General features: G+C 39.4%; 1 protein-coding gene across 8 annotated transcripts; it reads left to right on the top strand.

Moving 5' to 3' along the window:
- The first annotated feature begins 6,765 nt into the window (after positions 1-6,765).
- LOC108709856 (R3H domain-containing protein 2-like) lies at positions 6,766-103,758 on the top strand. Of its 8 annotated transcripts, none has more exons than XM_041584411.1 (25): positions 6,766-7,188; positions 49,975-50,171; positions 51,684-51,725; positions 53,482-53,568; positions 54,013-54,130; positions 55,169-55,247; positions 55,389-55,448; positions 57,096-57,236; positions 57,617-57,725; positions 59,509-59,604; positions 61,118-61,149; positions 63,167-63,220; positions 77,830-78,059; positions 79,952-80,106; positions 82,457-82,546; positions 85,481-85,723; positions 86,039-86,165; positions 94,939-95,096; positions 95,212-95,366; positions 96,036-96,136; positions 96,655-96,827; positions 97,401-97,545; positions 98,202-98,299; positions 100,420-100,498; positions 101,142-103,758. In XM_041584411.1, the coding sequence occupies exons 2-25, from the start codon at positions 50,004-50,006 to the stop codon at positions 101,489-101,491; spliced, it is 3,090 nt and encodes a 1,029-aa protein (XP_041440345.1). In that variant the 5' UTR covers positions 6,766-7,188; positions 49,975-50,003; the 3' UTR covers positions 101,492-103,758. The 8 variants fall into 8 exon arrangements, with proteins under 8 accessions (XP_041440345.1, XP_041440343.1, XP_041440346.1 ...); XM_041584409.1 differs by having other exon boundaries at positions 82,457-82,549; XM_041584410.1 differs by lacking the exon at positions 6,766-7,188 and adding an exon at positions 31,103-31,355 and having other exon boundaries at positions 82,457-82,549.
- The last annotated feature ends 3,336 nt before the right edge of the window (positions 103,759-107,094 follow it).

Here is a 107,094-nt window from a genome sequence, read left to right as displayed (position 1 = left end):
AAGTGTACACGTACATATAGAGTTTTAAAATGCCTCTTCTTTCCTTAAAATAGTATCTCACAAAAATTATCTCTTTCCATTTGCTCCCAAATTTTTACCATCTTTCTATTTATGTTTCAAAAAATTGATTTGTTTCATTTGCTCTCTCATATAAGCCAGGTGGCTGACTTTCTAAACAATTAATACTGTATTTTTTAAAGCAGAGGATACATTATTCTGCAGCATCAATGGAATGCCAGTGAATGAAACATCGTTTGTTCAGTTGATCTCTGACAGCAGAACTACAATATAGCACACCCTGCAGTTGTGTGGGGACCAATGAGGCCACCAGGCCTCTGAAGGTTTTTTTGCAGAGGCCTGGTTGGTTGTAATTACGCCAGTGTCTGATGGACTGGCTCTTTTTTTTTTTTATTCACTTTGACATTAGCACAGATATATATGTATTAGAAAAACTTACAAAATCTGAGTCTACTACCAAAACCTGTAAGTATTTCAGCATTTATATAAAGCTAATACATCTGTAGGTACTATCAACATACAGTATTGATTGTCAGTAACATTATCAAATTACATTTAAAATATCTCTGTATTTGGTATATTCATCATTTTACCCTAATTGCCACTTCCACTATCTCTGGGATCAATTCTTCACAATGCATAATGTTTCAGCACTTCCAGAGAGTGTATTTGATGTTAGAGTCTGTTTTGCCTAGGTGTGATCACTAGTCCTTGCTCTTAACTGGGTTTCAAATAAATCTAGCCCATCTTTGATGCATATTAAGGGTATTTTATTTTGCTGGAAAATGGATCATCAAAACAGTTTTACGCACTGGCATTTTATTATGCATTTACAAACGCATGCTGAGCATGTAGAAAAAGCATAGTTTGCATTTATATGCATTGTTTTTTATAATGAACCAAAGTTCCAAGCCCAACCCTCTATGCTACTGTCTTTTGAACACAAGTCAAGTTCACGGACAACACATTGTATCTAAAAACTGCAATGGAACTCAAAGCAATAAAAAAAGCTCTGAAATGCTCATGAGTACACCCAGACAGAATATAATAGTATCCATTAGCTGATGCATTTAGGCAAACACCAGCATCTCAGACATGCGGCAAACCCATACTGTAGCTGCAAAAGCTGCATCATTTACAATGAGGTGGAGGCAGTGCAATGCTTCAATAGCCTACACTATGGCTTTCATTTAGAATCTAGCCTATAGAAGGATTGCAGGACCACAGAAAGTATTGTCCATCCCGATACTGTAAGAAGTTCTGTGGGCTTGTTTTTTTGTCAGGACAAAAGTAGAGCATGTTGTTTTCTAGCAGTGCTGGCATGTTCTTCATTCATGTACCTCACGCTAATGCTTTCCTGGGCTTACTTTTTTTATTTTAAGTTTATTAGTACAAGTTAAGTTTTAAGCTTGCTCTCTGAGTGATCAGATCTTATGATGGGGAGGTGCAACTTTAAGGGTTAGTTCTTTTTCTTTTTCCATTCACTTTCAACGAGAAGACAAAGGATGTGACGCGTACATGGCCAACATGGCGGCCGCAGTAACGGGGAAAAATTTCTACGGCACAGTGTAAGTGCAGGAAAACGAATTGGCTGGTGACACTGGGATCAGGCAACAGTTTAAGATAGGTAAATAAAATGACCTTTCCTTCTCCTTTAAGGGCATGTGGGAGTTTGATTGAAATTTTTTTTATTAATAATGAGAACAAAACAGGTTTTTAATAAATAGCCCGCTATATGTCTCATTGTTCAGGAACAGATATGTTATGGAATAATGCAGCCCCCTATTTTGAAGGAGACACCCCAAGTATATCCTCTTTGGACTTTCGGTTAATATCCAAATGCCAGAGGTGATTCACATCATTCACTCACACATGCACTCAAGTCTAATTTAAAATTGAAAACAAATTAAAAATAAAAGATACAATATCTAAAATGAATACATACACTCTACTTAAAGAAACAAAAAATATTTGAAATGAATACAGACTTCATTTTAACTGCTTGCAAACCAGATAATACTTATTTTGGAAATTGCTTTGCTTCGTGAAGGAACAATACTTTTATTCTATTACATGTGCATACTTTTGACAATTGCTGCAAGTTTCCACTGACTTCTTGAAGTCTTATTTTAGTATTTTAGCTGAATCACTTTTTTTTTAGTGAAGCGCTTTCATTTTCATAAAGAGCACACTGAGTTTCCTATGCAGAAACTGAGTTACGCAGAACATCCTGTAAAGAGGCCTATTTACCCATTTTTGAGGTTGTAAAAGAAAACACGAGCTCCAAAAAAAATCAGAGACAAAACTCTTTTTCTCGAACACGAACTTATTTAAGAAACAGAATATTCTTGGACACATTTATTTTCAGAAGAGGCTAAAAAACTTGAATTTTGTAATGAACTGGAAAAATAAATAAACATGTTTGAGACTGTTCCTACTAACTACCATTAAAACTCGCTAGCTTTTCCTTGCCATGTTTTTTCTGGTGACTTTTCTCATATTTTTTCTTTAAAAAATAACAAGGGCTGTTGAAATGGTGTGTCCAGTTTTTTATTGGTTATGATGAAAAGGTGGTGTACATTTTTCATTCTCAGACTTTGACTAGTTTCTCCTATATACAGTCCTCCTGTTTGGCATCTGGTGCATTGTATTAAATACACCACATTGGAAGAAGAACAGTTGTACTGGATGTGTGAGATCAGGATTTTAGTAAGATTGTCTAATGCTTTTCTAGTTACTGGTGTTACTCTTGGTTAGAAACCACTGTGAGTTATCCAAATAACACACAGGTGGTCTGTCTCTGGATATTGTTTCCCAATCAAGACCACAAACTGGCACATCCCTCCAACATTTTCGACTGCCCTAAATACAACTTTTCAAAATCATGATTGTGCAACCAGTCCATGACTTTGTATATTTTGGGAGTGTAAAACCAACATAATTTGGTAAACCATTTAAAATTGGGGGTAAAGGGTTGCAGAGCCATTGCCCATTATGGATGGATTGTATTAATAATTTCATATGGCTGTATAATAGATCCATGGGCCCATGTAAAGTAGCTTAAATGATTAACAAAGTCCTTTATAATTTCGACATATTGATATTGTATTCCTCCAAGTTATTAATAACATAATACATTTCCATTTATGTGTCCAACCTACAGTATATTTACTATGCTAGAAAGCAAATCCCTATGAACTTTATTACTAACAACCCATCCTGCCCTCCAACTTCACCCAAAAATCATGCTGAATACATTCCTCTTACTTCTTGTGTTTGTCATATAAGCCCATATTTAGAAATTATCTTGTTCCTAATGATTGTAAGAAATCATCTACCTATCCACTTATATGATTTAATGTGTATGCAACTGGGATAAAATGTTTTCACCAAACACTAAGCTAATGCCACTAATGGAAGGTTACAAATATGTACTTTGAAAAAGAAATTTTAAGAACCTTGAACATTCTGTTTTTTTTCACATGATAAATTTCGAATTTTTAGAGCTTCTTAAAAAAATTTAGAAAAACAAACATTTTTTGAGATTTGCGAGAAAAAAATGAAATTCAGTTGTTAATGAACAGACCCCTTAATATAATAGGTAGGAATGGAGATTTTTTTAACCAGTGAAACTTTGATAATATGCTTTCAGTTTAACCACAAAAAGAGGGTTGTCTGTGCTCTTTCACTGATGTTGCAAATGTATTGTTACATAAGATTGAGGAAGATGTAGCTTCATCTTTCAGTTCGCCAGGTCTAAGCTGGCAAAGGAGACTCTGGCAAAAGGGGTAACATAATGGAAAAATCACACTTTAGTGAATTTGCGGAATAACGATCGTTTGCCTAAGCGGAAATTCGCCTGGCTAAAGGCTGCAAAACTTAGTTAGCGTTGAGCTCATTCACTAGAGAATTGTCCTCTAAGCCTGTTAGTAAATTGGCAATGCCCCTGCAGATTTCTGGTGAATTTTCACTAGCGACGGTCACCTTTGCCCTTTAGTAAATTTGCCTCCATGGGAGAGGCCTCTATCCTATTTGGAAGTTTCTGTGGTCTGCACTGGATTTAGCCAGAAAATCTTACTATTTCAGGCTTTTTGAGCAAAAATCCAAAATATTCTGGCTTTTTGGGAAAAAGCCCCCAAAAAATCGAGTCATTTCGGAAAAAATCATACGATTTGGATTTTTTCTCAATTTTAAGTTTTCCCCCGGATCCGATAAAATTTTACTTTTTAATAATAAATAAGGACAAATCGTGGATTCTAGTTTTGCGGTCCTTCTTTTAATATCATTTGGATTTTGATAAATAACCCTCTTAATCTCTGTATATTTATACTTATTTATTTCTATTCTTGATATTAATCATTATGCTTGCCCTTCCTATTTCTACTTTTCTACTAAGTAAAATTTACAGTGCTGCCTAATCATGTTGCGAGTGACTTGATATACACATACATATTTCAAATTAGTGGTGTGCAGGCTGGCCAGATACTCGCCGGTCAGGTGGGTTTGGGCCGACCTCGAATCCCCATTTACGGTACTGGTTAGAGTCTTGCCAGGGCCGGAACTAGGGGTAGGCAGAAGAGGCAGCTGCCTAGGGCGCAACGATTGAGGGGCGCTGAGCAGCTGCCTCTTCTGCCTACCTCTAGACCAGACGCACCTTATACCCAGCTTGCCCGCTCCCCTTTCCATCACGCGCGCAACGTCAATGAGCACACGTGTGCGTGTGACGTCACTGCGCATGCGCATAAAATGTTACAGCCCATACGCGCGCAATGTCACTGGGCCACAGGAGAAGGAGTCGGCAAGTGTCACCGGGCCACCAATCCACAGGAGAAGAAGGGGGCGAGCTGGCCGGCTGGGTTGCCTAGGGCGCCCGGCCGGCATGGCCCGCCTCTGAGTCCTGCAGCGGGTCGGGTACCCGCAGGTTACCGGCAAAAAAAGTGTGTTCCCTGCGGAACGAGGGTAGGCTTTTCAGGTGAGGGTATAAATGTGGGTCTATGGGATGCGGGTCTGCGGGACGCAGGTTGGGTTGCGGGTCTCTTCCTGCTGCAGCTCTCCCTCCACTTGTCTCCCCCTCCCATCTGACTTTAGACATAGCTCTCTTATATCACAAGTTGCGCTTGTGTCCCTCTCGGCCATGGTTGATGATGTCACTTCCGGTTTGCAGCAACATCACTTCCAGTTTATTGGTGGTCGGTGAGTTGCGGATAAGGCAGTTGCGGGTCAGGTAGCGGTTCAAAGTGGGTAAATATATGGGTTGCGGTTCGGGTTGTGGCCTGCGGGTTTGGGCCTTAGAAATTGGTTCTGCACAGGACTCTAGTGGCAGGCGCATCCGGGTTGAGCTCCTCTTCCTGCTCTCCCCGCCCACCACCACCACTTGGTGGCACGCGTGCCTGTTCCCCCCGCCCCTTTTGTGACCTCATCGGGGGGTTGAGTTGGCACGGGTCTATAAAACTAAGCCGGAAGTTGGGTGCGGGTTGAGGGAGGTCAGGTTCGGGTTTTACCAGACCAGACCATCACTATTTCAGGTCATGAGGCCGGCCAGGAAAAATATGTGAACTTAAGTTAAAACTTTAAAAATAGTGGCCACAAACCGCTACAAATTTATGGAAAACAAATAGAAAAATGTTATGTGCAATTAGCATGTTTTCCCTTAATTAGTAGCAACGACAGGGAATGGCTTTTCAGCACAGTAAGCACATTACAACATATCAAGGGGTATTCATTTTAAAGGGATATTGTCATGGGAAAACATGTTTTTTCCAAAACACATCAGTAAATAGTGCTGCTCCAGCAGAATTCTGCACTGAAATATATTTCTCAAAAGAGCAAACAGATTTTTTTTTATATTCAATTTTGCTAGACATTTTGTCAGTTTCCCAGCTGCCCCCAGTCATGTGACTTGTGCACTTTAGGATGGAACTACTTTCTGGCAGGCTGTAATTTCTCCTACTTAATGTAACTGAATATGTCTCAGTGGGACTTGGCTTTTTCTATTGAGTGCTGTTCTTAGATCTTCCAGGGAGCTCTTATCTTGTGTTAGAGAGCTGCTATCTGGTTACCTTCCTATTGTTCTGTTGTTAGGCTGCTGGGGGGGGGGGTGATATCACTTTAACTTGCAGTACAGCAGTAAAGAGTTACTGAAGTTTATCAGTGCACAAGTCACATGACTTGGGGCAGCTGGGAAACTGACAATATGTCTAGCCCCATGTCACATTTCAAAACTGAATATAACAAAATCTGTTTGCTCTTTTGAAAAATGCATTTCAGTGCAGAATTCTGCTGGAGTAGCATCATTAACTGATGCGTTTAAAAAAAAAAAACGTTTTTCCATGACAGTACCCCTTTAAGCAGAATGCAGAGCGTCTCAAAGGCAACTACTTGCGACGCAGCAGGGGGGCAACGCTCTAATTGCCGCGAAGGAAGCTGCCACAAAACAGGGCCAAACATTTTCAGGTACCGAAGTTCAATAGACGCTGTACATTTAGGACGGTTGTAAAATCTGTTTGGATAACAGCCCGAAACATCCAACATCCAACCCGAAAAACTGCATTAGCCCAGTACTTCTGCTGTACTTGTCCTGAACTCACACTTTAGTAGCGCGAGACTAAAAGGGGCGGCTCTTTCCCCTACCGACAGCTCCTATTGGATAGCCGCTCTCCGGTGTTTACACGAGGCCTTGGCGACAAGTAACCAATAGAAAAGCGAGTCAGGTTGCGTGCCTGTTTTGGAGCGCTTGATGTCAGAACGTCAGCGCCGTCGTGTGCTGACGCTACACGTAGCCTGCCAGGAGGAGGGGTCTGGACATTTTTTTCCTTCTTTTATTTCCTTTTTCCCCTTTTTTCTTTTCTTTCTCTTTTTTTTCTCCCCTTTTCTCCACTCGTTCACTTTTATCTCCTTCCCATCATTTATTTTGTCGGTTCTTCTATTTTGTGATGCCCCCTAGTCTCCCACGCGTGTCTCCGGCGGACTCCCCTGTCTCGCATAGCCGGGGCTGACCGGGCTGAGACACCCATATCATTCCTACTGAAGCAGCAGCAGCAGCTCCTCGACTTCATACCGAATTATTAGTTCGCTTTCATTCCTTCCCTCAACCTTCCCTGAAGCTCTGGGCCCTGATCTCTGGGAGACCCCTACAGAGAGTGGGGACAAGAGACGTCCGATACGAACAAGGTAATTGTACAGACAGTCGTAACTACTAAACTAACGTAGCTTTCCACCTGTTGCTGAACTACAGCTCCCCCATCCTCTCTCTGTTTTCTCTTGGGGGATGATGGGAGTTGTAGCACTCCTGCCATTGCATGCATTCTACTGTTAAAAGGATAATTCATCTCTAAATTAGTGTCTGTTTTGGATGATCTTGTTCTTATCCACTTTTCCACTGGTAGCCTTTCTTTCTTTATATGGCTTTGGAGTTATTTGCCTTTGTCTTACTAGCTTGCCACTTACTATTGCGATTCAATTGTAGGCTGCCACAAAAACCGGCCTTCACTCCATAGTGTGATGCAAATAAAAGGTCATTTATTAAACAAAAAAGAAAATCTCAAGGGGTGGTCTTGCTCTTTCATGCCTTGTGGGCACTTAGGGGCAAATTCACTAAGTGCTGAAAATGAGCCTTCGCCGCACTTTGCCAGGGCGCCGATAATTCACTTAAATCCGAAGCTGCGCCCAGGGAGGCGAAAGATAGCGAAGTTACACTAGCGTTAATTCGTCAAGCAAAGCGAAGTTACGCTAGCGATGCCTAATTTGCATATGGCGCCAAGTTAAAGTACAATGGACTTATATGAAGCAGCAAATACATTACACTACACAAGCCTGGGAAAGCTTCATAAAATAAATTTTGCCCTATACATGTGCCTACTGTATAGTTTATGTGCCTTATGTTAGGAAATGTAGGGGGGAAGGAGGGTACCCCCAAAATATTTAAAGCCAGTGTTTTTTGGGACTTAGAAAAAAATAAACGTTTTTGCACTCTATTGCACTCTATTGCACTCTATTGCACTCTATTGCACTCTATTGCACTCTATTGCACTCTATTGCACTCTATTGCACGCTATTGCACGCTATTGCACTTTGCCTGGTCTGAGGTGGCAAAGGCAAGTCTGGCGCAAGAGGTAACGTTCAGTAAAATGCGCAACTTAGTGAATTAGCGTAGTTACGTCCCTTCGCCATAGCGCAACTTTGCCTGGCATAAGGGTGCGAAGTAGCGCTAGAGTAGTCCACTTCGCTAGCGAATTTACGCCAGCACCCATTAGTTAATTGGCCAAGTAACGAAATGACGTCACGCTGGCAAATTTGCATACCGAGTCGGCAGCTTGTTGGCCTGTGTATGAGGCCCTCTGACAGCTTCCCAGATCGACATGTCGCTGAAAGTCGGCTAGATGTCGAATTCGACAGGACTAAAAATCCCATTGGATCACGGCCACATCTCTCAAGTGTATGGCCACCTTAAGGCTAAGGGCATTCTGTACAACCAGTGATATTTAAATGGAAACACACCAACACATTAACATGTTGATTCTATGGGGCAGATTTACTAAAGGGCAAAGTGACTAATGTTAGCGAAAATTCGCCAGCATGACCTCATTTTGTTAATTCGCCAATTTACTAACAGGTGCAGGCTACTTTGCTAGTGAAGGCTATGGCGAATGTAACTACGCAAATTCACTAAGATGTGGATTTTAATGAACGTTACCTCTTGCGCCAGATTTGCCTTCGCCACCTCAGAACAGGCGAAGTGCAATAGAGTAGATAGGAGTTCCTCAAAAAATAGTTGAAAATTTTTCAAAGTCCCAAAAAATGCTTGCGACTTTTCATTTTTCAGGGTCATAGGCTGTAAAAGATAGTAAATTTTTTCTGGGGTACCCGGCTTCCCCCCTACATTTCCTAATTTATGGCACATAAACGATACACTGGGCTCATGTGTAGGGCAATATAACAACTTTATTTTATTAAGGTTTCCTGGGCTTGTGTAATGTATTGGCTGCAACACATACGTCCATTCAACCTTAACTTCCCGCCGTATGCAAATTAGCCAATGATAGCGCAACTTTGCTTGCCGCAATAACGCTAGTGCTACTTCGCCAGCGTTTTGGCGCCCTGGACGCAACTTTGCATTTTAGTGAATTAGCGTTGTCCTGGTGAATCCACGCCTGGCGAAGTGTTGCGTTGTGAGTGAAGCTGTCGATGGCGAATTTTCGGAGGTTAGTGAATTTGCCCTATGTGTACTCTGCTTCTCTTGGACAATACAATTGCATATGTACTAACCTTTCTGATTGGCTGTCCAAAGCACTTCTCTGATATCACTGGTTGTACAGAATACCCTTAGCCTATGACTAAGTGCCCACAAGGCATGAAACGCGTAAGGCGGGTGGCCTTCAGATGTTTTTTTTGTTTAATAAATTACTTTTTATTTGCATTTCACTTTGGAGTGAGGTCCGTTTTTTGTGCCAGCCTACAATTGAAACGCAAATGTATGACATTACCTCCCCAAGCTGAAGTTCTGGGGCTTGAGCACCTGGACCCCCTGTTAATATTGGCAAACTGGACACCTACCCCTTTCCCCTCCTCCCTTTTTTGCCCCTTCATTAAAACTTGCAACTTACAATGCTAATTAGTTGTTGAGGATCACTGGCCCCTTCAGTCAAAAGTCTATTGCTTTGGGAGGCTACAGTTTTTAGTTTTCCTGTTTAAACACTCAAACCACTACATTGGACCCTAGTAACCAAATAGCTGCAGGATGTTCACAATGGGGCAGATGCTGAACAGAAAGCTAAATCTGAGATTCATAAAAAAATGAGAAACATAAAAAAATGTTAATTGTCTGCATCCTTCCTAAGTTTTAAGGCTAAATTACATTCTGAGTGTTTAAATTGAGTCTGTGGCGTATTTGGCATATTTCTAATGTATCTTTACAGGGATTATTAGCCACAGAGGGTGCTCATCATCACACAAGGAATTTTTTTTCTTGGTGTTTATTATGCTTTCTAAAAGTTCTTGAGGTTTATTGACCGTATTTCCTTCCATTTGGTGTAACGCTATATCATAGCTTGTTAGGGGGTGCTGGCAGTTGTGCTGCAACAACAGCAAAAGCTCTGGAGGTCAGACATGCCTTTCAAGTATTATTATCCATTGTATAGCATTGGCTTTTTATGAAGAGCTTTGCAGGCAATATTGAGCAACATACATATTTCCTGTTCCAAGGAAATTTGCAGACAACTTTTACAACCATCTGCAACTTAAGTTTCCGGCTATTTATTCCGAAAAATGGTAAAAAATGTTGGCAGAAAATGCAATTGACCAAACTTTTTTGTTCTGGCAGAGAATGTAGTTGACCAAACTTTTTTGTTCTGACCTTTGAAACACCTATAACACTTTTCACACGGTTAAAAATAGAGGGTTAGCTGTCTGATTACCAAGGATTAGTCCTGTGTAATGTGTGCTATCCAGTATACCAACTTCTCTCCCATTCTCTACAAGTAGAACTGCACTAATGTAAAATACACCTTCACAATGGCTTATTTCCAGGGCACGTGCTAACTTGCTAACAGCAACCAATCAGCACTTTGCTTTATTTTTTGTTCAAAATTAATTGTTTATTAGTTGCTCATAAACCATCCCCCTTAAACAATATTCTGTCATGGCGACCTTGGTATGTGTTATAAACTATAGTCCTGGTCCTTCCTCTGAAAGTCTTTCTTGCTATCACTTTAGCTTTTGCCACTTTTAAAGGGGTTGTACACCTTCCAAAACATTTTCGGTTCAGTTGTTTTCAGATTGTTCTCACATAAACAAAGACTTTTTTTTAAATTGCTTTCCATTTTTTTTTCTGTTCCCAAAATTCAAGTTTAATGTTCCTGTCTCTGCTGTTTGAGTCTGGCAGCTCAGTGATCCAAACTTTTTACAATGAGGGCCAGATTTGGTGCGGTGAAAATGTGTGGGGGCCGATCATGGAGCCTGACATCAATTCCGAGGTAGCTAGCTTGTGATCAGGATCATTCACTCCTGGAGATGGACGTGTACACTACATTTAGGGAGTGGAGAAGTGGAGTCTGTTTGGACTTATTCCCCGAGCCTCATTTAAACAAGGAATCGCGTAGCCGTAATATTTGGGCATATTAGTGAAATGATCTGCCACTTGTTCTATACATTATTATTAATTTCATGACAGCGGCTGAGGGCCAGTGTAAATTTGAAAACGGGCCGCCATTGGCCCCCTGGCCGGATTTAAGACATTCTTGATCTAGGAGCATCTGAACTGTTACAATTTGCTACATTTAGTTGATACATTTCTCAGCTGGATCTGTGGAGCATTAGAAACTATTTTATCAAAACCGCTGTCTTTAATGAAACTCAGGGATTCTGCTCAGCAGGGCCAAAGATAACAAATGTATCGACTAAATGTATCCGTTTAAAACAGCTTAAATGAACAGTGACATCGAAAAATGAAAGTGTTATAAAGTAACACAAATATAATGCAGAAAATGTTTCCCAGCACTGGTAAAACTGATGTGTTTACTTCAGAAACTCTACTTTTGTTTATATAAATAAGCTGCTGTGTAGCCATGGAGGCAGCCATTCAAATGAGAAAAGGCTTCGGTTACACAGCAGATATCAGATAAGCTCTATTGAACACAATGGTCTTATCTGTTATCTATTATTTAACCTGTGCCATATAGCCTTTTTTCAGTTTCCGCCATTGCTTTTTCGGTGCTACTTTTACTTTGAGTCAGAAAAAGCCCCCCCCCCCCCCCCGAGCTGCTTCAAAAGGTGAAAAATTTAAAGGAAAACTATACCCCCAAAATTAACACTTAAGCAACAGATAGTTCATATCATATTAAGTGGCATATTAAAGAATCTCACCAAACTGGAATATATATTTAAGTAAATATTGCCCTTTTACATCTCTTGCCTTGAGCCACCATTTCGTGATGGTCTGTGTGCTGCCTCAGAGATCACCTGACCAGAAATACTTCAACTCTTAGCTGTAACAGGAAGGAGTGTGGAAGCAAAAGACACAACTCTGTCTGTTAATTGGCTCATGTGACCTAACATGTATGGTTTGTTGGTATGTTTGTGAGTACAGTGAATCCTACGATCTCAAGGGGCGGCCCTTATTTTTTAAAATGGCAATTTTCTATTTATGATTACCCAATGGCACATACTACTAGAAAAGTATATTATTATGACTGGTTTATTTACATGAAGCGGGGTTTTACATATGAGCTGTTTTATGCAATATCTTTTTATAGAGACCTACGTTGTTTGGGGGGGCATAGTTTTCCTTTAACGTTACACATCAATATTAGAAAAACGGTCATAGATTGGAAATAGAAAGTAATTGGGAAAAGTCTTTATTTCTGATGAACAATCTAAAACCAATTAAACTGAAAAAAGTGTTTGAAGGCAAACAACCTCTTTAATTCAACAGAATATGTGCAATGAATAAAGCCTAATGCAATAATTTGAAAACACAAAAAAAGTAACCAACCTCAATGAAGGAAAAAACCCCCAAAAAGAACAGGCAGGAAGAGGAAGATGCATAATAGAGGGTAATAATATTGGAGGAGGGTAGCTGAGTAAACCAAACCACAGGGACAATATTTTAGTAAACTTGTCGGGGCATTCTGCTGACATGTTAGGGTGCTAAATTGAGGGTCTTGTTAAATAACTGCAAAGAAAAATAGTTACAGGTCTGATAATGACTATTTCTTGCAACCTCAGCCAGCATCTTGCTCAAAGTTTAATGTCAAAACAAGGTGTTTTCTCTGCTGGTGCAGAAAAGGCTAAACTGTTGCTGTCAGCTGTGAAACATGCTTGACATGATATTATCCTTGTGGGTTTGCTGCAAGTTCAACATTTTTATAATACTTACAGTGCATTTTAAGTCTTTCCCAAATGGTAATTATTGACCCCCCGTTGGGTTGGTGCCAAGAGTGGGCTCAAATGTGGCAAATCTTGAACATAGATAAGCTCAAGTATATAAAAACACTTTATATGCCTGTGACATTGTTGCACTTGGATGTTTGGGTTTACTGGCAATATTGGAAGTGAAATCTCACAGCTAATGCTTGCATAAGACACTGGAAATGACAGCTCAAAGAATGACGCATTGTAGCCAGTTTTGGTCGAGAATTGCTCAAATTATTGGTAAGAGTTACATTTTCACTGCAAACATTGTGAGCTTCACTAAAGCCTTCTATTTCTGTCAGACATTCGTGGTGTCTTGGCTCAAGTAATGAATCTCAAATCCCCACCAGAATTTAAAAAAATAAAATGTAATGTCAGCAATTGCCATTTGATGTGTTTTAACAGTGCTGTAGCCAGGTATTTAGTATAGTATATCACATACATTGTGCAACTCACAAGCACATGAGACATTTGTAGACATAAAAAGAAATCGGAATTACATATTTCCCTTTTTCGGAAAATTAACTTACTGTTGGGGTTTTTAATTACACATAAAACAAACGCATTGTGTTTTGTTCAGAGGTTCTGAAAATGTAATGCACTATTTATAATGCGGACTCTACATGCTACATAGTTCAGGTGACCACACACAAGTGAACTATGAAATATGATTGATAGGGTAATATGATTACTTTTATGATTTAAATTTTGTCCTGGAACATTTGGGAGATATATTTTTGCAAATTCAATTTTTTGAACACTTTGAAAAACAAAAAACTAGTTTTAGCAGAAGTGTGTGGATTTTTGTGTAGTAAGATAATTGAATTAAGATGGTCATAGATGTCAAGATTTTAAAAAGACCAAGCTTATCCTGAAACAATCGTTTAAATGTACATTTTTTGTCCATCAACTAAAAATCATTGGATGCAGGATCGTTGGGGGCCCACTAACCACCTGATGATTTTACGGATTCATTGGATCACACTAAAATTGGTTGTTAGGGAGAGAAAAATCTTAATGTCTATGAACACCTTTAACTAAATATATGGATGTTTTGGACTGCCTTTATTCTAGGCCCTTTTTGGATGAAGATGAAGAAACTCCACTGGAGAGTCTCTCTAATGGTGTTTGCTTATTTACATTTCATATCGTTAAATGTACCTGTCGAATCCAAACCAATGTTGGATTGAGCACGTAAACTTTTTTAACTTGGTGGCATCAAATACTTTATGAACATGTATGATTTGTGTCACCTTTTTGGAAACAGACAGTGCGCATTTCTTGGAAGGGCTCGTGTCAGTCTTGAAAATTCAAATGCAACATTTGTATTTGTGTTTTTATATACCACAAAGTGATAATTGTTAGGGATGCACCAAAATCCAGGATTCACTTCGGGATTCGGCCAAGAATCTGCCTTTTTCAACAATATTCAGATTTGTCTGAATCCAAGTGCCTGGCTGACCGAATCAGAACCTACAAAATCGTGTACCGTATATACTCGTGTATAAGCCGACCCGTGTATAAGCCGAGGTACCTAATTTTACCTACAAAAACTGGGAAAACTTATTGACTCGCGTATAAGCCTAGGGTGAGAAATGCAGCAGCTACTGGTAAAATGTCACCTAGCGCAGAAGCGCAAGCAGCATCGGGCAAACCTAGTCCCTGTGCATGTAAGAGCACATAAGCGCTGGCTTCCCAGGCTTTTATAGTAATGAACCTCTGGGATATAACATATCCTTATATTTTATAACAGGGGGTACATTATAGGCACACTAAATAATAAATGCTGAACTTAAAAAGGGAAGTTCCTACATTTCAATGGGGAGAGACAGTATCCACACAGGGCCCTTTTTAACTCTTTCCTCTAACCATTTGCTTCCATATCTTTCCCTTCCTCTCTCTGCACCAGTCACAGTGCCTTTAAACTGTAAGACAAAAGTTAGTTTTGCATCCGTTTTCTTTCCCCTGTTTCTTGCCTCCGTTTCTATCAAAGCCAATTTTCTGTCCACCTCTCCTCTCACAGCCCGACTTCTGAAAGTCCGTTCTCTCCACCTCTCCCACCCCTACTGTCACAGCCGTCTTTCTCTCTCCCCCTCCTCTCTGAATCATTTCACTCACAGCTCGATCTCTGAAAGCCGCTTCTCTCCACCTTCCCCTTTTTCTCACAGTTGCTGACAGGCTGACAGGCTGCTTTTTCCCTCTCTGCACTGCTGGATCTTGTTTCCTTTGCAGCAAGCAAAGATTAACAGCCGGCATAACATCGCATGTTCGTCAAGCTCTGCACGTCACTTCCGCCTACTACACTGCCACAGGGTCCTAGCGCCGGGTCCCTTAGTCTTGAAACCCCTGTGCGCACCCAGTGACTCGCGTATAAGTCGAGGTAGACTTTTTCAGCACATTTTAAGTGCTGAAAAACTCGGCTTATACACGAGTATATACGGTAACTTTTCGTCTCACAAACAGGGAAGTCTATTTTGTAGCTGCTCGCTTGGTTCTCTTTCTCCCTTTTTGCCCTAATGTACATATGCAAATAAGGGCTTTGATTTGGTTTGATATTCTGCTGAATTATTATTCTGCTTAATCCTTATTAGAGGCACAACCAGCCTATTGGGTTTATTTAATGTTTACATGAGCTTCTAGTATGAAGATCTAAATTATAGAAAGATTTGTTATCCGGAAATCCCTAGCATTCTGGATAACGGGTCCCATACCTGTACTGCTGTTTCTTCATGTAACAGGCTTTTTTTTTTTTTTTTTTTTTTACATGTATTTGTAAGTATCATAAATGACTCTCTAATGCCAAACTTTCATACAGGTGGTAATTTTATGTCAGGGATGGAATTTATTAGGTAGACCCCTATTAATGTAAAAGATCCTGAAGCTGACAAAATAGATCCCCTCCTTGCATTTATTGAGCAAACAGTTCTTCATTTTTGACCTTCCATTTTCCTCTGTGATAAGAAAGCAATGCCTCATAACTGAAGGTGAAGGGGAGTAAATCCTAGTACTAATTCTAAAGTGCTCTAGTGAGAATTCTGCCTAATAGTGCTATTCTTGTCTACTTTCTATTAACTGACAGGAAGATTCATTTGCAGTTTTTGTTCTCTTGTTCTCAGTAGCGGCATTCATTAGGGCTGCTCCTTACCCTGCATAACTTTAAAAAAAAAAGTTTGACAAGAATTGTCATGAATGTAACCCTGATCTTGATGGGCATTATCTCCCAGCATGCTTTAACAAGTGGTGACAATTATAGTACATAAACCTTTGGTGAATCATACGATAATTGGTGCTTACAATATCGATTGATCGGCAAGGCTGAAAATTTCGATTGGGCACCTTGAAAGGTGAACCTCGTAATATTAATGCTGAATCATCAGTTAGAGCTAAATAATTATTTTTGTATATTGTATCGGACAATTCAGTAGAGAGGATGAAATCTTTCGTATGAACAATATTTTCCTTGTGCATGTTCAAAGGTATGCTTATTGAGATTTGACACACAGAATATTAATTAAATAATATACATATATATCATGGCATTTGATGTGCTGCTCTTTTTGTGCAACAGTAAATCCAATAAACTTGAAGATTTTGTTCAGACAGGCATTATAGTCATGCAATTAATAATACTTTCATACTATATCATACAAAAAAAAGCACATTTATGTTGTTTCTGATTCATTTGGATACATAGTGCCTTGCATCGGGAAAATCTGAAAATAATGCTTCCCATCACCATGCTAAATTTATAAGCCTCATGCAAGCATGATCTCCAAGGGAATTGAGCCTTAAAGACAGTAGCAGAACACTAAGTTCATTAAGGGTAAGGGTACACGCTAAAATTTGGGGATATTATAGTCGCCCGGCGTCAAACTGCCTCTTCTTCGGGCGACTAATCTCCCCGAAAAGTCTCAGCACTAGGGTTGGAAACTGTGGTTCTGAATGAAAGCAGGCTTTCAAAAGTAGTGCTACTCTGGGTTACGTCTAGAGATTTTCATTGTACTCTCTACAAACCAATGCATATCTCTAGTCTTGTGAATGACTGCTCAGATAAAATGGGGTGTTTTAAAAGTTAGGCACCGTCTTCCTTTCTCTAAAATTCACTTTTTTTTTCACCTGATGCATAAGATGACAGCTGCATAACCCCAAGGCATGTTCTAAGCCATTTTACTGCAAATTAGGTTCTCTGCTTGTCTGTAATAAGAGCGTGAATATGCACCAGTGCAAATGAGCCAAAAAATAGATTTATAGGCCTGTTATAATTCTGAGCCTCTGACCCTTGTCTTTTATAGCACTACAGTTATAGAATCCTTTATCCAGAAACCTGTTATCTAGAAACCTTGAATTACAGAAAGGCCATCTCCCATAAAATCCATTTTAATTTTTTAAAATGGTCTTTTTTGCTCTAATAAAGTAGTACCTTGTAATTGATATCAACTAAGATATAATTAATCCTCATTGGAGACAAAACAATCCTATTGGGTTTAATTAATGTTTACATTTTTTTGGTAAACTTTAGGTATGGAGATCCAAATTACAGTAAGACCCCTTATATGGAAACCCCTAGGCTTTAGCATTTGCATAACAAGTCTCATAGCTGTACAGGTATTGGATTTGTTATCCAGAAAGCATGGGACACAGGATTTGCAGGGTATGGAGTTTTCCTGTAATATAGATACCCAACACATGCAAAAAAATTGAAACCAGCAATATGACTTTATGCAGCTTAGTTTGACTTTTAAAAGGGTTGTTAATGTTCCAAACTTATTTTTTTTTCAGTTCAGCTGTTTTCTGAGTGTTCGCCAGAAATAAAGACTTTATTCAATTGCTTTCCATGTTTTATTTTTGACCATATTTCCAGTTTTAATGTTCCCGTCTTGTATCAGTCTGGCAGCTCAGTGATCCAGGTACATGTATGGTATCCGTTATCCAGCAAGTTCTGAATTACATAAAGGCTTTCTTCCATAGACCATTATAATCAAATAATTCAAATCTTTGAAAATTATTTCCTTTTTCTCTGTAATAATAAAACAGTACCTTGTACTTGACCCAACTAAAATATAATTAATCCTTTATTGGAAGCAAAATCAGCCTCGTGGTTTTTTTCATGTTTACATGATTTTCTAGTAGAGTTAAGGTACGAAGATCCAAATTTTAGAAAGATCAGTTATCTGAAAAACCCCAGGTCCCGAGCATTTAGGATAACCAGTCTCATACTTGTACATGGATTGATACATTTCTTCATAGCATCTGTGCAATGTTGCTAATATCGATATGATTGTATCAATTCTAACAGCTGCCTTTAGGACACATGGCGATTAGTCTCCACGATTTTTTAAAAAAAATATATCTCTGCAACAAATTGCCATTTGGGTAAGTTATGGTGATTTCTACAGGTGACTTACCAGCCACTATATAGTTATCGTTATAGTCGCAGGTGAAAAAAGGTCCACTGGTGACTTGCAGCTACAGTTGCTCCAGAGTAGTACTGTGTATTTTATTGTGTATTTTGTGGAGATTAATTGCCATTTTGAGGGTTTTTAAAAGTCATGGAGACTAATCTGTCCTTGTGTCGGTGCCCTAAATGAAACGCTTAGCAGAGCCAAGGATAAATGTATTAACTAATTATAAACTATTAATGTAATGTAGAAACGTTTTTAGAAAGTCTGTGAACACCTCCCCACCCCTGAGCTGGTGAACAAGCTGAAAATAACTAAACCCGATAAGTGTTGAAAGGTGATCAACCCCTTTAGATACTCTGTAGTGTGTAAATGTTACTCTAAAAGCTTTTTCTTGGGTAATACATTTGTTGACTTTATATATTTATATAGATTTTATATATTTGTTCACATTGTAGTATGACTCGCATAAAAATCCTTTGTGTCTACCAAGAATGCAGAAGAACAAAATGTTGGCATTATGTTTTCTTTAAATTTATACTGTACAAGATGGTTTTATTATTTGGTTCCTTTCTATATTGTCACTGTGCTTTGCCCCTGAAGCCAGTAAGTATGCACCAAGATATTCGCCCGTACAAATTTCAGCTCCAGAAAGAGTGAGATCATTTTACTGTAATAGTTGCCTACAGAGTGTCACATTGAGGTGTCACATGACCACCTCACTGTCTCAAATTTTGCATAGTTCATATCAGATGGGACAAATTGGGTAGAAACCATGTTGCACTGTCCTGAAACAAACACGGTAGGCACAAATTGCCTTACAGGCGCACTAATCATTCCTTTGTAATACCTTGTTTGGTCCTCAAAATTGACACCCACATCTGTTTTTGCTACAGAATTATTGATTGGTTGTATTCTGCCGGCTCCCTAGCGCTACGCCGCTTTGATCTATAGATATACACCGGCAGGTACAGAAGCCCAAAACAGTGCCTCCCACTCCTGCACTGCCACATACCAGGGCAGAGCTCTGGAGCCGGGGGAGACACAATTGCACAGTTCTGAACAAGGAAGCGTCTCTCACGCAAGCACGGCCATGAAACACGGTAACCAGCAGCCTTCCTACAATGGGAAGGGATTGCAGACAGAATAAAAGCTGCAAATGATCTGTGCTCGGTGCATACAGTGGAAGAGTGCAAGTCCTACCGAACTAACCACATCTGTCAAGGGCATGAGTTACCTACTACCTTGGTTACACATATAACCAGCACCGCTACACATTAGCGCAGAGTTATCGCAGTGCTTATACAAAGTACAAACTATTCCCGTTTGTGAATGTGTGGAAGAAGACTCGGACACTGAGGGCGCTGCATTCAAGCGCTGGCAGGCTCGGGGCACATTGGGAAAACTTTGCCAGTTTGGAGCATCAGTCAGCGGCCAACAGGATCCAGCAGCAGAGAGCCAGGGAGGAGAAATTGAGCGCCGCTGGATGGATGGTTGCCCTGTCGCCTTTTCTGAAGAGGAGCGGAAGCTGAGTTTTTGTAAGTTATTTCTAAATAAAGACTTTGCAATTTTAAAGTATAATTTGCCTTGGTGTTATTTATTCATTGTGTACTATGAAAAATTTGATGTTACTGGTCCTTTAATAGTCCAGACTAGTCTTAGATTCCTTGAGGGTGTTTTATCTTCTAATTTCTAATGTAGAGTAAAAAAAAAAAGTGGGAAAAGATGGCATAATTTGGAGGCATGTTTAATCCAGATAAAAGGGTTGACCACATTTTACAGGGTACCAAGCGTAGAAAGGGATGTTGGATTAGATTGCAGATATGATGGACTGAGTTAGCAAATTCAAAACTTGCCATAATGCAGAAGACCTCGTATAAGCAGCATATTGTCTCATTTTGATTTATTTCATAGAATTTTCACATCAAGTCTTGTCTTCCTGATACTTCCTGTTCCATGATCACTCTGACATTTGTGAGGTGGTAATTATTTTAGCTATATATAGCTGACAGTTGCTAGCATTTTAGATTGCTAAAGGTCCTTAGGCAAGACTGAGACATCACACAATAAGAACTGCCAAATACCCAATTGTTTTAAAAAGGGTTTTTTTTGTTGAAGATATGAGCAGCTGGCATACAGAAGGGCAATGCTATCCAGCATCATTGGGTGGGGGACCATTTTGGAGGAAGGATGAAAGGGGGTTTTAGTTACCTTGGCATAAGCAGGTGGGTGCATTTCTCCTGTGTAATATCTATTTCCCTGTTGAAAGCAGCGCAGTCTCAATTTTCCATAACAAGGCACACATGGTGGCCTATTAATCAGCAGTCATACAAAAGCCACAGTCAAAATCTCCCAGAAACCTCTTGAACCACAAATCAAAAAAAAAAAAAAAGATCCATTTGGTAAAGGGACTTCTGCTATTGACTTCGGATTTGTCAATTTTGTTGCACAATGAATCCAGAAAAAGTCAAGTTTTTTTTTCTGCGACCTTTTTTGGATTTTGCTGTCAAAAAGATCTAAAAAAAAAGTGTGGTTTACTAAATTGGCTACTTATTTTTAAATAACTAGTTTCAACACTCAGGGGCCCATTTACCGACGATTTGTAGTTTTTCCTATATTTATTAAAAGCTCTAAAAAGCAGACTTACGGTAAGTGTAAAAAAACATGAAAACCTGCCAAAACTTTGCCAAGTATAAATTGTCAGACCTATAGAAGTCAGTGGGAGCCATGCTGATCTGTTTGGAACACTTTTTATAAATTTAGACTTAACGGTTTTCAGATTGTGTTTCACTAGGAATTGCAGGTGCCTATGATTACGTATCCATTGATACGAAACGCGTTAGGACAGTTTGACTTTTAATAGAATGGAATAAACTTCTTCTTTTACCTCACCGGCTGGCTGTAGGAGTGTGTGCGCTTTCTTTTGATGTGATTACTGCCTCAACTACGGTTTCTGGGCACAGAACCCGGGCCAGCTAATGGATTTGGTGAGTTTGCCTACTGCTGACTTTAAAAGCACATTATCTATGATTGAATCAAGTGTCTGAAGTGTTGGACCTGGGGTTTCTACACCCAGGTCACTTCGCCCCTTGGATGAGCTATAGTTTCACAGATATATAGAAAAGTTTTGTGCTTGATTAGTTTCTCATTTAATCGTGAGCAGGACTAGAGCCAGCATACTTGCCTTCCGAATTGCAGGAATACTTGATTTTTTTTTTAGGTTTTCGAGGTATTCATATTATATATGAATTTTATATATATTTATATATTTATATATATATATATATTTATATATATATTTATATATATATTATATATATATATTTATATATATATATATATATATATATATATATAGTCAACTACAAGAGGTCCTCTGCACTCAACCCATTATCAATATATTTAAGACAGAGACATTTTGTGCATACTGCTACTAAAAAATGCCTTACCCTTTAAACAACACAGGGATTGTTTTTCCATATATTGCAATATATTTAAGCTGGCCAACTACGTCAAAGTCATCCCATATCTGGCCAGTCCTATGCTCAATTTTCATCTGATTCATTAAGAATTCAATTGATTAATTATACATTTTACAAAGGGACTAAGTTTTACCTGCAACTTACTTGCTGCTTTCAAAGTAAAACTCCCAAACTTGGCTGCCCTTTTATTAGACACCAGTGGGATCACCTGACTATAGCTGGGAAGGGTGGGAGCTAAAACATGGAGCTGGTTACTGCTCCTGGAGCCTGTGTTGTTTAAAGGGTAAGGCATTTTTTAGTAGCAGTATGCACAAAATGTCTGTCTTAAATATATTGATAATGGGTTGAGTGCAGAGGACCTCTTGTAGTTGACTATATGTATTTTGTGGTCACACCCTCATTGCACCCCCGCCTAATGGTTTTAAAAAAAATTGTGGTGAGCACAACTTTCCCTTGTTTGTTTGCCAAAAAAAATAAAAAATAAATATATATATATATAATTTTTTTTTTTTGGCACTTATCGTTCATAGTTTTTCTAGTCATATCTATGACATTTGTGGTTTTTAGAGAATGAATTTAGTTGTGGTTTCAGAAACCTGTGGGTTCTTATAGAGTGACTCATGGAATTTATCAGTAAACCTAAGCTGTACACTTTAAATACAGAACAAGAAACTCCGAGGTGACTTCCCATATCCTTATATTTTATAGGCAGGGGTACATTCATTATTATGAAGGCATGTGACACAAATTACATCACTAAGCACCTATTATAATTGTGACATCATTAAGCAGCATTTGTAAGGATATATTTTCCAGGATGTTCATGGCTCTTTTGTATATGATAAGGATATATTTTGCAATATATTTGAAGCTCTTATTAGCGTATTACAGGCCTAAGGTGGTCAATCTGTTGCTCCCTTTTTATAGCTTTGAATTACTGGTCCTTATAAAAAACCCTCTATCCTTTTTTGGTCTTCATTTGAAAGGTTAGATGGCATGCTGAGCTGATCTTGAATACTACAAACTAGTGAAACAGACTATTTTGAGAGACTTGCGATTACCACACTAAAGTGTGCAAGCTGCATGCTAGAAATTGGTAAGCAAGTACAACTGATATAGCCAGAGTTGAAGTATATTTTCTAGGTAGCCTGGAGAAATAATAAAACAAGTTTGACCTCACAATTTATATTTAATGTGCAAATATGATTGTTATCTCTGTTGTGTGGCAGTATAGCAGACGTCCACTTATTTTTATTTATACCCAATAGTGCCATCATAAAATAACATGTATAAAATGAATAGCTTGGTAGTGACAAATTGTATTCCCCTTTGTTTCCATTGTAAATAATCCTATACATTTAAAATTACTTTCTGTACAGGTGTACTTTTTCAGTGTTCTACAAAAAACAGGAGTTTATTACAATATATTTGTGTTTTCTTATCTAGTATGAGCTTGTGCGATTAAGGTTGGCTTTTACATTTAGTTCTTCCTTACAATAATTTACAAGACAAGTGTTGCAGATTGAGGGGAAATGCAAGGCTAAAGCGACATGGGTATATGAGATTCCCATCTGGTTGCTTCTGTTAGGCATAAGGTACATTCTTACTGATTTTGAAGGGTTGGTGTGGGCTAAAACTCTGTTGTTAAGCCCCAACATTGTTGTTGATGCTGTGACTCATTGGCCCTATTTCAAACAGTTTTGTCGAACAGACAGTTTTCCTAGGAGAATTTTCAAGCATATTTTTCATTCATGTGGATGGATTTTTGAAGACCAAAATTACCAAAGACCAAAATTACACAGGAAACTTCTTGAGAGGCCAACTCTTTTATTTTAGCCTCAGTGTGAAGACTATGAAGACACATTCCTTTCAGTCAACCTTCCTTAGGTTTTACAAGCTTACAGTCTGTGAGGTCCCTCGTAGAGCTTCAAGGCAGTGACCTTATTCCACTTTTAGCTCTTGTGTATCTTTTCTATTTAATTTATATAATGGCATCCATGACCATCACTTGACAGTCATGTAGTACAAAGCCTCAGTACCAACGGCTATAGAAAAAAAAGTAAGGAATAAGGGTAGTAGCCTATAATATGCTTACTTAAAGTATAATATATAATAAAATCTGAATGTACATTAAAAGTTACCTATAGTCATGCTGATTGTTTGTTGCGGAGAGGTTTGTAATCAGGTGAAGTTCCTGTCCCATCTCAGCCTGTCCGTTAAAGTTTTTAAAGTGATACTGACACTAAAAAATGAATTTTAGCATATGAATGTACATTGATTGTTACCTATAGGTCATGTTGTTCATTTTTTGCCAACGGACTCCTGCTGCAAAATATGGCGGCCCCCTCATAGGCAATCACGGGGAGTCAGATAGGTAATGTAAAAGCATTGGGCAAATACTTTATGGCAAAATTATAAGTAGCATGCAAAGTCAATTTAATGGTAGATGTAAAAAAATAAAGTTAAACTTCTGGTGTCAGTAACTCTTTAAGGTAAAATGCACACTTCGTTATCAGTGCCATTCCTTATTAAGTCACAGAAGGAATGTAGATTGAGAACACTATGGCCCAAACCAATATATGGCGTTACTGTACTCCAGTTCCAGTCTTGGGATGCTTTGCTTGTTTTTGCAGCCAATGATTGCTTTTTTTTTTCAAGGCCTTTTTGGGGTTTTTTCTCTTTTTGCTTTGAACTCAATTGGCACTACAGACAGAGCAAATCATCACCAAGATTTTCTATGAAGTGCTTTGTTTGCAAATAATGCACCATAAAAACTTCAGCAAATGAAACCCATGGGCTGCTAAGAATTAAAGGTCTAGACAGCTCTGGATAAAAAGGCAAATCAGACCCACTTCTCACAAATTCACAACAGAAGAGTCTAATTGCTATTGTTTTTATGCTATTTGGGGCTGTCTGCTATATGAACACCATAAAAACTGTGCAGCTCTGCATTTTTATGACAGATTTACAAGTAGTAATACTTTTGAATGAATTATACTGTATGGCAAGGTAGCAGGGAGTAGGTCAAGTAGATCAGGCTGTATTTGTGGGAAGGCCACAAATGCCTGGGCCTAGAGCAGCAGGATTTTATGTGTAATATCTTCACAGTGCATTTTCATTGGTTCCGAAGCATTGGTCATACTCCAGAAATTTGAAAAAAAACCCTTCAGTGCACCAATCCCCAGAGAAAAGAAATTTGCGCGTGTGCAGACATGAAGAGGGCAGGAAGCTTTTTTTGCTTCCCAACTTTTTTGCTGATTCACTGCTCATGCTCTGGACTGCTGTCCGTTATCTGAGCTAAGGGACCACCAATGTATAGTATATACAGTTTAAAAAAAAAAAAAAAGCTGTATTCTTATTCCATTGGAGCATTTCATCATCTTTTATGACCAATGTAACTTCATTTTCTGTGAATGCTTTCATTATTTCTGCCAACCCCAAAGATTCTTAATACTGAGCATGTACAGTATCACTTCCACTAACAAGATTGAAGATGAGCGGCTGCTGTGGACAACTTTCAAGGCATGGATCATTAGTTAAATGCCTTCCGAACCTCTTATCTGGTGCAGTAAGTTTAGTATTTACACATATTCTATTATTATGCTTTAGTTCTGCTATAAGGCTACAGTATTTCCTCTGTAGTATTCTAGGATGTTATTTTACCTCAAAGAAATGGTATGGGGAAGGTAGACAATAAGTTTTTCCAGGATTAGTAACCCATAGCAACAATTAGAAGGTGCCATTTACTGTTCACCTGTTTAAAAGCAAACATCTTATTGGTTGTATGGGTTACTGCCCCTGGGCAAACTTCGTGCCTTTTAGTACATATGGGGTTAGCGATAGAAAAAAAAAGTCACCAGAATATTTTAGTGAAATTTTTTTAACCATTTGTATAACTAGTACTGTAGTTAAATGTCATCAAAACCAATTATCAAGAAATATTTAACTTTCTTTGTCAATTTACAGTCTTAGACCTTGCTAAACTTAATTCCAGAAGGTTGAATCTTGAACACTCCATAAGCAAAGGTCTTCCAGTGGTAGGTTGTAGGCCACTGTTTAAATATTTAGATCAGTTTCCATTGAGTTGATACCAGATCTCCTAAATAAAGCTGGCCATAGACGCAGAGATCCGATCGCACAAATCGAGGATTCGTACAATTTTCGGACCGTGTGGGGAGAGTCCCAACATTTTCCGTCCGGCGGAGATCGGTAGTTTGGTCGATCGGACAGGTTAGAAATTTTCTGTCAGCTGACAATTATATATCTTGGTGTATTGCCGATCGTACGATTTTCAGTGGGAGACTGTCACTAGCTTTGTCGGATATAACTATCGTACGGTTGCTGTCGGGCAGAACATTGTCTGGTCTGTTCTTTTGTACTTTATTTGATCTGAATGGTAACACTTTGATCTGAATGGTTAGTGGCAGGTCGGGAGATGGGGAACTCCGATCGTACGTTGATTCGTAAGATTGGATCTTTGCGTCTGTGACCAGCTTAAAGGTGATGGCAAATAGACTGCTTTGTTGTCCCACAGGATAGATCTCAATTGCATAAAAATAATTTTAACTTTGGATGAATGGAAATTGATGCACGTAAAACACTTTACATGCAGTGCACTGATATAATTTATATTTTTGCGTGACTCCATCAGTGTTGAGCATGTGAAGTGCTTTACATGCACATCTTTCTATTCATCCAGAGGCAAAAGTTTTTATAGATACTCGGTTGTCTATGGAAGAAGAGATTTCCCATGAGTGACAAAGCTCTCTGTCTGCCTTTACCCAAAGCTTGTTTCCCCAAATTCCCCAAACCAGAAGATTAATCAATTTTATTTAACTAATTTTGCTTTGCATATGTGTCTGCCTTAGGTTCCATCTCCCTGTCCTCATGATACCATAAACCAGTTTCTCTGTGGCCACATTTACACTTACACTTTCTTATGGAAAAAAAAATACCCATTTTATAGAGAGCTGTAAAAATTGCAATCTTTATAAAAATTTGCCTATCCGTAAGCACAAATCGGGGTCTTTACAGATAAGGTTCAAAATGCGTACATTTAAAGGTGAACAAAAGTCAGAATAATCATAGGTTAATAATAATAATAATAATAATAATACTCGTAGCTTAGGCCTTTCATCTTCCCCTCTGCCTAACCAAACCCAAGTCTCATCTCAAGAATGGCTCCTACTTTCTTATACTGAAAACTAACTTGCATATCAGGGTTGGCAGCCATCATGTTCACTGCTCTCTTACCATTAGCATTTTAATCTGCTTCTCAATTTTATGAATCTCAATGGTGATATATATTTGTTTTACCAAGTCTGGTGTCATACAAATTTATATTTTTCTTTATTGCCAAGGTTCAATCAAACCCATGATTAAATTGGGTTATAATGTATGATGCCTTCAAAATTTAAACAAGCCTTTAATATTTTTTGCTCTACTTTTTCCCATTAATATTTATGTTAAAGAACATACAGAAACTGCAGTGGTATTTATTGTTAAATAACTGTACAGAGCGTAGTGCTCTGGCTTCTTTTCATGGGCTGATGCATGAAAAAATTCTTAAATGTTCTGTATGGTAGCAGGCATAACATTGAAACATGAATTTGCTTAACAGTTTTTTAAAATTCTTATTATACACCCTCTGTATACCAAATATACACAAAACAAGAGGCTCACACCCTTACAGTGTGAAAATACAAACATTTATTTATGAAGAAAATCTGTTAACACTACAACCGTAGGGTGATTTCTACAATGCTTTCCATCTACATTTTATTAAACAAAGTACTGAATTGGTTTTCCCACTGGCAGTTTACTGTCGGGAAAGCATTTTTGGAAGATCTGCCACCTACGGTAGTGCATATTTAGCCATGGGGGGAGATTTTCCGGTCTTCCTTCACCCTTAAATTTAGGTATATTGCATGAAATAAGCATTCTCATAGATAATATACATTATCAAAACCTAGGGGCAAAATCACTAAGTGCTGAAAATGCGATAGCTACGCCTTTGCTGCACTTCGCCAGACGATGTTTCACAGGGCGCCGCTAATTCACTAAAATCCGAAGTTGCGCTCACGGAGGCAAAAGGTAGCGAAGTTGCGCTAGCGTTACTTCGTCGACCAAAACGAAGTTACACTAGCGATGTCTAATTTGCATACGGCGTCAAGTTAAAGTACAATGGACATATATGTAGCAGCAAATACATTACACTACACAAGCCTGGGAAAGCTTCATAAAATAATAGTGGTTATTTTGCCTTATACATGTGCCCACTGTATAGTTTAGGTACCATATGTTAGGAAATGTAGGGTACTCCCAAAAAAAATTTACAATCTTTTCAGCCTATCACCCTTAAAGTAAAAGATGCCAATGTTTTTTCAACTGTTTTTGAAGCACTATTGCACTTTGCCTGGTCTGAGGTGGCGAAGGCAAGTCTGGTGCAAGAGGTAACATTCAGTAAAATCCGTAAATTAGTGAATTAGCGTAGTTAGTGTAGTTACATCCCTTCGCCATAGTGCAACTTCACTTGGCATAAGGGTGTGAAGTAGCGCTAGAGTAGGTCCACTTCGCTAGCGAATTTACGCCAGCACCCTTTAGTAAGTTGGCGAAGTAACAAAATAACGTCACACTGGCGAATTTTTGCTAGCGTTAGACACTTCGCCCTTTAGTAAATTTGCCCCCTAGTATCAAAGAGGTATAAGTAATGGCTAAATTTACAACACGTTAAATTGCAATAAACCAACTAAAGCTAGCCACAGATGCAAAGATCTGATCAGATTTTCCAATCTCCTGACCTGCCACTAACCATTCCGATCAAATAAAGTACAAAAGAACAGATCAGCCAATGTTCTGCCCCCGACAGCAATCGTACGATAGTTAATGTCCGACAAAGCTGTGACAGTCTCCCACTGAAAATCGTACGATCGGCAATACACGCAGAGATATTATCGGCAGCCGACAGAATTTTCTAACCTGTCCGATCGACCAAACGACCAATCTCCGCCGGACGAAAAATGCCGGGACTCTCCACACACACGGTTCGAAAATCTTACGAATCCTTGATTCGTATGATCGGATTTTTGCGTCTGTGTCCAGCTTAAGAATGGGCTACAGCAGTGCTGTCCAACTTCTGTGTCATAAAGGACCGGAATTTTTCTGGCCCACATAGTGGAGGGCCGATAATGGAAGCCAGTGTTGACCACTCCCTGTTTTTAAACCACACCCACTTCAAACCACACCCATGTTACTACAAGACCATGTCCACATAAATTATGCTAGCACACCAAAAAACCAAATAATTTTCAAAAACCAATAATTTTCAAATGCCAATAAACCCCCCAGAACAAATACCAGGCTTATGTTTCACATGCAGAGCAGGCACACACAGGGAGCATAGGACAGACATAGTATGGCACACCCAAGGAGCACAGGGCAGGCAGAGTATGGCACACACAGGGAGCACAGGGCAGGCAGAGTATGACACACACAGGGAGCATAGGGCAGGCAGAGTAAGGCACACACACAGGGAGCATAGGGCAGGCAGAGTATGGCACACACACAGGGAGCATAGGGCAGGCAGAACAGAGCAGGAGAAAGGGAAACCTATGAGGACCACTCTAAGATGTACTACATACAGTGACAAAGTGCTGGTGCCAGTTGGACAGCCCTGGTCTACAGTAAGGATTCTGGATATACTGTATGACATCCCAAAAAGGCTGCTTATGCACCAACCTAAATTTCTGGTTTCTATTTTATTGTTATATGTAATTGCCACTTTCATATTTTCTCTGTTGCACCTACTTTTTAATACATTTTGGAACCTTTGATCCTACAGTTTTTTGTTTGGTTTTAGCTTTGTGTAGGCTTGCACCAAATTCATAATTCTTGGATTCAGCCAAATAATTACACTTCGCAAAAAAATGGCTGAATCTCAACCCTAATTTGTGAAACCAAAATGCTTCAAAGATGTGTGTACAAAAATTGCCTCATTCAGTTGTCAGGAGCTTTAAAGTCGCATGACTTGGCACTCAATCGAATCCAATTTCTGTTAAAATTTCTATTTGGATCCCAAACCAAATTCTTTATTCAATGCATCCCTAATTCCTAGGCGTTCAGTCTGCAACACCTATTTGAGTATATGTTTTTTTGTTTTTTTTTTTGGTCCTTTTACTGCCCAAGGGACTTTTCTGGTCCTGGAGCCCAATACAAATGTCCTGTGATTCTCTAAACCTAATGTTATCCTTTAATAAATCAGACTATTAGCTTGTTGTTTAGCTTTATGCCTGATTTTCATAGCTTTGCTGGTATTTTAGGTTAAAGGACAATAACACCAAAACAAGAAATTGTTTTAAAGGAATGACAATATAATGTAATGTTGTCCTGCACTGGTAAAACTGGTGTGTTTGCTTCAGAAACACTACTATAGTTTATACAAACAAGCTGCTGTGTAGCAATGGTGGAAATTGAAAAAAAACTATATTGAACAACAGAGAACACCATTATGTTCTACAGAGCTTATCTGCTGTGTAACCTGAGCCTTTTCTCCTTTGAATGGCTGCCCCCATTGCTACACAGCAGCTTATTTATATAAACAATAGTAGTGTTTCTGAAGCAAACACAGCAGTTTTACCATTACAGGACAACACTGTATTATATTACTTTAAAACACGTATTTTTTTGATGTTACTGTTCTTTTAATGAATTCACTTCAAATTTGGGTCATATTTATATACTTTAAAACTTTTACAAGGTAATGTAATAATAAGTCTTCTCTTTGCTCGCATCCAGTAACCCAAAGTAACATCAGATGTTTGCTTTCAATAACTGACCATGAAATGTCACCTACTGACTGGTTGCTATGGTTTACTAGATAAGCAGCAAATTTACAACTTAATTAAGGTGCCCCCTTCGAATCGGGATTATTTTGGATCTGAGAAGGATCCAAGTTGCTGCTTATGTACGGTGCCAGATACATCTGTTAAGTAGCTTCTTTCACTCGAACAGCAACATGGTTGCAATAAGTGATGGGATCTGGCTTCTGAGCTATTCCTCTAGATCTTCAGATTCTCATTAATTGTTTACAATATTCAGGATACTGTTTTTTTTTTTTTTTTTTTTTAACCCAAGCCCTGTGTCTTTAAGCAGCTGCAGAGGCTGTTCCATTAAAGTGTGTTTTGAATGAGAGCAAGAAGGGGAGCGAGCATGTGTGTGTGGGTGGTGGTGTGCACGACTATTGGCAGAACTCTCAGTGTGACAGCGGATGGGAACAGCTGGGCTCAGCCCTGCTTCAGAGCAGCTTGTCAGAGCAATTATCTTGGAAAAGGAAAGGCAACGAGGGGCCATAGCTCTCCAATCAAAGAGAGAGCAAAACAGAGAGGAGAAAGAAGACATTTGAGGTTGCAGGGAGAGATAAACTGGTTAAATAAAACCAATCTTAGCCGTTATCCGTTATAAATCCGTTCCAACGACTCACAATGAGGATCTCTTTCATAAGGTGGAATAGCTGATTTTCTTCAGACTCCATCCTGCTTACTCCCTCCCAGCGGTGAGTATAGCTGATTATCATGCAATGGTCTTCGGTCCATCCCTTTTGGCTTTGCCTTCATTTCAGCTCATTCATAAAGTCTGTAAGCACAAAGGTGCCTGAGGAACTGCTTGCAGGCCTTAATGCTAGAGTGACTGAATAATGCATATATTGTTGAGATCCCTGTGAATAGGTGTTTCATGTATATGCTGGGAATGGTTACCAGAGCTAGTTTGTATTTTCTGCGTTAATGGCCACTGTAGTTTTTTTTTTTTTTTTTGTAGCTGTTGCTATTGTGTAAATGTATTCTGAGTACATTGGCTGCGCTCCATAAACATTTATAGATATATTGGTTGCTATGCTTCTTGATAAATCTGTCCTGCCTAACAGCCGGCTCCTTACTTGTAAACATATTATTTCACACCTTTTATCTCATGCTGTACATTTATCAAAAACTATTTTCATGAATAATGTGAGAGAGTAGAAGTAATAAACCTAAAACTGGACAGAAATGGGATCTATTGTCTGGGGATGTTTGCTACCCAGGTTCATCTGATGGGGATCTTACCTTAATATTACCTTATAGGATTCATTTGACATCAACATGGGTTTCTGCTAGCTAAGTTACCATCATGTACAAGGACTGTCTTATTATAGAAAAAAAGGCAAATCCAACAAAAATGAAGACTTGTTTCTTTAAATAGAACATGGAGGGAAATGGCATTTTTGTTTCTAAACCCTTCCCTTACCTGGAACAGTCCTGACCTCAAGAAAATGGTGCGTTATCGTTAAAGAATTGTGTGAATTTGTAGGTGTCCTAGATTTTTGGAAGTCTTCTGTTTTATGTTATTTAACACATCATTGCTGGTTTGGTTGTTTCTTCTTTACTTGATGGAAAGTAGGTGGTATGGTGCTTTTCAAATAAATGTTCATTTACCTTTTTATTCACTAAATTGAGTACATCATTGATTTGCCTGTAGCATTCATGGAATTCCCACATTCAGCTGCTAACATGCAATCTGCTGCCAAACCCAGATCAAGTAGCCTATCTGATCCTATGGCAAATTGTATACCAAGCTCACTCTGCATCTTGTGTTAAGACACCCAGTGATTGACTGAATTTGCCTCTTGTTTTTAACACCGCTCTAATATATGTCCCCTAGCTCGATATTTACTTATGTATTTAATGGGGTGGTTCACCTTCTAAACACTTTTTTCCGATCGTTCACCAGAAATAAAGACTTTTTACAATTACTTTCCATTCTTTAACGTTTTTCCAAAATCTACTTTAAATCCAAATGTCCCTGTCTCGGGCGTTCTGGCAGCTCAGTAATTCAGATGTAGACTGCTACAGTTTTGCAACATTTAGTTGATACATTTCTCAGCAGAATCTGTGGAATAATAGGAACTATAGTATCAATTCTAACACCTGCCTTTCAGCAGAAATGTGTCAACTAATTTATCAATTTAGAACAGTTTACAGGGTCAGCGACCCCCGCCTCCCAGAGCTTCTTTAGAAGGTGAAAAAACTTTGCGCTTCAATATTCTAAAAACAGGCACTCATAAAAAATAGAAAGTACTGTAATTGGAAACAAGCTTTTATTTCTGGTGAACAATCTGAAACTAACTGAACTGGAAAAAGTGTTGGAAGGTGAACAACCCCTTTAACACATTTACACTTGTCTGACAATGAATTTTTAGATCTAATAGGATTAATTTTATTGAAAGATGAATATAAGGCCTTTCCCTTTATTCAGAACACAGAAACTCATCCGCTAGAACAGGAGTGCCCATACTTTACTAATGCAAAGTCTACTTTTAGTGATGTTGTCCCATTAGTATCTACTGTACATCCATAAAAGCATTGTTAGCATTCTGTTCCATGGAAAATATTACTTAAATATTGAATGCTGGGTAATTGTATATTGCTAACAAACCACTATTTCTATGTAATCTTAACATAATAAACATCTGAATGAAAAGTATGAAACAGGAGGGTGATTTGGAGGAGCTGTTTGTTGACAGTGTCTTGAGATCTACAGATCACCAGCTAAAGGTCTACTGGTAGATCCCGATCTAGCTTTTGGGCACCCCTGTGCTAGAAGGATCACTTTAGTACCTGGAGGTCACACTTTTATGCCATTGTTTGATGCATAGCTCTCTATTGTGTTTGCGTCCTGTCATAATATATAGGAAAAGCAAGTTCTGTGTGCTTTTTTTATGTTACTATAAATGTTCATAAATGGGGCCTTTTGTGAAAACACTTAGCATTTGGTAAGAATTAAAGATCTTGCTTTTGTTAGGTCCTGTAGTAGGGAATATTTTCTTGTGACTAAAATCTATCACTAGCCCAAGGTGGCCATCGGTTAACACCTAATTCTTCTGTTGTCCATTGATGTAAATCCTAAACCAATCTGTTGCTGGCATAGACAACTTGTGCATCTTGCTGCAACTGTAGAGAACAAAGAACAGTACAGGTATATGGGACCCTTTATCCAGAATGCTCAGGACATGGGTTTTTCTGCATAACAGATCTTTCCATAATTTGGATCTTCATACCTTAATGCTACTACAAAATCATGTAAACATTAAATAAACCCAATAGGCTGACTTTGATTCCAATAATGATTAATTTTAGTTTGGATCAAGTACACCATGCTGTTTTATTAATACAGAGAAAAAGGAAATCATTTTTAAAAATGTAAATTATTTGATTATAATGGGGTCTATTGGAGTAAGCCTTTCTGTAATTCTGGATAATTGGTGTCCGGATAATGGATCCCCTACCTGTAGTGCAGCATAACATTTAATTTCATGCTAAATATGCTAGGGAACCTACCCAGCAATGATGATGTATTTGGTACCACTTGCATGCTCCTGTCACCCATTTTGAAAGAACCAGATATCCTTCCAGACCTAGGAATTAGGTCCCTGTGATGTTCCTTGGCCAAACTCCTAGTTTTATAAACAAATCAATATAAGTGAAAAGTAATAAAAAAAGAAACAATGTTTTATACACTCAATAACTTGTGTGTCCCTATCTGTTTTGCACAATGATACTTAAGAACTAGCACAACGATAAATGTAGCCTTTTATCCACATCATAAAACTGACAAATTATTTTTTTTTTTTTTGGCTTGAGCGCATGGTTACTCCTAGATATTGTATAAAAAGGGTTGTTCACCTTTAAATTAACTTTTAGTATGATGCAGCTCTCCAGTTTGCAAATTCAGCAATCTGGTTGCTAGGGTCCAAATTACCCAGACAACCATGCACTGATTTGAACAAGAGACTGGAATATGAATAGGAGACGGTCTGAAAGATGATTATATATAAAAAAAAGTAGGGGTAACTCTATAACATACTAAAAGTTAAACACCCCTTTAACAAGTAGGACAGTGTGGCTCTTCATTTCCATGTCCTTACCTTACCTTTGTCTAGCTTGTTTTGTTTATCATTAGTCAAAAAGACAACTGCTTGTACCCGTTACATCCCCCACAACCACCTGTTTAGCTCAAACACACATTCCCATCAGGCATAATGCAAAGAAAATATATTGTCCGATGTGATGGCCACAGCAAACATCTAGAAAATACACAACTTCTTGCATTGCTGGTGACTGTGGAAGAGTTGAAGCAAAATTAATACTTACCTTGATCCTTTTTTTTTTTTTTTTTTTTAAACCAGCGAACTATAAACACAAACCAGCAATACTATGGAAATTATATGGACTATTTGCAGTTTAACAGGCACTCACATTCCTAGTCTTTCCTAAAGCTTGGTGTTTGAAAGCTGAAAGTATCTTCACAATCTGCCTTTGTGAATAACATGCATTTTTCTCTTTTTATTAATATAGTGGTGATGTTGAGTACTTATGAATATTACTAATTCATGCACCAAAATCTTTGTAAGATATCACACTTAGGAAATTATGTGAATAAAGTGGATATGGAGGGCTCTGTAGGAAGGCGGCAAGTGGGCATCCCTAATAACTAGGGAATTCTCAAAGTCACTGTGTAGCCCTGTACTCGACACATGCCCGTGGCAGATATAATACATAATATATTATAAAAAAAATAACCCCCCCTCCATTAGCTGTGTTAAAGAACTCGGGATTCGCCGAATGCAGGATTCGGTTCGTGATTCGGCAAGGATTCAGCCTTTTTCAGCAGGATTCGGCCAGCCGAACCGAATCCTAATTTGCATATGCAAGTTAGCGGCGGGTGGGAAATCGTGTGAGTTTTTGTCACAAAACAAGGAAGTAAAAAATGTTTTCTCCTTCCCATCCCTAATTCACATATGCAAATTAGGATTCGGATTCAGTATTCAGCCGAATCCAAAATAGTGGATTCGGTGCAGACCTTTTGCCTTTTATCTTGTGCTTTTATATGGCCATGGAACTCCGTGTGGCTTCTAATTCCCAATACAGGGATACATCATGTATACTTTATTATAGGCAATGTTTATTCTGCCTGCAAAGCAAAATGTTTATGATTTTGAGCAATGAGCAAAACTAGGTCAGTATTTGAAATATTGATCATTTTGTAATCCAGTTGCTTTTGTGGGTCGTTAATTAAATAAAGAGTATATTGTTGCAGAATGACTCTTGTTTGGGCAAATACTGATGGGAGTATTTTTTGTTATTCCTTTGATGCAGTGAGGTCTATGAATAGCAGCAGTGATCCATTTCTTGAGCACACCTGCATATAAACATGCCCGGCGCCGTTCCCTTGAGCATGCCTCCCTGCACATTTCGCTCTTGCACTTTCTCTTATGGTAAATCAGCTGGGCATATCTATGCTGGGATAAATAGAAAACTAAACCTGGTTAGGATGAGATGGGCTAAAGGAAGCCAAAAAAAACCTTCATAAGCAATTACATGCAAAGTGAAGCCTTCTAAAATCAGAAGCTATTTACTTGTCTCTTGCCAAACACATAGCACTGACTACCAAAAATTAGAGTTTTAAGTCACCCATAAGGCATCATGGGAGGAGACATGCAAATATCCTTTATGTCCCTTTGGCCAACTATGCATCCAGAACGGCTGGTTCTATAGCACAGATACAGTGAATAAAGTACTCCCTATTGTAAAATGTTTATTCATTATTCAGGTCATGGAACTCTGAGGTTACTTCTAATATCCTCATATTTTCCAAGAAGGGGTACCTTATTTATTATAATACACAAGTTTTAGTGAGTCATGGGACAAATTACATCACTACTCTCCATTTTTAACTGATGACACTGTTTATAAGGATATAATTTACAAGATATTCATGGCCTTTGTGTATTATACAGCTTTATAGTTCACAGCCATATTTCCAAACTTGCAGACGGCCTGTTTCAATCTTGTTAGATCTCATCAGTGCAAGATATTGGAACATTTTTGGTATTTAGGCAGTGCTATGTGTATGGCATGAGACACGTAAATACCTTCTGATTTCAGAAGGTTTCCCTTTGCATATACTGGGCAAGTAAGCGTTTTGTGCAGTCTATGATCTGTGTTAACCATAACATTTGTATTGCAATATTTTCTTGTGCCATTATAATTACATGTGGGGAAAACAACAGCAATCCATTTTGGTCCCAGCCTAGACTATAATTGGAAACTGATGATTTTTATTATGTGTCCAGTTTAACGGTTAAAGTAGCGTATTCAGAATGTGCTGATGTTTGGCATTGTTGTCACAGAATAATGCAAGGTGCTGAGAATATCTGCTCTCTGCATTCTCCTCCTCCTCTTTGGAACAAGCTTCCAAGCATCTGCCCCGATACATCTACGTCAGCTGGGATTTCCGTCCTTGTGACGCAGGCTGGCTGCATGAAGGAAAAGATGGGGAGGGACGAAACTGAGAGCATAGATACTCCAGATGCTTCAGAGGGACGTTCTAAATGAATGTGAAACAATGAGCCTAGTGATAACCTTGAGAGCTTTAAGAAACAACCAAGTGAAGATTTAAACTTGACATGATAACATGCAGGCGCAGCCTTTTCCATGCAAGCTATTCAGGGAACCCCTGTGGAGGATTTCCCTCTGTCTTGGTTACTAAGTGATTGGTTAATGACGTCAATAGCAGTTCCCAGGCTGAAGGACAAGTATATTAACCCATACGCTGCCATGATGTCTGCATTGCAGTCTTCTGCATTTTTCTTGCAATTTGACCCCCCCCTCCCTTTACATATTAATTTAAAGGAGAAGGAGGTTGAAGATGCAGAAATATGAGAGCTGGGCTTACTGATGATAAATTTCTTCCTTTTTGGGGAGATTTTTGGATTACAAATCATTGTGAAAGTAAGGAATCTGGAGGTATCCGGTTTTATAGAATAAAAAGAAAATATTATATATATATATATATATATATATATATATATATATATATATATAGTAGAGCCAACAAACCGCACTCACAGGACTTTATGAAGGTGAAAAATCAAAATTGGTGTTTATTTCAACGTTTCGGCTATTCACTTAAGCCGTCATCAGGAAGTCTAGTCTTCCGGAAGTCTAGCCGAAACGTTGAAATAAACACCAATTTTGATTTTTCACCTTCATAAAGTCCTGTGAGTGCGGTTTGTTGGCTCTACTATTGATTTATTATAACCAGCACCTAGGCAGTTGCACTTCGTTTCGTGTGCACCAGAATTTGGACTATATATATATATATATATATATATATATATATATATATATATATATATATATATATATATATATATATATATATATATATATATATATATATATATATATATATATATATATATATATATATATATTCTTGCTGAACTACAATTACCAGCAGCCTGCCGACAGCTGAAAAAATTTGCCTATGCCTGAACCTGATAGGTCTGTAACAGAAGTGTGATGAATAGCAGCTTTGAGATTAACACTATTGATGATAGCAGTGGTTATGTCAGGGTGATGATTTTCACTGCAAGGCTGCAATCACATTTTTTTCACCTACTTATTTTTGTCTCTTTTTGTGGTGTGATTTCTGGTGTGAATTTCCTAGCACTACTCTTGCTGCTGGTTTTCAGCTGTGAGAAAAGTATTTAATTGTCAAACGTTTAACGCAGGGGCTTTGGATAAGCATCATATTGACTATGGTTTCTTTTGTTCTCTGCTTGAAATCTGTAATGTTTTTCATTTTTATATGCTGCTAAATTGTGTGAAAACTGCTTGACAGGACACCATCACCTTCTTTAAAGTGGCTAAATATCTGTATTGCCTATTGTCTTTATTTGGTTATTTTGATTTGGTTTTTTAGTGAAAGTCTGCTATTGACTTTCTTCTTTTTGAGATATAATTGATCCATATTTGGCAGGGCATTTATGTCCCTCTAAAGATGGCCATATTTTGTTGGTGTTGACTGTTATGCACAAGCACCGGTTTGTGGGGACCACATCTATGGACTTTCTCATATTCACTGGCTCTTTGTCATATTTACTGGCTCTTCAGTTTGATGAACTATAATCTCATATCCATTGGTTATGCCGCCTACTACAGGTATGGGACCTGTTATCTAGAATTCTCAGGACCAGGAGTTTCCCAGATAACTAATCCATAATTTAGATTGTCATACCTTAAATCAGGGGTCCCCAACCTTTTCTACCCGTGAGCCACATTTAAATGTAAAATAAGTTGCAGAGCAACATAATCATGCAAGAAGTACAGGTGCAAAATATGGAAAAACGTGGAATGTCATTGGCAATTGGTGGCCCCTATGTGTACTTGCAGACTACACAAGGCTCTGTTTGGCAGTACATTTAGTTTTTGGGCCACTAAAACTTGCCTTCAAGCCAGGAATTCAAAAATAAGAACTGCTTTGAAGTCACTGGGAGCAACATCCAAGGGGTTGGAGAGCAACATGTTGCTCACGAGCTACTGGTTGGGGATCACTGCCTTAAATCAACTAAAAAATCAAGTAAACATTAAATAAACCCATTAGGCTGGCTTTGCTACAGATGAGGCTTAATTATATCATAGTTTGGATCAAGTACAAGCTACAGAGAAAAATGAAATCATTTTTTAAAATTTGGATTATTTGATTATAATTGAGTCCATGGGAGAAGACCATTCCGTAACTCAGAGCTTTCTGGATAATGGGATAGTCCCTGGATCAACTTGTACTATGAGCTATCTTTCATAACTCTGTATTCACTCACTTGCTAAAAAGCCATCCAACCCCTTCTTAAAGCTATCTAATGTATCAGCCTGTATGACTGATTCAGGGAGAGAATTCCAAATCTTCACAGCTCTAACTGTTAAAAAAAAAAAAAAACCATTCCAACTATTTAGAAGGAACCTTCTTTCTTCTAATCAGGGTGTTTTATGTGTATAGTTATATCACTTCTCAAGTGCCTCTTCTCCAGTGTGAACATCCCCAATTTGGCCAGTCTTTCCTCATAGCTAAGATTTTCCATACCTTTTACCAGCTTAGTTGCCCTTCTCTGTACCCTCTCTAATTCAATAATGTCCTGTTTGAGCGATGGAGACCAAAACTGTACGGCATATTCTAGATGCGCTCTGTACAGTGGAAGAATAACCCTTCTAATACAGCTCAAGACATGGCATTTTTGTTTTGAATATTGGGTTAAAAGCAAAGTTAAATGTCAGTGCTGCCTTATATTATGCTGAGAACATGGTGAATGTTGTATTTTTGCTATTTTTTCCTTAAAACAGTTGTATGTAGGTCATCTGTTTCCCTGGTTGTCGGCTCATTAGGGATTCCATCTAAGTATTTTTTATCAGCCAATTATCTGCAGGAGCATAGCTTTTGTTTCTAATGTTAGATGCCTTTTTATTATGTAGATGTGTTTAGACTTCAAGCTCACGTCCATCAGATTGAAAACTAGAGGTCTCAGCATGAGGATGCTGCAAGTTGGGAAAAAACAAGGTCATGAGTTTGAAATGCCTTCCTATATTATTCAAGCATTTCACTGGGGATGTTTATGAATTTAGGTAGGGAACGCAGTAATTTAAAGTGAAAGTGAAATTTCAGTTTTTACATTTAAAGCTTCATTCAACAGAAGAATTATAACCGACCCCTGTTTACCTCCACTTAAAGGAACAGTTACACCAAAAAATAAAAGCGTTATAAAGGAATGACAATATAATGTACTGTTGACATGCACTGGTAAAAGTGGTGTGTTTGCTTCAGAGGCTCTGCAATAGTTTATATAGAGAAGTTGCTGTGTAGCCATGGGGGCATCCATTCAAACACAGAATACATAGTAGATAACAGGTACATTCAATAGAATCACATTGTATACTACAGAGCTTATCTGTTATTAACTGTGCATTCTGTGCCTTTTCTCCAGCTTGAACAGCTGCCCCCATGGCTACACAACAGCTTATTTATAAAAATTGTAGTAGAATTTCTGCAGGGCAACAATACATATTGTCATTACGTTAAAATATTTTCTTTTTTTTTTGGTGTTGCAGTTTAAGTACTAAAATTATTGTTGTCTCCATGGTCATGTAAAGTAAGCTGTTCAGTGCAATATATAAACTATAAAGCACTAAAATCTTCTGTTAATTTCTATTAAATAAATGGGCATTCTATACTGTAGCTTGTTTCCTTTGTCAGGAAATGATTACTGCTTTATTATTATCCTTTATGTAATATAAACATATTTGCAGCGCTTTACAGAAATATTGCATGATTCACATAAGTGCCTGCTCCAGAAAATAATGAAAATAAACTTCTTCTTGGTTGCAGTGTATAACTGGACTGTGCTTGTTTCTAAAAAAAAAAAAAAAAAACCCTTTAAATGGATAAAGCCAAAAGATTTTTTTTAGAATAACAATAAAATACATTTTCTTTGTAGCAATATTTTCCTCAAGTCATACCTACAGCAATAGTTTTGAATTGAAAGGGAATGATTGGCCACAATTGTCTGATGGTAAACACCGCTTGCTGCAAATTTTAGACCTTGTTTGCATAAGCTGCTAATTTCACACAGGTCTAAAAGTAGAATTTTAGCAGAGCTTTAAAATTTACTGTTCAGTATCAGCTATTTAAAAAAAAAATCTAGAGCTGGCCATACACTTTCTTTTCCCCCTATTTTATTAAATGAGATGGATTAAAGTTTGGATGAATTTTCTGCCTGGTTAGTTTAATATATATAACCTTAATTGATAAGGGAAAGGAGACATTTTGGTTTGGTTAATAATGGAGGCCTGGCTGGTGATGGTCACTCCAAAACCTTCACTTTTTTTCTGCTGCAGCCATTTGAGCGGTTGACCCGGCCATGTCGCTGATAGTTCTCATGTTGGAAAGTCTCAATTATGCCCCATGTGCAGCCATGAGACGAGATCCACCTCCATGCTTCACAGTAGGGGTGGTGTTCAACTGTTAACTATGTAATTATGTAATAACGACAAAAAGTCAGTACAATTACAGACCTTCCAGTGAGTGTGTGTGTGTGTGTGTGTGTACAGGCACATAGGATCCTTAGTGTCAGGATCCCAGACCCTCTCTGTGTGTCTCTCATAGTAAGTAAGGTTGAAAAAAGACACACGTCCATCAAGTTCAACCTTTTTTTTTTTTTTTAATTCAAATCTGCCAAACTGCCAGTTGATCCAGAGGAAGGCAAACAAACCCATCTGAAGCCTCACCAATTTGCCTCAGAGGAGAAAAAAATTCCTTCCTGACTCCAAAATGGCAATCGGACTAGTCCCTGGATCAACTTTTACTATGGCCTATCTTCCATAACCCTGTATTCCCTCACTTGCTAAAAAGCCATCCAACCCCTTCTTAAAGCTATCTAATGTATCAGCCTGTACAACTGATTCAGGGAGAGAATTCCACATCTTCACAGCTCTCACTGTAAAAAAACTCCTTCCGAATATTTAGGCGGAACCTCTTTTCTTCTAATCAGAATGGGTGACCTTGTGTCAGCTGGAAAGACCTACTGGTAAATAAAGCATTAGAGAGATTATTATATGATCCCCTTATATATATATATATATATATTATATATATATATATATTATATATATATATATATATATATATATATATATATATATATATATTTATTCATAGTTATCATATCACCCCTTAAGTGCCTCTTCTCCAGCGTGAACATCCCCAATTTGGCCAGTCTTTCCTCATAGCTAAGATTTTCAATACCTTTTACCAGCTTAGTTGCCCTTCTCTGTACCCTCTCTAATACAATATTGTCCTGTTTGAGTGATGGAGACCAAAACTGCATATTCTAGATGGGGCCTTACAAGTGCTCTATACAGTGGAAGAATGACCCCCTCCTCCTGTGAATCTATGCCCCTTTTAATACAGCTCAAGACCTTATTTGCCCTTGATGCTGCTGACTGGCATTGCTTGCTACAGCCAAGTTTATCATCTACAAGGACTCCAAGGTCCTTTTCCATAATGGATTTACTTAGTGCTGTCCCATTAAGGGTATAAGTGGTTTGGCTATTTTTACATCCCAGGTGCATGACTTTACATTTATCAACATTGAATCTCATTTGCCATATTGCCATATTGCCAGTTTGTCAAGATCGTGTTGCAAGGATGCCACATCATGAAAGACTGACCAGCCTGTGTTTTAAATACCACTGATTAGCCACCTGAGACTAATCACACCCCGCTAGTCAGCCTGTATCGCCTCACTGAGCTACAAACACCAACAAATGAAAGTGTATTAAATTTATTAAAATATAAAGCACTGTTGACCTGCACTGGGAAAACTGGTTTGTTTGCTTCAGCAACTATACAATAGTTTATATAAACAAGCTGATGGGTAGCCATGTGGGAAAATTGGTGATTGCTCCCGCACTCCTGTCTGTGTAGATATATCCAAATCCACTTGGTGCTCAGTGATAGAGGTAACCGGCAACCTCAAATCAGATACTGAGAAAAGGCACACTGGCACACAAGATGTGAATGTAGGTGAAAACCTTGCCAAATGTTATTACCGGAAGTGCAACGTTTCGGGGCAAGCACCTTTGTCAAGCATGCATGACAAAGGGGATTGCCCCGAAATGTTGCACTTTGCATCAAAGTGCAAAAAACGGTAACCGGTTTCCCACATACATTTTCTAACATATGGAACATTAGCTATGTATGGGCTCATCTGTAGGGCATTATATTAACTCTGTCTTTATTAAGGTTCCCCAAATTTGCGCTAGGCAGAAATGAACGCTAGTGCATCTTCAATTTGAGTTGCTCGCATTGCCGAAGTAATGCTAGCGAAAAGTGGCCAGATTTCGGCGCCCACGACAAAACTCTGCATTTTAGTGAAGTAGCTTTTGTCTGAGCGACTTTTCGACCTGGCGAAGTGTAGCGACAGAGGCAAAGCGGTCGCTGGCGACTTTTACGCCGGTTACTTAATCTGCCCCTTAATATTTTATAGTTAAAATGACTGATGAGCAAATGGATCCACTACGAGTGTCCTGTCAACCAAACACCTGAATATGGAGGTGTCTGTTTATTTTAAATATATTTCTTGCATAAAGTTGCATTTTCATGTAAGTGTCACATTTTGCATTCTAGTTTTATTCTCTCTATCCATATGACAGTAGTTGACTGGATTTTCTTTGCAGAATGCCTATTCCGCTTGTTTTATTGTGCCTCTGGCACATGTGACGTTTTGTTTGGTAGATTAAAAAAGAATGTAAATTACAAGAAATGAATGGTAAAATGTTATCCTTTAGTAGTTTTTCCTCTGTGCTCTTATGAACAAACATCTATACACAAACATTCTATATATGTTGATCTACATATACATGTATGGAATCAATTAGAGAGTTCAGATTTACAAAAAGACCATCTGCCATAGACTCCATTTTATCCAAAGAATCCAAATTTAAAAAAAACAAAACGATTTCCTTTTTCTCTGTAATAATAAAACAGTGCTTTGTACTTAATCTAAACTAAGATACAATTCATCCTTTTTGAAGCAAAAGCAGCCTATTAGGTTTGTTTAATGTTTACATGCTTTTCTAGTAGACTAGAAGATCCAAATGACAAAGATCTATTATCGGGAAAACCCCAGGTCCCAAGCATTTTTGATAACTGGTCCCATTCCTGTATAAAAACACACATGCACATCCAGTGTATTTTTTTGTTCCCCAGCGATTGCAGTACAGTTAAGAGTACTTCTGTTACCAGTTCAGCAACAATAAAGCTTATTTTCTAATAGCATTCTATATGATTAGGCTACTTATGCAGACATCCACAACATCAAAAGCGAAAGTTATAGCAACTACTTGATTATACAGTCAAGCGTGTTTCGTTTCAAGCCTGTTTTGGCCTTATTTGCTGCAGCGATGTGGAAGTTTATAGCCTTTATGTTCAGAGCTGAGCACTAAAAGGTTGCTCATTGAATGTTCAGGATTTAACATCCTTTTGTAATCAAGATATGCGCATCAGCAAAGAGAATCCGCAAATAGTCCATGCGCATGAATCCAGTATAAATAATATACATGGGATCAGAGTGGTCACATTCAGACACATACATATTCACAAGATATGCCTTAAAGCATTGGGGCTGGCCCCTTTTGGGGTGCTTGGAGCAGTGGCTGTGGGGAATCAACCTGAAGTTAAGGTGAGAATTGAAGAGAATAGTCATTTGTTCTCCTAGATATAAGTGAAAGCCTAGCTTTGAAGGTCAAGTAAGGTGAGATTTGGGATGAAAATTTGGCTGAAAATATGTGTTCTACTATATCTTTACCCATCTCATGAGTTAAGGGGCACTCTATGCAAAGGTTAGTAGACCTCCAAATTGAGCTTGAACTAAAACCTGAAAAATTGACAATCCCAGCTATATTCTTTATTTAAATAGCGTTTTGGCGAACTAACTTTATTTAAAGGAGAACTAAAAATGGCTAAAAATGCCATATTTTATATATTGAACTTATTGCACCAGCCTAAAGTTTCAGCTTGATAATAGCAGCAATGATCCAGGACTTCAAACTTGTCACAGGGGGTCACCATCTTGGAAAGTGTCTGTGACACTCACATGCTCAGTGGGCTCTGAGCAGCTGTTGAGAAGCTAAGCTTAGGGGTCGTCATTAATTATTAAGCAGAAAATAAGATTGGCCGCTAATATAAGCTGATGCTAGTTGCACTGGTTTCTGTGCTGCCAAGTAGTAATTATCTGTATTAATGACTAAGCCTTATATTTTGACATTTATATTCTATGTGTACTGTTACATAGTTACATAGTTACATAGTTAAATTGGGTTGAAAAAAGACAAAGTCCATCAAGTTCAACCCCTCCAAATGAAAACCCAGCATCCATACACACCCCTCCCTACTTTTAATTAAAATTCTATATACCCATACCTATACTAACTATAGAGTTTAGTATCACAATAGCCTTTGATATTATGTCTGTCCAAAAAATCATCCAAGCCATTCTTAAAGGCATTAACTGAATCAGCCATCACAACATCACCCGGCAGTGCATTCCACAACCTCACTGTTCTGACTGTGAAGAACCCTCTACGTTGCTTCAAATGAAAGTTCTTTTCTTCTAGTCTAAAGGGGTGGCCTCTGGTACGGTGATCCTCTTTATGGGTAAAAAAGTCCCCTGCCATTTGTCTATAATGTCCTCTAATGTACTTGTAAAGTGTAATCATGTCCCCTCGCAAGCGCCTTTTTTCCAGAGAAAACAACCCCAACCTTGACAGTCTACCCTCATAATTTAAGTCTTCCGTCCCTCTAACCAATTTAATTGCACGTCTCTGCACTCTCTCCAGCTCATTTATATCCCTGTTAAGGACTGGAGTCCAAAACTGAACTGCATACTCCAGATGAGGCCTTACCAGGGACATATAAAGAGGCATAATTTTGCCCTTTTTTATGCAAGACAGAACTTTATTTGCTTTAGTAGCCACAGAATGACACTGCCCATAATTAGACAACGTGTTATCTACAAAGACCCCTAGATCCTTTTCATTTAAGGAAACTCACAACACATTGGCATTTAGTGTATAACTTGCATTTATATTATTTTTGCCAAAGTGCATAACCTTGCATTTATCAACATTGAACCTCATTTTCCAGTTTGCTGCCCAGTTTTCCAGTTTAGACAAATCACTTTGCAAAGTGGCAGCATCCTGCATGGAACCTATAGTTCTGCACAATTTAGTATCATCTGCAAAAATAGAAACAGTACTTTCAATGCCCACCTCCAGGTCATTAATAAACAAGTTGAAAAGCAAGGGACCTAGTACAGAGCCCTGCGGTACTCCACTAACAACACTGGTCCAATTAGAAAATGTTCCATTTACCACCACTCTTTGTAGTCTATCTTTTAGCCAGTTCTCTATCCAGGTACAAATACTATGTTCCAGGCCAACATTCCTTAATTTAACCAGTAACCTTTTGTGTGGCACTGTATCAAATGCTTTAGCAAAGTCTAAGTAAATCACATCCACTGCCATCCCAGAATCGAGGTCTCTACTTACATTCTCGTAAAAAGAAATTAAGTTAGTCTGGCAAGATCTATTACGCATAAAACCATGCTGGCACAAACTCATAGTATTATGATTTGCTATGAAGTCCAGTATCTTATCCTTTATTAACCCTTCGAAAAGCTTTCTTACCACTGACGTCAGACTGACTGGCCTATAGTTTTGAGGCTGAGAATGGGATCCTTTTTTGAATAGAGGCACCACATTAGCAATTCGCCAGTCTCTCGGCACTATGCCAGATCTCAATGAATCCTGAAAAATTAAGTAAAGAGGTTTGGCAATCACAGAGCTAAACTCGCTAATTACCCTGGGATGAATACCATCTGGCCCTGGACCTTTGTTAATCTTAACATGTTCAAGTCTCTTTTGAATTTCTTCATGTGTGAACCATGCATCATTAGTTGTATTACTAGAATTGGGACTGTTAAGAAGGAAACCTTCACTTACTGGTTCCTCATTTGTGTAGACAGATGAAAAATATGAGTTCAGAATCTGCGCTTTTATTTTGTTTTCATCAACCAGCTGACCCCCCTCTGATAGTAAGGGTCCCACCCCTTCCTGCTTAATTTTTTTACTATTAACATATTTAAAAAATAATTTTGGATTTTTTTTACTGCTTTCTGCAATATCCTTTTCTATAGCAATTTTAGCTTGCCTTATAGCTTCTTTGCATGATTTATTGGCCTCCTTGTACCTTATAAATGTTTCGGCTGTCCCAGCTAACTTGAAAGCCTTAAAAGCACGTCTTTTCTTACCCACCTCAACACCAACGCTTCTATTGAACCAAAAAGGTTTTGCTTTGCAACGGCGTTCCTTGCTTACAAGTGGAATATACTGACAAGTATATTTATTAAGCAGCATTTTAAAGACTTCCCATTTTTGTTCTGTGTTTAACCCTGTGAAAAGCATTTCCCACTTCATATGTTGCAGAGATGCCCTTATACTGTCAAAGTTTGCACGTCTGAAATTTAGTGTTTGTTAATCCCTTATAGAATTGCTTCTGCAACAGAATCTCAAAGGAGACCATGTTATGATCACTATTCCCTAAATGCGCACCCACACAAATTTTAGAGATGAGTTCAGTATTGTTAGTTATTACAAGGTCCAAAAGAGAGTTATTCCTAGTAGGTTCTTGAACGAGCTGGAATAAAAAGTTGTCATTCAGCATATTTACAAACCTACTAGCTTTTTCTGTCTTAGCAACCCCATTACCCCAGTCAATGTCTGGATAATTGAAGTCACCCATAGCAACAACTTGACCCAGCTTGATTCAGTCCCTAAGCTCAGTAAATGACAGCAGCACAGAGCATGTGCCGTTAATCAGCAGAAAAGAAGATGGCTGAGCTACTGGGGCATCTTTGGAGACACAGATCTTTACTGCTAAAGGGCTGTGGTTGCCTTGGGCTGATACAGAAGCACAAAACATGATGTACAACATTTCTCCCTGCTTCTTTAGTTGAGCTTTAGTTCTCCTTTAAAGGCAGTGTAATCAATTGCAGCCATCCTGTCATGCTTTATGACAGATTTGTAGCTATAAAAAGATTTGTGACAGGTTCTTATGTCAGCATTGAGACCACAGTGGTCTGAATTTGGGGAGAACATTTCACAGACTCTTATCTGTGCCTGCCTAAATACTCCTGATGTATTTGTAGCACAGCTTTCAGCATCCATAGCAAGCTAAGCTCGCTACATACTTGGAACTGTAGTTCAGCAAGTGCTGAAGAACCCCACGTTGCAGTTTCCTGTTATTAGTGCAGTAACTCTTGTGGAAGATGTTAACAACTTGGTCAGTCAGTGGTTCTCCAAAACTTATGTACAGTACTATATAAGTTCACATATTGTTCTTACACAATTTCTGTCTTGTGTCCTTCTCACCCCTTTCTCCCTTATTTGCTCTTTTGTGTGCTTTTGTCAAACACGATCATGTCTTCCTCCTCCTCACAGCCTCCCACGCTGTCCTGGAGGACCGAGGCTGATTCATTCATTCATATAAAAAAAAAGCCTGCTTTTTAGATCCTTAATGAAAGCAGAAGAATGAACAGGCACACCATACAGAGTATAAATCTGGAAAAGTACACAGAGTAAGCCACACCATTTTTGGCATCAAAATATAACATTCCTTAACCAAAGTATGCATAACAAGCAGGATACCATAAGTTCATGTCGATATTTTTTTTTCCAGCATCCTAAATTTCATTACGTTTGGTCCCTATGTGATAAAGGATTCTAGTTGGAGCTGCCAAAAACTATCATTATGGAAGCAAAGCAATCTTTAAATACCTTTTGGGCTATTGTTTATTCTTATATATGTGTAGTGTTACTAACTGATGTTTAATTGATTAAGCACTTATACTTCGACACAATGTCAGCAATGTAATGTTTTTTGTAAATGGCTAGACTGTTAATAATGCTTTGTAACAATGTTCCTTTTTTACAATAACTTTTTTCTCTTGGCTGCTGGACATTTTTCATCTCTGATCGGATTTAACCCTTAGATTTTATAACGATTTTGTAAAATGTTTTTTTATATCACCATATATTGTGGGTTTGTCTTAAATGCGTGTTTTGGATAACACTTTTTACCTAAAAAATTTTTAATGAGTCTTTTCACCTATTTGCACTATTTAAATATTTATAATGAATCTGTACGTGAATGTATTTTTTATATATTGTAATTTTTATTATTATTGTGGTCACCAGTAGGTGGCGATAGGTTTGAATTTTGTGTAAGTTCTCTTTTGCACACAGTGGTAATTAACCAATCACGTTGCCTGTGGGTTGTTAAATGTTTGCTCACTGTTCACAATTTTTATGCTTGACAAAGGGGTACTGCCCCGAAACGTTGCTTCTCTGCAAATAAAGACACAAGGGATTTCCCTGTTTGAATTGCCGTGTGTGCCAGTGTATTTCTACTATTGACCTTGGGGAGGGTGCCGATCCCTCCAGCATTGAGCACCTGGCTATCCTGACTGAAGGCCTGGGTGTGCGAGCCGACATCTCTAACTTGACTAACTGATGTTTATCATGATTCTTTGAATAATAGTGTGTTGTACTTTTTCTTAGAGGGTTTAATGGGCTTAAAATCTAAATTCAATTTCACAAACCATTTTCAACAAGGGAGTTAAAATATTTGAGTTCTTGTTATGAGATATTTGTACTCAATTCATTCTGCTTCTTTGTTACTGTTGACAGTTGCAGGTTGCTACACCCTGCTCTGTATTATGCTGAAGATGTCCCATGGCCGCACAACCAAGGAAGCTCTAGAGATTATGAAGGAGTCGGAGAAGTGTCTGGTTGAGGAATCTTTAAACCGGAGCAAGGTTGTGTCCAGATCCCCTAGTAAAGAGGATCAGGAATCTGATGATCCAAACTCACGCCAAGATCCACAGGTTATTTTGCTTTTTTCCTGTTTAACTTTAGACTTGGACTATATTTACCGTTTTCACTTCTCCTCGCTTGTTTTTATGTTTTATTTGTAAACTAACTTGTGGTGCAAGGACATTATTTATTTACATTTGTCAATTATCTACCTTTATATCAAAGGGGTTGTTCACCTTTGATTAACTTTTAGTATGATGTAGAGAGTGATATTCTGAGACAATTTGCAATTGGGTTTAATTTTTTATTATTTGTGCTTTTTGAGTTATTTAGCTTTTTATTCTGCAGCTCTCCAGTTTGCAGTTTCAGCAATCTGGTTGTGATGGTCCAAATTACCCTAGCAACCATGCATTGATTTGAATAAGAGACTGGAAAATGACTAGGAGAGGGAATGAAAAGAAAGATGAGTAATAAAAAGTAGCAATAACAATAAATTTGCAGCCTTACAGAGGATTTGTTTTAACATGGTCAGAAGAAAACGGCAAATAATTCAAAAACTATAAAAAATAAATACTGAAGACCAATTTAAAAAGTTCCTCAGAATTGGCCATTCTACAACTTACTGAAAGTTAACTTGAAGATGAACCACCCCTTTAATGATGCACCGAATCCAGGATCAGGTTCAGGATTCAGACTGAATTCAGCCTTTTTCAGCAGGATTCTACCTGCCGAACTGAATCCAAATCCTAATTTGTATATGCAAATTAGGGGTAGGAAGGGAAATCCCCTGACTTTTTGTCACAATACAAGCAAGTGACATTTTTTTTCCACTTTTTCCTTTCCCACCCCTAATTTGCATATAAATATTAGGATTCGCTTTGGTATACGGCAGATTCTTTCACAAAGGATTTGGGGATTCGGCGAATCCAAAATAGTGGATTTGGTGCATCCCTACTTTATATGAAATTGTGCTCACTTTTACTAAGTAATGCTTAAAGAACAATATAATGTGTAATACGTTTTCAATGCAAAACCATTATTGCTGTGCTTTCCAGCTTGTCCTGATGAGGCCACAGGCTGGTAAGGAGATTTGCTTTTAAAGTACATCGCTGTTCACACCCTGGGATTTTTTTTTGGGATTTTTAGCGATCTGAATATCAAGCAAGCAATTTTTTGTCACATCCACAATGTTAGGCCTACAAATCCCATTGTTGTGTAAGCCTTGTTGGCAAGGTGTAGGTACTTCCATACAAGGAGGGAGAAAAAAAGCTGAAAAAAAGGACCACTGTATGATTTCCAGTTCTTATAAACAATGCTTCTTAACAATGTAACAATGCTTCTTATAGGTCGAAGAGTAGTGGTCACCAATAGAATACTCTATTCTATATTTATAGAATATGTATCTATTGTCCCGTTCCATCATTTACATGCACTAAAACTACTAACAAACATTGCCCTTGTTACCAAAGAAGCATTAATGTTACATCATACACTAAAAAAATGTCATTCTTTTGTGTTCTTTTTGTTTATTCATTTCATTTACTCTGGGTTATTTTCCCCTCACTCTCTCTCCAATGGTGCAGAGGCGGAATGCAAGCCACGGACATGCTAGGAAGAGAGCCAAGGTACACTTGCGTACAACTCATACCACCCACATCTAAGAAACAATCACTTGCTTTACTTGTACATCATTTTATATCATCTGACACCTTTTTTCCCCCACTTGTATGGCATACAAATACATTTCCATTGCCCATTTGAGAGTTGCTGGATAATCATTGCAAATTACAAAGCCAATTGAGTCGCACTTCATTTTGTTGCATTTTATTATGCAGTTTGTGTTTCTGGTTCTTTCTCATGATTACATGTAATAAACATAGCATGCACTCCAAGTGCATAAAGTTTGGGTTGCTATCGCAGCAGCTGAAATGCTAATAGTTTGGTAACTGCAGACGGGCTGGTCAATCAGCAGCTCTGATGGTATTGCTTTTTTTCATTTACTATACTATGGTTCCATCCACATTGGTATTTGGCCTCCTGCTGCAGATGTCAAGCTAAAAATTGCATGTAGCTCATTTTTGCAGCACGATTTTGAAGCAGTGAGAACTCCTCGGTTTTGGAAACCCAAATTAATGGGAGATCAGATAGGTTGCATGAAAATTGATTTGCATGTTATTTTAACGCGACTGCTTTCATTGTTTGAAGGTAGGTTAATTATACTTGGAGGTACTTGCTTTACGGTGCAGCAATCCATGTAACCTTATAGAGCTGCATTGCTGGTAAAGATGTGATTAGTCTTTCTGATTGCTGCTAATAGTCTGTTACTAATTATCCTAAAAACTCTTATGTGCCTGGGAGGTTAATGAGAGAGAGGTAAGTTTTAAAGGGGTTGTTCACCTTCCAAACACCTTTTCAGTTCAATTGTTACCCAGAAATAGATGTTTTTCAATTACTTCCATTATTTATTTTTTACCGTTTTCTTTTTTTAAATCTAAGTTTAAAGTTTTAGTCAGGTGCAGACTCTAAACTGTTACAATATTGAAACATTTAATTGAAACTCGGATTCTGCGCAGCAGGGACAAAAATAAGAAATGTATCAACTAAATGTATCAATTTAGAACAGTTTACAGGGTCGACGACCCCCCCCCCCCGAGCTGCTTTAGCAGGAGTAAAATGACACTTCACACTTGAATACTAGAAAAATGGTCACACATAGAAAATAGAAAGTAATTAAAAGTTATTTAAGTAATTATTTCTGGTGAACTATCTGAAAACAATTAGGTATTTGAAGGTGAACTTTAAGAAATAAACTTTAAGGTTTAACTTTAAACTTTAAGGTGAACTTAAAGAAATACTTGAAACTAGAGAATTAGTGACAAAACATATTTTAACATTTCATTATATTTTTTAATATTATATATATTTTTATTTTATTTTTAATTATATATATTTTATTCTTTAATGTGGGGTCATGGAATACGAGGCTGCAATATTTCTCGCAAATCTTTGGTTCTCTCTAACTATTTGAGAATGTTGAGTCTATAGCTAGCTTGAGAATGCTGCGATTTCCTATTTATGTTTTGGACTAATGGATAAATAAGAGTGGATTGCATGATGTATTCATGATGTATGTAGTTGTGGTTCTGAATGTGGAGATTTGGTTTTTAATAAGTTGATAGAACTGTACTGAATTTCTTGCTTGCAGCTAATTTGTATGGTGTACTGCCTAACACGTTCGATGAGGACTTCATAAATGTCCTTTCCTTTGTATAATTTTATATGTCCTGTTTCAGAAAAAAGAAAAAACTGAGTATCTATAGGCGACAATTTCCGAACCCAACAGTTAATTTTGCAATCTGAATGTCTCCCTTTATTTCATAGTCTAACTCAAAGTTAAAGCTTGTAAGAAGTTTAGCTGTGTGTGAAGAGTCTTCTGGACCTTTTGTAGACGGTATTCTGGAACCTCAGGTAAGTCTGTAACAGCGTTTTTCAGATTTAAAGATTATATGAGATCTATTATACAGAAACATTTGGAATACATTTAGATTGTGTGTCAGCATAAACACAACAGCAAAAATATGCTCTCAGAAACCATTGCAGAGGGTGCCTGAGATTAACAGTTGTTGCGCAGGAGGCGTCAGAGCAAGCCTCCATGTAGACACGCTCTAAGATTCAGAATTCTCCTATACAGACAAAACATAGTCCTTGGCAATGACTTATGTGTAGGCTTGCACTGCTGCCACCTGCACTGCACCTGTTCTGTGCCTAAATGCAGGATGTGGCAGAATGGTCTGTGTGGGAAGAGAAGCTTAAAATTGTGACTGCTCATCAGCTAGGCTTTGGCATTAGGAGAGTGTGTATATCCTTTATTGTCATTTCAAAGAAAATCTAAAATGTCTGTTCCCGTTTTAGGATGTCATTCATCTACATATTAGCTGCCCATCTGACAAGGAAGAGACGGCCTGTAAAGATGGATCTGAGAAAGAAGAGAAAAGTATAGAAAAGGGTCCTAAGAAAATGCTGTCCAGAGGTACAAAGAATTCTCTATTTTCAAGTGTCCCTGGTTCATTAAAGGAAAACTATACCCCCAAAATGAACACTTAAGCAACAGATAGTTTATATCAAACTGAATGACATATTAAAGAATCTTACCAAACTGGAATATATATTTACATAAATATTATCCTTTTACATCTCTTGCCTTGAACCACCATTTCGTGACTCTATCTGTGTTGCCTCAGAGATCACCTGACCAGAAATACTACAACACTAACTGTAACAGGAAGAAGTGAGGAAGCAAAAGGCAGAACTCTGTCTGTTAATTGGCTCATGTGACCTTACATGTGGTTTGTATGTGTGCACAGTGAATCTTACGATCTCAGGGGGCGGCCCTTGTTTTTTAAAATGGTAATTTTCTATTTATGATTACCCAATGGCACATACTACTAGAAAAGTATATTATTATGATAATGGTTCATTTACATGAAGCAGGGTTTTACACATGAGCTGTTTTACTCAGTATCTTTTAATAGAGACCTACATTGTTTGGGGGGTATAGTTTTCCTTTAACAAATGTTTGTGACTATACAAAAAAGACTAGTATTATATTGTTCTTTATATATATATATATATATATAATTCATTAAATATAGTTTAGCACCTATGTGAAGCCCACTGTCTGTCTGACCTTTCCCAGCCACAGGGTTCTTTGAATTGCCAAAAACATTATAGAAATGATTCAGTAAAAAAATATTGAGGAAAACATTTGTTTGCTGCAGCATTCTGTGTTTTATTACTTATCTATCCCAATCAGTTGAAAGATAAGATAAAGAAGTGGGTGAGCGCATTTTGGAATATTGTACAATTAAAATTTGAGTTCTTACAAGGATTGGAGTTTTTGTTCCCTGTTAACTAATTAACGGTTAAAGAAAAGGCTGGTTAGATAATGAAAGTTCTCTAACTAGAACTAAGGTTTTACCAGTCTGAAATTAGAAAAACAAAACGGTGTACTATTACTGATATGTTTTATGAGCTCTCACTTTGTTTCTTCTTCTTCACCTCCTCCAAGACTCTAGCCAGGAGTACACAGATTCTACAGGAATAGATGTACATGAATTTTTAGTGAATACACTGAAAAATAATCCAAGGTAATAACTTTCTGAAATTGTATTTTTAAGGCCTAATACAAGGTGTTTAATCACATTTTAATTTTAGAAAGATGTTGACCAAGTGAATCACTCCTCTCTTTAATGCTTTGCTAAACTTTACCATACTTTTTTGTTTTCAAGGGACAGAATGATGCTGCTAAAATTAGAACAAGAAATTCTTGAATTCATTAATGATAATAGGTAGGTGTTTGAAATACTGTTTTATTCTTACATAGTATTATCAGTTTATAGGGATTAAACAGAGCAATTCCAGCCTATTAAGGCATAATTTGCCATAAAGAAAAGTATTGTCTACAGGTATGGGACCTATTATCCAGATTGCTCGGGACCTGAGGTTTTCCTGATCACAGATCTTTCCGTAATTTCTAAGTCTACTAGAAAATCATGCAAACATTAAATAAACCCAATAGGCTGGTTTTGTTTTCAATAAGAATTAATTATATCTTTCATCAGATCAAATACAAGATACTCTTTTTTTATTACACAAAAAAAGGAAAGCATTTTTAAAAATGTGGATTATTTGATTTTAATGCAGTCTATGGGAGACCGGATTTCTGTAATTCGGTGGTTTCTGGATAATGGGTTTCCGAATAGCGAATTCCATACCTGTACTAGCCACCCTCAAAAATTTTTTTTACATTTTTTAATGGATCACCTCTAAGGGCTCTTACAGACGAGCGTTTTTACCTGCGTTCCATTTTTCTGCGTTCAGCCGCAGGGGAGCGCAGGAATAGACGCATTACATTTTTTCCAATGGGGCTTTACTCACACAGGCGCATGTAGGTGCCGAACGCAACATGCTGCATTTTTCCTGCGTTCGTCTCCTACACGCGCCTGTATGAGTACAGCCCCATTGGAAAAAATGTAATGCGTCTATTCCTGCGCTCCCCTGCGGCTGAACGCAGAAAAACGGAACGCAGGCGAGCGCAGGTAAAAAATGCTCGTCTGTAAGAGCCCTAATAGTAAAAACAATATGCATTATCACACATAATCTTCATCAACCTGGCAGCCTGCTAGTTTAGCTCCTCTGATGTCTTCTTGCAGCTCCATTCCCGAGCTATTATACACATAATTTTTACTTTTTTTTTTTTTTTTTTAGGGGCGTGGGGATTGGCAGGGGCATCACTTTTGGACAGTCATAATACACATTATTACACATACACACAATAAATAACTTGCCAAATCTACACACTTGCAATTTTTATTTTTTTTGGTTGGTTTAATACAACAAGGCATATTTGTCCAAAAAAGTATATTATTGGCTAGTGTCAGAACTTAAAACACTATATACTTCATTTCAGAAGTTTTAATGCATAGTTTTAGATCCACATTGTTGTTTTTTTTTTTTGGTTTTAAAACAGTCATGGTGCAGTGGTGTTTTAACTTTGACACGAGGCAGGCAGGATGCTGTAAAGTGCAATTTTCAGAAATATCCAAATTCTGTAATATTATAAATAGCAAATATTTAACATACATTTGCCTTTTTGTAGCTTAGAAAAACACATATACCCATGTTGAATTTCCTTCATGTTAGGGGCTTTTTTGCCTCTGCAATATATAAACAAATGCTTGTTTTCAGTGAAGTTATTTGATAATGTTATAGGGGAGATATGGGACCTTTAAATTTGTTGTATTATTTGGGATATTCCAAAAGTGTCTTCGCTTTTATTTAAAATGTACATGTTTTTTTAACCTCGAAAAAGAAAGAGCCAAAATGATGTTGTTTTCTGCAAGCAAGCAAGCAAAATCTTTCTCATTATGTTAAACTCTGCTACATTTGTCATTCTCCTGGCATTTTCTGCTAATGTTCTTTCTGTTACACACCAGCAATCAGTTTAAGAAGTTTCCACAGATGACCTCATATCACAGGATGCTTTTGCACCGTGCTGCTGCCTACTTTGGCATGGATCATAATGTAGACCAAACAGGCAAAGCCGTCATCATCAATAAGACCAGTAACACACGAATGTAAGTTTACATAGACTGCTTAAACAATGTAGGCTCATTATTATAGTTTAGTTATAAAAACACATGCTTTCTGTGTCTTATTGGAAAGCAGCTGGAAATTATTCACCTAAAAATACTAATTAGTGAACCCTTTATAACTATCTCTTTTTTGTGTTCTGCTGTATTATCACTTTGCATTCATCTCACAGAGAGACATGCATCAATTGTAGCTGTTACCACTCCAGAGTTTTCAGTTTCCTAAGACGCTGCTCACTTACAGTCTAATGAATCAGTCTGTGTGGCTGCACCTTTTTATTGAGAATTTATTAAATTATAAACAGTAAACTTTAAAACTGTAAAAGAATACCTAAGAACCCTGTTTTTTTCTTTTTTTTTTTCAGTCCTGACCAGAGGTTTTCTGAGCACATCAAGGATGAGAAGAGCTGTGAATTCCAACAACGGTTCATTCTGAAGAGAGATGATGCCAGCATGGACCGGGATGATAATCAGGTGGGCATAATATTATCTTCTATACTGACGTTATTTATATACTCGCACATGGCTCAGCTCACCCTAATTCGTGTCACTGGAGGGGGCATGCAGGTGTGAGTATATAATTAAACAACAACTGACTGAAGGGGAAGGATTGCAAGAACATTGACATCACAGGTGGAGAATATGCTTAACTAGTGTTTAGGCCCCTCACAGAAAACAACTATGCATTGTTTATATCTAATAACCTTTTTAAGTACCATTTTGTGTAGGGAATGATGTATGCCCTATTGCAAATTAGAAGTATGTAACTATAAAACACAAAGGCGTTCCGTGACCATATAAAAGTGCAAGGCTTTTATACAAGTAATGGAACTCAAGGTGACTTAATATCCTTATATTTTGAAAAAGGGGTAATGCACAAGTGACAGTGAGTCCTGTGACACCCATCGTGTGATTATTACATTAAGCACTATTTACAAGGATATCATTTACTGGATATTCATGGCTCTTGTGTATTATATTTATATAGAAATCAACAAATGGTTGCACTCAGCTAAAAAAAAAGTGCTACAAAAGAGTGCTACAAAGTGATTTTTGCACTTTGTGGAAATGCACCTTGCAGTATGCTGCAGAAAAGCAGCATACTTCAAAATAACCTTGGCTTTAATGTTTGTACTTCAACTCAACACTTGCCTTGGTAAATGTGTCTAGACCATGTCAAGTAAAACTGTTCTTTTGGAACTACAGCTTCTATAGTCTATAGTGTTTTATGGTAACTGATGTAATTTCTTTCATACAGTTAAAAATGTAATTTCTAAAGATGTCAGGTTATAGCCAGTAAGGTATTTGATGGTGTATACAGAAGGTTATATTATAGAAGAGGCCAACGTTTCGTGCAGTATAGCTTACTTTCTGAACTCTGACAGAAAAACATGTTTTCACTACCCCTTATTTGCCACTCATTGGCATTATGGTGTATAAACATTATCTGAACTGCCCAACATTATAAATATATTCTTAAGCCTCACACATACTATTTACATTAGTTACTTCAATGAGCCTTCTGCTAAAGGACCACATATATGTATGATGAACAGTTATATGAATGTAGGTCAAACTCTTAACTGTACATACATTCTGAATTAAACGGGTTTAAAATCCCATACACTAGCTGACTAGTGTGAATTGTGTTTTTTTTGTAAATAGCTATTTTGAATATACTAAATGTCTTTTCTTGTGTATAAGCTATGCTTCCTTTTAAAAATGCTATCTATTTTAGTCTAGCATTATCTACTTAACAGTGTCCTGTAATTCAAATATTGGCAAGAATAATGCCTCAAAATGGAGCGACTTTTTTCTCACTCCTGGTTTCTATAGCAACAGGAACCTTCAAAACTGGGAAATGCTGCTTGATAGGAGCCAAATCTGCTTAGAAAACAGCATGGCCTTTCCAAAAAAGATTGAATCTGCTAAAATTAATGATAGGATATTTTCTAACATAAAGGAATAGCCCTTAAAGGATAAAAAATGCATTTTTAAAATATTTCTATAGGCTATGGCACCCTGTGCAGTTTTGACCGCTGTTATAATCGGATAGAACAAATCAGTAGTCTTAACGCATGCTTTTTATAAGTATTTGGCCTCTTAGTTGACACAGTGTTTGTTCTCCAGCCAGGTTCTATAATAATGAGGTCCTACAGATAAGTCTGTGGGCATGCTTGGGGCTATAGAAATCAATTAAAGAGCTTTAAATAGCACAGTCCTTGGCCTTAACACTTTACTTTCTTCCAACAATTAGATTAGAGTACCATTACAGGATGGTAGACGGAGCAAGTCCATAGAAGAGCGAGAAGAGGAATATCAACGGGTACGGGAAAGAATTTTTGCACGGGAGGTATGTTTTTCTATTTTGATGTTTTTCTTGGAATACAGTTGGCTTTGTTCATGTTCTCTAGTGAAATTACTTCATGATTCTATCCCTGAGCATTTTTCTCAAGTGATTTTCACCAAACTTTTTTGTTACTGGTTATACTGAATTCACCCTTTCCATCTTTACCCATTGAAGCTGTACTCCTGTATAACATTTAACACATTTTTTCACTGTAGTGCAGACTTTTAGCTTATAACATTTTACGATTACATGTGCTTGTTTGAATGTCTTACTTTGCCTGTGCCACTCCGCTTTGTAAAGGGTTTATTTTTATAGAACACATTTTTTCCAAGAGTATCCGCTGTTGTTCTTCTGTACAAATCTGACTTCCTATACTTATAATTGGTTGTAGGATTCCTTGTAGGTTAACTAAAGTTATCCCATTCATTATTCAAGCTGGGGCACCTAAAGGAATCTATTTGTGAAATTATGAGAAAACAATTTAAAAAGGATGCCATAACAGATGGTTTAGGGATGCATTACTTGAGTGTATTGGTCAAATCACTTAATTCTTACATGATTTGCCACTGCTCTGTGACAGTCGCCAGCTTATTTTCATGTGTATGCTGCCCACCAGCAGGCATGACCAACAGATATTTCCTTCAAAATTAGCCACAGAAGGTTGAGTAGGTTAAAAAATCCTATTGGATGAGAACTGCATTGGCATGTCGATGAAAGTCTGATCACTGGTCCGAAAACTAACAGTCTGCTCAAACACTGGGCATTTGGATCATATAATAACCCCATCAACAAGCCAATGCAGTTCTAATTCAGTGGTCCTCCATATAACCAGTATTTCATCAGACTGTTGGTTCTGGGGCCAGTGACTTGCCTGGTATTTGTGCACGTGTCACCAAATCGTCCCATTGTGTTTGTGTCCAAATTGGACCCATACCTACTTGTTTTGTGGCCTTGCCAAACAAATGGAATTGGCAATTTATGGCCAGTTCTAGGAATTTGCAAATAGGTTCCTACACAGACATTAATTATTTGATGCATTAATTAATGCAAGCAGTATCTGTCCTTCTCTCTATGCTCCATGCCTGTTTCCGACTCCTGAAACTGTAGCAGGGGCCAGCTCATTAGCACACACGTTGACTTTTGCTGCATTGTTTCAAGTCAGGACCAAGAGTGACTGCAGTTGGCTTAGCCTGAATGCTAGTTGGGCTGAGAATGTTTTCTTACTATACTACTTGTACATTTAGGATGGGGTTGTGACTCACTCATATATTTTTTTGCAATTCCCCAAAATAAACAGTGTAGTGTTAATGCACTGGCTCTACTAGGGCACACCACTTGTTTGTGATTTATGAACTTTCTTATAAGAGAAAACCAACATCCTCCCTAAATTTGCCTCGTGACTCTGGAACACAAAATTTTAATTTTAATACATTTTCATTATGTTTAAAAAACGCATATAACAATTTTTTACCTTGGGTGAGTCAAATCTAAAAGCCTTTTTCTTTTTTCCCTCCAGTCTGCCCAAAATGGTCATATTGTAGAAAGCAGGTAAGTAGTTTTTTTTTTCCTGTTACTTCATCCACATTCAAATATGTTTCTGATGTAATATTAATTCTTCCATTGGATCTGTCACCTCCAAAGATGGGTGCTGTTCTGCTCCAGTAACTTTATGCTATGGCTCCTGTACTCCATCAAAACACTTGCAGATACATATTTAAGGAGATCTTGCAGGTTTTGTTTTAAGCCCTCATACCTGCCCCCGCTTTCACAGCCTTGACAGTTCATGCAAATTTTGTGTGTCGTGCTCAGGCTGCAGGTGAAGTCAGTGAGGAGGTGGTGGAGACACAGCCTGTGAATTATCTGACTTTGCAATGAGGAGAGATGAAAACTAGCTCCTCATCAGCAACAGGATGAGCTTCTTATCTATAATGATCTATACAGGATAGGCTGTTTTAATAATGTTTCATTACAATGCCCATGTTGATTGGAACATTGATGGCAAAAGCTCCACGTGCCTCAAATACAGCCCTTTCAAGTCAAGAAAAGTGTGACCGATGGGCTGGCCAGTCTGTTTTCCACTAAATGCCAATGTGAACAAGATGCCCTGTGTGCCATGGCTTTTAGAAAGCCAGACATAGAATTTTGTGCTTAGTTTACATGTTATGAACCAATTTTGTCCTTTTTTTCAATCAATTTCCTGACATCTACAGGTATTGGATCTGTTATCCAGAAACCTGTTACCCGGAAAGCTCCGAATTAAAGGAACAATACCATCAAAAAATGTAAGTGTTTTTTAAGTAATGAAAATATAATGCAGTGTTTCCCCTCACTGGTAAAACTGCTGTGTGTTGTTGGTTCAGAAACACAAATATTGTTTATATAGATAAGCTGCTGTGTAGCCATGGGGGCAGCCATTCAAATGAGTAAAAGCTCAGGTTACACAGCGGATAACAGATAAGCTCTATTGAACATAATGGTGTTGTTTGTTATCCACTATTTAACCTTGCCAACAGCCTTTTTTTTCAATCTCCGCCATTGCTACACGCAGCTTGTTTTATATGAACTGTAGTTTTACCAGTGCATTGCAGCACTACATGATATTTTATTTACTTTAAAACACAAATGTTTTGGTGTTACTGTTCCTTTAAGGAAATGCCATCTCCCATAGACTCCATTTTATCCAAATAATCCAGATTTTTTTACTTTTCCTCTGTAGTCTTTAAACAATACCATGTACTTGATCCAAACTAAGATATAATGAATCCTTACTGGCAGCAAGACCAGCCTATTTGGTTTATTTAATATTTACATGATTTTCTAGTGATTTAAGGTATGAAGATCCAAATTATGGAAAGATCTGTTCTTCAGAAAACCCCAGCCTCCAAGCATTCTGAATAACAGGTCTCATACCTGTACTGCATACTGCCATCTTCAAGTGGCTGCTCACTAGTTCACACCTGTTTTCAGTATTTTTACAGAGAGTGTTTAATCTATGTCAGTCCCTGCTTCCTTTCTTAGCAGATGTATTAGAGCTCACTCAAATAACTGAATCCAGTACAAACAATATCTAACAAAATGCACAAATTCTGCATGTAGAGAGACATGATGTCAGGTGATTTGAATAGTGAGCTCTAATACATCTTCTAGGCAAAAGGATCCCCCTTATAAGATGTATTGGATCATTCATCTGACACCCAACTCCTGAATGAAGACAGAATGTGGAGAGACAGATGCGGAATAGTGAAGATACAGTTGATTATTTCAGAAACGTTACATCATTTGTAATTGATTGTATTTAGAAAGTTTCTTATTTCAGTGTTCTGAAGCTTATATTAAATGTTAATGTTGGCGATAGTTTAAGTAAATTATTCTGAAAGTTTATTGCAGCATTACCGGTATCTGGAAAAGTAAATTCCCATTTTCTGATTTTCACAATGTTTAAATTTTTTTTGGTTATTTATAACGTTTCTTTACATCATTGGTGTCCGTGTAATATGTCAGTATTTTTATAATACGTCCAAGGGAAATAAATCTGAATAATTTCCCCTCTTAATGTAATCAACAGAATCTACAGAGAAGGCTTTACCGCTATTTCTCACAAAAGGAGACAGTTGTTTAGGTACCTTCTATGTTCAATATCTATTAAGTATTTTTGTTGAGGGCAGTGGTCCCCATTCTCCTTTTGGCATGGCTGCTAGTTAATTTTTCACGCCATGTGCTTTGTTTCCTATGTCCTGTACTGTTTGTGGAGCAGTGTTCTTCGGCTCATTTCCGGAAATGTAGTTATTGGCTGCAACTTTGTCTGTTTGGTACATACTTCATTGTTCTGTCTGTTTATTCAAGTCTGCTTTTCTGTAACGTTTTAGGGTGCTCTTGGGTTAATACATTTTTTCAACTTGTATTCGTTTGGGAGGTTTTTTTCCCTCTCTTTTCATGGTTTTGAGCTTCTGTAACCCTACCAGTGCTTGTAATTGGGATGTGATGGAAAATGAATTTTTTTAAGGGAGACCTGTCATCACAGCTATAAAAATGTAACCAAACTGTAGTAGGTCTCGAGTAAATCTGTTGCCCTAATTTTAAATTAATTTTAAACCGTTTCACTTACAGGTATCGGATCTGTTTTCAGAAACCCATTATCAATACATCCCATTGATATTCTGCTCTCTAAATTCTGCCATCTATCGGTCTGCCTGTTGAATATACTTAGTTAAGCACTCTGAATACTCCACTGCTTCACCATATGGAAAAACCTTGGCTATAATTCCTGGGAAATAACTTTTTTGCCTTGCTGACCTACAACTCACAACCGTTTCTTGTCCTTTAAATTACAAGCATACACCAATACCAAGGGGCAGTCATTCTAATTTTCCCTACAGGAAAATTGATTACCCACCTGGATTAAATTTATTATTGGTTTTATAACTATTTATTCTTAATTTATTCACTGTTTCCTGGCCAGCCAGTGTTTTAGAGATTATATTATAAATTGTATTTCTCCTAGGTCTGCTTGGGGGACACAGGAACAATGGGGTATAGCTAACACCACTAGGAGGCAGGACACAACAAAAAAACAGAACTAATCCCTCCTCCTCCTGCTATACCCCAGCTCCCAGGCGGAGCCAGTTCAGTTTTAGTTGTGTCCTCAGGAGGTTAGGACATAGGCTCCTTCAGGAGTTAGTTTTTATTTTTTATTTTCCATTTTTATTTGTTTCTTTGTTTTCTATTAGTTTTATCACTATCTGAGGATGGAATGGGCTTCCACACTGCGTGTTTTGCCTTCATTACCTCCTCCAACTGGATGTCTCCGGGGTCTATTGTGCCTTGGCACTGACCACCCAGACCCAGGTTTTTATTCCCCCTTACACTAATGTGGGGATGAACCGTCTGGCCGGCAGACTACACAGAACTGGGCAGGTAAGCATCTGTTTGTTTTACCTTGCCCTGTTTCTTCCATGGTGGGATGCAACTATGCTGGGATAGGTGACTCTCTGTTGTGCCTGAGTACTACCTCCCATTATGCGCAGGCATTTGGGGTCTGCTGTGCTCATGCAGCTCTTCCCCTCTGCCTTGGCGCTTCTCACAGCCCCTCTGCCAGACGCATTTGGATCGGTAAGGGACTTGTCTCAAGGCGCGCAGCGCGCCTTCAGTTAGTTTGCGCCGCATGGCGCTTCCTCCACTTCCGCCCAGCAGTTCCTCAAACCGGAAGTGCGCGCGCATAGCGCGTCACGCTGGGAAGGCGGTCTCTGTTGCTTCGCGCCCTTTCTAGTGTGGGACATACTGCGCACCTCTTCCCACACGGAGCAGTTCCCTGGCATCTCTCCTTCAGAGCACACGGGTCTCCCTGCCACACGGCCCCCCCTCACTTCTCTGCTGGGCTATTACCTTTAACCTCTGCACTGCCTTACCTTCCACACGGCCTGGTTCAGGGGTAACCTGTATTCATTAGGGGGTTTAGTGTTTAGGGTCCTCCACCCTACTCCTGGGACATCTAGCTAGTGGGATTAACCCCTGCTCCCTTGCAGACTCAGTGTTTTTTCAGGAACAGTTTTTTCCTTGACTTAACTTCTGAATTCTTTATCCTAGCACCATGTCTGAGGGTTCCAGTGACAACCTTTTTCCACGGACGGCTGTAACTGCTAAAGTGACCTTTTTAGCCTGTGCCAAATGCCGCAAACGATTACCACTTGGTAACAAGGAACCTCTCTGCTCCACGTGCATGCCACCTGAGCCTGCTCCGGAAAATCCGGTACCCAGACCTCAGGTAAGTCTAGAAAACCAAGGGGCTCCAGCTGTTCCTGCTTCGGACCCCCCACCTCAGGGCTCCCCTCCACCGCCTCGGTGGGCCTCCCAGTTAGCCTCTGGCATTCCCAAACTGGCTGATTCTCTCGACAGACTGCTTGCCCGCTTGGATAATCCCAAGCCACCTAAGCGTAGGGCTCCTTCCCCATCTGCAGTGGACAGCGATGAGGAGTCATTCTCTCATTCTCCCCTCCACATAGCCTCTGGAGACGATCAGTCTCTCTCCGACGGCGAACTTTCCCAGACTTCGGATCATGAAGACGAGGATTCCCCAAAGCTATCCTCTGAGGCTATTGATTCCCTTGTTTCCTCTGTTTTGGAAACCTTACACCTACAGGAACCTGGAACCAGTTCCGGTTCGTCCTCGGGCCTCTTCAAGCGGAAGAACCGCCCTTCTCCCTCCTTTCCTTCCCATGATCAGCTCGATCAGATCATTCAACAGGAGTGGGACAAGCCCGAGAAGCGGTTCCAACCCAACAGACGCTTCCTTAAACTTTATCCCTTTCCTTCGGATCTCACTGAGAAGTGGGCTTCTCCACCTTCGGTGGACGCTCCTGTGTCTCGTCTTTCCAAGAACACAGCCCTGCCGGTTCCTGACGCAGCGTCCTTCAAGGATCCCATGGACAAGAAGATTGAAGGTCTCCTGCGTTCTCTGTTCACCGCTACCGGCACCTCCTTACGTCCGGTCTTCGCTTCGGCATGGGTGGCTAGGGCCATGCAGTCCTGGTCGGATGCTCTGTGCCGAGCTATTGCCGCTGGGGTTCCGCGTGAGGAACTTTCAGAACTTGCTTCCCAGATCAAGGAGGCCAGCGACTACCTTTGCGAAGCATCCCTCGATGCGGCTCAGATGATAGGCCGTTCTTCCGCTATTGCGGTAGCCGCCCGTCGATCTCTTTGGATGAAGCTTTGGTCTGCAGATTTTTCATCCAAGAAGTCCCTGACTTCCATTCCATTCAAGGGCAAGCTTCTCTTTGGTCCCGACCTTGACAAGCTCATCAGTCAGGCTACGGGGGGCAAAAGCACTCTTTTACCCCAGCCTAAGACTCGCCTCTCCTTTCGCAAGGGGAGGAATTTTCGTGGCCCCCAGAACAAGTCTTCTAGGTCCCCCCCCCTAGACAATCCTCCAACTTCAGAGGGCGTTTTGGGAATAAGGCCAAATCTTCATGGCAGTTCCGTAAGCCCTCCTCTAAGCCTGCCAACAAGACCTCTTCCGCATGACTGCCAACCCTTCGGGCCTCTGCCCGTCGGGGGACGACTGCAGCATTTCGCCTCTGCATGGACCACCCTGACTTCGGACTCCTGGGTACACGAGGTGGTGACTCGGGGTTATCACTTAGAATTTTCTTCCCCTCCACCTCACCGCTTTTTCATGTCCAGGGTTCCCCTAGATCCACTCAAGGCTCTAGCGCTCAGGGCGGCCATCGACAACCTTCTTCGTTCGGACGTCATCATTCCGGTTCCACCAGGAGAAAAATTCAAGGGCTACTATTCCAACCTTTTTGTGGTCCCCAAAAAGGACGGTTCTTCACGCCCAATCCTGGATCTCAAGGAACTCAATGCGTTCATCCGGCCGCGGAAGTTCAAGATGGAGTCTCTCCGCTCTGTCATTGCTGCGATGTCTCCGGGCCAGTTCCTTGCTTCCCTCGACATCAAGGACGCGTACCTGCACGTTCCCATTTTCCCTCCCCATCAGAGGTTCTTGCGATTTGCTGTCCAAAACCAGCACTTCCAATTTTCCGCCCTCCCGTTTGGGCTCACTTCAGCCCCGCGGGTCTTCACCAAGATCATGTCGGTGGCCACGGCACTGATCCGGACTTCAGGGGTGTCCATCACTCCCTACCTCGACGATCTCCTCATCAAGGCTCCTACCTTCTTAGCAGCCCAACAGGCAGTCCAACTGACCTTGGACCGGCTGCAGGAGCTGGGCTGGTATATCAACCACGACAAGTCTTCCCTATCGCCAAGTCAGTCGATGGTTTTTCTGGGGATGCTCTTCAATACACAGACACAGACGGTGTCTCTGCCGCTGGACAAGGCCCTTCATCTTCGCTCCTTGGTGCTGTTGCTTCTCTCGAAACCGAGGCATACGGCGAAGTTCTGCATGAAGGTCCTGGGGGTCATGGTGTCGACCATAGAAGCAGTCCCCTTCGCACAATTCCATCTCCGGGAACTTCAATGGAACATTCTCTCAGCATGGAAACGCAGATCCCTTCTTCAGGAGATTCGCATATCACACAGAACGAGAGTTTCTCTCCACTGGTGGACTCTCTCCAGCCACTTGACCAAGGGCAGGCCTCTCGGGGACCCGCGGTGGCGCCTCCTCACCACGGACGCCAGTCTCTCCGGCTGGGGAGCAGTCCTAGAGGGACGGTCAGCACAGGGTCTCTGGTCCTCCGCGGAGCGACGTCTCCACATCAATCTTCTGGAGATTCGGGCCATCCGCCTGGCCCTGTTCCACTGGCAACCTCTTCTAGCCGGCCAGGCGATCAGAATCCAGTCCGACAACGCCACAGCCGTGGCCTACGTGAATCATCAAGGCGGCACCAGAAGCAGGAGCGCTCTCAACGAGATCGGCCTCATCCTTCGCTGGGCGGAGACACACCGGGCGCATCTTTCCGCGATTTACATACCGGGGCTTCTCAATTGGGAGGCGGACTTTCTCAGCCGCCAATCCCTGGACCCGGGCGAGTGGTCCCTAAACGACGACGTTTTCCTGCAAATATCCCAGAGGTGGGGCACTCCAGAGGTCGACCTCATGGCCTCTCGCCACAACCGCAAGGTGCCTCTCTTCTTCGAACGGTGCAAGGATCCACTGGCCCTAGCGGCGGATGCCCTGACGGCTCCTTGGGACTTTCGTCTCGCCTACGCCTTCCCCCCTCTGCCCCTTCTTCCCAGAACCATAAAGAAGTTACAGAGGGAGCACACAGCTCTCATCCTCATCGCCCCCAATTGGCCTCGGCGCACTTGGTTCTCGGACCTCGTAAACCTATCTGTCGACGAGCCATGGCCTCTTCCCGCCATCCCAGACCTTCTTCATCAGGGACCAATTCTTCACCCAAGCCCCGTCAAACTCCAATTGACGGCGTGGCTCTTGAAACCGCTATCCTAAAGAGAAAGGGTTTTTCCGACGACGTTATCCTGACCATGAGAGCTGCTCGCAAGCCTGTCTCCGCCAGGACTTACCACCGGGTCTGGTCCACTTATCAACAGTGGTGCCTGGCTCAGGGAGCGGAATTCCTTCGCTTTTCCGTCGCCAACGTGTTGGCTTTTCTTCAGGAGGGGCTTTCCATGGGGCTCTCCTTGGGCTCTCTGAAATCCCAGGTTTCGGCCTTGTCTATCCTGTTTCAGAGGCGTCTTGCCTTCCACGCTGATGTCAAGACCTTCCTGCAGGGAGTTGCTCATGTTCGGCCTCCCGTTCGGTCCCCCGTTCCGCCCTGGGATCTCTCTCTGGTTCTCCGTTCTCTTCAACGGCCTCCGTTCGAGCCCCTGTCTTCCATCTCTCTTCAATGGCTCACGTGGAAGACAGCTTTTCTCGTGGCCATCGCATCGGCTCGACGAGTATCTGAGCTGTCTGCCCTTTCATGCAGATCTCCCTTCCTCATTTTTCACGAGGACAGGGTGGTTCTACGTACCATTCCTTCCTTTCTTCCTAAGGTGGTTTCTTCCTTTCATCTCAACCAGGAGATCACCATTCCCACCTTTTGCCCTTCCCCGGCTAACCCTAAGGAAGTGGCACTCCATTCGCTGGATCCAGTCCGGGCGCTCAAATACTATCTTCATCGAGTGGAGGATGTCCGCAAATCGGACTCCTTGTTTCTCATTCCCTCCGGGACACGACAGGGTCTTCCTGCCTCTAAGGCGACCATTTCCCGCTGGATTACACAGGCCATACAGAGGGCCTACACGGCTCAGGGACTACGACCCCCAGCTAGGATCAGGGCTCATTCCACCAGAGGTGTGAGTACGTCCTGGGCTTTCCGGAATCAGGCTTCAGCTGAACAATTGTGCAAGGCTGCCACTTGGACTTCTATCCATACTTTTGCCAAATTCTACCACTTTGATACCTTTGCGGCATCTGACACCCGCTTCGGTAGGAAGGTACTGCAAGCCGCGGTGGCTGGTTCCACGTCGGCCTCTACCTCCCACCCGTGATTTTTGGGACAGCTTTGGTATGTCCCCATTGTTCCTGTGTCCCCCAAGCAGACCTAGGAGAAAAGGAGATTTTGTGTACTCACCGTTAAATCTCTTTCTCTCCAGTCGCTTGGGGGACACAGGACTTCCCTCCCTGGTGAGGCCTTCACGTGTTCTTTCAGACATGGTCTCTAGTGCAAATCTTTTATGTATATAGTTACTGGCTTCATGTTTTTTGGTAACCTCCTGTTCCGTACTTTGGTACACACTGAACTGGCTCCGCCTGGGAGCTGGGGTATAGCAGGAGGAGGAGGGATTAGTTCTGTTTTTTTGTTGTGTCCTGCCTCCTAGTGGTGCTAGCTATACCCCATTGTTCCTGTGTCCCCCAAGCGACTGGAGAGAAAGAGATTTAACGGTGAGTACACAAAATCTCCTTTTTTAATATATTGGTTTTGCAATCCACTTTCTATTTGCCCTTTGTCCATTATCTAGAAAGCTCACAATTACGTTAAGTTTGTCTCCCATAGACTCTCTTTTATCAAAATAAACCTTTTTCTCTGTAGTAATAAAACAGTAGCTTCTATTTGATCACTAAGATATAATTAATCATTATTAGAGGCAAAACCAGCCTATTGGATTTTCTAGTAGACTTAAGGTATGAAGATCCAAATTACAGAAAGATCTATTATCTAGAAAGCCCCAGGTCCTGAGCATTCCGGATAACAGGTCCCATACCCATTTATCTCCACCAGGGAGATCACGTGGCCCCCATCCTAATGATATTCAGTTGGTAAAACCAGATAATGTCATTATTTAAGAAACAGATTTATTAAGCATCTGAGATGGCATATGAATCGCTTCAGGATTTCCGAAGTCGCCCGAAGTTTCCTCGTTAGGCGACTTCGGAAATGTATGCCATCCCATCGACGATTCGTATTCTTGCCGGCAGAAAGGCATTTGGGAGATTATTCGCCGAAAGTAGAGAAGATTAGTTGCTGGGTGACTAATCTCCCCATCTGCTACTACCATAAGGGGCAGATTTATCAAAGGTCGAAGTAAAAATTTTAATTTAAAAAATTCTAATTTCGAGCTAATTTTTGTGTACGTGGACTACGGAATAGTCCAAATTCGAATTTCGAAATATATCCTGTACTGTCTCTTAAAAAATTTGACTCGACCATTTGCCATGTAAAACCTGCCGAATTGCTGTTTTAGCCTATGGGGGACCTCCTAGAACCTATTTGGAGTCAATTGGTGGACAATCTGGAAAAACTTTGAATCGAATTCAATCGAATCCGCTATTACTTCGATTCATACAATTCAATCGAAACCGGACCTATTCGGCAAAACAAAAAAAAAAAACTTTGATTTAATTTTGGTTGCTCTTTTTAAATTCGAAATTCGACCCTTCATAAATCTGTCCCTAAATGTTTATAGTAGCCATAAGGCGTATCAGAAAAACCCCAGGTCCCAAGCTTTCCAAAAAATGAAGAAGAAACACAGCCCCTCACTTTTATACTGAGAACTGTGTCTGTTGTAGTAATTCCTCTTATTAAAAGGCCCAGAATCATGGATGGGAAAGTTGTGAAATTTGTAAGGCCCTTCCCATTGACTACTTGCTGAATTCCTACCCTGGGCCAGTGTTTATCTTCTTTAAAGCACAGGCGCAGGGTGTAGTATGCTCTGCCACCATCTTGCTTCCTATCTCCTGTACCCACTAAACTACTTTGGTGATCGATGTACTGCATGTTGGCCCATCTTTTATTTCATCCATGGGATACTGGCTGCAAGCAGTAAGATACTCCATGCAAGGGTTGGAGGTCAGTGTTAAGTCTCACCTGGGAGTACCTAGCAAATTGGCCCCCCTTTACAGATTGAAGTTTAGTTTCCCTTTAAATCTTATTTGTGGAGTGCATCAAACAGTGGCATTATTCAGAATGAAAAGCTAGTATGAAAAGGTGGGGAGGGGAATTGAGAATATAGCCAGGAATAGAATCGGCACCTTTCTCTTCATACATCCACAATATAATTGACACAACTAAATGTAGATTTCTCTGCTGCTTTCCTGACAGCATCATAAATGCCTAGGCTTTCTGTCTAATTATGGCATTTTATACAATTAATCTTCCTTACTTATAAAATATTGCTTAAATAAGTGTGATGCTGAGTTAAGATGGCCATACACAGGCAGATTAAAGCTGCCGATATCGATCCTTTAGACCGATTCTGCCCATGTGTGGTGGCTCCCGATGGGTCCTCCCGAGCGATATCAGGCCAAGAATCGGCCAGATATAGATCAGCCAAGTTTGATATTTTTTTTTTTGTACGATCCAGGACCACATCGGCTAGTTGATGCAGACCTGCGACCCGTCAGAGCCCATTCATAGTTTTGTAATCTGATCGTTCAGATTCATCCGATATCGCCCAGCCGTTAGTGGGCCACCTTTAGATATACTGTAAAATCAGGTTTTTTGGTTTTTTTTTTTTTATTCAGGTAGTGGTGACAACACTGGAATTATCGAATGGCTTTCATTATCTCCATTTGCCCCTGCTATGGATGCAGGTGGTCTGTATGGCTGTATTTTCAGAGGACAAGTGGAGGTGTATGTAGAGAAGTGGTCCATACCAGAAGAGAATTCCATTTTTCCCAAAGTGGCAACAATTGCAGCGCTATTTTCCTTTTCAGTTTTATTGACAAAATGCAGCCCATCCTTCTGGCATGAAAGTTAGTAGAATCTGTAAAGAGGAGTATAGCAACATTGGTGTGAGGCATTTCAAATTTGGGCCTCTTGCTATTATTTGCTACTTGGTAGAATGTTATACCATGTTAAGTCAAGAATGAGTCCCCAATCATACCATTCCCCATCTTCGTGGACATTAAAGAGATGTTTACCCTGCGTCTTCAAGGAAAGTCACATTTCTAACACAATTTGTTCCGAGGCAGGGTTTTTATTTTATTTTTTAAATTTGTCTCCTGTTCATCGCCTAGCCTATCATTCAAATAGCTTTCTGGTTGTGAGAGTAATTGTAAGTTAGCAACCAGATAACCGTTTCAATTCTAAAGTGGAGATCTGCAGAACAAAATGTTATATAAATAAAAAAACACACATAGAGAAGTACAACATAGAAAATGAAGAAAAATTAAATTTTATGGCAGAATATCACTGTCATCAGCATACTAAAAGCTCAAATTAAGATCTGCATCCTCATTCAGAATGCAAAGCTAAAGGAGTTCTGCCCCTACCCAAAGGAATACCTTTGCCAGGCAGAGAAGGTAACGGCTTGAATATCTTTTCTCTCTCTCTGGCATGGGTATCATGTTCAGGATGCTCCAGCAGCCATTTAGCTTTGCATTATTAATCATTTAATACGCATTGTAAAAACCCTCCAGTGACAGCACATTGAGTGGCCTCAGGCTCCTTCAACTATGCCCATGGGGATGGGCAGGTAATTAACTGTGAATAAGTAATGGGAAGAAGGATTTTGTAGGTTTAAAGATGTTGAATACAAGACAGAGAGAGGTGGGGGGTACCATTGCTTAGTTAGCGATGTGCTGTTGCTGCTACACATTTAGTTCCGCCACTGCGGCAGATCAGCTACCCAGTTTAATTCCTAAGCTAAGCTTAAATCTGCAAGCTCACTTGTCGCTGTAGGCTTTTAGAAATGTCTTCTTTCTAAAAAAAAAAAAAAATACAGTTCAACCAATATATTTTTAATCACCATGTCATGATTTCAATTATCAGCCTCGATTATTTATAGTGCCAACCCCTCTTATAATCACATTATAGCAAGCAACAATAAATGAGAATTCATTATGGATACTCCATTCAATAGGATATCTGAAGTCAACAAGGAGTCCCATGTCACTGGGCAAGTGCTTTTATAAAGGTCATGGAATTCCAATGTGATCTGTAATACTCTCTTATAATACACAAAAGCCATGAATATCTTGTAAATGATATCCTTATAAACGGTGATGTCATCAGTTATTAATGGTGAGTAGTGATGTCATTTTTTCACATGTCTCACTAAAACTTCTTTATTATAATAAATAAAGTACCCCTTGTTGTAAAATATGAGGATATTAGAAGTAACCTCGTAGTTCCATACTTGTATAAAAGCACTTGACCTTTACCCTCGTGTTTTTATATGGTCATGGAACTCCTTGGTGACTTAAAATATCCTTATATTTTACAATATGGGGTACTTTATTCACTATATAATACAGTAGTGGGTGCATTATTTCAGTTACCCAAATACATGTCCATGTCACAAGAGATAAATGTAATGCCATCAAAATAACAGCACTGCATAGCATGGCATTTCTCTCTATTTTGACTTGATCTACTCCTTGATATACTTTGTTTGTGCCCACTGTCTGTTGCCCACTCTGCTCCATCCCCATTGCATGTGTTGCCAACGATATCACTGCTGCCTGTTCTGTTCTAGCAAGTATTTCTATTCTTTAGTAAATAATACACTTTTCTGTTAGAAAGTCACAGTTTTGTGGTGTGTTATGTTTCCTCTTTGAAGAGAGCAAGATCATTCCAGTTTAGAATGCTGTGGCTACTTGTAATCACATGGTGATGGTAACGGTTGTAATGACTGACCAAATGATGAACAATTAATTACAGGGTTGTTAGTCATTTTTTTTCCTGTGGTAATCTGCAAATAAATACCTATATTGTTTGTTAAAATAATTATATTTGGTTTATTGTGTATGTTTACATCTGAGCACTTTTGTAAGTAATGACAAATCATCTAGGTTTCGGAGAAAGCAATAGTTAAAGGGAGTGTCAACCCATAAATTTTTTTTTTTTGCCTAATAAAAAATAATTCTAAGAAACTTAGGAAAAGGTTATTTGTATATATATTGATATTAAAAAGCATTGTCTGTCCCTTTCTATTCTCTGCCCTGGTGGCTCAGACTGTTGATACAATGTAAGACAAGCAGCTGATTAACAGACCTGACTTTGCTGGGGAACTAAGACAAAATTGTTAAAAAAAAAAAAAAAAGTAACAACCAGATGGTGTTTTCATTAGCAATTAATTTTGCAAATAACTTTAAAAGCACTTAAAAATAATTAATAAATGTATATTGGTCGCTTAGAATTTTGTTTTCTTTTATTAAGAACATTTTTATTTTGGGGTTGACTAGCCCTTTAAATGCAGAATTGCTGTATTTACACATGCACTCTTAATAAAAAGTCAGTCATCTTAATTTTAATATATATTGATAGCTACTACTCCGTGATGGCTGAAAATAGCTGTCACCATTGTGTATGTGGCAAGTGGTTATTACTATAAAACTATATCCCTCCATGCAGGACTGTCACAATTATTGTTCTGTCTGCCTTTCAGTTTTAATGAGTAGCTGTTGAATACAACCTGTAGGCCACAATGATAGCTGTGATTCTTAATCCACCTGAGCATGTAGGGAGGGAGCAGATAGTAGAGATGAAACCGTGTCAGCTATTGTGCCCCATAAGACTGCAAATACAAACTGCTTGAGTGGCATTTTCTATGAATGTACTTCTACCTCCCCATGACAAAAGAAACACAGTAGTATATTTTTTTGATTTGTTTAAAGGACTATTGTCATGGGAAAACATGTTTTTTTTTTCAAAATGCATCAGTTAATAGTGCTGCTCCAGCAACTTCTGCACTGAAATCAGTTTTTCAAAAGAGCAACCTGATTTTTTTTTATATTTAATTTTGAAATTTGACATGGGGTTAGACATATTGTCAGTTGCCCCAGTCTTATGACTTGTGCTCTGATAAACTTCAGTCACTCTTTACTGCTGTACTGCAAGTTGGAGTACAAGCCCCCCCCAGCAGCCTAACAACAGAACAATGGGAAGGTAGCTCCCTAGCGCAAGATAGCAGCTCCCTAGCGCAAGATAGCAGCTCCCTAGCGCAAGATAGCAGCTCCCTAGCGCAAGATAGCAGCTCCCTAGCGCAAGATAGCAGCTCCCTAGCGCAAGATAGCAGCTCCCTAGCGCAAGATAGCAGCTCCCTAGCGCAAGATAGCAGCTCCCTGGTAGATCTAAGAACAGCACTCAATAGTAAAATTCATTTCCCACTGCGACACAACAGCCTGTCAGAAAGCAGTTCCATCCTAAATTGCTGAAAGCACATGACCAGGCAAAATGACCTGAGATGGCTGCCTATGCACCAATATTACAACTAAAAAAAAATACATTTGCTGGTTCAGGAATGGAATTTTACATGGTAGAGTGAATTATTTGCAGTGCAAACAGTGTCATTTAGAAATAAAAATGATAAATTGGTTCATAATTGTATCAAAAATGGATTTAGATAATAACATTCAGTACATACTCAAAGTACAGATAAAGAGATTGGGAGCGGATAAGAACCTTTTTGTGAGGAAAGCCCATCATTAGTGCACATGCCCGGCCACACTAATCACTAGCACAGGGACCATGGTTTTTAGAGTAACAGTAACCCCAAAAAATAAGTTTTGTAAAGGAAAAACAATATATTGGTACCATGCACTGGCAAATCTTGTGTGGTTACTTTAGAAAAACTAAAGTTTATATAAACAAGCTTCAGTACAGCCATGGGGGCAGCCATTCAAGCACAGGATACATCGTAGATAAAAGAAAAGTTCTGAAGAAGAATGCCATTGTATACTACAGAGCTTATCTGTTATCTGCTGTGTGTCCTGTGCCTTCTCTCCTTTTTCAGCTTTGAATGGCTGCCCCCATATCTACACAGCAGTGTATGTGTGTGTGTGTGTCTATATATATATATATATATATATATATATATATATATATATATATATATATATATATATATATATATATATATATATATATATATATTATAGTAGTAGTTCTGAAGCAAATGCACCAGTTTTACCAGTACAGCACAACAGGACATTGTATACTACAGAGCTTATCTGTTATCTGCTGTGTGTCCTGTGCCTTCTCTCCTTTTTCAGCTTTGAATGGCTGCCCCCATATCTACACAGCAGTGTGTGTGTATGTGTGTGTGTGTGTCTATATATATATATATATATATATATATATATATATATATATATATATATATATATTATAGTAGTAGTTCTGAAGCAAATGCACCAGTTTTACCAGTACAGCACAACAGGACATTTTATTTTCATAACTTTAGGACACTTTTTAATTTTTTGTGTTACTGTTCCTTTAAGCAGTGCTTTAAACCTATGATATTCTTACAGAAGATTCTTACCCCCTGTTGGGGGGAGGAGAAGATCAGCAACCCCTTCTCCAAAGGGGGAAGCTCAAAGGCACTTGTAGTAATTGTTGACTTATAAAAATATATATATTATCTAATAATGTATAATGCAATAATATTCTAATTAATATTTACCTTGGTTGGCATTTACAAATGGTTAATATCCCATTAAAATGCCTTGCTGGTATGTTAATGTACTTTTATTTAAGCATGGTGTTAAGTCCATATCGAGTGAACCTTCCAAAATTCTTAGGAATTTCTTCCACAGGAGCATGTTAAAGGGATTCTGTCATGATTTATTTGATGTTTTTATTTCTAAATTACACTGTTTACACTACAAATAATTCACTTCACAATATAAAATTTCATTTCTGAACCAGCAAGTGTATTTATTTTTTTTTCTTTCTGACAGGCTGTTGTTTCTCCTACTCAATGTAACTGAATGTGTCGCAGTGGGATGTGGATTTTACTATTGAGTGCTGTTCTTATATCTACCAGGCAGCTGTTATCTGTGTTAGGGAGGTGCTATCTGGTTAACTTCCCACTGTTCTGTTCTGTTAGGCTGCTGGGGGAGGGGGGAAGGGGTGATCACTCCAATTTACAGTACAGCAGTAAAGAGTGACTGAAGTTTATCAGATCGCAAGTCACATGACTGGGGGCAGCTGCAAAACTGACTATGTCTAGCCCCATGTCAGATTTCAAAATAAAATATAAAAAAAATCTGTTTGCTCTTTAGAGAAATTAATTTCAGTGCTGAATTCTGCTGGAGCAGCACTATTAACTGATGCCTTTTGAAAAAAACATTTTTTTCCCATGACAGTATCCCTTTAAGGTAAATGTTTGCTGAAGCAGACTTCTGAAACGTTTTTCCTTTTCAGGAAAATATTTTTTCCACTGTTCTTCTATGCAGCAATGCCTTTGTAATCAATGCATGCAGTTTATTTCAGTGATGTTACAATAGCTCTTTAAAGAGCAAAGAAATGTATGTGCATTGTTAGATAAGATGTGCAAAAAATTATAAGAGAACTGATGTATGTATTCTTATTTCCCATGTAGAGGGAACAGAGACTTGCTGAATCGAGGCTCTTGCAGTCGGCAGAGCAGCACTGAAAGCGAGCTGAAGTCTTTGGATCCCAGGCCCTGGAGTAGCACAGACTCAGATGGCTCCTGTCGTAACATGCGTCCTCCAGTAACCAAAGCCAGCAGCTTTAGTGGCATCTCCATCTTAACAAGAGGGGATAGTATTGGGAGCAATAAAAGCACCACCAACCGCACTGGCAGGCCAGGTATCAAATTATGAGCACTGGACATTCAGCGTGTCATGAAATGTTCTTACAGGGTTTTGTGAGTTCAGCTGGGAACTTCCATTTGCAGAGGATTCAAGTCAGTAGCCACTGTGACCTAAATGTGCCAAGCCTCTGAGAACATTTTGTGTCCTAATTAACCTGACAAACATTCTTTGGCATAATTTAGTTCACTAATTATGTTGGATGATGCTTTTATTGTTATGCATGTTTTTATGTTTTTCTGTGCCACCAGATATAATAGAGATTTCTGTCAGGTGTTCTGCATGTTTGTGTCTGGCATTAAAGTGGTTAAATACTATGGTTTAAAGAATAATAATGTGTATTTATGGTCAAGTTGGCAGATGTCATTTAAAATTACTGCCGTGACCGCATAAAAACACTAGAGGAAGAGCAGACAGCAATTATAACCACTGGAATGTCAAGCAGTACACTTAGCAGCCAGAAAAGACAAGTTTTTCGTCTTAAAAGAACAAGTGCTGTTGCCATGGGGATACGGGCAAACATTGGCGTTTAAAAGCGAGTGCTCCGTCCAAAACAGGATTGTTGGGGTTTTTTTTTCCATTCTAAGCAGCTTTCCAAAAAACATTAACATATTTACTAGTAAAATGATTTGTAAATGTATTTGCTATTGCCAGCAGGATCAGTTTGCCTTCTTTATAAGTAAACCTTAAAAATAAGTGAATGCAAAATTGATGAGGGGCTATTCTAAGCACTTTTGCAATGTACATTTTTTTTTAATTCCAAGATATTATGGGATACATGTACTGTTAATATGAATGAATTTTGTTACAAAAGCGCCACCTGCTGGCAATCTTCTGACCAATCTTACCACCAAGTAGACAAGGAAGTTGTCAGGAGAAAAAAAAGAGGCTGCTCTGATGTTTTCCTGCTTAGGAAAGATGTGAGAAATGTTTCTATTTTTTTCCTAAGCAAAATTTTGTCTGAGCAGCCTCTTTCTTTCTCCTGACCACTTCCTTGACTACTTGATGGTGAGACTGGTCAGAAACTGACCAGCAGGTGGCTCCGTTATAACAAAATGTATCCCTTAATATCTTGGAATAAAAAGAAAATAAATAATGAATGCAAATTATTAAAGTGCTTAGAATAGCACCATCATCAATTTTACATTCACTTATTTTTAAGGTTTACTTATGCTTTAATGCTGCGTCTGACTCTTGAAACAATGTAAAACAGTCAGCTAATGTCTGCTACATTGTTTCAAGAGCCAGAGAACAGAAAGGGATAAATAAGAACTTATGTGAACAGAAATTACAGTAATTTATCAGTCAATGCCATATATAATCATTTCAATATTTTAAGTTCAAAGAAAATGCTCCGTTATGGGATATAAATGAATTGTAGGTGGACATCCACAAAAAAAAGAAAAAAAAAAGTCGGTTGCAGCAAAACTTGGATTGTTTGGGGTTTAGTATTGGTGAAATGGAATTGTAAATGCTCAGAATGAATTTGACTGGATAGTATACTAATTTGCCTAATTGCATATTATGTTGTGGGTTCAGTTTGCATGAAAGATAAATATTATCTAAAAAAAATGCAAGTAATTATACAGCTCAGTACAAGCTTTACAACACTTCTGCAAAATTAGTTGCTAGGCTATTTATTGTTCAAAAAGTTGCATTTTTAAAGCATGATCCTGCTCAGAATTAATGATCAAGTGTTGGAGCAAATGAGAAAGCGTTTGAGTTTGGGCACAGATGCTGTTGAGTTCCAGTTTAACCAAGCCCTTTTATTTGCATTTTTGTGCCAGAGCTCCTTTTTTTTTTAATAAATAGACAACCCTCTAACATTACCAGGCCCTTAACTGGGTACATTATTTAGTCATTGAAGTCCAATTTGTTTTGGTCTTGCAGGCTTGCCGCTTGGTACCCCAGAGGTTTGCACTCAAGTTTCTCAGCAGTCCACTCGAAGCATAATACCATGCAATGCACAGCAGCAGCCCCATCCTCACCAAGCACTTCCACCCACTCCCCAGCAACAGTCCATGAGTAACCACTTAATATCACAGGTGAGTCACCACACAGTTTTATCCTGACCAGCCAGATCATACAGCCTGTCAATTTGCATATATCTTGGCTCTCTCCCCCCATCTCTGTCTGTGCGTCTCTTCCCTCCCTTTCTTTTTACATTCAGCGATTTGTTTACTCATCAATCGAATTTAAAGCAATAACCTATCTTTTATTTTATTGGGAAGCCTTGCATTGTGTTTTGTTATTTTCATTGTTTGTTCATTAGCCACAATTGTCATGAATTCCCCCGAGGTGCTTGCTCAGTCATCCTTTTATAGATTAATACAGTAGATGGATTTCAGCAAACACATTCCCAGCTGCATCTTTGGGTTAGATGGGAAGGGAGTGCTATTGCTGCATAGATACTTGTAGGGACAGGTACTATAGGCAAATTGCTGATCCCTATAGAAGAAGGGGTTTATTCTAAAAAAAAAAAAAAAATAATAATAATAATTTGAAAATTGACAATCCTCTGTATTATGAGCCCCTGTTCACCTGAAAGCATAGCAAAGGCAGCAACAGCTGGAAGGTCGGGGCTTGTTTGTAAAGAGGGTTTTTCTTATTGGACTGTAATGGTAAGAACAGGAAGTAATGACATCATTTTTTAAATTTTGTCCTGTTAAAGGGGTTTTTTACCATACAACACTTTTTTCAGTTCTATTGTTTTCAGGTCATTCACCAGAAATACTTTTTTCAATAATTTTTCTTTGTGACTGCTTTTCTAATATTGATATTTTAAATAGGTATGCACCGAATCCACTATTTGGAAGATTTGGCCGAATACTGAACCGTATCCTAATTTGCATATGCAAATTAGGGGTGAGAAGGGAAAAAAATTACGTCCTTGCTTTGTGACAAAAAGTCATGTCATTTCCCTGCCCCTAATTTGCATATGCAAATTTGGATTCGGTTCAGCCAGGCAGAAGGATCCGGCTGAATCCGAATCCTGCTGAAAAAGGCCGAATGCTGGCCAAATCCCAAACCAAATCCTGGATTTGGTGCATCCCTAATTTTAAAGTTAAAATGTTCTCATTCTTATGTCTTTCTGAAGCAGCTCTGGGAAGGGGGTTCACTGTTATAAACTGTTCTTAATTGTTACATTAGCTGAAGCCCTGTGTTTCATTAATCAGGTTGTTCACCTTCCAAACACTTTTTTTCAGTTCAGTTGTTTTCAGATTGTTCACCATAAACAGACTTTTTTTTTAATTACTTTCCATCTGTTATTTTTTACAGTTTTCACAAAATTAAAGCATAGTTTCCCGGTCTCTAGTGTTTCAGTCTGGCAGCTCAGTGATCCAGGAGCATCTGAACCGTTACAATTTGCTACATTAATTGATACATTTCTCTGCAGCATCTGTAGAATATTAGCAATTATTGTATCAATTCTAAAAGCTGCCTTAAAATGAAATTAGGGGATTCTGCTCAGCAGGGACAAAGATAACTAAATGTATCAATATAAAACTGTTACAGAGTCAGCGACCCCCCCCCCACTAGAGCTGCTTTAGAAGGCAGGGCCGGAACTATGGGTAGGCTGAGTAGGCACGTACCTTCTCTGTCGTCTACCCCATGTCCGGTCCCCTTTCTCCCCTCCCGAGTAATTGTGCATGCACGTGATCGCCAATTCACGCGTGTGTTCTCTCTGCCGGTGCAGTGACCTGCCAGGTTGCCTAGGGGTCCTGGTCCGGCTCTGTTAGAAGGTAAAAATTTAATTTTACACTTCAATATTAGAAAAAAATATAAAGTAACAGGGTCAGAGAAACATGTTGCTCACGCGCCACTGGTAGGGGACCACTGGTCTATAGGCAGGTAGCCATTACCAGTTTGGAGGTGGTGACCTCCAAATTGTCAGTCACCTCTGAAAATTCTTGAACACACTTTTGCGTCATCTGACGTCTTTAGTGTTAGTGGCTCACTGCCTGTAGATTGTTTATGTGATTCGATTTATAAAGTAGTAAAGATTGATTCGTCCCATGTAGAACAACAGCACAATACTCCTTCATGTGTCAACAAGCTCAAGGAAAACACCTAAGGATTGCCAGTATCGATGGAAGATAAATGCAAATGCGTTGTAAAAACTGGATTGATAATTCAGATACTGAAACATTGGGAGGGCAAGCTTTTGGTTCAGTGATCGAACATTTTTGATTTCGTTGATGTATTTTAATTGGTTATTACTTGTTTAGTGATGTGCTATTGAAGTTCTTCAGAAATAGTTATAAAACTAACATAATCTTATTTTCTTTCCCTTTAACCTCTGATCCCCAACCTTCTTGTTTTCTTTTCTCTTAAACCTCCCCTGTCCCTTGTCTCTTTGTCCTATCGTCTGCATGCTGCTCTGCTGGTGCCAAGACCCTCCAGCCCTCTTCACAACCAGTCCAGTACTCCGCCAGCTCCTGCCCCCAAGTCCTTCTACCAGTTTCACCTCCCCAGCAGTACAATGTGGTATATGCATTCCTGTTATTTTACTCAACACTCGTCATTTAAGGACTTGCTTATCAACATTTATTTCTAGGCGTATTTTTTTTAGGGGAATGTGGATAATGTGTTAATGACATTTGCTAATAAGTTTGGCACCCTTCAAAATGTGTGGACATCTCCTATTACTTTACAATGTTGTAAATCAGGCCATTTTTTTAAATCCCAGCATTGCACTATATCCTTGGTAGCCAAAATGTGGGCAATTTTATTAGTCAGTGATTATTCATTGTTATACCCACACATTTCATTCTTGTGGTCACATCTCACAGCTCCTTCACAAAGGCTAGGGTGCTACATAGGGCAGAATTTAGACTGCACCTCTTTCTTATTCTCCAAGCCTAAGTAGGTCATCCTTATATGTTTAACCAGCTTTTTGATGACTGGGTTTAATGCTCTGCATCTTATCTAGGATCAATTTTTTAAAGGTGGCATTATGTTTAGGGGCAAATTTTTCAAAATGTCATATTAGAGCTCACCACAGGAAAATGCACTCAAATACTATTCATTCCTATGGGATTTTTAGAAGCATATCTATCAAATCGTGAACTCTAACTTTTACCCATTGCTAAATACACTTCTAAATATGAAAAGGGGAAAAAAATTCATAGAAAGCAAGTGAAATTTTCTGGCCTCCCCATATTAATGTGCCTGTGTATGGCTGCCTTAAAGGAACACCAAAAAACAAAACTGTTTTACTGGTGTGTTTGCTTCAGAAAGACTACTATAGTTTATATAAACAAGCTGCTGTGTAGTCATGAGGGCAGCCATTCAAGCACAGGATATACAGCAGATAACAGATACGTTCTAAAGAATCCCATTGTATACTACAGAGCTCATCTGTTATCTGCTGTGTATCCCGTGCCTTTTCTCCCTTTTCCAGCTTGATTGGCTGCCCCATGGCTACAGAATAGCTTGTTTATATAAACTATAGTAGTCTTTATGAAGCAAGTACACCTGCTGTATCAGTGCAGGGCAACCGTACATTATATTTTCATTACTTTAGAACAGTTTCATTTTTTGATGTTACTGTTTCTTTAAGTGCAAAGGCTTACCCCCCCCCCCCAAAGAACACAGGGAGTACTTGGATCGGGGCAAAATGCTCAAAATTGTCATTACTCTTGTAAAACAAGTGTGGGTCCACTCACTTGTCAACAAATTCTTTACATGACTGTTATATAATTGCCCTATGACAGAGAGACATGTATTTAATGTTAAATGCAAAAAAGTACCCCACTCAACTAACAAAATTCCACCGAGTCCTGCATCCCGAATCCTTCTGCCCGGCCGAACGGAATCCTAATTTGCATATGCACATTAGGGGAGGGAAATCACGTGACTTGTCACAAAACAAGGGAGTAAAAAAAGTTTCCCCCCCTTTCCACCCCTAATTTGCATATGCAAATTAGGATTCGGTTCGGTATTTGGCTGAATCTTTTAGAAAGGACTTTGGGTTTCGCCTGAATCCAAACTAGTGGATTCGGTGCATCCCTAGTACTGTCGCATAGCATCTTCAGGCTATCTGAAATTTTAATTGATTTGTGTGATGGACAAATTCCATCCTCCTGTATTGTCACTTGCCTCTATACGAGACCTTTCAGCCTTTACAGTTCCCTTCTCTCTTCCACTTTACACCTGCTAAATGTAACGTGTGTTGGAATAGCTTATTGCGGTGCCTTGCAAACCATTACATATAGTGGCTCACAAATATCCACATCTGGCCCGTTGGCCTATAGTATGTAGCAGTTTTGCTCCTGATTTGATTTTTATCTTAGTGGGAGCTGACAGAAGTAAGCAGAATATTCGTCATACTTCATATTGCACCACCATTGCTAGTAAGGCATCTCACATTCATATATAAATGCAACATAAGGAGAACTATGCTGTTCACACAAAAAGCTAACCTCTGTTTTAATTGTGTCCCTGGCTAACTAAACTAAACACATGGTCATTTATAACCACTGGCAAATTTGCACCTGGGCAGTAATCCATGGCAATCAATCAGATGAATCTTTTTACTGTTCAACCTGCAGCTGGCTGAAAAGAAAAACAGAAAATAGCTGATTATTATTATTTTCTTATGTCATAGGGTGTTACTTTTGTGGCAACTGTACATTTTTTGTTTTCTCTTTGTTTTTGTCTAATAAAAAGATGGAATTAAAGGAGAAGGAAAGGCTTGCAGCACTTGGGGGTGCCAAATGTTAGGCACCCCCAAGTGATTGTAGTCACTTACCTGAAACCCCGGGCCGGTGCTCCTATCAGCAGAAAACGGCACAGACTCAGGGTTATACCAGTGAGCACCATGGAGTGATCTTCTTCCTACTTCTTCGCGTGGCTGTGCATGCGCAGTAGAACAAAAAGCCGAACTTTAACGAAAAATTTGGCTATTTTGTTCAACTGCACATGAGTTTGCTCCGGGAAATTTGAAGACTGAAGTGGATTGCTCCAAGGTGCTCACTGGTATAACCCTGGGCCAGTGCAGTTTTCTGCTGATAGGAGCACCGGCCCGGGGTTTCAGGTAAGTAACTACAATCAAGGTAAGTAACTTCAATCACTTGGCGGTGTCTAACCTTTGGCACCCCCAAGTGCTGCAAGTCTTTCCTTCTCCTTTAAGGCTGCAATTTTTTCTTTTTGCTGATGTTGCAAGAACTGCTCTCGGTCTGCACGGAGGGGTGCAATCAAACTATGCTATGTTTTTCTTTTTAAGCATGATTCAGTTATACATTAATGATATAGTGGCTTTCCATTTTCATTGACATTATTGATCCTATTAATGTAGGTCTTTAGATTACTGTGCCTTTTTATTCTGAACGCTCTTCCACAACATGCTTTACAGTTAAAATGTTATAAACACTAGCGTGACAATCCCTGTGTAATCGTTTTTTGTTTTTTTTGCAGGCGGATGACATAAATAATCATTTTCATCAGATGACTCTTAGTCGCCAGGGCTCATCTGAGGCACCAGATCCTTCCTCTGCCATCTACCAACCACCCCTCATCTCCCAGCATCCCCAGCAGGCTGGCTACATCATGACATCTGGGGGGCAAGCTCTTCCCACCACTGGCTACCCTTCCTCAGGGCACCCATCCCAAACTCAACAAGTCATCTCTCAGCAGGGATACATGCAGCCTCCACAGCAAGTATGTTCTTTTTGCTCTCTGTATGAAAGTATAGTTTATAGATTCCCTGTGCTGTGTGAATGTAATGTGCAAATGTTTATATGGCTGATAATGATGGTTGTAAAAGTGATGATGTAACTGTACTGTGTGAAGGTGAAATACATGTGGTAAGAGAACTATAACCTTCTATAAGTACTCCATGTCCAGAAGCACATTGCAGTACCAGCCTGTTACATAAGCTTAGCAGGTCTCTGTTACTGAGAACTTGCAAATCACAATCTAGCAACTTTGCTGATATTTTATAACACTGTTAAATATTACTTTGTCTCCTTTTAGATTCAGGTCTCGTATTACCCCACGGGGCAGTACCCAAACTCTAGCCAGCAATACAGACCTTTGTCACACCCAGCTGCCTACAATTCACAGCGTAATCAGCAGGTCACCCAACCACCTCAGCAGCCTGGTAAGATTTGCTTCCAGTTGATAACCAGTTTATATTGTCACTAAGTGAAAAGTGACAATATAAAAAGACTGGTAATTGTTCTTTATACAATCCCTTGTACCATAAGCAGTGCATATTTAACATGATCCATACATATATACACCCCTGTTCTGCTTTAAACTGAAACTGGCCAATAATAAAAGTGTCAAAAAATGTGCCAAAACTGCCAGTTTCAAGTCTTTGTCTCCCCCATGCTGAGGGTTTGGGGCCCAGCACCCGGGCCACTGAACAGGAGCGGTGAGTGACCCATATTTTCTGCATTGGAGTGTTATAAGTGGAGGGTTCGGGGCAAGCGCACCCGAACCAATTTATAATTGTGGTGAGCGAGTTTTTTAGAATAGAGTACTGACCGCTAAAAGGAAAAAGTGTCCAACAAATTAAACATATGGCAGGGGGTTGTAGCGCTCCTGCTTCTTTCTTCTAGTGTCTTCTTTTAGATAGATCCAAACAGCCGCAGTCCCATATACAGTGGTGCTTGAAAGTTTGTAAACCCTTTAAAATGTTCTATGTTTTTATATGAATGTGACCTAAACCATCATCTGATTTTCAAGCAACTCCTAAAAGTAGATGAAGAAAACCTAGGTAAACAAATGAAACAAAAATTATTATATTTGGTCATGTATTTATTGAAAAAATGATCCAATAACATATCTGGCATGCGTACCATCATGACAAAAATAAGTTTATCAGTATTCCCTTACTCAGCATTTGGTGCGACACCTCTTGTGCAGCAATAATTGCAGCTAAACGTTTGTGGTAACTGTGGTTCAGTCCTGCGCAGGAGGAATTTTAGTTAATTCCTCCATACAGAACAGCTTCAGCTGTTGGATGTTAGTTTGTTTCCTCACATAAATCACTCACTTTAGGTCTTTCCACAAAATTTCTATTGGATAATGGTCAGGACTTGTGTGTTTAGAGTCGCTGTTTTGCTGCATGACCCAATGTCTCTTGAGATTCAGTTTGCGGACAGATGTCTTCCTTTAGAATTCTCTGGTATAGTTCAGAATTCATTGTTCCATCAATGATGGCAAGCCTTCCAGGTCCAGATGCAGCAAAACTGGCCCAAACCAGAACACCACCACCACCATTTACAGATGGGATAATATTCTTATGCTGCACTGCAGTGTTTTTCTTTCTCCAAATGCAGCGCTCCTCACTTAAGCCAAAAAATTATATTTTGGCTTCATCAATCCACAAAACATTCTTCAAGTATTTGTCCACATGATCTATAGCAAACTGAAGATGGTCAACAATATTTTCGTGGGAGAGCTGGCTTTCTCCTTGCTACCCTGCCATACACACCATTGCTGTTCAGTGTTCTCCTATTAAACATCAACATTTGCTAATGGGAGATAGGCCTTCAGTTGCTTAAAAATTACCCTGGGTTCCTTTGTAACCTCTGACTATTAGACGCCTTGCAGTTGGAGTTATCTTTGACGGTCTATCACTTTTTCTCTTGCCTAGATTGGGGGACACAGGCACCATGGGGATGAAGATCCTGTTGCTTGGAGAAAGGACACTAAAAGGTTAAAGTTGCTCCTCCTCCTCCTGTTCTGGGCTTCATCCCCGCCTACCTCCTCAATCCTCAGTTTTCTTTAGTGTCCTCAGAAGGAGGATGGACACTTCGTGGCTGGGAGCAATGGTACAGATTTATTCAGTATCATGCCACTACTAGGGGTCAGTGTTTCTCTTCCAGAACCCCTCCAGCCAAGGACTTCTGATCTGAAGATGCTCTATAGCCTTCCCGCTCTACGGAGGCTGCAGGCTGGGGAGCTCCCCCCACACTACCCTGGGCACTGGTTCCCGCTCTCCGGAGGCTGCACCAGTAGCCACAACGGAGGGTATATATTTTATTGAGCATTCCTGGCTGGCACAAGGAGGTAAGTCAATTCCCTCCTCCCTCCCCCCATTACATGCTGCCTGTCAGCTCTGCAGAAAGGCATTTAGTTTCACTTTCACTGCTATTCTCTCACAGAGATTTTCCTAGGTATTTAGTTTCACTTTCACTGCTATTCTCTGACTAAGATTTCCCTAGGCCAGGGATGTCCAAAACGTAGATTTGGATCTACCAGTAGACCTTTAGCTGGTCATCCGTAGATCTCAAGACACTGTCAACACACAGTTTGTCTAAATCAGCCTTTTCATGCTTTTTATTCAGATATTTATGTTAAGGTTACATAAGAAATAGATGTTTAAACATAACAATATACATTTTCTCATGAATCAATACTTAAGTAATATTTCCTATGGAACAGAATGCTAACAATGCCTTTATAGATGTAGATCATAATGGAACAACAGCACTAAAAGTAGACCCCGCATTGGTAACTCGGTGCCATTCCTAGCGACTTTTCGCGCCACCATCTGGCGCTGCGTCTATTTCATTGTGCACAAGTCACTGCACACGCGCCCACGGGCGCCATCTTACTTAGGTACTATACCAAAGCCCGGGAAACCTCTCTGGCGGCCATTTTGGATCCGCATCTCTCTCCAGTACTGAGCGTTTCCAACCTCACTGTCTCTCACAGAGAAGAACAAGGCACCATTCCTTCTTGGTGAATAGGTAGTTACCCTTCCCTTACTCTTTCTCTAGGGGATTAACACTTCCCTCTCTATGGGACCTACTGTGGGGTTTTTCACTACTTCCCTCTGTCTCCACAGATCACACTCTAAGGGAGAGGTGGTTCACTCCTCTGGACTCTCCTAATATTCCCCAATATCTTTACTTACTGGGTGGCACTATCTACATAGTATAGCCATGACAGGCAGGGCAGATGACCAGTCCCTTCCCAAGCAGGCAACTGCATGTACCACCAATGCAATTTAGTATTTGGCATGGGCTACTTGCAGACCTAAATTTGCTAGTGTTTTGGCTGAGCCAATATGTGAAGCCTGTAAGACTGCAGCAGTCACTGCACAATTACAATCCCACACAGCCCTACCAGCCAGCTCTGCGACAGCTACGGCTAATCAAACGAGCTTGGATTCTGAATTGGTGTGCACTCTATCTCTAGCGGGTCTACAAAACCTAGCCAGAATTCCAGAGACTCTAGATAAGGTCCTACAGCACCTATCTACACAGCCTCACAGACCGGTCACTCAGCAGTCAGCCACAAAGCGACCTCCCCTTTCCCCACCTTTTTTGCCTGATGAACAGGAAGAGGCATCGGGAAGAGGGACAGATCCTATCCGCAGATGAATAGGATCAGGATACCCCTAGATCACCCTAGATCACAATGAGAGGTCGAGAGCCTGATTCAGGCACACCCCACCTTTAGCAGAGCCAACCAAAAACATTTTCAAGAGGCAAAAGAAGTCTTCTTGTGTCTTTCCAGCCTATGAACAGCTGGGTGACATTGTTAAAGCACAATGGAAAACGCCAGACCATAGAGTCCTATTTTCCATCGCTTTACTCAATCTTAACCTTTTACTGTACAGACCTTGGTCTTTACCCCCAGCAGTGGACCCACCGGTCTCTAAATTGTCAAAGACCACCACCATTCCAGTAGCCGATGCGGCTTCCTTTAACTATCCTATCGACAAACGTCTTGAGGGTTTCTGCAAGTCGATTTTTACAGCAGCAGGCGGAACTCTCCGACCTATTATTGCCACCCCATGGGTATCCAGGTCAATGAAAGTTTGGGTGGAACAGGTGGCCCAACTCATGGCTCAGAAGGCCCCTCCACAGACCTCTTTCTAGCTCCGATAGCGGATACAAATATAAATAAATTTGCGTAGCAGTCCTGGACGCGGCTAAGCTCGTCACAAGGGCTTCGGCATAATCCATTGCAGCCAGACGTTTCCTTTGGCTAAAAAACTGGTCAACAGATCTTACCTTGAAGTGGTCTCTGCTTGGTCTCCCATTGTCGGAAACCAACTTTTTGGTGCTGAACAGAGAAGGTAAATTCTCAAGCTACAGAAGGCAAGAGCACTTTACTTCTGCAAAACAGACCCAAGAGGACTACCTTCAAAAGGCAACCATTTTTTTTTTTTTTTTCCGCCCCTTTCGCCAAAATCAGAGCCAAAGGTCCCAACATGAAAAGCAACAAGCTCCGACCCGCCCCAGATTCAGTCAAGGCAGGAAGCACAGCAGCACCTAAGCCCGCACAGGACAAAACAGCCTCCGCATGAGGAGATGCCCACCCCTGAAAGCTTACCCTTTGGCGGACGCTTAAGTCACTTTTGGGAGTTGTGACGGCATAGAGTACTGGACCCCGAGGTCCTACAGATCATATCTATCTCATAGAATTCGCTCAGCTACCTCCGAGGTGATTTTCCATCTCAAGGCTCCCTACCACAGAACCCAGGCACTGACTGCCTCCGTGGTTGTAATGGCGGTCCCTCAAAGGTAAAGGGGCTTCGGTTTCTACTTAAACCTGTTTATAGTACCCAAAAAGGATAGATCTTTTCACCTGGTGCTAGACCTAAAGGCACTAAACGACCATGTAAAGAAGCACCACTTCAAGATGGAATCCATCCAGTCAGTCCTAATGTCCCTGGACATAGAGGATTTCAGGGCGGTGATCGACATCAAGGATGCATACCTGCATGTCCCCATACATCCCAACCACCACTGGTTCCTTCATTTTCAGTGGCAGGAGAACATGGCAATCCCTGGCACTCCCCTTCAGACTATCCTCTGCGCAAAGGGTATTCACAAAGGTCATGGCTGCGGCTCTAGAGGAGCGTGAGTGAGTGAGTGTCATACCATACCTGGATGACCAACTGGTAAAGGCCCGTTCCATGGCACTGGCCGCAACTCATCTCCAGACACTAATGCTGTTAGGCTGGCAGATAAACTTCCAAAAATCTCGATTCATACCGTCTCAGAGTACAGAATATTTAGGGCTTGATCTAAATTCTTCATTGGGAAGAGCCTTCCTTCCCCAATCCAAGCTCACCTCAATGCAGGGGCTCCTGTCAGCTCTGCAGAAAACGGTTTAGGTACCTTTACGATTGCCATGAGAGTGCTAGGGACTATAGTGTCATCCTGCGATTCCATATGCGCAGCTCCACACCAGAGCCTTACAGAGCCTTACTCTAACACCAGAGGAGGAACTGAGCGAACCTAAAATGCAGGATTCGCCTATCAGAACTAGTTTGAACCTCTATCAATGGTGGCTTTGACCAACAACACTTCAGTCAGGAAAACCCTTCCCCAATCACCAGTGGACAGCCATCACAACAGATGCCAGTCTACAAGGTTGGGGAGAAGTATTGGGAGACCTAACCGTACAGGGACGTTGGTCACAGAAAGAACTACTCCCCATCAACATCCTGGACTTCAGAGCAATCTACCTGTCATTGCTCCAATGGTCAGGCAGACTCAAGATCTACCTGTAAGTAGTACAGTCAGACAATGTGACAGCGTTGGCTTACATCAACCACCAAGGAGGCACAAGGAGTCAAGCTGCCCTAGCAGAGGCACAGCAAATTCTTCTGTGGGTGTAAAACACAGTACCAGCTATCTCCGCAGTTCATATCCCTGGAGTGGACAACTGGATAGCAGATTTTCTCAGCCAAGAGACCTTAGATCAGGGAGAGTGGAGCCTACACCCAGAGGTTTTTTCTACTGATTCTGGCAAGGTGGGGCACTCCGGAAGTAGACAATGGCATCCAGGTACAACAACAAGCTTCCGAGGTTCTTCACAAGAAGCAATGACCCTCTGGCCCTAGCATTGGACACACTGGTGGTTCCGTGGCAGTTTCACCTAGCATATGTCTTCCCACCACTGGCACTTCTGCCAAGGGTAATCAAGAAGGGTAGAAACAGTTCTAGTGGCACCCTATTGGCCACACCACACTTGGTTCGAATAGCTCATAGGTTCATCAGACAACTTCCAGACAGAATTGATCTGTTATCTCAGGGACTGATCCTCCACCCGAGTTCACCATGGCTGGCTTTAACGGCATGACACTTGAAGCCATAATCCTAGCCAGATCAGGAGTTCCAAAAAATACCATATCGACCTTACTAAGGGCCAAAAAGCCCGTCTCTGCACGCATCTACCACAGGGTATGGAGGACATTCATATTCTGGCGTAAATCCAAAGCCAAAGACCCTGGGACGAAAGTAGCCTATTGTTATTCCTTCAGGAGGGTTTAGAAAAAAGGGCTGGCGCTCAGCTCACTGAATGTTCAGGTATCAGCCTTATCTATCCTTTTTCAGCAGCAGCTTGCAATGCTGCCCAACATCAAGACCTTCCTCCAGGGAGCATTGAGGATGATACCGCCATACCGTCATACAATCCCTCCCTGGGATCTCATTATGGTACCTTCTGTATTGCAGGAGCAACTGTTCGAGCCATTGGATCAATTCCATTACCTCTGCTGAGGTAATGGAATTAGCCATCACTTCGGCTAGACTAGTTTCAGAACTAGCAGCTCTATCCTGTCGTCCACCATTTTTGATTTTTTACAAGGACAAGGCGGTGTTGCGACCTACCATGGATTCTTCCTAAGGTGGTGTCAGAGTTCCATCTTAACCAGGACCTGGTGGTTCCTTCATTTTGTCCTGAACAAAAGACAAGTTTGGAACAGTTACATACGTAGATGTGGTTCGTTCTCTCAGAACATACACCAGCACTACCAAGAGTAGAAGGAAGCTAGACAACCTTTGTCTTACCAGAAGGACCACAGAAAAGCCTTAAGGCATCCAAGGCCACCAATGCAAGATGGATTAGGTCAACAATCTTGAAGGCCTATGAGGTACGAGGTAAGGCCACACCCTTCTGGGTTCAGCTCATTCTACTTCTTCACTCAGCACTCCTTGGGTGGTTCGCCTCCAGGCTTCAGCAGAACAGGTCTGTAGGGCTGCAGTGTGGTCATCCACACACACCTTTTCCAAATTCTACAAGGTGCATACATTCGCCTCAGCTGAAGCGAGCTTCGGCAGGAAAGTGTTGCAGGTGGTTATTCCCTGAACACTATTGGTAAAAAGTCCCGCCCTCATGGGTAGCTTTGGGATGTCCCCATGGTGCCTGTGTCCCCCAATCTAGGCAAGAGAAAAATAGATTTTTGTACTTACCGTTAAATCCTTTTCTCTTGTCCTACATTGGGGGACACAGGGCTTACCTCCCTGTATTAGTTCAAGTTAATGTTAATCAGTGGATATCTTATATAATTTTTATTGTTCAAATACCAACAAGTTCAAACAGCAGGTGGTTCATACCGTGCTTAGCTTGCATTGGGGAGGTGCTCCTTCTCTTCACATGGGTAATTGGTAGGGCTCGTCATCTCTTCTTCGGTCAGAAAACTGAGGATTGAGGAGGTAGGCGGGGATGAAGCCCAGAACAGGAGGAGGAGGAGCAACTTTAACCTTTTAGTGTCCTTTCTCCAAGCAACAGGATCTTCATCCCCATGGTGCCTGTGTCCCCCAATGTTGGACAAGAGAAAAGGATTTAACGGTAAGTACAAAAATCTATTTTTTGAATTCCCTCCGACAGCTGATTGGTGAAATCCAAACTCTTTATAGAGAGTTAACCTTTTCCATCTTTATGAGCATCAACAACTTTTTCTGAGTTCCTCAAACACCTTCTTTGTTTGAGCCATAAAACACATTCACAAATTGTTGTATGTGTGATCAGGCTTTGCCGGATCCCTGTTCTTTAAATAAAACAGGGTCTCACTCACATCTGACTGTCATCCCATTGATTGAAAACACCAGACTCTAATTTAACCTTCAGATTATGTGCTAATCCTAAAAATTCATTTACCTTTACCACACGCAGATATGTTATTGGATCAATAAATATATGACTAAATATTTTTGTTACATTTGTTTATCTAGGTTTTCTTCATCTACTTTTAGGACTTGTTTGAAAATCAGATATTGTTTTAGGCCACATTCATAGAGAATTTTAAAGGGTTCACAAACTTTCAAGCATCACTGCAGGTCTTAAAGGGGTTATTCACCCTCAAACACTTTTTTTTTTCAGTTGGTTTTAGATAGTTCAGCAGAAAGACCTTTTCCAATTGTTTTCAACTAATTGTGTCAGCTAAATGTAGCAAATTGTAGCAGTTCAGATGCTCCTTTAGACACAAGCATTAAACTTTAAACCTAAATTTTGGAAAAACCGTAAAAGATGGAAAGCAATTAAAAAGTCCGTTTATGGTGAATAATCTGAAACAACGGAACTGGAAAAAATAATTACAGCTGAAGTAAATAATTCCTGGTTATCAGAATATCCGTGTTGGTGCAGTTGTAATAATTAGACCGCCTTAAAGAAAAATAAACCATTTATTTTAAAATCCCTAAAAAGACTCCACCCAAAATGACATCTCTCCCTATATTGAGTTTGATGTCTAAGACAGAAGCTGAAAACTGCAACTCAATTCAATCTAGCATGAAGCTCCACCCCCTTTAATTCACTGAGCTTTCCTTCTATTATAAATATGAAGTCGTCAAAGAGCTGTTTGATTTCCATTGGAGCAGGAGGCGGTAAGCATGTACAGTAGACAGCTTGAGTCTTTTTAGAAATAAAGAGGCCTACTTATCCTTTACTGCAGCCAGAAAGAGCGTTCTCTCCATGAGCTTTAGGAATATTATGTGGCCCATCTATATTTTGTTACATAAGACCTGTTTATGTTTTTGACCAGTAAACACTTGTACTCAACTGAATCCTAACTCCTGTGTCTTGTTCCATAAAAATCAACTTTTTTTTATTTGTGAAGTGAATTCAATATCATAGAATTAATTTTTACTAATGGATCAGCTTACCTCTTTCAATGACAGGTATGCAGCCCATTGTTCCCAGTCAGCCTCCTGCTTACCAAGGCATGATGAGTGTGCAGCAGTCACAGAATTCTGCCATAATTAGCAACCAGAGAGCTAGTGTTGGCAATCAGATGCAGAGTATGATGGTGCAGTTCACTCCACTCCCCTCATATCAAGTAAGTAATAGTTTAGTATTAAAGGGCACTTCACTAGAAAGGAATTTACAAAGAAAGATTCAATTTGCCTTTGTCTAGTTTAGTTTACAAGTTGAATGTGCACTTTTGTATGCAGGTCCCAGTTGGAAATGAATCACAGGGAGTTGTGCCGCAGACCTATCAGCAGTCAGTGCTGGTGCCCACCAACCAATCAGTTCAGGGAGCCATGCCAACCAGTGGGATGCCAGTTTACTACAGTGTTATACCACCAGCTCAACAAAATGGCTCTAGGTATGTGTTTTGATCACTTTTATTACCGGTCATCTCCTTTTTTATATCTATTTTTTAATGATTTTCACAAATAAATGAACCAGATAATGCAATAAACTCAGTTTTTGGCAGTTACTTCATATACTTTACATTTCTCCGATGTAATTTTCCTGCTGATTGAATAGCCTGTAGAGAATTAACTATAGCATTAAATTAAAATTGTAAAATCTGCACATGGTTGGGACTCATCTCAGGGCATTTAAAGGAGAAAGATGATTCCCCCCCCCCACAAAGTTCTGTACAATAAATTAATATATACAGTTTATATTAAAGGTAATGTAAGGAACAATATCAAGTTCTTTTTAGGAAATGCTTTAGATTGGCTGCGACAGATCAGCAGTATGTCTTAAGGGATACTCCTTTTTACAAGTAGGGTTTACCCTCCACTTAAATGTGGGTATAAAATATTGTACACATTACATTGCTTTCCTATTTTACTTATGCTGTTGTCTATGGAGAGTGCCGTAAGCAAGCAAAATGACAGAGAGAGGAACAGGGAATAAAGGCTATAGTCCATAATGTCTTTACGCTGAAAATAAAATAAAAAAGAGCTTTCATGAACTACAGCCATAGACTGTGCACAGAGATGCCATTAAACAATGTCTCACATGTTTACTTGTGTTTTGTCAGTCCTTCAGTTGGCTTTCTCCCGCCTCCTGGCTCAGAGCAATACCCAATTCCTCAGTCTCCCTCACCTTGTAGCCCTACACAGATTCAACAGCAGTATCCAGGTGAGTGCAGAAAAGGTTTCAGGAAACCAGCAATGTGCATTACATTATTAGTAAAATCTTACAGGGATGTTGTGATCAGTTAATGCATATTTGCATTCATGTTTGTTTATTTTTTGAAGTGATACTTAATTCCACACATTGTCTTGTAGATGCCTGTTGAGCTTTAAGTGCAGATTAAGGGAATTGTTTATAAGTAAGGTGTTTTTTTCACTAATTACCATGCAAAAGAAAACTTTTTGGTCATCAAATGTCAAAGAAGAAAGTGTTCGTCTACTTCATAATATTAACAGACTGCTTCATATAGTTCAGTGGTGCCATTTTATGACGTTCTAGGGGAATGCACCCTGCCAGAAATTTAGGGCAAATGACGTCTGATTTTCTTAAGGTGGCCATACACTATTAGATCCAAACTAAATTTAAAAAAAAAACAAAATATATATATATATATTAAAAAAAATACTTTTCAGCACTATTTACTATTTTTACATGTTAAAATGAGTTTGTTTCTAATTTCCTAGGCGTGAACTCTTCAGGCCTTGGAGTTGTTGTAATGCAACTGAATGTACCCAACGGCCCACAGGCTCCTTCCCAGAACCCACAAATGGTACAGTGGAACCACTGCAAATATTTTAACATGGACCAGAGGGGACAGAAGCCTGAACATTTATATAACCCAGATGTCAGCAGTCAGGTGAGTTGCTCACATTGCTCAGTCTGACATCCTTGATACTGATTACCATTTATTCACAGTAGATTTAATGTGCTACTTGTTCATATGGGACTGTTAAATTACTGTTCATATTTAGGCAGATAAGCAAAGTTTTTGCCATATATATATGCTTTACTATAATAAGATCTAATCCATACTTTTTGTTGGTTTGTGCTAATCATAAGCTTTTCACAGCAAACCTAAAAGTGGCAAATGTAAAAAGCAGCATGTGTCTTTTTATGTGAGAAAAAGTTATGGATTATGCTCCAAACTAGCCTACATCAGATAAAATTATGTAGTTCTGATATCTATAGTAAAAGAGAGATTTACCCAAAAAAATAAAAATAGAAAGCCATGTTATCTGCATTTGTGTGTGGTTCTCTATCTCCGCATGGCTCTGTCTTGGATGTAGGAGAGCTCTTTCCTGCAAAGGCATTTTTTTTAGTAGGCAAACTGTTTTTATATGGATCGACTTCCCGTTAAACTCAAAGAATCGATACTGTCAAACAAGTTCTGATTTGTGACATTTCGTATATGCTATAATCTTTTCTACAGGCCAGTAACCTGCTGAGCAGTCCCATTACTTCCCCAGCACAGTCTCCAACACCTTCCCCAGGCTCCAACATAAATAGTGTGTGCACTGGTCTTTCACCACTTTCTGTCCTCACTCAGTTCCCTCGGCCTGTGGGCCCTGCACAAGGTAACTATTGTGAAATATGCTTCATATTCAACTTGCTGCCTTCCAGTTCTAAGAGAGAGATGGTTTTATAAGGAATATATATATATATATATATATATATATATATATATATATATATATATATATATATATATATATATATATATATATATATATATATATATATATATATATATATATAATATATATATACTACACCTACCAAACGGGCAACTAGATAGACTTATGACCTTGAAGACCAAAGACCATAGTAAGAGCATGCATGTGTGTGTGTGTATATATATATATATATATACACACACACACACACACATGCATGCTCTTACTATGGTCTTTGGTCTTCAAGGTCATAAGTCTATCTAGTTGCCCGTTTGGTAGGTGTAGTTTGTCATAAAAATAACTGGTAATACATTTTACTTTGGCAGTTTTTACTTATAGTTATATAGTTAAAAGCATGCCACCTCGTGGAGCAACAGTGTTATGCCTTATTGGGTTACTGGGAGTTGTTGGGCAAGTAATGGTTTGATGTTGCTTTAATGGAAAACTTCTGATATGTTGTTGCCTTATGATGTTTTTCTTTTCATTGCTGGCTCTTTTAAACATAAGTTGTTGTAAAAATGTTTCCTGAGTTAATAAGTCTTTCCTTCTGTCTGTAGGGGATGCTCGATACTCCCTTCTAGGACAACCACTGCAGTACAACCTCTCTGTCTGCCCCCCTTTGCTGCACAGCCAGTCCACATACTCTACACAAATGGTAATTATAGAGAAGCAGCAAAAGAAAAGAATATCCAAGAATATCCAACAATTCTTGCATAAATTAATTTGCAAGTCTTCAAGATAAGGATGTCAAATTTTAGAATGCGTTTTACAAGAGAATTCCCCAGTCTCCAAGCAATTGGGGAAGATATGAGGTCTGTGTATAAAACAAAGTGTGAGCACTGTACTTAAATAACTATAGGGCTCCATTATCCGTAAGGTTAAAGTTCAGAAAAAAAGACTTAAAGTTCCACAATACACCTGCGACATGGGCAGATGAGGAACCCTTGGGTGATTCGGAAAGCGGTTAACTTTATTGCTGGCAGAGATTAGTGGTTTACGGAAGAAGAGATTTCTTGTGGGTGACTAATATCTTGGTGCAATTTAGATCCGCTTGCAATAACCACTTTCAAAACTCTTGATTAAAACCAGGGTCTGACGTGCGTCAGTGCCAATAGGATTTATAGAAAAATAACCCGTTATTAACCAATTAAATTAAAATTCAAACTCCGGATTTTAGGTTATTGAGCAAATTGTGGGTGGTTGTGGTTCAAGCTCGTCCAATCCTCTCTTCTTCTCAATCTCTTCTTCTCTCTAAGCATCCTGGGATTTGTGGGGTCTTTTTTTTAGACAAGCTAGAAAGTTAATTTTCCTAACTTTTAAATGAATTGAGCTATATGAAATAGGATTTCAAGGTTAATTATCAACACAAGCCACTTTAGAATAAAGTATTTAATCCCAATGGATTATTAATTTATTGAAGCACATGCACTTCAGATACCTCAATTAATCGAAGAAGGTTAATTAATTCATTGCACGAATTCATTGTTGATCATTAATTCATTTTCAATAGCACTAGTTACTATTTAAGGATTGAAGTCCAATCAATTGCTTAGACATTTGAGCATTTGCACTTTAGATACCTCAAATTGTTGAAGGAGATCTAATTAATTGCACTAATTCATTGTTGATTTATTTTGTGTTAACACAGAAAATCATTGTTGTGAGGACATATTAGTAAAATATATATTAGGTATAATTTGTAATTGAGAGTCTCATCATACAGCTCTAATACATTTGAAATTTAACCCTAATAAGGGTTTTATAATATAATTGATTGGTTAATAAGGGGTTCTTTTTCTACCTTTAATATAAAATCTCTTCATCTACCATTTCCCTTACTGGTGCAACTTTTCACCCCTTTCAGAACTGAGCACAAAGGGTGGCAGCCCATATCTCTGAGACATTGTTTACCATTCAGAGGACACAAAGTTATGTAATTAGCACTCAGGACAGGAATTAAAGGGTAACATTACCAAAAATATATTGATCCACAAAAAAGGTTGGATCACAGAACTCGGTAAATACTGTAGCATGATAGAGACCTCTAGTGACCAAACAGAGGCAAAACTACAAATTCAAATAAATTTTCTCTATATCCATGCTTTTCTATAAAAAATTTTCTTTTTTATTGCATTATTTTAAAAATCACAAAAAACCCACATGGAGCCTATTACCAAAAATATGTCATGGAAGAAAATGTAATTCTAAGAAACTTTTCAATATATCTTAATTACATATTTTCTGTTTTTGTGCTCTTGAAATCAGTATGTGTCTCATTATATTCTTTCCCCTACCAAGTTCTTTTTCATGAGCCAATGTAGCTGAATCCAGCTTATTAACAGGCTGGCTTCCAAGAGCCAGACAAGAGAAAAGGAAGGAATAAACAAATACTGATTTCCATTGCAGTTGCATCTTCTAATAATTTTGAACCCTTTAAAACGAATGAAAATGTGTAATGATTCATAGGACCGTTTGGTTGCTACTCGTTCCCTTTGTGTTGCTTCCGACTGACCCGCATCTGCTGCTGACCATTGAAGTGCTTAGCTATCACGGCCACAAAGGCAACATATTTTGATGCAATGCTACATTTCCAACACTTTATAACTAAATATATAGAAGCCGCTTAATTCTATATGGATGAGTGAGAATTTGGATTATTTGGCTGTTAAAAATCACAATACATATTGACATGTGAGGTTTTCTTTTGTGTAAAATGACTGTGAAAGCACTAGTAAATTTAATATACTTCAATCTTCTTTGCTGATGAATGCACAGACTGGGATGAAGCACGGAAACCGAGGGAAAAGGCAGGCTCTGAAATCTGCTTCAACGGACTTGGGCACAACTGATGTAGGCAAGTAAACTGTGTCCTTCCAAATACTGGTATATACACTGCACTGTACAGAATGGCAGTATGTGATGCTAGGAAAACAAGAGTTCTGTTATTTAGGACATTTTAAAATGCAGATAATTAATTTACTTTTGTTTTTGGTTGCTGTCCTCTCTGGGAGACTTTATCATTCTAACCATTTGCCATTTATGGCTGCAGCTGCTAGAGCAAGGTCACATATAGCAGATTTTCTATGCAGGTGTTGTTTTTATATATACAGGCAGAGGAAAGTGCACACTCCTGTAGCTACATTGACATGCCCATCATTGGCCTGTGTGGAGCCACACTGAGCGAATATCCACACAAAAATGCATAAAATCGCGTTTTTGTCCTGATATCCACTCTCTGTAGCTATACACAGATAGACAATGGGGATGTGCACATAGATGCACTTTCCTACTCCTCTATACAAAAAGTCTGCAGAATAAAGCGGCCATGTGCCTTATCTTTGCTACCGCCTTAAGTTTTTATAGTTCTTCAACTGGAAGTTTGTAGTAGCTCAAGAACTTGAACTTGGGTTAACGCTTTCCATTTAAAGGCAACCCTTCAAGAAAAAAAACACTGAGACATTGAGGGATTCCTGCTCATCTTCTGTTTTTCTTTTTAGTTCTTGGCCGGGTCTTGGAAATAACAGATCTGCCAGAGGGCATCACTCGAGCAGAAGCTGGAAAGCTTTTTACACAGCTGGCAATGTCCGGGGCCAAAATCCAGTGGCTGAGAGACGCTCAATGTCATAATCAAGGGCCCAATGGTGACAACAATGGACCTACAGAAAATGGCCGCCAAACCCACAACAGTGATCTGGCAGCATTTTACACCATTGTGGCAGTCTTCCCAAGCACCACAGCAGCACAGAATGCCTCAATACAGCTTAATAACCCAATCAGCCGCTTCAAATTGCGTAGCATCAAGAAGAACTATGATTTACGCATACTAGAACGTGCCAGCTCCCAATAGCATGTGGAAAAGGGTGGGAGAGGTGTGAGAAAATCGGCAAGAAGACAGAGAAGGGGGAAAATAGACTTCTTACTCCCCCCTTTTTTTATCACTCTCTTGCCTTCTTCTCTTTCCTGCCCCAAAAAATAGAAGCACACTGGACTTATACAGCCTCTCCCTTCCCCAGTTCTGTTTACTTCTTTCGTCCTTGTTTTTTGCCAGTCCCTTTCACTTGCTTCTCTTGGCTCACTTTGTTTTGTCATGGGTGACTAATTCTAGTTATCAAGAGTCATAAACCGGGTAGCAATTATAAAGTTACTCTCCCAATCTTTCAGCCATATTCACATTCTGTAATATAAAAATAAGGATACAAATAATATTTCACAAAAGTTAGAATTTCATATCAAGTGTGCACATTTATTCACCTGAAATGAATGAATGAAACTTTTGTACTCTAGATCTGAAAGGCTCTCTAGTGGATCTTTTGTGCAGTTTCTTGTTGGAAGCAGCAGGAGTAATCTAGTTTGAGTGCCACCTCCATACAATTTTGAATACAGAAGCAGTAAAATATGCAGCATTTTGGTTGAGCTGAAAATGCAATGAATAATGGTACATATTCTTTCTGTACGCCCGCCCATTTTCCCCCTATAGTGACAAAAAATTTGTTAACAAGACTACTGGTAAAACAAAAGAGAGGAAAAAGGAATTTATCCAAATACCACATTTATGCTGTATTGCAAATGGCACCAAATCTTCCAGTGACTTACAAACACATGAACATGTGTTGCTTAAAAAGTCTCAATTAATTATATTTTTGTTGTATACTCCTTAGACCACTGTGTGTGTTCAGTATGTGTGTGAATAGGCCTTGTCCTAGCTCTAGGACTCGTTCCGGATGTTTTAGCCACACCTGCTGATCTTCTAGAATGCATTCCGTCCTGTGACTTCCTACCGATACAATACAAGGACTGATACAAAACATATTTGAAGGAGTGGGGATCCATCTGTTGTGACTTTGTGTGTAGTTGGCAGACAAAGCCAATAGATGTGGCCTATGCGGTGTACCAACCAAACCTCAGTGTCTGAGACTAGGAGTCTTTCACACACAAACCGTATACACAGGGTGTTCTAAGACTATGGTTTGTCTCACCCACATCATATTTTACAAACAAGACACTTTGTGAGAATTTAACTGTAACACTCTGTTTTTAGTTGTTTTTTTTCAGGCAAGAGTGTGGGACAGCATTATCTGTCTTACCCAGTTATCTGCTATACTCTATGCAGGGTGCTTGACCCAAACCCATGGAGAATGCAACCCTTATGGAGTGATAGTAAGTGCAAATGGTGCTAAAAGGGACACCGTTTTAGAGGTATCTGTATGTAGTTGAAAAAAAAACAACAACAAAACAAGCTTTTAGAAACAGGCTCAATTAAAAGGAGGGGACTACACTGTGTACCCCCTGGGTATCTCCCAACAACTTCAATAACAGACAATGCCACTAAAGTGCTACTCTGCACATCCTCATGTCTGAAATAAAGTCTGCTGAAACCATAGTGGTGGAAGTCCTGGCTTCATACTAATGCTGCCTTGCCAGTGACCCTGGAACTAGAGTTGTACACCCCAAATCTCTATCCGTTTCCACTCTTGGCTCATTCACAGCTTCTCGCACATTATTTCACTCTAACCTCGAAATCAACTTTATTGATGCCTTTCCTTTTAGACTTTGTCTTTTGCACTTTTCAAGTTCATGTACATTTTTTCCTTCATTTGTAGTTTTTCCTTTTCTTTTCCTCTCTTTTCCTTCACATCATTGTGTTCATCAATTCTGACCTCTCCTCCGGGTCTCTTGTTTTTATTCTTCTTCTCCCTTTATTTGTTTCATATCTTGCACCCATTTCTCTACCTTGTAGGCATTATTCTGACTAAAGCGATGAAACCTGTTACCCCCACCTAGCTCCTGTTTAAAGAAACATTGACCCATTTGTTGATCAAGAGTTTAGATTCTCTGCACCAGGTACCAAGCTGCCACATGCTGAAGGAAGAGACAGAGAAAAATTACTTTTTTTGCCCAGAGTGGAAAATCGACCTTTTATTTCTTTTTCTTGGAGTTGGTTGTCCCTGAACATTGTAAAGTTTTTTTTTTTCTTTGATGCTTGTGAGAGTACATTAACATGGGTATTTATTTGCACAGATGGGCTGTACTCACTGTAAATTTTATTTAATCCAATTTTGTTTTTAAATATGGAAAAAAAAGTATGTGTCACATTAAAAACAAGTGTGTCCTTTTCTTTGTAGCTGTGGTAAATGTCCTTTCCAGTGTGTTGCTTTAAACACTGGCCTGGTCCTAGATTCTATCTTGTACCATCTGTCAGATTCAATGATATAAGGAAGTACTTTTCTGGTAAATGGTAGCTAATGCCTGACAATGAATGGGCTGGAAATGTGCCTTGAGCTTAGTCCCCAATATTGAGATTGGAACAGCAGATCTGAGCATCTATGCTTTTGTAGGTAAGGAGGCACAGATATATCCTACATATAACTTAAAGGGATGATATTGTCATGGGAAAACATGTTTTTTTTTTTTTTTCAAAACGCATCAGTTAATAGTGCTACTCGTATGACTGGGGCAGCTGGGAAACTGACAAAATGTCTAGCCCCATGTCAGATTTCAAAATTGAATATAAAAAAATCTCTTTGCTCTTTTGAGAAATGGATTTCAGTGCAGAAGTCTGCTGGAGTAGCACTATTAACTGATGCGTTTTGAAAAAAATGTTTTCCCATGACAGTATCCCTTTAATCTAAAATCAAAATGCTTTGGAGAACTTTTGCGTCCATTCCTCAGAAGATGAGCGCTCTGAGCAATTTTACATTTAGAGAGTAGAGTTTGTGGTTAAATGAACCACCAATGACTCCCCATCACTGTTGCTTCCTAACTTTGGCTATAGGGGAACAACCAGGAATTCCAGGTGTAGGTCAATCCAAGGCACGGTTCCCCTGCTAATGTATCTGGGGGAAAAAGGCAGGAAGAGGGTCTGTACTCCTTATCTTAAGTTTAAAACTAAAAGTTTGATGCCCCCCAGTAAGCACCCAAAGGATGACTCCCAGGTGATGCAAAAGCGATGCTCTGCACTCCCAGATGATATGACCCTGCCCCATACTATGGCAGCAGAGAACACACCAATTCAGTGTTTTCTGGATAAAACTGCCCTGAGTATGTGCAGTGTCATGGGGCCAAGGGCTGAATGCTTGTGTTGAAATGTTGTGTATGAAAGGGGCTCTGCGTCCAGGCTGGTGCAACTATCACATTAACATCAAGTCAGCTCTAGCTTAACCCTTTGCACTTCATATCACACCTGTAAAATACTACAGCTTCCAACTGTAGAATAAACGCTACAACATCGGGTCACTTATTTACTACATTATTGTGTTCCTCTTCATACTGTGCTATAATAACTTAATTATTAACGGAGACACATATTCAAGTTGCTAGCCTGCTCTCCTGCATTCAGATTTATGCAACCCTTCCAGCTGCACTTCGTAATTCTGAATTTACTCATGAACTACAATAGTAACACTATACTACGGTCCACGTTATACAATGGGCAAAAATATATTGTTGAATGTACAATAATGTAAAAGAATGCTCATTAAAAAGGGTGTAGCAATGGAATTTAGTTGTTTAAATTATTTGCTCAGGTCCGATAAATGTTTAGCAATAGGATAGAGAACCAAACTCTGCTCAGATGTGCAGCCAAGCAAAGCCTTAGTGTCACTGTTTTAACACATCCTCCCACGTCATATAGTAATTGTCCTTTTATTAAAAGGTGATCTCTAATATGGAAATAGCGTGGTTTCCTTTAATATGCTTTCTACTTTAAAGGCAAAGCCATGTGGGATTGTGAAAGGCCGCAGATTCGTGAACCAATTGCAAAAGTTTTACCAATGCCCATCTGCATTCTCTCCAGTTGTTGAAACGTCACAAAGGTAAGGTATTTTTGTATATAGGCATGGGATATGAGTCTAGCAATTCTAATGGACTAGATAAGATGAATATTATTGTTAAAAAAGAGGAAGGGTGACTACAGATTAGCAGAACATTTTTTAGGCGAATGTGAGAAGAAACCGTACAACTTCATCTGATCAGATTCTGTAGCATCGTGCTGTTGCATGACCAGGTCTTTTTATGTCACAAAATCTGATCAAAGCCTTGTGTAAACAGTGTTAAACTGGCCATACACAGGCTGATATAAGTTGCTGATACAGTAAGGGGCAGATTTACTAAAGCGCAAAGTGGCTAACGCTAGCGCAGTTTTGGACCCTATTGCCAGTCATATTTTTGCTCCATCGAATGGGCGCTACTCCGCAAATTCGCTAAAGTGCAGATTTTACTGAACACTACCTCTTTCGGCAGAGTTGTCTTTGAAGATGGAAAATAAGTATGGCAAAAACCAAATAATGCCCTGTTTGCACCCTCAGGGGATATTATAATTAAGATATTTGAATATTAATCATTTGCATCTTTTTATATATGAAATTTTTAAAAAAAGTGGACAACTTGACATGTGTGACATCACTACATTTTAGCACTATACCCCACATTCATCAACAGCAGGTATAACACTGAAGGACTGCTGCAATTAAAGGAATACTATACCAATGCGCAATGTACTGTAGTTCTCTATAAAAATATAACCATTCCAATATAGATCAGATGGCACTCCGGATGGAAAAAAAAAAGTCTTTATTGCAACAAGTCAAGGACCTGCATTGCGCAACATTTTGGAAACCTATGATTTAAGGGGGTTTTCTCCCAAACGCGTCAGGCAATGCAGGTCCTTGACTCCTTTTTTTTTTCCATCCGGAGTGACGTCTGATCTTTATCGGAGTGGTTATAAGTGACACCGGGGATCTTTGTGGAATTGACTGAGTATAAGACACTGTGCGAGGTGAGTCTGGAGCGGTCACTTCTTTTTGGCTCTCTATAAAAATATATTGAATAAAACCGCTCATATGTAAAACCCTGCTTCATGTAAATACGTTTTCTCATAAGAATATACTTTAATAGTGTGTGACACTGGGTAATCCTAAATATAAAATTGCTATTGTAAGTGCCAAGGGCCGCCCCCTGAGATCCTACGATTCACTGTGCACATAAACAAACCAAACAAACCATACATGTTAGGTCACATGAGCCAATTAATGGACAAAGTTGTGTCTTTTGCTTCCACACTTCTTCCTGTTACAGTTAGAGCTGCAGTATTTCTGGTCAGGTGATCTCTGAGGCAGCACACAGACCATCATTAAATGGTGGTTCAAGGCAAGAGATGTAAAAGGGCAATATTTACTTAAATATGTATTCCAGTTTGGTAAAATTCTTTTATATGCATATAGCTATAAACTGTTGCTTGCGTATTCATTTTGTGGTTATAGTTTCCCTTTAACACAGTTAATGTGTCACAAAGATACCTTGAACCTAAGGCATGAGAAGGCCTTTTCTATTCTCCCTCTGAAGGGGTCATTCCATCAGCAATCGAGACAAATAAATATACAACTGTATAATTCCTTGAGTATGTGATGGCATGTGGGCAAACAGGAACAGCTGATGCTCTGCACATTTTATCAT

This window comes from Xenopus laevis, chromosome 2S, assembly GCF_017654675.1.
Source record: "Xenopus laevis strain J_2021 chromosome 2S, Xenopus_laevis_v10.1, whole genome shotgun sequence".
Classification (NCBI taxonomy): Eukaryota; Metazoa; Chordata; class Amphibia; order Anura; family Pipidae; genus Xenopus; species Xenopus laevis.
Note: the sequence above shows the minus strand (reverse complement) of the source record. Positions and strands in the feature narration are given on the sequence as shown.

Coding starts and splice junctions, on each gene's coding strand:
- LOC108709856 (XM_041584409.1), top strand. CDS start 50,004: ATGCTGAAGATGTCCCATGGCCGCACAACCAAGGAAGCTCTAGAGATT. Junction 54,131..55,168: donor TAAGAAAATGCTGTCCAGAG/GTACAAAGAATT, acceptor ACCTCCTCCAAG/ACTCTAGCCAGGAGTACACA. Junction 95,367..96,035: donor GCTCAACAAAATGGCTCTAG/GTATGTGTTTTG, acceptor GTGTTTTGTCAG/TCCTTCAGTTGGCTTTCTCC.